The 123,473-nt window shown below is 39.0% G+C and overlaps 1 protein-coding gene across 1 annotated transcript; it reads right to left on the reverse strand.

Annotated features, from left to right (window-relative positions):
* Nucleotides 1-28,276: 28,276 nt before the first annotated feature.
* On the reverse strand, nucleotides 28,277-92,062 carry LOC132954342 (voltage-dependent T-type calcium channel subunit alpha-1I-like). The gene is made up of 22 exons (XM_061026883.1): nucleotides 92,025-92,062; nucleotides 91,302-91,800; nucleotides 90,818-90,918; nucleotides 87,555-87,678; nucleotides 86,585-86,653; nucleotides 76,952-77,130; nucleotides 75,643-75,769; nucleotides 74,502-74,627; nucleotides 73,430-73,519; nucleotides 70,568-70,760; nucleotides 69,060-69,211; nucleotides 67,146-67,255; nucleotides 63,593-63,726; nucleotides 59,896-59,966; nucleotides 53,167-53,245; nucleotides 52,562-52,683; nucleotides 50,532-50,978; nucleotides 41,012-41,152; nucleotides 37,244-37,378; nucleotides 35,749-35,923; nucleotides 31,397-31,611; nucleotides 28,277-30,148 (listed from the first exon to the last, which is right to left on the reverse strand). Exons 1-22 carry the CDS (start codon nucleotides 92,060-92,062, stop codon nucleotides 29,480-29,482), a joined length of 3,996 nt encoding a protein of 1,331 aa, XP_060882866.1. The 3' UTR covers nucleotides 28,277-29,479.
* Between the last annotated feature and the right edge of the window lie 31,411 nt (nucleotides 92,063-123,473).

Below are 123,473 nucleotides of genomic sequence, written 5' to 3' on the forward strand. Positions count from 1 at the left end.
AGATGCTGCTGAGGAATGCTCTTCACAGGAAACCATATGTCAGTGTCAGCTCTGCCCAATGTGATGGCTCTCTTCTGTGTCAGCACCTGGGAGGGCAGAAGTGTCAGGTAGGACGGCAGAGAGAGTCACGAGGCAGTGAGAGTCACGAGGCAGTGAGATGTCCTGTAATTACCATGTGAAGTTCACAAATCTGCTCTGAGAGGAGAGGCAGGGGGTATAATAGGAGAAGATGAGATTTTTTATTTTTTTTAAAGTAATCTAATTGATTAACAAATTGTTTCCAAAAAAATGGAACAAATCACTAGATTTTGTTCTATAAGTTAAATGTTTCGTTTAGAGTTGTAATGCTTTACAATTGAACACAGTCAGATTTCGTATGGCTTGAGCTTGCTTGTGACACAGAGAAACAAGGGCACAGTTCCCAGAGACCTTAGGTCACAAGATAACTTTTATCAAATTCAATTATGTCAAAAATGTTCAGTCTGGATAAGAATGATTAAGATATGATCCATGATACATCACTCTAGAATTAAAAATATATGAGCAGTATTGCAAACAGTGTTTTCACATTGTTACTTATAAGGTATTTGCCCACCGTCAACAATACAATTGTCCAATATTCTCTCCACAAATAACTTCACTTTCAATACAAGCTTCATTAAAAATGTCAAATGTGATGACCCATGAAAAATGATGTCCGATACCTGGAGTTTATGTGGTTACTGCCTAAAGGGTAAGTCTCTTAATGTCCCCAAATATCAGTTAATACTGTATGTGTTAATGGCAAAAGAAACAAATAGAACTGGGAACATAGTGTAATTAAAGTCTTGATTATTATCTTTTAGATAGACATTCCATTAAACACCATTTGTATCTGACATTTCCCCAACACAAATATGGTTCTTACCACAATACAATGCACTACACTTTATGTGGCTAGCTATAGTATAACACACAATGAGGCAACTCACAATGTATATTATAGGCTACGTCTTCAAAGGTGGCAGAAGAAACCACAATGACATTCTGAGCTTCTTAGTCACGGGTTTGTCACAGGCGAGTCAACAGACACTGTGTAGGTGAAACACAATGACTCAACTGATGCTTTGCATGGAGTGACTCACAATCAACTCATTCAGAAGAACAAAGGAAAAAGAAGCAGCAGGTGGCAGAGTCTATCAAATCCAGTCTGTAAGCCATGTATGGGCTATGTATAGTAAAAAAAAAATAGTATAGTAGTTTCTCACTGACTTTCAGTCAACAAACCAAAGCTACCCGATATGCTTTTGTGGAATGAGAAATTGGAGCCACCCCCCAAGTTTGAGTTAATTTTGGTGAAAAAACAAGTCACCAAGAGAAGTTTAAGAAGCCACACACACTTAAAAATGGACTTTGTTGTCAGCCATTTTGCATTTTTGCCGTCTATTTTGCTCTACTAATCTTCAGGAAAAATCACACAAACCAACCGGCCCTGCAGTCTGGTTTACAATGTTGTGTTTATGTGTCAAACTTTTTTTGTGAGCTTAATAATGCAACTCAATGTTAGGAATGGATTTTTTACGTCTCTCAACAGTTTAATCAAACATTCAAGAGATGAAGCAGACAGGATTTGCTTAACACAGCAGCAAGAACCTGAGGAATCCATGGCTACTGTGTTATTGATCTAAGCATAAGTGAGAGAGAGGATGGCAAATACAAAAGTGTCCAACTTATATTACGTTTTTATATCTGAGCTTTAGATTTACCAGATAACAGGTTGAAAAAATATATATTTCAGGTTTGCTTTGTTCAATTACAATTGAGCTGGATGTACAAGGGTGCAGGAGCAGAACTGGTGCATGTGCTTCATCTGCTGGTCTGCTTTGTGCATGTGCTGCTGTATATAAAGCTGATGTTCATCTAATTCATTTGTGGTGTTTGTTTGGTCTTACAATGACAAATAACCTTTCAAAGGATTTAATACTACATAACTTCATTAAGCAATGAACTGAACAATACTGTATTTCAAGGTAATTCGACTTCCTGTAACTCTGCGTTGTCAGTTTCTTCTTTAGGATGCTACAGGAAGTAAGATGAAATCTTATTCTCACAATAAGCAAGCAGAGAACTTAGTCATTACAGCCCCATAAAAGCCTTTAATTGAGCATCAGCTATAATATCCGCTGCAGCATGGACTATAAGTGAACAAATGCGTACCAGAATCAATTTGAGATAAACAAGCAGTGGCATGGCAAAAAGCTATGGAGTTAGATCAGTCTCAATATTCACAAATGCACACAGAAGGATTCACAAATGTATTTCAATGCACACACAAATATATTTAATTCTATGTAAATGCAAAACAAATCCACAAAGAAAAAAATAAGATTGCATTGCAGATGCAGTGTTTCCCCTACCATTATATTAGGGGGGCGGCCCGCCCCCCCCAACAGCCCCCCCTGCCCCCCTTGATTTTTTAAGATTTATTTTTGGGGCTTTTTTTTAATTGTAGAGATATGATAGTTGATAGAGTCGGAAATCAGGAAAAGAAGTCATTTAAGGATACCTTTCCGATAGAAAAGGACAGCTGTCATTAAAAGTAACGCATGAACACCAAGATTCCTTCAAGTGTTTGTGTCGGCGTGTCAGCATGTCGGCTTGTCCCCACCCCCCCCCCCCCAACGCTGTAAACCTAAGGGAAACACTGAGATGTAACGCTAAAGTGATCACATTAAATCATACCCTTGAATCTACGCTACTGTGATTGGCTGAACAGGAAGGAGACATCTGATTGGCTGCAGACATTTCCCTGCTGAAAAAAATGCATTTGTGAATCTAACCCCGGCAGTGGAGTCTCAAAAGTCCTACACACAAATGCAGTGAGGTTCACAAATGACAAACAGTTTGTAAATGCAGACTGAACAGTTTGTATATAAACATAACAAGATACAAATGTGGTTTTTAAATATATAGAATAGAATCAGCATTATTGGCCATGTATGCACACACGGAATTTGTTTTCAGTAACTGTGCTCTCAATGTACAAAGTTAAACATTAAACATAATACAAGCAACAAAAAAAAAAAAAACACTAATATATAAAAGGCTAAATAAGTGCAGTGGTGAGTAGTGCAAAAAAAAGCTGATGGTTAATATATATGAGGTAGAGTTTTTACAGTGTTAACATACGCAGTGTGCATAGATGGTGAGAGGATAATAAGTTATTGAAAAAAAAGAAAAAAAATAGTTATAAAAGTTACAATATATTTGTGGATTTCTGTTACATATATATAAAACTATAAATATTTGTGTGTGAATCAGAAATACATTTGTGAATCTTGTTTTTTTATTTGTGGATTTGTTTTACATGTATATAGAATTAAATATATTTGTGTGTGCATTGAAATACATTTGTGAATCCTTCTGTGTGCATTTGTGATTATTTAGACTAATCTAACTCCATAAAAAGCCTCTTCAGCCTCTATTATCTGTCTAATTTCCCTCTTAACATTGTCTTTTGTGCTTTAGTTGCTTCTAGCTAAATGCATGTTTTCCAAGTTAAGAGAGAACCCGTGGGACAGTCAGTAGAGCGAGTTTGGTAGGGTGCGGGTGGTCCAGTTCAAAAGAGATGTTATATAAGATGGTTTGTTTCCAATAAGGGATCATAGATAAATAAATGCATTCACGCCTCTGTGCCAGAGAACACCAACCAACTTTCTCATACAGAATACAATGATGAGTGTTATCGGAGTCTCCGGTTATGAATCTAAGAGCAGAGTGATAAACTGAGTCTAGGGTTTTAAGAGTGGAAGCAGAGGCATATCTATAGATGGTATCACCATAATCGAGGACTGACATAAAAACTGCTTCAACAATACTTTTCCTACAATTAAGAGGGAAGTTAGATCTGTTAATCTGCACACAAACCCAAGTTTCTCCCAAAGTTTGGCATTGAGATTTTCCACATGATGCATAAATGTAAATGATTCTTCCAGCCAAATACCAAGATATTTATATACTGTGAGCCTTTCAATACTGCTGCCATTGAGCGTGGATAACTGTAGACTGTAAAATCAATATTTCTGGCTTTGGTGAAGATTATGGTTTTGCTGGCATTAAGGACCAGTCTTAAACTGGTCCGTGCATTCTGAAGAGTATTACAAGCAAATTGCAGTTTGTGACATAATATCGCCTGCGTAAAGATGAACACATTATTATACAAACATGATAGTTGTGTGTTCGTGTGCATATGATTAAGATGGTTGAGTAGTTACCAGTTAGGATGAGTGATAATGTCATCTGTACCATTTCATTGCAGTTGTCACATTGTGTGTGTGCTCGCAACAGTTTGACATTTGGGCGTGGGAAAGGAAGATCAAACTGTGCTCAGCCTGGGTAGCATCTGTTTCCTTCATCTACTGGCAAAGTGTCTGTGTGTGTATGATACCTCTTTTATTTGCCTAAAAAAACTACCCACTGCAGAACAGTTTTTAGTTTCCTTATGGTGAGTTTACGCTTTAAACACATTTTTAACAGCCTGGAAATGTTCTTCTTCTTTTCCAAGTCCTGCCCTGTAATTCTTTTTTGACCGGCAATGAAAGCAGCAATATTCTAAAGCCGATCAAAATTCCATTTGTAATGTATTTAGAGTGGACAAAATGGAGCGTTATTCACACTGTACAGACATCAAAGATATGTTTTTTCAAAGTTTTACCGAATACTGAAACAATCATTTGATTCAGTAAATAAGAACAAGAACTTTCCTGATCTCCTCTCAGCCGATCACACCCCTCAAATTGTAACACCTTTGTTCCAATGATACCAACCACACTTCTGTTGCATACGGAATATTTTAGAGTGAAGATTGTAAACACTTCACACGTCTCAATCAATGTTCATTGTCTCTCTTTCAGGGTTTTGTACAATTTTGTGTTGCAAGTGTATAATTAGGTAAACAGAGGAGTGTATATCCAATCAGTCAGAAGACTATGCGAACAAAAAAAGAGTGTTTTTCACTCTTAACTACTCCCTCCTTTTCTTCATATTCTTTCTACGTCATCATTAATACAAAATGAAAATGACATGGTGGGAGGTGTCTCTAACATGACTTTACATCAGCTTAGTAATTACTTTGCCCCTTCCTGCTACATAAATCATCCTGAACACCCCAACTACCCCCAGCAGCAGCAGCAGCCAGGGCTTTTATTGCGGCAACAATAGCTTTCACTATTGAAAGAGAGGATTCAATACTAAAGCAAGCACATTCATCACGAGTGTGTCTATTTTTACTGAAGCATGCATGTGTGAGTGACACAGACTGCGTATGTCATAATGCGCCTTTTTATAGAGCAGCATTGATTCGACTCTTTACTGTACAGGGATCTATAAATGTGTCTCAGAATGTGAGAAGAAGACAGGGAGCATGCATACTTCCCCTTTGGAACTTGGCCAGGCCTTGCTCGAAAAAGAGGTCATTTGATCTCAAGCAATTCTGCCTGGTAAAATAAAGGTTAAAAAAAAAAAAAAAAAAAAAAACATTAACACTATTCGTCTGAATTCATTAATTCAACGATTTTCTCCTATGCATGCATGTCATAGAGGTCGTCATCAACCCCATCTCGTGAAAAACAGCAGCTTGTTCTTTGGGCTAAAATGAAGAATGTGCAACATTTTATACATAAATACAGCAAAAAACAAGTTCATCCTCTGTAAATGTCTCTGAGTCATGACTGTCTACAATGAGTGGGAAAGGTGAGTCTGCCAGCTGTATCCTTTTTGGGGTCGTGTTAACATCGTGTTTACATGGACGGGACGGCCTTGCGTATGAAGCTGTTTAAGTCAAGTACTAGAGAAAAGAAGAATAACATATCCTACTCACTGCTTATTTGGATGTCATGTAAGTGTGTTTAGATCACGGCCATTCGATGTCGACTTATGTGCAATGTGAAGCTACCAGTTAACTAAAGTGTGCTAACATTAGCCTGCTAACACAACAGTGCAGGCCACAGGCAATTGCAGCTCGAGCAAAAGGAGAATTTTGTCCGCCACTTGCGCTTAATTACGGTGCGTTCTAACTGATCACTCCTTCGTGCAAATGCAAGTGGAGAAGGGTTGGGGGTGTGTCGCTGAAGGAGAGGGGCGACATCTCCTGGATCAAAAAGTTGCACATCCTTCCTTTAAGCTTCCAAAAGATTATTTAGAAATCAATGTTGTGCCTGTTTTGCAAAATTCTCTATCGGAAATTTGAAGCTTTAGGTTAAACGCTATGATCATTGACATTCAAAATAAAGCACGTTTCTGTTGAACTACTTAAATCCCATTCCATTTTCAAAATTAATACAAAATAGAACAATTCTAATTGTATTTCTTTTGACATGCGACGATAAGCATGAAGTTGACCATGCAGAAAAGTCTTGTCACAATATGATAAAGGTCACGTATTGTGAAAAAACAAATCACCATATTTGTCTTACACTAATATGTGTCCCTCGACTGTCTACAAACCCCCCAATTATGAGAAACATATATCCTCTCCGTCTCTGACCGCTCCACTTTTCCGAAAATGTGTGCTCAAACAGGCCGTTTGGAGATTTTCCCTTCATGACATCACAACCCCTCCTCCAGGTGGGTGACACTCCCACAGCTGGGAGTTTGTTCTGCCTTCTGAGTCCGCCTTCTCAGCGTAAACAATAGGGCATGGTGCAAGATAGCCTCAGCCATCCAAGCCCTTCCAGAGAGGGCCGTGGTCAGACACAAATCACCTGCGTTTAAAGCTACATACATAGAAACAGCCTGTTCTGAGCAGGGCTGAAATAGAGGGGTTAATAGGCATGTCTTTGTCTAAGTAAACTGTTACAAAAATGAGAAAATAACTTTATTCCCTTTGAAGTTTAGGAAAGCAGCTAACCCCGTGTTTAATAATAATAGTAGACTTTATTTGGCATGGACATCACAGATACATTGGACAAACCAGATGCATTGTTTAAGTGTTTTAGCAAGCATGCTAGTGTGTATCAGCTGTGAAAGCAAAGTGTATACCGGATGATCTGTGCTCAAACACAGCACTTTCAGACACTTCGGATTAAAGTGTCCGCTTTACCATTTGTAAAATGTTCAAATGTTATCCGTTATTGAAAATTAAAATTGGCTAAAGCATGCCGCTGAGGCATCCACAAGGATTAACAATTTCCACACTGAGAGGCGTAGCATTTTTAAGAGGTTTATCCGAGTTATGTAATGTGGATGGAAAATTATTGCCCATCATGGTGACAGGGGGAGATAGTGAGAGCCTCTGTGTGTATTTGCTCTCTGAGGCTTTGGTCTGAGGATATGTGAGTTCTGAAATGTGGAGCAAAGCAGAATGTGCAGTGTGGGCTGAGGTTTAAACCTGCATGATATGTTGCAGCTGCATATATATTGCAAATGTGTAGGAGTAAGATGGGTGTGTGATTTGCTGTGTGTGTGTGGGGGGTGTGCGTCTTTATGTTTCAATATTCTCGAGGTGATGTTTTATTGTAAGGATTCGGGAAAAAATGGAAAATCCTATATAGGGTGGACAGCTCGCTAGCTTCACTTTTAGAAGCTTTTTTGGACGAGTCGAGAGTGACGGCCCCTTTACTGAACGTAGAATGTCAACTAATGAAAAATATTGTCTGTTGCTCCTTTATAAAATAATATTATTTTTAAAAGGGTTGGTTCATAGAAGTAACAAATATATTTTCAGTTCCATGTTTTAGAATCTAGCCATGCCAGTATTTTTGGTTTAGTTGCTGAGGTTTTGAAAATTGTTGACATTTCTGGCTTTCTCCAACAGAAGTGAAACATTTAAGAAACATAAATAGGTTTAGTTATATATAAACTAGAGGTGCTCTAATCAACAGGCTAGTGACCGAGACCAGCCGATTTTCCGCCTGTTCAGCCATGATCAGTGATTGTCCTTTTAAATGTATCCACTTCTGTGCTGAGTTAATTTTCTTTGGCTCAAAGAAAATATCACAAATGCATTAACTGTACATGGATATGGATAGGTGACTTTCAGAAGCACATGCTGTATCATGTCCTGTGGAATTTTCCAGTCCTGCCCACCATGTCTCTTGTGTCCTCTAGCTTTCCCCATGTGAGTTTAGCCTCTATGAGACCATCTGGTCCAATAACCTGCTCACCCAGCTGCATCTCATCAGCAATCAGCCACAGCTTACAGTATACAATGATCTGCACACAGTGGCCAGTGGAGCCATTTAAAAACACATCATATGTGTTTCCAAGTGGCTGTCAGATTCCATTCAGTTCTGTAGCTTGTCTGATCACATGAAGGACAAAACTAGCTTTCTGAAGTAATCAATCATGTTGAGGTAGTGTACTGAAAGTACTGATTACTGCATTTTCAAATTAATTGCTTTGACAGAAAGCCAGAAAGAAATAGAAATTCTCAATTTTGACTAAGCAAACCATTATCTCACTAGGCAGAGCACTTCATTATAAGTGCTATGAGCAGTTACTGAAATGACTTTGTCATGTGACTTGCTGACAGTTGTTGCTGTTAGCAACTAGCTTACAAAGAAAATAGAACATTTGGCACTTAAATTAATTACTGTAGAAGGGAGAACATCTAACAGACTTGGTCTTAAATCCACTGAAGGTGCAGTTAAGAACAATTCTGATAATGAAATAGCCACGACAACTACAAAGTGGGTATTGAAGTTTTGGTGTTCTTAACCCAACTGACAGGAAAATAAATCAGTTCAGCGAGCACCACTGACTATTACTAGTATAGGACTCTGCTGACAATATGGAGGGGGGTGTTAAACCCACACCTTGCTTTAATAATGCAGGGCATTTAATGTGTAGGGTTGAAGCCTGGGGATTGAGATTATCCTGTTTACTTTGATTTCCCACTTACATCACCTTCATGTGTGAAATTAATGTTGATGTACGTGGTGAATGTATAGCCTACAGTGTGTACGGCGGGGAACTCTCATTTCTTTCCATAGGTTCAGCTATGGATCTGTATGGTTGAGCCCAGCCTGCTTTGGAGATGATTTGCTTCTAAGGTTTTCTGACTGACATAATGTTATGGATTTATGGGCTCTGCAGACGAATGCTGAAGAAATGTGGATACCATTTCACTTGTGTCAACTGTAATTTAGATGTACCTCCCACTGGACACAGATACACAGGACGCAGATTTTGAATATCAGGCCAAAATGTTGATTTGAAAAATAAAAATGTATATATTTAAAACTTTTAAATCTAAATTTGAAAGTTCCATTTTTAATTGAACTTTAAAAAAATAAATAATGACTTGAATACATTATTAGTTAAATATAATTTAATTCAGTTCTGTAATTCTTTTGATGATTTTTGTTTTCATTTTAAACTTCCATATACAATTTGATATTTCAAATTGTATTTATTTCACTTGAAGATTTTATGTTTTCAGATTCAACCTGTTTTGGTTTTAAATCTTTTTTCACTTTTGATTCTGTTTTTTTCAGCTTCAGATCTGTTTTTTTTTTTCAGTTCAGAATTCCTTCACGCTAATGTTAGTTCAATCAGGAGAGAAAAGTGAATTAAAATAAATATTTATTACTAGAATAACAGGAAATGTGACTTGCCAGAAAACTTTGGAACTCCTTTCCGAACATGGATTGGGATAAAATTGTGAAAAACGACGTTCATAGAAAACATTGTGTTTTTTGACATGAGCGGAACAAATTTAAAAAAAAAATGAAATGAATGAGAGAAAGACCCAGTCGTGAAGGCAAATATATAGTCTTCCTGACTGAACTTACACTAGAGCTTCCTCTAATAAGCACTCACTGAGGCTTGGATGATGAAGAATTCCTTGCCCTTCACTTCCCACATGGGCATTATTTACCCGGACACATTGAAAATATATAATCTGTCCATACATTTGTTGACTTTCAGCCCACAGCAGTGTAAGGAGAAGGAGGTGTATAGAAATTGTAGAGTCACACTTCTCGCAGTTCCTACTTTTGCTGCCAACTGGTCACAACAAGAAAAAGTAAGACTTACCTCACTACATTCATACATATATTGTTCCCATGCTTGCCAACATTTATGTCATTATAGTCTTTGGAATGACAGAAGTGCAGAACTAGAAAGCTTTGAATGACTGTTATCCACCCATCATTCCAACCATCACTGCTTGTCAAGCAGGGCTATAAAATGACATGGCTTTTGAAGAGAGAAAATGGACAAGATCTGATTGGCAGTTGGTGGTAACACTTTGACAAACTGACACTCTTTACTTTCAATATCATATAAAAATTCAGTTTCAAACCGTGAGTGAAGATCTCAGTCTTATATACAGAGCAGAATGTGATCAGAATGCTACGTGTGGCATTCTACCATTTTAATAGAGACAAACATGCATTCAAAAGGAAGACAGAATCAGATTTATACTGTAAAATAGAAAACAAGACAAACTTTCAACATATAAATGCAAGAAAAAACTCTATAATCCATGTATTGTGTACATGCACACACACCCTGAGGTTCTTCAGCAATAACGTATCAGTAACCTTGGAGCAAACCAAATAACTGAGGTGACCTGTAATCTTTGAGTCAATAAGCAAAAAGAAAACAGAAGATGGGGTAGAGGGGGCAGTGAAGTCATGGTTCACTGATCTGATTGGTTCAGAAAAGGAGGCTGTCCGCTCTGATCCAACAATACCACGCTCACTGGTCTGGTCAGAAATTGCAGCTGATTGAGTCCAGAGCGCTTACATCTCTGCATTTTCTTTTTTCACGCTGTTGTCATGCAAATGCTTTCCGTAGAATTCACCAGCTTGGTAAGGGTTCTCTGACAATTCAATGCACATTCAATGATTTTAATCATAAGCTATTTCAGCTGTTTTTGATTCAGTACCGTGTTTCAACCCAGTTGGAAACTCTTATGATAGCTTTAGTCCCTCTCAGCTAGATCAGTTTGTTGATAGTGCAGTGGATTCGCTGAGAGTTACTCTGGATTCGATTGCTCCCCTGAAACAGAAGGTTGTCAAGCGGCGGAGAGTGGCTCCATGGTTCAACTCAGAAACCCGTACTCTGAAACAATCGTCGCGGAATTTTGAAAGAATATGGCACTCGACCAAAATGGTAGAATCTCGTTTTTTCTGGCAGGATAGTCATAGAAGATATATGAAGGCTCTACGTCACGCCCGAGCTGCCTACCACTCCTCTCTAATCGAGGAAAACAAAGGCAATCCTAGATACCTTTTCAGCACTGTAGCCAGGCTGACAGAGAGTCATGGCTCCATTGAGCCTTGTATTCCTCTAGCCCTCAGCAGTAATGACTTCCTGAGCTTTTTCAACAACAAAGTTCTAGACATCAGAGACAAAATTGGTAACCTCCTGCCCTTACCTGGTGCGGATACGTCTGATACGGCAGAGACAGTTCCAGGACCAGATATTAGTCTCGACTGTTTTTCTCCAATCGACCTTTCAGAGCTATATTCCATTTTTTCTAACCCAATCCCAACCAAGCTGTTTAAGGAACTCTTTCCCTTAGTTAGCAACTCTATATTAGATATGATCAATTTGTCTTTACTGGCAGGCTATGTACCCCAGGCATTTAAAGTAGTGGTAATCAAACCTCTACTTAAAAAGCCTACTCTGGACTCAGGAACTCTGGCTAACTACAGGCCTATATCCAACCTTCCTTTTTTCTCGAAGATCCTGGAGAAGGTGGTAGCTAAACAGCTGTGTGACTTTCTCCATGACAACAGTTTATTTGAGGAGTTCCAGTCAGGATTTAGAGTCCACCATAGCACTGAGACTGCACTAGTTAGAGTTACAAACGATCTACTTCTAGCTTCAGACAGGGGGCTTCTGTCTGTGCTCGTCTTGTTAGATCTTAGTGCTGCTTTTGACACCATTGACCATCGGATCCTGTTGTACAGACTGGAGCATTTGCTTGGAATTACAGGGACTGCTTTAAGTTGGTTTGAATCCTACTTATCAGACTGATCTCAGTTTGTACATGTTAATGATGAGTCCTCTATGCATACTAAAGTTTGCCATGGAGTCCCACAAGGTTCAGTGCTTGGACCAATTCTCTTTACATTATATATGCTTCCTCTGGGAAATATTATGAGGAAACACTCCATACAGTTTCATTGTTATGCAGATGATACTCATCTTTATGTATCAATGAAGCCCGATGGCACCAGTCAGTTATGTCAGCTAGAAATGTGCCTTAAGGACATTAGGACCTGGATGACCAGAAATTTTTTGCTACTTAACTCAGACAAGACTGAAGTTATTGTGCTAGGCCCTAAGAACCTCAGAGATACTTTTTCTAGTGATTTGACTGTCCTTAGTGACATCAGCCTGGCATCTAGCACCACTGTTAGGAATCTAGGAGTTCTTTTTGATCAAGATATGTCCTTTAGCTCTCACATCAGTCAAGTTTCAAGAACAGCCTACTTTCACCTTCGTAATATATCCAAGATCAGGAATATCCTGTCGCAAAATGATGCAGAAAAACTAGTTCATGCATTTGTTACCTCCAGACTGGATTATTGTAACTCTCTTTTGTCAGGGTGCTCTGGCAAATCTCTGGCAAAGACTCTTCAACTGGTCCAGAATGCTGCAGCTCGTGTACTGACCAGAACCAGGAAATGGGACCACATCACTCCTGTCCTGGCTTCTCTGCACTGGCTCCCTATACAGTCTAGAACATAATTCAAGATCCTTCTTCTCACCTACAAAGCTCTAAATGGCCAGGCACCATCTTACCTGAAGGAGCTACTAGTGCCGTACTGTCCCTCGAGAGCGTTGCGGTCCCGGAGTGCAGGCCTGCTGGTGGTACCTACAGTCTCCAAGTGTACTATGGGGGGTAAAGCCTTCAGTTATCGGGCTCCTCTCCTCTGGAACCGCCTTCCAGCCGGGGTCCGGGAGGCAGACACAGTCTGTATTTTTAAGAATAGACTTAAAACTTTCCTTTTTGATAAATCTTATAGTTAGGGCTGGTGCTGGTGTAGACCAGCTCTTAGTTATGCTGCTATAGGCTTAGACTACCGGGGGAACTGGCACCCTGAGCTCCTCTCTCTCTCTCTCTCTCTCTCTCTCTCTCTCTCTCTGTGCATATACAGTACATCATATTACTGCATGTATCTATCTATAAATCTTAGTCACTAACCACCTACTTTCCTGGGAGCTCTTGAGCTCTCCTAGGCTCCTCAAGATCGTCGGTTGACGGCTTGCCAGAACAACGATTTCTGCCTTTTAATAAGGCAGTTTTTTTTTACCACTGTAACTTTTGCTGCTTTGCTAATGTGCTCATGATGGATAGGCCGGATCTTTGTAACATAGCAATAAGTAAGGTCTTTTACCTGCTTTTTGTAACATAACAATGAGTAAGGTATTTTTACCTGCTCTTTTGTAATGTTAACAGACAAAGAGTAAGGTATTTTACCTGCTTCTTGTAAAGTGTCTTGAGATAACACTTGTTATGAGTTGACGCTATACAAATAAAAATTGATTGATTGATTGATATGTTAATAGGTACAAATGGTTGTGCGACAGAGTAAAATAGAACACGTAATGTAGTTTTATTGTGGAAGTGTCTGTAATAATGTTCTTCTATTTTTGTAAACCATGTGAGGTAATATCTAAACTCACACTAGAATCACATAAAAATATGGATTTTATGAAGACTGACAACTGTGGGAGTTAAGTCAGATGCCCGATAAACAGGTAACGCAAGTATACAGACAAAATATATAAGTATCAATACAGGTAATATGACCATCATTTAAATATGAATGCCTCAAAAGTCATAATTTAAAATTCACTTTCACACAATCAAAATTATTTTGAGCAAACAGTGAAGGCAACCCCTGCTGACCACGCGATAGAATGCAAGTTTCAGGCACTTGCTAATTGGCCTAACTTTTGAAAACAGGAAAATGAGGCGAGAGTGTGAGATGATTGTGAAATTTCCTTGACTTCATATTTTTCTCTCTTTCGAAAAAGATGTCTAACTCATTAGCTATGCACTTGTTCTTCTGCACCTGCTGGCCTTTCTAATCACCACTCCCTCATGTTGTTTTAGGGCAAATCGAAGAATTGCAAGGCCAAAAATAAGGGTTAATCTCATGTTGAGCTGCTAAGACACATCGCAATCCTTCGACCCCTTCAGCACAGACAGCAGACCCACAGATGCTCTTCCTATGGTACTAGCCACTCAGGCCTTCAATTTTTTTTTGACTGCTGCCCATGCAGTGAGAAGGCAGAGAAGTACAGCTTCAGGTTCCTGAACTCTACATCTGCCACATCAGCCTGTTAATTAACAGCAAACATCTGCTGGCTGTGGTGGAGAAGAGTGAAGAGTGTGAATCTGTAGAGGAAAGTGATGGAATTAACCCTGAGAGCTGAACCCCCTACAGACACATGGATCTACAGTCCTTCAATTTAATAATGCAATTTTCCGACGTTAACATGTGCAGTAACCGATAGGATCTATAGATAATAATGTATGGATCTTTTGACATGAGATAGAAAACAATCAAGTCGATTATTAGAGTTATACATGGAATACTTTAAGTTTAGCTTATTCGTTGAAGGATGTTAATAGTTGAAATAAGACTCAAAAAGCTTGTGTTTTATAACTACAGGCTGATTATGAGCATGGGATTGATGTACTTTTGGAATATGAATTCCAGTTCAAGATCAACAACAAAAATAAAAACCCAAATTGCCTGAAGTTATAGTCATGCTGTTCTTATTCATGATTAAAATGGCTCCTAATTCATATGTAACCTGTTTGATTCTGAGCCACTTAGGATTGCTCATAGATAATGTTAAATACTCAAAGGTTCCTTGAAACACTCTCCACCATGTGCATCTGTATGTGAGCAAAAGGGGGGTTTAGTTTTAGAACACCAATGATCACAATTCATTGCGTATTTGTAAAATAACAGAAAAAGGGACATCAAAATTTCACACCAACCTCTGCCCACAAATACACCGTTATGGTTCAGTACAAACCAGCACAATCTTCTAGTGTGTGTTCAACACAAGAGGAACATTGATTAATCAAAGTCAACCCAGTACCAACAATCTCACTGGGAGCTTTGATTAATAACAGTAAAACCATTTATACTTTAAAAATTATATATAAATAAAAAAACAAAGATAAATGGAATCTTTGAAAGTATTTCCTGCCAGCTTGCTACATTGGGTATCCACCACACACAGCCCACACCATCACACAGCTCAAGCGCCGGTGTCCTCCGTATTTTTAGTTGCTCCAGGTACCGTCAGATGGCTTACACCACTTAAAGGCTCTCATCAGCCATCACCACGGTGGTGGGAATGATACATTCACATTCAGTCACCATGGTTTGTAGTTATGAGGGAACCAAAAACACAGATTCATTTGAAATGTATGGACCATAGAGGACCAATGTGCAGTGATAACATTTTTGAGAAGCCTTAAAGTAAATGTAATGACAAAGCAGGTTTTACTTTGGGGTATGGCTTCCTTTAATTCACAAGTTGTTAACATGGCAACCTTTCAACCAGAGAGGAGTCAAGCATGTCAAGCGTAGCCACATTCTCACCCATGCATGGTCACATCACCCCAGCCAAATGTCAAAATGGAAGTCCACAAACCAATGGGTGACATCATGGTGGCTGCAAGGATTACAAAAAGCTTTTTTTTACTGGCACTCAGAGAGATTGAATTTAATACAAATACAAAGAAACAAATACAAGATACACAAAAACCTAACTGTAAAACCTGTAGATCCATCTTTTAGACAAAGTGTGGCACTAGCATGCCTTTTCTCCCCTTTACACTTAGTGTTACCATTTGTGTGAAGGAATGATGATGTGGTTTGTGAGCAGGGTCAAAGTCAATCTGGCAGTTCAATACCTAAAGACTTCTTTCTTTGATATATTAATTTAGAGATTAATTATCTTCAAGGAATTGAAATGTCTTATTGCATAATTCCTGATTCTACCCATAGACAAAATAGAGATCGCTACCAAGTTCATTCTTACTGCCTTGTCACTGAACGGGTGAAGAAGATCTTTTTTCCTTCAGGTATTTTCTTCAAAATCAGCCTTGAATTATGCCTTCCATGAGCCCAAGTACTCACTACTGGTTACTACTGATATGTGCTTGTTTTAAGTAAATAATCAAGTTGAATTAAAGGTGATGGAATCGAGATGTTTAAGTTTCCTCACTGGCACTGTTAGCTGTCAATTTTGATGTGTTTATCACAGGAAACCTGTCAGCAGCAGAGGGGAGCTACACTTTGATGTGATGGCTTTGTCTTGACAGTTGCTCATCAATAATTTAGTCCAAATGATCAGGCATTCAAAGTCGATCAGTTTCGCAGAGGTAATTCTTCCAACCACAGAGAACAAAATTACACTGCAACTCACAAGGATCTTCAACCTCAAACTAATGTTACAGCATAACCTGATATTTGAATTGAACATGTCAAGCTATATGTGGAAAGAAAAAGAAGAATGTGACCTGCTAGTTAACTACCTCTTTTGCAGGGTAGAGTAGATATGTGCTCAGTTAAAAACACATGTGCCTTCATCATTTAGAGATATTTCTGGAGTGCTGCTGTCTAGTTAATTGCTTCGCATGTTAAGGAGATAAGATAGACATATAGAGGAGAAGGTACATAAGTCAAATGCTCAACCAGAATCCACCTTTTCAATTCAATTCAATTTCAATTCAATTAGCTTTATTGGCATGAATGTGTAAATATATTGCTTAAGCATAAACACTTTAACTTTTCTCTCTAATCCAGCATCTACAGTGAAGAGCTATGAGTAAGATAAAATAAGATAGAACTTTATAAATAAAGAAGGAAATCCTCCTGCCAGGTTGCTACATTTCAGTACAAAAAATAGTAACTCAAAAGAGCATCAAATATGAGAAATACAAGAAACATAAAACACGGAGTGTATTAATATAAAAGGGTTCAATGAAAAGATAATGCACCTGAAAGGATAAATAGAGTTATATGTTAAATAACAGAGTAAGATAAGTATACGACCGCAATGAATTTAAAGGCAGCCTTATGCTCCGTTTTACAAGCTCCAGGTAGGGACCACACCAATAACACTACATAATAATAATAATAATAATAAAGAAATTTAAAAATAGACAATAGTACTGACAGCTCAGACACAGTCCAAGAAGAAAAGCACTCCGTCCTTGTGGATTATACTGGTGCAAATTTAGACCACAGATGTATACAAAATGTGAGTTATCAACAGGCAAGTTAAGTAATTACTGCTGCTCTTTTTTTTTCTTCTTTTTTTTTTTTGCATTGGTAAAATATATTTATTGGAAAATAAATATCACAGATGACGACAGTATTTTAAATGGCAATCTTAGAAAATGATTGCAAAATAATTCTTTTTTTTATTAGGTGATGCAGAACAATACAAGACAAGTGAGGTATATGACAAGAGCAAAAGTATGTAGGAGGCAGGGGAGACACGATGATACAATGCACAGCATAGACAAAGACAAAACAGGCAAGCAGGGAGTAATAATAACGTTTTGCAATTTTGTATGTTGAGGGTGTTGAAAGGCCCTGCTTGTGTATGTGTGTGTGTGTGTGTGTGTGTGTGTGTGTGTCTGTGTGTGTGTGTGTGTGTGTGTGTGTGTGTGTGTGTGTGTGTGTGTGTAATTCGAGTGTATGCTTGTATTTTCTTTTTCCTTTTCCTTTCCCTTCCTCTATACCCCTATTCCTATTTTTGTCCTTCTTCTTTCCTTCATTCCATTTTTCTTTTCTTTTCTTTCTTCTTTTTTTTGACCGTTCCATAACTCCCCTTAGTTCGATAACTGGTATTAGCCCTGCATGGTTAGCACTGCAAGTATGTAGTAAAATAAGTGGTTTTTTTTAGAAATGGATATTGAATTTACCGCAGTAGTTTCCCATTTTGAGCCCACGGCTACTATCATTAACCTTTTAATGGTCAGGCCATCCGGTCAGGTCTCAAAGCGACAAAATAGACAGTATAACAAGTCCAAGTCTGTTTACACACATTTGAACTGCACAAAGGTGAGCTGGTATATATACTCGCAGATGCATAGCTGACATGGTGCTTGTGAAAGCATTGTTTGCACAGACATACAAATATCTGCCGGTCCATAGAAGAATAAGTGACACACATGACAAGATATTATCATGTTTTTTTTATGGGAGTGATTATCATGTGAATATGAGGCAAGGCTTTATAAAAGATGAACCTGGGTGACCCCAATGGATTCCTCTACCTTCTCCTGTCCATCAGAATGTTATACTAGGATATTGTGACACTGACCAACCAGCACACTCCTCCTCATTTAATTCCACTGTCAAGCTTTTTAGCCTGGGAATTACAAATTATGTGATGGGATTTACACAGTGGTGCCCTCATCTCTCCATCATATTGATATGCACAGACAGGCATGCACACCTCCAGTGATTCCACTTGAGTAACATGCTTCATTTTCATTCTGCCTCTCCCCCTCTTCAGCCTGCTAACATCTACATACACTTTCAAATTCAGTCTCACTGGCACTTAATACATGCATGTGATTAGCATTTGAGAGTCAGCTTTCAAATTAAAGTAATTCAATTGAGTGGAAATGTTACAATCTGAAAAATAACTCTTGGGAACAAAGTTAATTTGTTCAGTTCAGTTTTAGCATTGGCTACTCTTGCACATAAAAGGGATACTTCACCCGTTGAAACATGAATCTGTATTGACATTGGGTCATATATGTAGCAGAAATGAGAAATACATTTTGAAGTTGGTGCCTTCTTGACCGAGAAAAGGCATAAAGTGTCTTTTTGGCTCATGTGGATAAAAGACAACAACTCCCAGAATGTACAACACCGCAGGCCACTCCCACTGAAGCTAGGGTGCTCTATATACAGACATTTACTACAAAACATACAGCCGTTTCCTCAACTGATTCCGAGATTTCTTCCAGAAGGAATTGGCATCTTGGAAATTCCTGGCAGCAAACGGACTCTATGTCTGTGTCCATAGGCAAACAGTGAGAGCACCAAAACCACCAGTCGCCCCAGCTCGAGCCGCCCCGGGGGTCCTTGTCCTCACCACCGCCTCGTCTCTATATTGCGGCTCGTTGAGATAGCCACAAACATCCGATTCGAGCACAACACTTCAAAATCCCCTTCATCCATGTCAGTTTGAAGTTGAAACATACTTTTATCATACTTTCGTTCTTCTCAACTTTCTCCACAGAGCCTGTTAGCATAGCTTCCAAGCAAGATGGCTGTTGTTGAGTTTCGATTCTGGGAGTGAGGTCCCACCCACTGATCTGTAATAGGTCTGTAGCTTCAGTGGATCCCCCCCCCCATGTGAGGGCGGGATGCACGACCATTCAAAAATACTACCAGGTTTCTAATGATACAAAGCTTAATGCAAATGGGTGAAGTATCCCTTTACCTTGGGCTTTATTGGGAGGAAGATTCAGGATTTTTGCTAGGTTTTTAGCGCTAGCAAGCTTGCTCTGCTAGCTAGCAGTAGTTTTTTCTACTATTGTTAATGAACGTAAATTCACACTTTAGTTTATGCTTCTTTTTTTCTGGATTAGTTCCTTAAACAGAAAAAGTGGGTCGTGATTAATATTGGGAGAAACTTGTTGCAACCAGATTGGCCTTCTAGAATACTCCATAGCCTGGGATTTAGCTTTTTTATTGCAATGTTGTAACATTTAAAATCCATCACCAACCAGCAGACCCACAACCCTGACCTCGATCCAATAATGACAAAAGCTTTTAAAGTATTTTTTATTTTACAATGAACTTCCTGAAGTTAGATTATCATTCTGTATAAGACACAGCTTTTTTATCCCACACATTTGTCCCAAAAATATGGAAAACAGTGTAACAAGTCTACATTGTGGCTCAAAAAAGCCTTTACGGGCCCTTAAATGTAAATGTGCAGTGTTATTTTTCAATTTTGGTAATCAAGTGCACATTCTCTATGATATTAAATTACTTGTTATGATTTGCTTGGTGGTTTAAGATAAAATACTTGATTGAAGCTAAATAAAGAAATACATGTCAGAGTTTCATGGTGAAAGAGGAAAAATAAGACTTTAAAAACCTTAATCATTTTGATCAAAATAATCTATGAAATCATTAATTGATTAATCAATCAACCCTTATTTGTATAGTGCCATTTCATAACAAATGTTATCTTCAAGAATAATGTGTGAGACCACTCATAAATCAATTCATTTTCCGAGTTGTGAAGTCGCACCAATAAGCTGCTGTGAACGCTTCCACTTAAAGAATCCACTACAACATCATACTGTATAGCTGAATGCATCTGTACATTCTGCCAGCATGGACATAAAGACATGCTTGGCAACAGACAGAATTGGTTTGATTCAGATAAGTATTAACTGACACAAGTTTGGAGCTCAATCATACACACAAACAAAAACAAGTAAGTAAAGACCTGAGCAGACCAAAGCTGCTGGTGTGTGTGATAGCCCCCATATGTGTGTGCTTGATTGACTGTGCTCACACCATATGTCCATATGTGCCCGAGTTAGTGCGTTCATCTTTGCCAGCTCTGCAGCAGAGATCATCACTCTTCTATTGTCTCTATGTCTTCTTTGGCAGCTAGAGGATGGTGCTGCTTGGCCAGGATGAACACATGCCTGGCACTTCCACATAGCTCATTTTTAAACACCTTCTCCCATGGTCGCTTTCCGCACTGTGCTGAATGTGATGTTGCTGCCTGAGCTTTGCGTCAGAGATAAGAAAGTCAGGGTTGGTAATTGCATGTCGTGATGTGTGCCTGCCTCTTTTCTCTGCCCCTTGATGGCCTCCTATTGTGCAGCACATAGAGGAAACACACATGTAGCCTCTCTGTTGATTAATTGGCTATCAACGGCCCAGCAGTTCACTCTCTGTGGCCTTATTATGCCTTTTAATCGGAATCAGAATTAAACTGAGAGAGTACTTATCTTGTTATTGCACTGTAAATTCTATCAAGTGGTCACACATGGTTTGTCAGGGATGTGTGTAAGTGTGTTCAGTCCAATTCCACCGTTAAGAAATCATAGCAGCATCTTCACCCCTGACCCCCCTTTGATATTCCAGCTGAGGCAACAAATTACATTTCTGATTTTCATCTTATTACTAAAATATGTGAAGATCGGCACATTTTCTAAATTGGCTAATTTTCTGGTTTTCACATCATGTTCTAATCCTCTGTTGGAGCTACGAAGTCACAGATGGTTGCATTGGAGCTGGTTTGGAAAATAAGCTTGAGGGCTGGACTCCTTATTTTTAATTATTCTTAAGAGGAAAATATTTTCAAGAGGCATTTAAGGTAATTAATTCTCATTATGAAGCTAAGTTATGCGCTAAGTCATGTGCTTAGGTGACCAGTGAGACTGGAGTCAATGAGGCAGAGGAAACTCAGGGGAGAGTGACATATACTGTATGTATGTCAGATCACTGTGTGGCACTAACACTTAATGGAGACACCCGTTGTTTTAACATTTTCTTGCCATGTTTCTAATAAGGAGATGCTGAAGCTCATTGCAGGTGGGCTCTGAAGTGGCAGGTACAGATGCTTCAGTGTGACACACACACACACACACACACACACACACACACACACACACACACACACACACACACACACACACACACACACACACACACACACACATACACACAGGCAGTAAGGAGCAGATGTGAAGCAACAAGATGAAGCTCTGTAAGCCTCACAGCTGGTCAACTTCTAACAACTTCCAACAGCTGGTGTCTAGCTAATCATTCACTGTCAGTGTCACTTTGGGATGATTCCATAATTTGTGACCGGATTTTTATTTCTGAGTTATTTTTGGTCTCAGAAAAATAACATGGCAACATATCTTAATAAAAGGTTGCTTCATGTGTTGCATGGTTAAAAAGGTTAGTCTTGTGTGTCTAAGGGCGTTTTCACACCTAACCTGTTTGGTTTAGTGGAAAAAAAAACATGAGTCTGTTTGCCAACTTAGTGTGGTTTATTTGCGCCGGTGCGAAAGCTGTCAACTGAACCCTGGTGCGGACAAAAAACAGACTGAGAATTTATAAAAGAAAGTAATATAACCTTGTTTTGTTTTTGGGGGGGGGGGGGCTTTTTGTGCCTTTAATAGAGAGATGGGAGAGTGGATAGAATGACGTGCGGGAAAGGAGCCACAGGTGGGATTCGATCCTGGGCGTCCCTTGAGGTTGAACAGGTGTGTGAGTACTCAGAGAGTCCCAGGTGTGAGAGAAGCTCTATGGTATACCTGAGCTGAACTCATTCTGAGCTAGAGGATGACTTGGATCGGACACTTAAAGTCTCTTGAGTGTTTGTGTGATTCTGTGTGTGAAAGAGAGAGGGAGTGCAGGTTCTTGCTTTTCATGCATAACTGGATTAGCTTTGAATGATTAAGATTTATTTTTGGTCTTTGTTTGCCTTTATTGTATGGAAAAGATAGTGGGGAACAACACGCGGGAAAGGAGCCACAGGTCTGACACTAACCCGTGCTGCCCGCCTGGAGGACCAAAGCCTCCGCACATGCGGAGAAAGAACCACGTGTCTGTTCGCCAGTTTGTCCTTCTCCACTCTTTTGTTGATACTGTGAACGTATCAAACTACATTAGCATTGAAAAATAGGGAACATTTCTCTTTAAAGCGTGTAAAAGCGCATTCCATTTCTTCTGCGTCATGCTTCGCCTCCTGTGACCCTCCCATCCCTCCCGTCTGACAGAGAAATTCTTTCGCTGCGAGAGGCATGTGTGAACAATGAAAACTTAAGAGGAGTTTAGGGGCAGTCCTGCTGACATTTTCTACAAATTTTCAGGAATGCATACGTGAAAACAGCTCGAGATAGCTCACCAACTGTTTGGATTGAGCAACAAAACCTGTGTGAATGGAGTATTCCATAATAAGAGTTCTTTTACACATTGGTTTCTGTAGTTTGGTTTCACTCGATGGGTACTTGAAGAAGACGGAGAACAAACCCAATGCACAGACAACAGAGGATAGGGACAGCTCATTTTTACCCTGCAGCTTCCTACTGTTTCAATCCAGCTGGGCTTACAAATGTGTTCTTATTCAGACCAAAGACAGTAACTATACATGTGAGACTGCGACCTTCACTTTTCTAATGTGGTTTTATAATTATCTCTATACATGTGCCATGTTGGTGACTCTTTTCAAGCAGCATGAAAAGGACAGAAAATAGAGTTAGAATTAAATTCTATGGGGGGTTATGTGAAAGCAAAGCTGTGTCAAATATATTTCACTAATGACGTTTCTCTTAGAGTTGGCAGCTCCTCGCTGTAATAGCCCAAGCCTGGGTGAGATCTGAGAGGAAAATGAGAGATGAAAGGGAGTGAGTGGCATCAGAAGAAAGAGAGGAGGTACTTCATTTGGATTTTAGAGGGGATGGATTGAAGGATGGGTTAATAGGAAAAAGAGGAAGAAAGTGAAAATGCACATGAAGTAACATAGGAGGGGAAGCAGTGGCATGAAGTGGAGTAGTAACTCTTCCGAAACTTAAATTGTTTTAAGTTGTTTCACTGCTTTATATATTTTATGAAATTGTGGGAAACATTGTAGTTAATTCCATAGCATTTAGCAGTGTATTTTAAAATCTGGTCTTTTGAATCAGTTGTTGAGTCATACAAGTTTATTATTACCATTAAAGCATTAAGGAAGTTTGTTTATATGCACATCATATAGTTGAAGTGCAATTCAAAAAGAGCAGCAGGACAAAGGTTAGCATGCACATCTGTTTAATGCAATGTGGTATGGAGCAAGTGCAGAACTACTTTCTTCAAGAATAGACACCAATTAGACTTTCTCCACAGACATCATAACCTGAAGAAGTTATATAGCAGTTTACAGAGTTTTCAACATTGATCTTCGGCTCTTGTTATTTCATTGTTAAACATGTTGTGTTGGGAAAATGCATGTGTGTGCTCAGCTACTTAAATTAAAATTACATTTTCGAATTGACCCACACCCATACATGTGATACATTTTATTAGAGATAGGTGTCTTTGAAAAAAAAAAAAAATGTGACTCCATAACAATCATATTGTTTTTGTTTAAAGTTTGGGAGAGAATAAAAACATGTGCAACGCATGAGGGAAGAATTCTGATTTTTTTAGGGATGAATTTCTGGCAACATCTTAATAAAACCAATCAAATGAGTTCTCTGATTGCTTTCCGTTCCAAAGCCTCTTGTGTAATTAACTTTTTCCAGGTCAAAGCTGCTAAGTTCCTGAAATTAAATTATTTCTAACATTTCTCTAAACAATCGTCTTACCTTCATCTGATAGCACCAGCAACCAAAACATGCTGCAGATTTTTTTTTTATATGTCTGAGCTTTTTAGGGTGTGGGTAAAAGCTCAAGTAAGAATCAGTAACAGCACAGCCAAAAGGTATTGTTGACAATATACAAGTATTTGTAAAAAGATTATTTCCCAGTGTCCCCTCAGACTACAGAGAAAACAACAGAGAAATGTCTTTGTGTTGGGGAAATGGGACAGTATGTTGCCAGCTAAAATCTGTTTGCTGGGCTGAAACGTAATAATGCTGGGGGTAACCGACATCTGTTTTAAGAGCAGATTTGTTTTACTTGGGAAACAGAAGCCTTGGCATGTACCGAATGTTTACTCTATAGCTTAGTTTTGATATTAAATGGAAGAGATATGACTGTGTGTGTTTTGTTGAATTGGATGTTCAATTTAATTTGTTTTGTATTCTATTTTGTCTCATCATGTAATTTGTGAATGTGTTATTTGAGTGGTTGATCTGTGAAGCACATAGAAGAAGAAGAAAATATTCTTTATTACTCTCTGAGGGGAAACTTGTCACTCTGTTGTTGAGACACACACACACACACACACACAGATGCACAGACGCACAAACACACAGACACGCACACGCATACACACACACACACACACACACACACACACACACACACACACACACACACACACACACAGACGCGCGCACACACGCACACACATGGACATGCACTAATTGTAGTATTTTCTTTTTGTCATGTATAAATGACAGCCATGACTGTCAGATCAGCTCAGATTCTACCTTATATTTATATCTTAATGACTGAATACTTCATGGAATTAACACAGAAATTCAAACTGTTTTCCAGAGCCTGAAAATTGAGAGTCATTGAGTATAAATATCTTGGCACGTGGATTGATCGTAGTGAAACACTCTTGTCTCCAAGTTGCAGCAGAAAGTTGGCTTTCTGTACAGAAACAAATCAAGTTTTCGTCTATCCTGTACAAAAAGTATTGTTGAAGCTGTATTTTTGTCAGTTATGGATTACAGAGACGTAATATATAGACATGCTGCAGCTTCAACTCTAAAGCCTATGGACATTGTCTCTCACTCTGTCTTGTGATTGATAACTGGAGAAAGATTGGCACTCATCACTGTGACCTGCATGAGAAGGTCGGTTGGCCTTCTCTTGAAGAGAGGTGCAACAAGCATTTATTTTTATTATCGTAAAACTCCCCCCTTACATTACAGACCTGTATGAGTGGATCTTGGGCCCCTGCAGGACTCGGACTTCTGATTGGCTTGTTCCTTCTGATTGGCTTGTGTGTTGGATAACCTGCTGCTGTAATGCCACAATTTCCCAGTTTGGGATTAATAAAGTAATTATATTCTATTCCTAAAGTCCCTCGAGCTGTCACTTAACTCAGTAAAACTGCATTTTCTTTTAACGCCCCAAACTTATGGAACCCCCTTCAGCAAACTCCAAAGTTCTTCCCTTATTGGCAGAGTTTATGATTTAGATTTCTAGCTATGATGTTAAAAATTGTAAGTTTTTTAATTTATTTTAATTGTTTTAGTATTTGTTTATATGTGTTTTTTTGCTTGTTTTTAAATGTGCCTGTAACCTCGACTGCATTGGAAACGAAGGAAACCTCAATGTCCTTTCTAGAATAAATAAAGGTCATTTGAATCATTTAGACATTAAGAAAAAAAACAGAAAATACTTGCCCCTCCATGTTAGCTCCTTTGTGTCGGGGGTTGAACTCCAAATCAAAATTGAAGAAAATGCTGTCTTCAAAACGTTATCAACTTAGGACAAAGAGCTCAGGAATGACAAAATAAAACAATGACACCTACCTTCAAAAAAATGGTGGCAACTATTTAACATATTTCTCAATGTACTCTACTGGTGATAGTTCTTGAAAATAGTTTTTTTTTTTTCCAGCAGTAGATAAAGAACACTGTCAAATTTAACACCATCTTAAAGACAGAAAGAAGGAAAGAAAGAAAGAAAGACAGAAAGAAAGAAACCCTTATTTGGTTTAAATAAACTTCAGGAGTCAGAGGTTGAAAAGCTATCGCACTTTTATATGACACTAGAATGACATTTAAGATAACAGAAAAAAAAAACTCACATGCATTTTAGAGAAATAAAATTAGGTAGGGAAGATGGAGAAAAACACACTCTCCAACAGTCTGGAATACATGAATACATCATCCTTTCAGTGACCTTTGAATCTTCATGACATTTTATCCGAATACATGAATTCATATAGATAATCTCTCACCATATAGTCTACCTATACGATTCTCATACATCTAACTGTACATCTACTTTAGCATATTGCATATCTCGAATGGGGGGGGGGGGGGGGGGGGGGTCGTCAATAGTTATTATGTACTCCAGCTTCCCTGTGGAAGGGAGATCAGATAATTGAATAAGAAAAAAGGAGGAAATGAAGATGACGTGGTGGAAGAGATGAAGACGTTTCTAAGGTTTCCTCTGCCTCATCTCAACAGCTACAGAAACACCCTGCAGTGTGTAGACATTGACATCTTTGAATGTGTGACTGTAATGTATTTGTGTTGGTCAGTGTGCTGTATACGTGTGACTGTGTGTGTCTGTGTGTGTGTGTGCATGTAGGTCCTCCTGAGGTCTACCTGCTTTGGATGTCAGATATTGTGACACACATAATATGACGGGTCGTGACGATTTGTCAAAATGACAAACAAGTGTTACACGTTACATCAAGTGGGACCAGATTGCTTTCCATACTATAGGATCATTTCTAATATCTTGCTACACTCAAGCAGACCTGAGTCAAATCATTTGGGTTCAATACAGCAAACAAAAAACAATCCTGGAAATCTGACGGTACACCAAACCTCCGCCCAGTGTTTTACACTGGGGCAACCTGAAGTAACTGATCACCTGTTTATGTGTACTCTGAGCCATCTTATGAGAGTTTAATGTCATTCAGTTCGCCCTGGATTCTCCTACTGAGCAGTGTATGCATACTGAACTGGAGAGGTGGCCTTTCAGTAAATAGACCAAGGCTGTTCTATGAAATCCGGCAGATTGTTTAAATAAAATCTATTGACCTAACTCAACTCACTGATGTCAGCTACAGGGTATCCCATTGTTAATCTTTAGTGTTCTTTTAATATTTCTACATTTCATTAATTGCTCGTCTCCTTGAACACCTAGTGAAGATTTTTCTCTAATCTCTTGCTGTGTTGTTTTTCTCTCTCATATTTGGATTTTATGTAGATTTTTTTTTTTGATTTTGGGTATTTGTACTTTGAAAGAAGTAAGGTGGAAGAAATTCACTGCCATCCACTGATGCAAAATTTATTAAGGTGCCTACTTGTTGGAAGATGCGCTACAAACAGGCTAAAGAAAAACACATTTTCTTCTGAATCTGAACTGAAAAACTGAGACTTTCTTTTAGAAAAAACTTGATGCATTGTGCTCTTTCTGTGACAGTACATTGTTTTTTTTTAACTTTACAAGTCCTGCAATGTTAGCCTGCTAATATTTCCTTATTTGCAAGATCACACAAAGCACATTTTGGGCAAATGGCAATGCCATTTATTTTGCTGATATTTACCCATAAACCAGCATGGTATCATTGGATAAATACAAGTATTCCTATGGCAGCATTGTTGACATGATAAAGCTGGATGAATAACTAAAGGGGCCACAAATGGTGGGACTACTTGACGATTAAGAGGATTAATAAAAATAATAGGGTGCATCATCCGGACACTATGTCTGTATAAAATTATATGGCCATTCATGCAATTGTTGTGGAGATTATTCCACCGACAGATGTATTTTCTAGTGACATGCTGCTAACATGCTACTTACATGTAGTGCTAAGCAGTTATCATGTTGATGGTGATTCATTGGGTACATTTTAATTTGCTGACTGAGCTAAATTATTTGTGACATATTATTTGTGAGGATAACTCGAAGAACTCAGGGAAAACTGGATGATATTAAACTTTCTCACACATTTTTTTTATGTGAAAGGTACTTATTTACATATTGAATTCAACAATGTTTTCATTTTTCTTTTCCACTCTGCAATGTTAAACCTGTAGGAAATACTACTACTCTGGTAAAACTTGGGAGGGCTTCAGAGAAAACTATTTGTAAGTCTTGTACCAAGAGACATTTTAAGCTTAATGTTTGGTAGCAATATGATTATTTGCTTGTCTTTTGGCCCAGGTCTGCACTCAATACATTTTTAGCCCTTTCATGGGTATGTAGAAAGCACAAAAAGTCCACTTTGAAAGCAGACAACGCTACAACGAACGACCCACATGTATTCTCAGCAGCAGTAACATAACCATTCTTCTATCTGAAAAGTCTCTGTCATTTTTTCAGACTAGCCAGGCTCCTTGGTTGTCGTGGTCTACCATTCCCTCCCACATAGAGACAAACGTGTCTACATTCACACAACTTCAATACACTGAAGTTGAAAAGGAACACAGAAAATATACAAGCTTTCAATTTTCTGTTATCCAACAAATCTGCTAAACAGGCAAGAAGGTTGGGAAATGCTACTGTTTGCGATGGTTGTTACAAAAACCTGTACAGAGTTCAGCTCTTCTTCAAAAGAAGTTTCAGAGTTCGCCATCTGTCCAATGTTGATGACACTGTTTTAGCACAAAGGTTGAGGGCACGTTGGGTCAAGCAAGTTCTGAAATTGAATTTCAGTCCTATTAAAATAACATAACCTGAATAATGTTCATCAGTCGCTGTAATTCTCTGGCCTTTCTCTCTAATGGCTCTCGTTATTCTTTTATTTCAGGATGGCTCACATACAGAGCCCAGAACTGCCATATCCATCAAGGCTGAATCCTGGTCACACTAAAAAGGCTAAGCCCCTGTCATCATCTTTCAGTCCTTTCAAAAAGCAGCCACATTATCCTGTGAAGAAAAATAGGATGTCAGACCTCAGAGGCAGCTGTAATCTTTTGAGAAATGACTGATCCCAAGCAGCCATATCCAAGTAGGATCAAGATAGAACAGAAAATTCAATGTGAGAATTTCCAAATTGTGTTCATCTGGCATGTACTGTATTACAAGTCTCTCCCTTTACTGTTTGAGGTTCAAGTAATGCAATTTGTTAAGAGTTAAACTACAGAGAGGCAACAAGTGTTTCATCTATTTTTCCTGGAGCTTGTGTCTGTTGGCCGACTGCTGCTTTTCATGCTGAAGGCTGCGATATCACTGTCCTCTTTATCACTCCTAGCCCTTCCCTCTGTCCATGGCTTGGACAAGTAACTGTGTGAATTTATGCCGTAAAAGCTGCATCCATCTTTACTTCGGGCAGATAGATTTGTTTGGTTCAGTGAGCCTGTGCTGTTACATTTCTTCACCAGTGGGGGAGCCAGGGAGCCCTGTGTGAGCAGTGATGTCAGCGAGACGCTGTTCAGAGTTTCTGACAAGTGTTCACTGTTGAGGGTCTGTTGAAAGCCTTCGCCAACTGTCCCTGTGCCCACATCCTCATCTGATGGGTCCATGGAGTCCTGCCGGGGGCAGCCAGGGCTGGTGCTACCGTCACCGCAGCTGCTCTGGCTCCTCTGGTGCCCCCTGGTGGCTTGGAGGTTAAAAGTAGTACTACGTCTCTTGGGTAAATGGTGGTCTTGGTCTCCTGTTGCCTGTTCTTGAGGGTGTAAGGATTGGCTTGGGAGGGGGCAGTGGAGAGGCACAGGGAGATCCTGATCTTGAGGTGGGGAGACGCTAAAGCTAAGCCCTTCCTCTACAGTGGTCTGCAAGCTGCCCTCTGAACTACCGGTGGCCAGGGAGGAGTCACTGTGAGATGGGTGCTGAAACAGTAGAGATCGGAGGTTAAATACAATTTAAGGACACAATTTGTTTTTCTCAGGTCATGGTGTGTACCAACAGGATAATAATTACTAAGAAAATAATGGTTAAGCTATACTTTCTTTTTACATGATGAGTGTTGTCCATGTTTTAAAAGTCTCCCTGACTTGTGAAACCCACACTTTGTGTCTCAAAGTACTTGTTTCATTATGAATATCACATGGGCAGGAGCAAAGTCCAGGCACTGGTACTGCAATAATCTAAGTTTATACGACCACAGGGGAGAGTATATGAGAATATCACTCAGAAGTAATTAAGAGATTGGCAGAAAAAGATTTAGATTTAGGACAAAGAAAGAAGCAAAGAGAAAAATGACACAAAAGAACTGCATACAGATGAAGGAAACACAAGTACAGGGACAGGAGAGACTGCGAGAACTCAAAGCCAAGAACAACAGTGTGCACAGAGTCTGTATCAGACTCAGGGGCTGGCTAGGCTAATTAGCTGAGTGCCGCAGAGCATTACTGTAGCAGCTGAGGATCACAAAGGCACCCAGGCACGAGCGAAACAATCAAAACAGGTAGAGGAGAAAGAAAGGAAAATCTGTCTCCATGGTTACACATAAAGAAGAACTTCAATAAGGGCATTTTCAGTTGTGTTTGTTTCATGCAGCATCCAACAGACAGGACGTGTTCAATTCAGTACAAAGGAAATCCTGGCTTAATCTATAACCATATTTTTCTCCAGTTTAAAACATCTATTGACAGTGGTAGGTGTCATGTACAGTTTGTAAATAAAGGAATGAAAAAAAATAAAATATATATATATATATATATATATATATATATATATATATAAAAAGTATATATATATATATATATATATATATATATACATATATATATACTGCATACTCAGTTCTGATTGGTTATGTCTGCCATCTAATTATTTAAATCAATGTTTTTTTGGTTAGGCAAAAATCAGAATCCATTATATTAACAATATTAAGATCATGCTCAAAAGCTTATTTTTATACCTCATTTGGCAAATCACATCTGACTACCTGAAGGCTTTTTGATGCATGACAACTGCGGTTCACTGAATGCTCTCGCAGGAAATGTCTATTTACGCTGTTCCATCAAGTCTCTCATGTGTTGCACAGATATATGGATGTCAAGTCCCTATTCATCTAACCAGCCATTCATCCATCCATCGAAACACAGAGCCATCAATTCATCTGTCCATAATACCTGAGAGCTCAGGGGCCTGCTGTTGGCTCCGGGTGATCGAAGAGAGGCCCATGAGGCTGGGGAGGCCAACCTAGATGGCCCTCTGTGTCCTGGGCTAATTCCATTCTCAGGACTGCCTGGATGAGCTGCTGCAGCTGGGTGGAAGAAGTCTGCTGGTAGGTGGAAGACAGCGGAAGACCCGCCATCACCTCCACTGCAACCTTCTCCTTCCCTAGCTGAAAAGAGAAAGTAACAGTTTTATAAAGCTTCTACAAAGCCATGATTCATATTTTTGTTTATTTCCATGTATTTTTGGCCCTTGACCAGCTCTACAGGCCAGACATGGGAACTCTTGACTGTTGTCTAACTCTGTTTGTTTGAGTTATTCTCTGTTTTTTTTTTTTATGTGTATAAATGTTCTTTGGTGGTACTTGTCTGTTGGACAGTAACGGTGCTGTGAAAAAGAATTTCCCGTCAGGGACAATAAAGTCTAAAGTCTAAAGTCTAAGTCCTTTCAATGGCTAGATCGCCCAAAAATGCTTATAAGCACCCAAATGACAGATGACAAATGACTAAACACATTTACTTAGATTTCACTCCACCATTACGCAGATAACACACAACTCTACATCTCTGCTTCACCTTCACCTCTGCAAGCCTGTCAGGCACCTTCTGAACTGCTTTTCAGAAATAAGTGATTGGATGGTTCAAAATGATTTTCACTTTATGAGGTCAAACAAGTGGCTATTAGTAAACGGCCATTTCAAAGTCTCTGAAGATTATATCTGTATGTTAAAGTCTGTGTAATCTTTGAGGTTACATTTTGAAATACACTTATCCCTTCATAACCTGAAATAATGTAAATGCCTCAACACTTGGAAACAGCCTCCCTGCTAATTTCACATGTTTTTCTACCTAAAAACTTAATCTGAAAAGGAAAACTCATCTCTCCAAACTCTCCTTTTTCCGGATTTGTACAAGACTACATGATGTTACATGATAAACCACATGATATTGTGTCCTACTGAACAGTCCCCCTGAATCCACTTTGTTTTGTCTCGCTCCATCTGTTCCAGTCATGACAGTCATGTAACACAGGAACAAAGAGCCATCAGCATACCATAATATGTCATTCATCAACATCTCTGTGTCCTTGCTAGCCTCATCTGTCAACATGCTAATTACAGTGGAAATCAATCAACTGTGTGCAATATATGAGACATGTTCTTGTGTGTCAGATCCAAAGACGCTGAGAAATCACGTGCCTATTTTAAATGATACTATCAATGACATGCCAAAGTCATGTCTTAATGAAATCCTGGTGGGTAAATACCAGTGAGGGGTACAGGAGTACTGATGAAAGGTAACCCTAAAAGGGATTATTCTAATATGATCTGATGATGTCAACGATTCAGTTGAACCTTTTTGCTGCTCCTGGATGAAAAATTATCTCATGAAAGGAGGTTTTATTACTGGAAAAGTACTGAGACTCTCATTTACATTTAAACATTAACAGTTCACGCTGTGGAACAAGCTAGCGAAGAACAGAGGCTTTCTCAATCTTTTAAAACAGGTCTAAAAACATTTGTATTTACTGCTATCTTTCAACAAGTTTTATTCTATTTACTTTTTATTCATTATTTGCATCTGACAAATACATGTATTATTGTTTTATTTATCTTGTATTTTAATCTAGCTTTGCAATTTAAACTTCATTTTTTAAATTGAACTAGTTTTTAATTAACCTTATATTTTGTTTTATTGTTTTGTTTATTGTCCTATTTTCCCCTATATGTTCTAAATGCTCTGTTTTTTGTTGTTTTTCTAGCATTACTAAACATTACTCCTGTTGCCTAGAAACCTAAACAGCACCAACCAGCCAAGAATACATTTAACTGAACTTCCCATGTAGTCCCCATTAAATGAAAAATAGATTTTCCTGGTTCAAATCCAATGTAAAAATATTTTTTCAATAAAGCATTATCTGAGAATTTTTACATCAAAATAACTGAATTTTCTCTTCCTGTAAAACTTTTCAAATGTCTGATGACTCATGCACTCAGGGCCATACACTAATCTTTTCAACCAATTTAAAAGCTTGATCAAAGCTAACAATCAAATGTTATCTTCAACAAAGCTCATGTTTAAAATTGAAATTTGAGCGGCATCCTTGTATGTTTCGGCCTTCATGTTTTTAGACTTGATTTAATTATTTTAGTTAAAGGGGCTATATGTAACTTTCAAAAACACTGCGTTTGCAGTGATACTGCATGGCCGTTAGGCGAACTGCACCAGTAACCTGTTGCTCGCTCTCCCTCGCGTGCTCGTCATATGTGCTCGTACGTACACAAACGAGCATCAGCCGCGGATATTTACCAGCATAATGTTTACAGAGGAGGTAAGTGTTCATACACGTGAAAATCTGTGAAGGAGTCTATGTGTCTGTATTCATTCTCCATCCTACAAACGACAGTCTCGACAGGCACTGGCTGAGAGCGGCAGTGTGTGACGAGTTTGTCCGCCTTTGAGAGCTCCTCGGGCGGATAGAAGTGTGGAAGGCGGCCTCTGGTTGTGGAGGTGAAGACCAGGAGTGTGTGATGAGTTTGTACTGTTGATCTCTGTAAGCAGAGCGGAGTGAGGAGGATGTTGAGAAAGTGCATAAAATGTCACTTCCTGGAACTTTTGCGGAAAATACGACCCAGGGAAAGTTTTATACAGGCAACACAGACAGACAGTGAACATCTACTTTTTCACATCAGTTAACCGTTCACTTATTAATGGGAGATAAAAAACAATTTATACATGTAAAAAGTTACGTATAGCACCTTTAAGGAGGCTGTAAAAATAGGATGCATTTGTCAGCCACATTTGAAAGAGCCGTCTGAAATGGAAAAGCAAGTTTACTCACTGCTGTGACTTACATGTACTTCAAATGCACCTTTTTAAAGGATGTAGACACTTAGTTAAGACACAGCTGTTGTCTCTGTTTCATCAGCCAAAGGTTTCTGAAAAGGCATTTTGAAGCTGAACATTGCTATCAGCCCCTTTCGATCAATCCAGTAAAAGGTGAAGAGTTGGTGTTAAGGCAGGCCATGAGCCTCCTGGCAAAGGACTACAATGTGTCAGTCAAATCTGCTACGCCCTTTATTATGCAATAGTATGAATAACTGTAAGTCTTGTTAACATCAGAATTGATGAGTTATAAAGAAAATTATCATCTGTAAAGTTTGTTTGAAGAAAGAAATTAGCTATTCACACACTAGTCTGCTGTTCTACCAAATCATATAGCACAAAGCTAGCTGCAGGAATGTGTATTTAGCATGAGTTTGCATGTAGTATAGTTTTAGATCCCAGAGTACAGGGCACATGTTATTTATATTTTTTAGGCCCTGGATGTACTGGCCTTAAAGGCAGAATATGCAATTTTTTGATCAAGCAGATGTCGCCCTTGAGCAACCAGCATGAAACCAAAACAACTTGCGCTGCATTGTTGTGTTAGCACGCTAATGCTAGCGATCTTTATAATGCTTGTATCTTCACACTGCATGTAAATTTTCCCAAAATTACCGTGTTCTAGAAGCTCGGAAAACACCACAGACAGCAGGACCCGGGTGTTACACTCATTGTACAGTCACCGAGTTATTTTCAAAGGGTTTTACTTGATTTCTGCTACATTTAAGTGTGAAAAATCTCACATTCTGCCTTTAAGGGTCTGTTAAGTAGTGTAGTTTGAACCTTTGATATTGAAAACAGAAAAATCAAGTCAATATCAATCACATTTCAATACTTTCCAATCAATATTTTGTATTTCTGGTTAGATGCTTAACTGCAATTTCGTTGTTCAGTACTTGAACTTGTGCACTGACAACAATGTAATCTACATTTCTCAACTTGAAGAAATAATTACAAAATTGTTGGGTAATTATTATCATAAGACATGCTTACATTATTTAAATAATTCATTATATATGATTATCAGTGGCTCAGCAGCCAAATAAATGTTTTCCACCCATGGACTCCACCCCCAGCCGAGAGCAAAACATTTGCGCAGATCCGCCATTTTTATTCTCGCTAGCGAAAGAGTGATGTCTACCGGGAAAACTCAGGGGGGCTCATTGCATTAAAAGAGACACACACACCAAAACAGAGTTCTGTGCGAGCTGGTTCATACAGGGTCACAAACCTCCTCCGGTGCTTGATTCATGTTATATTTTGAGCAAAGCACAGCACAGATGTTTCATTTAGACCACAGGGGACTGTTAGAAAAGGTGGAAAAGGGGTATAATGTGTCCTCTTGAAACAGGATCTGATAAAAGTATTCACTAAAAAATAGTTTCTGTCATACTGTACTACCATGATGTGTACTCTTGTACCTGTGCAATGCTCCGGACTTGGCTGCTCCAGTGAGGGAGTGTTCAGTCGAGAATGGACGCCCACCTCACACAGCTCCTGGACCCCGAGCTCGCTGCCTGAGCTGGAGGGATGCAGCCCTCTGTAGACCCCCTGGTTTAGCAACTCCTCTGAACTATGGGAGTCACTGCTGCCCCTCTGAGAGCATCACAGGGAAGGCCAAAAAAGGAAAGAGGAGTGAGTGAAAAAAGAACAAGACTGGAAACAAATGCGGAAAGAACAAGTGTGATATCCATGTGCTCTGATGTTCATGGAGCAGGAAAGATAATACACTGAAGCCTTTCATTTCCCCTTGTCATAATGGAAATCTGGTCACAATTTGTTACCAATTTCAAAAAAGCTTGCCTTTCATGTTCCTTCCTTTATCCATCAATACACGGTTGATTAAAAGTGGATGTGGTAAAAAAAAAAAAAAAAAAGAATGAGCGAAAACGGTATGCTTCAAAGCTCCAAATTGCTCGGCTAGGGTTGTTTTTTATAAACTGGATCAAATGAAAATGGCCTCCAATACAGCAGTGATGAATCAGACCAGGTGGAGTTGCTCTGAGCTAAGAGTGTTCATGAAAAGATGAAGATATGAAAAACATGCACGCACACACACATTCAGGATCCCAGCATGCCCATATCAGGAGCACGCAGAGAGGCAGGTGTTTTAATCAGGCAGGAGAGCATGTAAGCAGTAATTAATGATGATTAACGTGATGCAAAGGGTGTAATGACATGAGCTGACTCCCCAAAGCCCCAGACACATGTACATGTGTGTGTGTTTGTGTGTGTATGTGTGTGTTTAGTACAGCTAACATTAATTTGTATCACAAGATTCAGGCTAAATCTCAATGTGAGGCTGGTTTAATTAAAAGTGCTAAAAGACAGTGAAATAATATTCTTGGGGGGATATGACTTCAAGTAAAATACATAGGCTCAAACAAACTATCTTTCTACCCTATTTAAAAGACTACAAAATAAAGTTATTGTTTTAGGGACAATCGTGCTTCAGCCAGGTTCGGGGCAACTGAGTGCGCCTTTAATGTTTTCTTTTCATGATGACTCAGACGTACACTCTGGCCCATCTGTAAGAAATTGAACCTCTCATGGAGAGTAATGCAGCAGATGCCACCGCTGCATGGTGAAGCACTAAAGCTGAGTTGGCATCTTTGAAGAAACTGGTTGGAAAAAGCTACATTTCTAGAGAATCCAGTCAGCCTATTAAATGCCCTGGCCAGTCCCTCCAAAAACATATGGACATACACTGCCTTTCTTACGATGCTTATGATGCCTTTTTAATGCATCAATTTATACATTGAATATATCCAAGCCCAAACTTTGTTAGATGTTTATGATATGTTCAATTAGGTATTCATTTTAAATTAGATAGGTAGGTAGATTCGATACAGATTTGAAGGTGTACATTTATTTTTATTTGTGTATCCATGTGTGTATTTCTGTGTGTGCAGATACCTGGCTGTCTCTGACCAGCAGCTGGTAGCTGCTGTGTTCGTCCAGGCTGAGGTCATCGGGCAGCGCTAGAGATGAAGACTTGTCTGACAGCTGCTCCGACATCAGAGACGCCTGCTCCACCTCCGCCAACTGGATCTGAACAACAAACACACAATGAGGTGTCAAGTGCCATTAGCATTCGTCAACCGACAGGGAGGTTGTTAGACCCTGCTGATGATTAAGAATTCGAAAAATGCATTTAAGTCCAACAGGCAGAGAAATCAAAAGGCAATTCATTAAAGTCTCTGAAATTCATACTCAGTGAACGTTGCTTCATTAATGTTAATGTCAAAATATCTGTAAGATAATGGACACTATTCTCATCGTTATCAACCACCATTAATTGCAGAACTTGCTACATTTACAGTATAGCAGAGATAAAAAATATATTTTGTTACATTTTAAATCAATTTTTCTGAATGAAGGAAATCCTTTTGGTTTGAAGAAAAGATCTCATGTTCACCTCACTGCATGGAGAGGAGGTTGAATAAATATGAGATACTGTACGGCTTGTTAAGGGTTGAAGGGAAAGCAACCAAGAAGCAAAATAAAAGAAAGGAGGAGATTAAAAATATTTTTTCTCTATAAGAGAAAATGTACATTTAGTTATATATGTATTGAAGCCAGCCTCCATGCATGTCAGTACATTTCATATACCCAGAGAGAGCAGTAAATATCCCTCTGCAGAGTTCCTCAGTGGAGCTGTGGTTAAATGAACGTAGATCATAGTTTAATACCAGAAGCTAAGAGCTACCCGACAACCTTCTGCACAAACCACACGGTCAGTAATCTGCCGACTCACACACGGCTACAGATTGAAATGTACAATCTGCCCATACATCAGGCTGGATTCATCACTTTTGCTCTGAGATGGAATTGCTTTGAGTTCTTGTGTGTGACTGATGTTTTCACATGTCGGTGTACGTCATGAGTGAATTCACGTGATGAGCAGCCAGGTTTAGAGTGTAAATCATTCAGTGAGAAAATGTAGGATCGGACCTTTGAGAGAGACATCGAATGAAGGAAGAGAAAATGTCTGAATGATCATACTGGCTACAGAAATGAATTTGGAGTGAATTTTGACAGCTAAGCCCTCCCACAATGGATACAGCTAGTTCTACCCTTAAAGGGGAAGAAATCTGGGTATTAACTAAATCTGCTTTAATTTTGAAAAAATGCCTGCCTTTTTCTGATAACTTTAAGGGATAAAAATGTGATTTCATCAGCGGGTCTTTGGATACTTTCACTCATGACTGACATGTAAGGATAAAGCTCCAATTACAGTGTGTGACACAGCTCTATCCGCACAACATTTTACCCGAAGAGTACATGTGCTCATTAATGGAAAATAATTGAAAGTGAAGCAGAAATTTTCCAGGGAAACCTTTCTTTTACTCGCACACACTGCTTATAGTTTTTTTTTCCATTTCACAGGGATCTATTTTCAGTAAAAACTGTGAAAAAGAACTCACATTCTATAGCTTTACCATGTCATCGAAAGCAAGGATATCGCTCACAAAGTGCATCTTTTTCCCTTTTTTCTTGTTATGAAAGCAATGTCAGCAATGAAAAAACGGGTCCATTACAGTGCAATGCAATTCTCATCAGATTTTCTATTACACTGTGACCCTCCTTTTTCCCTTGCGGGGGTTTGAAAAGGAAAACAGAATTATTATGGGCCTAGCATGACTTATACAATACAGATGAAAAATGATTGTTCAGATAATTTAAAACAGGTTGTTTTAAATTCTGCAGAGCCAATAGCAACCCAACCCAATGGTTACATTTCTCTCCAAATAGACTAACATAGCATCCTCTTCCATTCACTTCCTTAGGGTAACTGAGTGTAATGGCAAGACCCCTTGATTAACTTATCATTTATTCATTCAGCCCACCGGCCACCTACATAGAACAATGACAGAACTAATGCTAATTCTGTTAGCCTGGCAATGTGTTAGCATCAAGCTAGGGACAAAGATGTACACTCTGGTCCATCAGTGAGAGATTGTGCCACCACTATCTTATTGATTGACGTTTCAAATTGTATAACCAGGAGAAAAATGGTTAACCTAACTGTGCTGATAATTAGTTGCAGTTTAACAGGTTAAATGAATAAAAGAAATCCCACAGCAACCAAATATGTAGGATTACGTAGAGCACTTGATATAGATGTGTAGCATCTTTTGTACACACTGTCTAGATAAAAACAGGCAAATACATGAATATACAGCACTGAAACATAAAAAATTGGGGGGGATTGATATTGATTCACTGAGATGTTTGGTCTTATATTGACCAGGGGATGCAAATGTATACAGATGTGGGATTGACTCACGCAGTCTGCCTCTGTAAGATGTTTGACTCACGCTGTTGCTGTATGCTTTGGCAGACCTCTACACATTCATGAGATGTAGTCATTTGAGACGCACTTAATCCACACAGCATGACTAATGTGATATGGTATAGCCACATACATTCACAGGATAGACAGTTTCTTTCTCTGTGTTTCTTACACAGGATGTGTATGTTTCTGCAGACAGGGTGTCTGTGATGAATCTAACCGCTTTGTTCCTGAACCGTGGAGTTTTTGAAGTTTATTTTGGAGTTTAAAACTTCTGTAGTATAAAAGCTAGTAACTGGGGCAATGTACAGAACATCACTAAAATAACTGTTGTCCTTGAAGTTAGTCATGTTACCTGTACCTTAAACATCAATAATGTACCCAGATACAAGAATACATCATAGAATGTATGATCGTTGCATAATATTTTCAATACTCCTACTCCCAAATATGCATTTTTTTCAACATTTATCCTAGGGAAATAGATCAAGTAGGCTTTCTCATGCAAATAAATTATTTGATCCCCCACTGGCTTCTAACCAAAATCTAAATGCTTGACAGGCATTCAAAGCAGATTTCTCTGATGGTGGGCAAGTTTAATTTTTTTTTATATATATATGAACAAGCCAAATGACAGAATAAGTGGATATTGTCCTGCTGTGTCTATACTTTTGCCTTGTAACTGTTACTTTGCTAAATGTTGCAAAGTGCTGTGCTTATGGTCGCTTAATGTTGTGTCTTTCTAAATAATAATAATAATAATAATGATAATAATAATATTAATTATATAATAATAACAAAGGGTGTGGTCTTGAGCGACTCTTTTTGTTATGAATTGGCGCTATACAAATAAAGACTGATTGATTGATATTGAATTGGACTTTGCACTATTGACAAATAATGGCCCTAATTTGTTCCCTTCACAGCAGGCCTGCGAAAATATTTACTTATCAGGGCATTAATGGTCAAATATATATTAACAATTTGTTTTAGCATATTAAAAAACAAAGAGTAAGGTCCTTTAACTGCTTTTTGTAAAGTGTCTCGAGATAACACTTGTTATGAGTTGATACTATACAAATAAAGATTGATTGATTGATTGATTGATGATGATTGTACGTGCGCTAAATAAACAGATTATTACAATGGAAAACATTGTGTGTATTGGTGATCAAAAATGATTACACTTGCACTGGATAAAGCAGACACATTTGTTTGATTGCGGGCATGTGGCATGCTCACTAACCACTAGTTATGCTACATGATTCAAATCAAGAGCTTGACAGAATTCAAGAAGGAGAAGGGATGTGTGGTGTGTGTGTATGTGTGTGTGTGTGTGTGTGTGTGTGTGTGTGTGTGTGTGTGTGTGTGTCCACAACCCTACTAACCTCTTGTGGGTGGCTCTTGCAGTCCTTGCAGACTGGAGGAGTGCAGTAATGATGAAAAACTGAACCCGAAAGGTTGTCAATCATGTCCCCTTCCAACGAGTCCTTGATCAGCAGAGACACACTGTCAAGCCACTGGCTCTCCTGCAACAAACATGTCAAACACATTGTTTTTCTTCTTACTTTTATCTTAAGTAGATAATAACAAGCATACTTTGAACAGAGAACTTCAGGAAACTTGTACAATTTTAGGGAGAAAACAGATACATGTTCATGCAGCCATAGTTTGATGAAATGATGAATTGAACTCATGTCTGGCTCCAAAACACAACATGGTGACGGCCAAAACCTCAAAAGTGATGACCTCTAAGGGTGAGAGTTAGGCCAATAAAATAAAAATAAAAGCTATCCTATAAAATGTTGAGCTACTTCTTAAAAAATGAAAAAAAAAAACTGTTCTATTCCCGTTCTTCATGCACCAGAGAAAGTTATACAATTTATTGCGTTATGCAATCAATACGCTCCTATCTGAGGCAATATCAATTTAATAAGACAGTTTCTCACATGTAGAGATTCATCTCCTGTACTCCTCACTCTTCATCTTACTCTGTCTCCCTTCACTCTTTAGTAAAACACCTGTCATGGCATTACCTTGTATTGTAATTAACCCCAATCTGTCGGAGTAGGTGCTCTGTTCTGTCACTGCTGGCAGGTGGAAAATGGAGGTTGATGACTTTTGCTTGCTTTCAACCCAGTCAGAGGGACAGATGAATGTCAAGTTTGTAAGATTAATTACATGATCGCTTTAATACTCATCCACTGCCTTGAGCTGTGTATAACTTAAATGATCACTGAATGGCACCATGGAGCTTATGGCTATTGGTTTTAGTTTCAGTGGGATGCTTGAGGGGATTAGATCAGGGAAAGGTGGTAAGGGCTGGATATGGACCTTAAATGAAGAGCAATTTAGCTTGTCGTACAACAAGCACATGAGAATCCAAGCTGAGTGCTCATCTCTCTCTTTTATTTCTCCTCCTCTCGTCTTTCCATGAGCTGGACCATTGGACATCCTGGAACCTCTCTCTCTCTCTCTCTCTCTCTAGGCTGTTGGTGACTCATTCCAGATATAAGGCATGTTTTTCTTTTGTCCTCCAAGATATCTCTTTGTTTTTCTTCCTCCCTTTTGTGTTTCTTTTGCATACATGTCCCTTTTCGAGTCGCCATTGGTCAAACTCAGACCCTTTCAATAATTGAATGTCGAACAGTACTTGCAAAGGAATCTGTAATCAGCTTCTTGTCCTGTTTCTTTGTATTAAACTATGTGACTTTTAGAAATATTCCTCATTTTACCTTGTGTAGATGAAATCTGTTCGCAGCAGGCTTCATAAGAAATCATGACTTTGGTATTAAATCATGACAGTGGCATCAACTACTGTATGTGAGAAGTTACGGAAAACACGGCATAAAGACAAAAAAAAACGACATTCTTTTTCACTGAAAGACAGCCATGACAGAAAACGAACATGAATCCTATTTAATACATTAAATAAATAAAAAATGTGTTAGTGCACAAAGTGTTGGACACAAGTCATATACATGTCAGCTCAGCTTTTCCTGCTGTCCTGTCTACAGTTTAAACCACAGTTCCTTCCAGCTGCACATTCCTAACTCCTTTTCTCCGTTTTAGAGTTAATGCTGACGGCTGCGAGGTGAAGAGGGCAGTCACAGTCGAGAGCCAGACCTTGGAGGCGCCCACTGATGTACTACACGCACACACACATACACATTGTTTTAAGTGTGGAGAGACGAACAGCAAGGGGTGAGGCAGCCTGATTGATTGGCTTAGCCGGGGGCCATGGTTGCGGTAAGTGGTGCCCATGACCCTGTTTGATTCATTGCACTTCCCTCTGATACTCACACGATGGATCATCTCCCTCCTTTTCAGATATCATTTCATGTTAATGTTATTTTGTACATTTAGCTGTTTATCTAATTATTTCCTTAGAATAAATACAACGTTTTGTCTCTCTATTGCAACACGTGTTTAAATAGATATTACCACGCACTAACTATTCATTTACAATAGAAGTGTGACATATTTATGAGATTTAAAACATCAGAAAAGGCTAATAAATCTGTATTTTTGACAATATAATTATTAACTGAATCCAGATCCGCTCCAAAGTAATGAACTGTTTTTCGACCCATGGCCTCTCCAGCATGCTTTAAAAAAAGTCTCATAACCTTTATCGTGCTTACAGAAAACAGACAAAAAACAAAGACAAAGAAAAAGATCCCAAAATGTGAACTCTTTCATGGAGCTACAGTGGTAGAAACAGTTTGCTGATATAATAATCTCATTAACGTTCAAGGACTTATTGTATTATTTCCGTGGCAGATGTTATAAGTACTCATAGTCAGGTTATTTTACTTGCGTATGAATCTAAACTTGCCATTTTTCTTGGATCAGGAGATTAAGATATGACGTTCCACATGTCGTGTTCATAGAGCATTTATGTGTGCCTTTTATTGCCGTTTCACCTACATGACAATCTCTGTAGAATGCTCGTTAACTCAACTACTTCCTGTTACGAACGTGTGTGTCCTAAAATAAGAGCACATTGTAATACTAACAAATTACACCACACCACAATTCTACTACAATTTTACAATTCACTTAGCAGACGCTTTTATCCAAAGCGACGTACATCAGAGAGTAAGTACAACACAAGCAAGGATCTAGAAAAAAAGGGATCAATGTCAGTAAGAGCAAACGATCAGCTTTGAGTCCCATTGGACACACAGGTGCTGACAGGCATTGCACAGAGGCAAAGCACAACATTGACGGCAGCTCTTGAGGGCTCTCAGTATAGAAACCATCTTATAAGTCATCGTTATCAAACAAAAACAATCATGACAACCATCATCATCATCAATAATATGGAGACCATCATCATTAAGTTAGTAGGTATTCATGAAAGAGCTGGGTCTTTAGCTTTTTCTTATAGGTGCAGAGGGACTCTGCAGATCGAATGGATCACCACACAGATGGTTACTGCTTATTAGAATTAAAATGACGGCCCTGCTATCCTACGTTTCATTTGTCATGTAGCACTTTAATGATGGTTTGGAAATAATTACTGTGCGATCATCAACACAGCTGACTAAACACAGTCAGCCAACTCACATGGAATGGATTATTATGTGAGTGTGGAACATTTTAGAGTGGATATTTGGATTCAGATGAAAAGAAGTACAATATGTGACCTTTAAACAAAAATCTGGCTCTGTTGGTCCAATTAAGCACACCACAGTTAAGGATAAGAGGACACATTCCTCTCATATTTTGTTTATAAATCAAATTCAGCTGGAGTTACGAGTGCGTCTACAGTTTCCAAGAGCATGACACTGCCATCTGAATGGGCCTTGCCTTGGTAAATGTTTCTCTGGTAACTAACTTACTCTGGATTTTGCAACTTTTTTAATTTCATAAAACATATTGCAATTCTCTTCCCAGGCTCTCATTCCAACATCTTCTTACAGTAGAGACAAAATGAAGACAATGTGTCAGTCCTCGGATTTTAAAACACAAGCTACATATTCGTTTTCTACAGATGTTTCTCCAAAATGGTCCAGTCTTAAAAGAAAACGTTGGTAGTCTTTGGAGTTATTTACAAAGAAAGTAAGTTCAGTTGTTACAATGAGCATTGTGTTTTTATATTTGCTTTTTTTTCACAAAGAGTCTACCTCATTAAGGGAATACTGATGACGCTAATGGTTCTCATTTGAGCTCTTGGTTGGTAGAAACTCTTATTTTATGCAACTCTTAACTTGTTTTTGGAACATGTTCATGAGACATAAGACTGAAAGTACTCTCTTGCCTCTTTAAATTACAATATTATAACTGTGTTGAATATTAATTCTGTCTTGTTTATCACTGCTTTCAACAATCTGTTGTTTCTGTATAGCAGAAGGCTGCTACAGATGCAGTTCTGACTCTTGAAGAACATATCCATTTATATCAATCAGCAGAAAGATGAAGGTCTAGACATTATTTAAATTTTTTGTTTGGCAAAAAGGAGAAAAAAGCAGGAAAAGAGGGCACAAAAAAGCGGGTAAAAGCTACATTTATTATTACTGGTATAGAAGCACCGAGTCCAACAACTTTTTTATTTTATAAAATCCTTTTAAAATATATCTAACTTTTCCAAATAAATATTTTCTGTCAAATCGTTTCAACAGTCATGCATGGCCATGTAATAAGCGGGATAATGCACAATGAGAGGGGTGTTAAAATGTAAATAATATTAAAAACAATCAAACTTGATGATTAAAATGTTCTTTTTAATGAAGGATTTCATTGAAGGATCGAAGTCTTTAATTCAAAGAGGTACTTTTTTTTCCCCCAAGACAAAATAACCAACAAACAAACCCACAAAAGAATCAGACAGGCTATTCTAAATTACATGTTGGAAAAGGAGGAGGAGGAATAAACCTGAACACTGTGAACAGGTTTTACTTGCTAGCAAAACAGAATAGAGATTAACAACACAGCTCATATAGAAAAACGCTTGAGTTCCTCCTCTCCCTCATCTCGCCTTTTTACTCCTCCTCTGGTTAAAAATACCGGGAAGCAGACAGACAATAGGCTATAAGCTAAATGAGCATGTGGCTGAGCCCGCCACCCACTCACAATCTCAGTCTTCCAGCCCTTCCAAAGTCAGCTTCTCTCTCTCTCTCTCTCTCTCTCTCTCTCTCTCTCTCTCTCTCGCTCTCTCTCTCTCCTCTTTTACACATTGATTCAGTGTCATACTTTTGGATGAATGACAATTTCGATGTCCTTTGGATGGAACCAAAGTTCAAAGCTCATTTAGGTTTGTTAGCTTTCTGTAAAGAAATAGGACGGACAACTTTCGCTTAAGGAGTTTTCAAATACTTTTTTTAGGAGACTATATATCGGTCCCAGAAAATAGTTTGAAAGCTCTCACTCTGTTGGAAATGGGTTGATTTGCAAAACAGTCAACTTGGAGATATTACACCAGAATCTCTTTCCAGTACCCTTTGCCAGATCAACAGTATGTGGCCAACCATTTCTATTCTGTTGGCCGAGATATGGCAATGTCATCGGCCATAAGAGGATCTTGTTCTGCCTACCAGGCCTGGACCACCTGTGGACATAGTAAAACACCCTATTGGTGTAGGTGGGCTGTGTGGATGGTCACATGGCCATGAACAAAAAGAGATGAGACATCAGATAAGACAGAACCCCCGATGATAACTTGAGAGCCAGATTGCTCAACCATAAATATTAAAGTAAATATCAAGTAAAGATTAATGAGGGTTAAATGCAACAGGCAGTACCTAAAATAGAAGGCCGGTAAATTTAGAAACAAAAGTAAGGTGAGTATACTGAGAAGTAGTTACTCAAATTGTAATCAATCATTAATTTTGCCTATGCCCCGTGATATTGAAAAGGAACATTTCACAATATAATTAACATAATATAATGTACCCAGAAATGGAAAATTATTTCATTTTATGAAAAGTTATGTTAACCATGATATTGTTAAAATATGTTGAACAGCTGCTGGCTGCAGGTGCAAGAGGTGATCGATTGGGATAGTTTCTGGCAAGACAAAAAAAAAATGATCCCATGTTTTTTTTTTAGCTGTGGATACAATAAAGGTTGTATCTTGTCAAAAATTGATGCCAAGGGACTTACTTAAGTGGAAGCTTGCATGTTGAGAGGTAAGCCATAGCATTAAAATAGCAGTATGAAAAAACGTCCCATAAATCTTTCAAAAGGCATAAATAACTTCAAAATAGAAGACACAGAGGTAACATAACAGCGTTTAGATGACAGGTGGAGAAATGAAATCCCATGAACACCAGTGCAGAGCACCTTTTATTATCATGAAGTCTAGAATAGAAGTTAAGGCACGGAAGGGCGATCAGTTGAAAACCCTCGGCGCTTTCTTCTTCTGCTAATAAGAAATAGTGTTTACAGGGTCATTTCTAATGAGCCACCTTGTGATTTACCTGCCCACACATATTAAATTAAACACTAGAGCTTACATTTGCCTGGTGCAAACAAGCCTTTTGTCATTCTCCATTATAACTTTGTTAGTCATTTAAGTCAAACAGTGTCACTAATGCATTCATTTAGCCACAGAGATCAGTGGCTCTCCTGTCATGTTTTCTTTCTCCTTGCTGTTCATTCAAGTTTCATTTTTATTTGTTCTACTTTCCCCTCTCTACATTCCCTAGTTCTCCAGCTCGTCTTTGTTTCTGCCTTTTTGTTTATTTACATGTTTCCCTTCTCTCTGCCTCAGCAGGCGTATCTCTAAAAATACTTGTTTTCATGCGCAGGTGCTATAATATTATGAGAGCATGATTATAAATGCAGCTTGAATACTGACTTGCTGTTTGAGATGCAGAAACCAGGGAGCTGAAGAATGAGAGCCACCACCGTCACTGCCCCCCCACTCATGGTATTTTTAGAATGCGGGAGAAAGCGGCCATTTTATATCGTTCCACGTGTGTGTATTTCAGCACGTGGACTATCTGCAGAAGTTGTAGGGGAGTGTGTATGTATTTTTGCATGTATTTTCAGCATTTGTGTAAAAGTCATCATCACCTTGTATTTGCACAAGTAGGGCAGCAGTATTTCATGCATAAAAACCACTCCAGATGCTGTGCAGACCCACAGAGCATGGCATGATGTGCAGCAACAACTAATGCTGTGTATGAAGTAAACTATGTATAATAAAACCTGGGAAAAAAACGTGCCAATCATGAATTATTTACAAGAATGACTATGTTTGTAGTCTTCTCCTAAACTTGTCTTCAAGCACTCTGAGATTGGTAGTTCTTATGTTCCACTTCAGAGTCACAGAAATGTATACAAAGCGATGTTTGATATCGATACCAAGACTCTATCTGGAAGAGCACCCAACTGATACCAGTGGGATTAAAAACATTCATGCCATTATGATTTCTAACAGCCGTAAAGTAATCCCCCTGTACTGATGAGATATGAGGGGCCTGACCACTCCTGAGTTCCTGAGTCCAATTAAAACTCAAATGTTTCAACATGAAAGTAATTTTATTAAGGTTGGCACTAGCTCAGTGTGGCACTAGCTCAGTCTGTAGGGACTTTGGATGAGAGCTGGAGGGATCCTGAGCTGGTGAGGGAGGGTCGTGCCTTGCTCTAGGGCACCTCGGCAGTCGAGATTCCAACATTTGGGAAATTCGCACAAGGTCAGCCCCGCTGGAGTGCAATGGCTGGGCCTCACACTGGGTATACCACTTTCTTGATCATGGTATCTCACCTGACAGGTACGGTAAGTATAAGGATCTTCTGATTCTAGTACACGTTAAGACAACAACTTTACTCTCTTCACTGTTTGAAAAAAAAAAAAAAAAAAGAAAGTAACTTGTTTAGGTCCAATGAATGCCAACTCCGGCTGTGTGTTATGTTTTGTTTAAAGGCTTTACTGACTATAATGCTACCAAAGAATACAAAAGGGAAAATGTAGCTTTAATAGAGCTTCAAGTCCTACTTTCAGAAATCAGCAGAAGAAAAGATGACAGGGAGTTGTGTCTGTAGCTGTATGAGAGGAGAGCTGTAATCATTACAATAACAGAGGAATGAAATGTGTTACCAGAACAGCACAATGAAGAGGAAATGGATAATGTTTTGACATTAAGTTTAAAGCGGAACACATTTATGTCTAGATAAATGTCAGCTGAAAGGGAATCTGTCAGTAATGGAGAAACAAAACAAGAGCAGCAGGTTATATTTCAGCGGGGGATGTTTGACCTGACAAAGACAGCAGAGACATTAAAACCCAAACACTGAACTTTCAGTGGTCAAAACTTTCCAATTAAAACATAGTATGGGGCAAAAGATACAATGTGTGTTCAAACCTCTCTGGTAATTGGCAAGCTGAGAAATGATGGTGAAGAGAATCTAAATTCTGTGTTTTTAAATCACGCATTTCTATTTCAGCTGATTTCTGTTACTGATGCTTTTAAATTGGCAAAGTCCATTTGAGCATTCATGAGTCATACATTTGGAGACAGACTGTTTATTGCTCATCCAGCATGCCCCGGTCACATCTGCAAAGTGCTTGTTTGGTCTGACCAGCTGGAGAAAAATAACGCGAAAAACAACACTTCTGAATAACACTGAATATTGGGCATTACTGATAGATTAAAAAAAATGGATTCATTTTATGTTGATGTCAAAATCAGCCATCCACACGCTCTGTGAGCAGTATGTCTTGTTAACTTGAAAGACAAAACAACACCTCTACGTGGCACTCCGCGGTTAAGTGGCACTACATAGTGACTCCTGACATGCATCATTGCTGCGGTGATTAGATTGGTGATCTTGTGATTGTGTTGTCATATGACTGGTGACTCACCTTCCTGGCACTGCTCTCTGAATTCAGAGAGGATGTAAGAGGACTGCAGGAGCATTTCTGGATGGGAGATTAGCGGTCACAGAGCCCATCAGGTCATCACTCATGATCCTGCATGATTAGTTTCTGCTGAGAACTGACTATGACGGGGAGGTGACCACATGTTCCAGTTGAATGTAGGCCAGAAATCAGCTGCTGGCCTTTACTGTTTCATACAACTGTTCACTGGTAAGTGAATGCAAATAAAACTATCTAACTTAACTTTGTATTTTTAAAGCCTGAATTTTGTATTTTAAAGATTGCATGCAGGCTTCTGTTGGGAATTCATTCGGTGGTATGCAGACCAACACTGTCTCTACAGTCTGTTTAAATCCCAACTCATCGTCAAATACAGCTTGGCCATTGGCCCTTTCATTAAAAATATGACGATATAGAAATCTCTCAAACAATATTCGCCTTTTCTGTTTTTTTTTCTTCTCATTATTAAAAAGGTCAAACCCATCATGAAGCATCAGGTTATCACGAAACACACAGAAAACTTCAATTCGCCCAAAGACTGGTTAAATTACTAATGAATGAAACGCTTTAACAAGGGGATGTTTACAGGGATTCTTGTACCTTTACTGACCCCTCAATCATACAACTAACAATAAAGCCATTATAACTGAGCCTTTGTTTAGATATGTTCTTTCAATTCTGCTGAGTCACGTAGAATCAGGTCAAAATCACTCTAATAGTATTTCTTTGTGAGAAGGTTTTAGATGAAAGTGAATGAGTTTGTATTTCCTTTAGAAAGTCAGGTTATAAGCAATTCTTGTTTTATTAACCTGTTGTTTAATTTATTTTGGAAATATTTACTCACTGATTGAAGCAGATCCCACAGGCCCTTTTCCCTTTATAGTTTTTCTATATTTTCTTTAACAGCCATCTTCTTGTTTATATAGCACTTTTTTGTACCATAAACATCTGGTTTTATGCCCATGAGCTAAAAAGAAAGTTGGGTATAGTAACAATGATATACCACTAAAACTGAACAGCCCAACTTGTGATTCTGCATTATTAAAAGTAGCAGAGCATTTTTCTTGAAGTAATCTTACCTCAGCTGGAGAGAAGAGCCGACATCTCCTGTGCGTGTGTCCCTCATGAGCTGCACTTCCTCCTCCGTCTCGCAGAGGAGCCATCAACCCGACACCCGCAGCTCCTACTGTCCCCGCTGTAATGGCACCGGACGCTCCGCCGCCCACACCGGCCCCGCTCACAGGGCCGCCCGTGGCCCCGGCGATGGCGCCAATGCCTCCCATCATGCAGCAGAGGCCTCCCTGAGCAAGCTCCATCTCGATCTCGGCGTCCATCTCGGCGTCCTCCTGCGCCTCCTTGTTGGAGTCGTCCAGGTGCTTCATGAGCACGGCCACCACCACGTTTATCAGGACAAACTGAGCCGTGAGCACGAAGGACACGAAGTACAACGGGGAGATAAACTGCAGCCCAGCATGGCAGCCGTAGTCGCTGCCCGGACGGTCTGGTGGGCACTCCCTCAGTGTGTCCTTGTGGGTGGAGGGGCATTGGGTGAGTAAGAAGAAAGGAAGGAGTCAGCAGAAGAAGAGTGGGTGGACAAAATGTTAGAATGGAAAGATTTCAGTGAGAACAACAGAAAGAAATACAGGAAGAAGATCAGATTAAAGATGAGTTGAGATGATTATATTTGTGTGCTTTGTGTGATTTAAAGGTACAGAATTAAGGCTTCCCAATGAATATAATTTATTTGAATGAATACACTAGCTAGGGAGTGTTCGATTAAATCAGTTCAGTCTTTTCTGTGATTGTTCAGTATGCTTTTTATTTTATTTCAAGGGAAAAACTTTAAATTGGCAGCTGAACAGACTCCACTGAGCCCAATATATTTGGATCAAATTTCCACCCAAATAAACATCAGCCTGTTTCTGTTCTTGCTGCACCACGATAATGAGGCCCAATGCACTGCTTCTCCTTACAAGACTTTTTAAATATTTTTGTTTGCATGTGTCTCTACATGTATTGGCACAGTGATGAACCAGTTCTTAAGGACCCCATTCTAATCGTTTTTCCAGTCAAGCATGACAGCGTATTATAAAGACATTCAGCCATCGTTTGTGTTTTTTAAATTTATACTAACTTATCCTTTGTCAATGTGACATCTCTTCATATCTTTCATTCAAAAGGCGTACAGCTAAACAGTAAAAAGTTAAGAAACAGAAAATGTTTGTGTTGTTTGAACATTGACTCTTTGTCCAAATTACTTATCAGTTAATAAATGTACTTTTTCAGAATGGAAGAGATGAAGAAATCATGTAGCAATGAGTCTGAGAGGTTTAAAACACAGCACAGTGTCTTTGTTTTTTAAAACTATGCATATTATTTTCGGGAACAAACAAATGAGTAACACCTTTATACTCAATAAAACAGACTCATTGAGATAATCATTGAAGCCATTAATAATGTATTTAAATAGCATGTTAAACTTTCACGTTGCTGCTTGCTGTAAACTGGAGGCTGGATTAATTTTTCAGTCTGTCTCCTTTTTTGTGCACTCTCTGAGAGCCTAATCAGCAATAAATCTCGTATCTCACTAGCTGTGATCAAATGTTAAGATCCAGGTACTTGGCAGTGATTAGAGATTGAGACTTGATTGAGGTGATAGATGAGTGATTGAAGAGCAGAATCAAAGAGTTAACTTCATGAAAGTACATACAGAAGATTCTGTTGAGTGCACATTTTTTGAAACACCGTCTCTGCTTAAAGACACACTTATTACTTTGTGGTTTCCCCAATGATTAGATTGTCCACTACTTTAATCTGAACTGAAGACCCTCAATATGTCTGCGTCTCAGCTTCTGTCTGCACTCAGATTGGTCTAAAATGGTTTTGCTGACTGAAAAAAATAAATAAATTACATGCTTGTAAATATCTCTAGACTCCCATGCCCACTTTCTTATTGACCCTCATCTCAGAAAATAAGTGCGGTTATCTCTCCTGCGGCAGACATGGTGGCAGTCTGGAAAGTAAAAACCGATCAGCTTACATGGTCGTGTCGTGATGACAAGCGTCGCGAGATAAGTTGCGATTCAAACTCTTTCCCAAACTGTATTACCTTCATGATGCCGTTCCAGTTGTCCCCAGTGGAAACCTGGAAGAGTGTGAGGAAGGCCATCCCAAAGTTTTCAAAGGTGGCGTGTCGGCTCATTCCTTCACAGGGGTAGTCAGCGTTACACACTGAGAAAAGGCATGATGATAGGAGAAGAGGGGGGATAAGAAGGAAAGGGTTAAGAGCTTGACATGGTAATAACATCCCCAATGATAGAGTATAGGTTAATCATTCTATCCTTTAGTATGAACTTTTACATTTATTTATTTGTACTTGTACTTTCATGCATTTATTTAGCCCGATCACATCTGTAAATTCTAGAAATTATCTCAGGAAGACATTGGCCATGAAGAAGGGGGCAATTATACAGTGGGCTTATTTAGTTTGAAAAATGAAACTATGGAGATTTTGTTTTCATTATTTTGACAAGTCACAAAATAATTGGAAAGCTGACAGCGGAAACACAACAGTGTGGCCCGGGAGAAGGACATTATGCTGGAATCATTATTTTGAGCGCTCTTAAAAAGACCATTATTTTCTTGTGACAGGTGCAGATATTCAAACATCTTTATCACTCAATTAGCAACGAGTACGCGGTAGAAGAGACTTACCCAGCTCCCCAAACAGCTCCACTCCCAGAGCAGCATAGATGAAAAACAGCAACATGAAGAGCAGGCCCAGGTTTCCCACCTATAAAACAGAAAAGCAACACATGAACAAGTCCTATAAAAGCAGGAACTGAGACAGTTTCTACTCTTTCAAATCAAATGTGCTTCTACAGACGGTTATGGAGAGAGTCAGACTTCAATAGCTATTCATCAGTTAAAGCATGCCTACTATCGCACACACTGTTAGTTTAAAAAAGTTTCAGTTGAAAGAGAGACGGTAGATTACTGTGATGTTCAGTGAGTAGCAAAGATTTATGCTCAATATTTAAAGTTTAATCGAAAAGCATGTTGACTTGGTAAAATATGTTTGAAGAAGCTTGAAATTGGAATATGCAGGTACTATTATACTTGAAGCCTTGGGGCAGGAACTCGACTGAGTTGAGGAAATGTGTAGATACTTGACTTCAAGAAAGATTAAGGAGACTCTTAAATTGAACTTGTTTATATATGACTAGTGAGTAGAAATGACATTAACAACACTCGTGTAATACGGTGTCTTGCCAAGCCATTTCTGACAGACCATCACATGGGCTGATGCTAAAGTCAGAGGCATGTCACCCTATACTCTACTTAAAAACTAAGCTTGTGATTTGACACAATAAGAATGTGGGTTTAAAATAATCCAGAGCAGACACTAAGTCTGCCAAACAAGCCAGATATGAGGGGAGACCCAAAGTGACCTTGTTTGTATGATCACAGTCGACTCTATCAGTACAGCTCTGACTACCGAGAGACCCAGGAGATGAACTAAATGTCTGTACATCGACAGAGATTCAGAAATTCCATCACAAACATAACTGCAAAGAATGCAATCAGCACAAAAACCAATGCCTGAGAATGTACAGTTGCTATGTTTTCAAGAAATGAGGTGCACAAACTGGCTGCATTGGTTGGACAGCATCAGGTAAAATAGAACGCCGAATTAGAAGGTTAGAGAATGATGTATGCCAAAAATGAAATCAGTGCATCTCAAGTTTTCTGCCTGAGCAGGCGTCGCCCTATTCTCATCATCTGTATCCACTGTTAGAGCCATTTATACATACGTAAGTGTTATACATACGTAAGTGTAGTATATCTTTTGTGTGCTTCAGTTTTTCTTTTTGTAAACCATCTCTTTATTGTCTTTTATAGTAAAGCATAAACACTGTATAGCAAAACAGTACACACAATATGAAAACTAAAACAGAGGAAATAAAAGTAAAGGAAAAAAATAAATGATAATAATAAAAACAAAAACATAGCAGCCCTACTGACAGACAGATCTGTTCATCAGTCCAAACCTCATTTTGTATGTCATTACCCTCCAGGAAGTTGTAAAAAATAGTCCATACTTTCCAAAACTTGTCAAGTTTGTTTTTTGAGCTTATCCTTTCAAGAGCAAGAAAGACAGTCATTCCTTTCAATCACTGAGAGACTCCGCAGGGTTGTCCGTTTCTTCCATGAGCAAGCAATGCATCGTTTGGCCTCCAGGAAACAAACATTGAGTAGATATTTGACATTATTTGAAAGTGCAAAATCATCATGATAGATATTAAGAATACACAATTTAGGGTTAAGAGGCACCTTTTTACCGATATATCACATATCAGTGGGCATTCCCAGTGTGCTTCAGTTTTAATACTGCAGCATGCTGCCAGTACTGGCATGCCTGTTTTATTCGAAGCTGTGGAGCTACGGTAGCACACTGGTCTTTGACCGTGCTTTACATTTTGTTTGATTGTATTTTTGCATATAAAGCTTTCAGTGAAGTATTGAAACGTAGAACTTGGACTGGAGTTTTTCATGAAGCACGCGTCAACCATAGTGTTTTCCAGCTCTGCAGTTTGTGTGCGCATTTTTTGGAATGAGACAGAGCCACACTAACATCCACGATGAATATTTTTTGCAGTTTTAAAATCTGATGAATTCTGATGCAAAAACAAACATCTTCAGGGCACTTTAATCATCTCCATTTCCCCCTGATTGCTTTATTATCTCTCAAACTCGTTGATTGACATTTTGATAAGAGACAAGAAGATGTTCTAATCAATGATGTTGCAAAGCTAAAAAACACTTTATGAAGAGTTGTGCACTTTGTGAAGAAATTAAAAATTGAAGTGCATCGGTGGATGGAAAACTAATTGTCAGGACCTCTCATGAAAAAGTAAGACAGAATTCTAGTTAGAATATTTGAAATGCTACATGAGGCTTTGAATGTTATCTTTTTTTCACTCAATGAATGAAATAGAGAAAAATCCCTCTAGTACACCGTTGTAGGGAAAAATTTTACATGCCAACCTCTTAAAGGCACAGTATGTAGATTCTGCCACCAGGGGGCTCTGAATCAATACAATAACAAAAAATGACGTTGAGGCTGGTGAGGAATCATGGGAGTTCTCTCTGCCATTACGTTACATGACGTTTTTATCACAGCAGCACATACAGCAACAGTACGGCAGCCTTCAGTAACAATTCCTTATGTAGCGGTCTTTGACGTAACATCCTGTGTTTCCACGCCAACGATGAACAGGTCGTGTCTGTCATGGCGGCCGTCACGACAGGACACGTCCCTCTACAGCTCTAAAAATACAGATTTCTCTGGCTTACTCAACTGTTGGAAATATTTGCGGTAATGTAAGTATTCAACAACAACAAAAGATATAGAACATACAGTAGGTTGAGTCCATTTTGAATGAATTTACATATTTTCATGTAAGCATTGTAAAAACTTTCTAATATTGTTCGTTTACCAGGCATGAATCCTTCCGTGTAGAGCCGTCACAGATACAGATATGCAGTGTTAATGGGTAAAGGATCCTCTGGGTTGTGATTGCAGGCACTAAAGCAGAATGCTGTTAGCTAAGTCACCTTACAGGGAAATCAATGTGATGCTCTCAAATATGTGAATGTAGAATTTAATCAAATAAGCAAATAGAAGGAGAAAGAGTGGACTAGGAGGGAATAAGACGTATAGTTTAATCAGTGAAGAGCGTGAAAGAGCAGAAACAGGGAAAAATTAGGGAGGCAGGAAAGGGAAAAGCCTTCCTTCTCTCCACACTCATGCATGTTGGTGATTCCTAGCCGATATTAAAAGCTGGGCCCTAGGCAGTTTGCGGCTTGTAACTTAAGCCCATCTGATGTCTTTAGATCCCTGTAGCAAAGAATGAAAGCACACCACAGGGAAGGTATAAAGAAACAGATTGTTGGATACTATGGAAGCATTGGAGCTGGCAGCCAGGCAACAGAAATGTGGGAGAAACACACGCTTTGATATTTATACCTTTGGTTTCCATAGAGAAAGAACCTGCACTGAGCTGCAAACTTTTAACACTGTTTATCGAATGTGTTCTTTTCTGTTTAATGAAATCATGACTCACTCAGTGTTCCGAGTCATGGGGGGTCCTGTTTTTATGCTACAGTTGTATGTAATTTGGTAGTGTGACACAAGTCATGCTGACACACTAGAGGGTGTTAAACCCGTCTCAAATTGAGAGGAAAGAACACTCTTAAAGTATACAGCGAGAAAATGCTACAGTGAGTCCTCCAGGTTGAGGACTTTAGAACACAGACACTTTCAATATTTTATTCACTTCTACAATATTTATGAGACCAATAAGAAGAAAAGGTGACAAGGCTAATTCAGATTTTAACCCTGTAAGATGCACGCAGTGTTGCATATTTACATATCTAACCTTTCGCTGTCCCTTAAAAAAAAAAACCTGTTTCTGTTTGTGTCCTTAAATACCACATTTGCATAGTCAGCGGTTCCTTTTGTTTATCCTCACAATATTTCTGAATTGTAAATGTGTTTTTGGTCACAGCAATCACTGTGACATCACAAATGTGCACTTCTCTGTAAAAGTCTCTCCTTTTTTGATGTTCTGGATTTTTCAAAGAAAGTAATTCAATGTCTCGATTTAAATTATTTTATCATCATACAATGTTTAGAGCCTTTAGATATTTAGTTTGTATGGAAAACAATTCGTTTGTTATGTCTATGATGCAATTTGACATCACTTGGCTTTAGTGGTAGTCAAGATAGCAAAGGCAACTCTCACATTACATTGCAACATAGATGAAAATATACTCAAAGAAATCAAGGACTTTGAAATTCACTAAAAGGGTTTTTATGTGTCTTTTTTATTTTGATCAGATAGAGAGTACTCTGCAGAGTCATTGCAGAAAAACACCTACTCTTTATATCATAAACAACAAACATAAAGACACAGATAACCAGGGCAGAGCAGTGTCTTAACTACATTAGATACCGTCCTGAAAACCTGTACTTAATACTGAAAGGTTATTTTACCTGTTATATAAATCATAAACAGTGTTTTTCTCTTCCTCTTGCTCAAAGTGTCTCTACATTTGGATTAAAAACACACATTTCTTAAGAACCTGCAATGCTTTGTGTGTGTGCAGATGGAAAAAGGGACTATTGATCGGAGGCAGAACTAAAGCGGGGGGAGATTTCTGTCACTGTAATTTGAACTCTGTGTGTAGAGCTTGTGTTCATTGGTGTTAATGTGTATATCTGTGTATCGGCGTGTACATTCTGTGCTTCAGAAGGAAAACAACTCCTCCCAGAGGGCTCCAGTCAGAGCATTGATTTGGTAGAATAGGGCTAAATAAAATCCACTTCTGTTTGCACAAAGTCTCTACTTTACAAATGTCTGTAATCAAGACCATATCCAATAGGGTTGTTTGTTTTCTTCGGGTTTCTTCACATTTAAAAGAAGATATGAAAATGTATGGTTTTGTTATGTTAGGAACATAACTAGGAACTTAGTTAGGAACTAAGGCAAACAGAGGAAGGGCTTCATTGAAAGATGTGTCACAGCCCAAAGAAGATGCAGAGGATGAATAATGGTGTGTTCATTTATCAGTGGGTATTTTAAAATGCAATTTAGTACAATTTTTGTGCATTTTGGTCCTGTGATCTAGTACTCTAAATTTGCACATTTATCGCCACAGCATCTTTTTCAAAAGCCTCCATCACCTCTGTTTATAAGGAACTGCTAAAACAGAGTTTAGAATCAATCCTGAAACATGTCTGCATTATCAGAGCTTTGCAACGTCTTTGACTGCATGAATCAGACATTTCACATACAGATGACTTTATTGAGGTGTTTCTGTTAAATTGTTGGTTTTTCAGTGTGTGTTTTCTGTCTTCAGACCCTGTTCTACACACTGCAGCTGCGTAAACACAGATTATGCATACAGTAGACGTTTGTAGTAGTTACATTAAAATTCATATTTAAACATCATTATGACTAACTAATAAACAAAGAGCTAGCACAAATTAATATTGAAAGATAATGAATTTTCCATAACACATTTCAAGACCAACCCAAAGTGAATCTGTCTGTCTTAACTGAGTACGTCATCTCTGTCAACAAACTGTTACAAACACATCAGTGAGCTTAATCACACATTTCTGCTGTGCTTAAAACTCCCTAAGTCACCTAATCCACAGATGAAAACAGCAAGTGATACATCTTATCAGAACTATGACAATTTAATCATTACAAAAAAATGGGAAGTTTTCTTTCAAGGTCAGATCCTATATTTCTGACCCATGTTCATATAGAGTCTCTAAGATGGGGTTGAATAATAGAGTTTAAAAAAGGATAGATGAACAGTCTGGTGCAAAAGGGATTTGTTGACACCAACAAAAAAATCTCCATTTGTAAATATTAAAGGGAAATAGAGGGAATGTCCTCTCTGGTAGACTTAACTCTACAGATGACATTACAGAACATCCAGAGCCACTTACGGTTAGAAGGGCAGTTTGTAAAGCAGCATGCCAAAGATACATCATCAATTATCCACCACTAAGTGGGCTGTGCCTGATCTCTCTTTATCATGAAACATGGTTTCAGCTTCAGGCTTTGAAAATACCAACTCATTAAATATTAAACCTAATAATGTAATGGTAGGATGTCCAGCTGCATCAGCAGTCAGAACACAACTGGAAAGATGATCAGAAAAGAGGGAAACAACAACATAAAGGAGAAAAGAACCTCAACTCTTGTTTACAAGTGATTTACATAACAACAGGCTGATTCTGTTTTCATTTCAGTCAAACTCAGAATAACAAGTTTGCCTTCCAACCGAGGAGGCCATCGAATGCAAGTGTAAAACTTTTCTCTGCCCCCAAACAAAACCCAATTTGTCGAACTCTGCAGCATTTTTTCTGTTCACAGGAGAGTTGTTAAATTGCATATATTGCTTAATATTGCTCTTTAAATTCCACAATGTTCCAGATACTCCAGGACAAGCCAAAACTTTGAGATCTATTACATTGGGCAAAGGTTAAGGGAACAAAATGTATTTTTGTGTGCCATGGGAGCAAAAAACGTTTTGAGCTGCTCTTTTCTCTTTTATCCTAGTGGGAATAAAACAAATCGAATATTGAAGCTACAAAGGCCCGACTGTTTCCTGACCTGAATAAATGAGCCGGATACATAAGAAGTGAACAAAGGGTTACAACATTTGGGGCAAAAATTGAGCCACAGCCCGTCTACTAAGGGTGATAAGTCTTCGGAAGTCTTCTATGGACGCTGATCATTTATCATTCCAAAAATGTTAATTGACTCCCTTGTGTCCTTGTGATAAGCCAGAGGAGAGTGTGTGTCTGTCTGCCTGTGTGTATGTGTGTGTGTGTGTGTATGTGTGTGTGAGGACACGTACCTGAGGAAGAGCCTGGACCACTGTGTCTAACAGAGCTCTCATCCCCGTTGCCATTTTCAACAACTTCAGCACTAGAAATCAAAGGAAGAGACAACGTTAGCAACAACACAAAAATGTTTGTCAGTGTGGTGCCTTTGACACAAGTCGTTGGGCGAACATTTTTTTTTTTTTTAAATCTACAGATAGATTTAGAGAAAGTTGGTCGGAGGACAGAGATAAAAGATCCCACAGAGATAGAGGTAGAACGATCAGCAGAGATAAGAGGGAGGCAGAGAAGGAGTAGGAGAGCGATAACAGACAATCAGTGGATGGAAAAAAGATCCCGACTGTCCATTAGAGACCCTTCACCATTCCCAGAGGTCCAATCTCAGGAGGAACAAGGCTGTGGTCGGTTGGAAGAAGAAAACATGTGCAGTATTAGTGTGATGGGGACCAGCCACTCAGACAATAAAGCCTTCCGAGAGGTAGATGTGGATTGATGGTGGTTGTGTGTGAGAGAGAGAAATGGGGGATCTTCTGGTGACGGTGTGTGGTTTGAGCAATGTCTGGACCTTTCTCTCCAAACCTTGTCCCTGGTTTTTAAAGATTACGACACAGATTTTAGATTTGTGTGTTTGTGCATGTTTCTCAAAGAATTGGCTTTATACTAACAGGAGAAAAGTGATGTGTTTGCCTAAGATATCGCTGTCTTAAAACTTAATATGCCTGTTTCTGCTGGGAATAACACTAGGCTACTTGAAGTGTTTTGTTAATCCCAACAGAAACAGTTAAATACTTTTGTGAAGCAAGATAAATAGTCTTGCTTTACAAGAAAAAAAAGAGAGAGAGCGACAAGCTAATATAAACTGTTGTAACATATTGCTTTGACAGTATTAATCCATTTTTATTAACATTAATTTCCACATTCACCCAAGTTAGTTAAGATTAAGGCAAAGTGGCAATATATTTTAGAGAGGACAGAAAAGATTTCAAGTCACGCAGGCCTCACACTCATCCTCAAATACCCCACGTGCTTGCTAATTACCACTGGCTGCTGTTTAACTAGTATATTACCAAAGGTGGCACTCAGGGGTCCCAGGGCAGTGATATAAAGGGCAGAGCGCGTTGGTAGGAGGGCGAGGATTAAGTGAGATTGATGTAATTTGCCTTTATCCTCCTAAATGTGGAGTAAAGAAGAAGTGGTGCAGCCCAGAGAGCAAGTCTAGCAATTTCCTCTGAATATTAAGAACAGATAGAGATATGAGGATGGGTTAATACCACAGCAGAACCAGGTGGGTAAACGAGGAGGAGAGAGGAAAATAGAATAACTGCAATTTTAATATAATTTACAAATAGTTTGTATTTGGCAATCATCATGTTTGCAATCATACAAAGGGAAAAACAAAACAAAAACAAACAGATAACACCAAAAAATCACCACCATGTGTACAACCTAACCCACCAGTTTTATTTTACATAATTTTGCTGCTATACTGTGTACTCTTTATCCTATTTGCTCATTTTTTGTATTTTGCTTTCTAATTCACTCATTTTATTTACTTACCTTTTCCCTTTTATTTTGTTTTGATTGCTTGTTTGTTTGTTTGTTCGTCTGTTTAAGTCAGCTTGCAAAACTGTACCGTACCATAGTTCCCCTCTTGTTTGTATCCCCTTTTTTGTGTGATTGTATGTATGCACGTTTTGGTGAATTAAAAAAAAGAAAAAAATGAGGATGGTGATATGATAGATAATGAGATGGAGTGACAGATAGAAATTTAAAACCAGCAGAAGAAAAATGTTGTGTAAATTACTGATGGAGTATATGTTGAGCATGTATTGATATTTGTGTGTCTATGACCAATAAATGCAAAGATAACTTGCAAAAAGTGATTCATTTTGCACATTTCCTCCTGGGTCGTTTTGTGTTCACACTGCAGTATTGTAAAGCGGGCCAAATCACACACCAACGCAGGGTTGTCCATACGCCACAATCTCCTTTCCCCACTGCTTATGTAAACTAGCTGCACATTGTATTGTGGAAAACGACTTCGAGGCAGATGAGCATATTTGTCAAATCAATCAATCAATCAATCAATTTTTATTTGTATAGTGTCAACTCATAACAAGTGTTATCTCGAGATACTTTACAAAAAGCAGGTAAAATACCTTACTCATTGTTATGTTACAAAAAGCAGGTAAAAGACCTTACTCATTGCTATATTACAAAGACCCGGCTTAATCCATCATGAGCACTTTAGCAAAGCAGCAAAAGTTACAGTGGTAAGAAAAAACTGCTTTATTAAAAGGCAGAAATCCCCGGCTCATGACGAAACAGGCCTAGACTGCGTTGGGCTTGGAAAGGGATAGGGGGAGAGATGGGATAAAATGCAGGAAGAGGAATAGGGAGCAAGGGGGTGTGTTGTTCAGGCAAGCCGTTTGACACAAATGTTTGACATCACTCACAAAAATACAGAAGTTAACAAACTTGTGAATCAGCGCATGAATGAGAGGGACTTTCAACGCTCTGCCGGTGTTACGGTTTAACTAGTGACCCTGAATACTGGTGATTTTGAACCAAATGCCTCAGAGGTTGTTGACAACAGCTTTTGAAAACTAAAAAGACTTAAAGATATTATTGAAAATATTCATCTTTTGAATACTTTTGATGTTTTCAGGCAGCTGAATATATAGATATTATAGTCACTCTTTAAACCACAACACCTATAAGCAGAGTTGGCGGAGAAACTTGGACAGCAATATGTAAAGGTATGTGATCAGCTTGTTCAAAGAGGTTCTATTTATAAGAAGAACAAATTCCCTTGGATCAACAACCTGGTCCTGTGATGCTGTTCTGATGTTGAAGTTGATGGTGACTAATGCCTATTGCTATTTTTTATGTTGATTCAGTTGTAATCCAAATAGCCTATTACTGCACCATTACCACTAATACAAGGCTACTGCTGCTACTTATACCACTATACTGGAGAGTCATGAGTCAACCAGTTATTTCTACCAGTTGCTAAGTTGATTGCGTTCTCACAGGGTAATATTGGAAGCGAGCCAAGACAGCCTGTTCTAGGCAATTTCAGCCCACTTGCTTTATTCTGCATGGAAGTGTGATTGCTATTTTTCACTACTTTGGGAAACAATCTACAAAACACAGACTCTGTATTTTCAAAATATTTTACTTAAAACATCCCACGGTTTCTGCTTTGACTGTTTTTCATTCATCTAGTGCTCATATTTCACATTAAAGAGTTTCTAATAAAAGGAGAACAAATACTTGTGTTTGCTGCTGCAAGGCTTTTTATTAAAATTAAGATTACATAATTGTTATTTACTATCTTTAAAATCCTGACAACACATTGTTGCAGTGGTTAGCAATGTCTACCTCCCAGCAAGAAGATTCTGGGTATGAACCAGGTGAATGACGATGGCTGGTAACCTGGTTAGGGTGTACCACTACTTTCTTAAAAATTCAGCAGGTGAAATTAGTTAAAAAAGAAAGGTATGTCTCTATAATTAGCCAGTTTCATATACAGTCAAATTGTTGAGTTAATGAAGGTGAATACAATATTACATTACATATAGTCTCAGATTCAAAGTGCTCATGTTGTAAAATACCATTGGAAAACATGTGTGTTCCTACCATGATCCTATTGAACCTCTTCCTTGTGTGTGAATGTGTGTGTGTGTTAGTTTCTGTGTGTGGCTCTACCTCGTGCTATCCTGAGGACCCTCATGATCCTGATGATGGTGGGGTTGATGGGAAGGGAGGCATTTATTTCAATCTCCTCCAGGGTGATACCCATCACTGACAGCAACACAATGGCAAGGTCCAACTGGTTCCACCTACACACACACACGCACACACGCACGCACGCACGCACGCACGCACGCACACGCACACACACACACACACACACACAAATAAATAAATATCCAAGTACTGACATGTTTGCTCAGTACTGCAAGATGGCACATTTGTTGCTGCTGAATTCATATTCAGTAGGAGCGTGTGCTCAGCAGATTGCGGCTTGCTAAATATTCAGTGCTAAACACTATTATTGGTGTGCTAACTCATCTGTACCTGCCAGAGACTCACACATGAAAGCACAAAAACACATACAGATTTTTTCACTAAAATCTTTTTAATTTTCCCAGTTAAGTGAAAGTAAACCAATGAGCATGATTATAGACTATAAGCTCCGTATGTGTCACACATCAGAGAGTCTATGTTATGTTAATGTACCAATAAATATTCATATTTTACATGAACTTCATGCCGAATTTGCATGATTCTCCAAATACTGACTTGGTAGAAGAATGCCTAACAGCATAAGCGATTACCTGAAGGTGTGTTCCTCTCATGAATATTTATGTTAATACCAGAAGAACGCCTTCTATAATAAAATATGCAAGGTTTTTTGTCAGTGTATTTCAAGCCTGGCAACCCACAGGCTTCAAGCAACTGGAATCTTATGTTAAAGGTTTCCGAGCTGATTTTCAAAAACAGAAACAATGGGCATATTTAAAAAGGAAGAAGATATACGGGTTGGGAAGCTCACCAGCAACATCTATTTGTTGAAACCATTGAGTGAATAAACATATGGACGTCAAATCTCCATCTCCTCCCATCTTATAAAAATTGAAGACAATATATCCCTTTGATGAGCTCTTATTGCATTGGTAAAGTCATTCGTAGCCAAGACATGTGCAGAAGAGATCTGGCGGGTGATGCCCTGGAGTTGATGCCCTGCCTCTTCTGCTTACCAAAACTTTACTTACAGATATACATTTCTGACATGTTTGATATTTGGTCGTACGTCTGCACTCAATCGACAGTGTGAGCTAAGTCAGGAGCCCAATTCCCAGACTTTAGGACTTTTCCCCCCTGATTTTACCTGCACAAACTCCCAGACAGCGTCTACAATCCCCATGGCAACAGCAGCCATGCCCTTTTTATCTGTCTTCCCCATCCTATCGTGAAATAAAGTATGCATGGAGTAACAGTATGTACCCATGTTGTCATGCAGTAGGTAAATAAATAATTAGGCTACACCTTTTTCAGATTTGAAGCACATTCAACTTTACTTCAAATAAGAGCAAAAAATGACAGCTTTTTCTTTTATAACTTTAAAACAACCTCTGAGAGAGAACAAAGGAGCATGCCACAGCAGTGGAGGAACAAGAGACAAAAACATAATCTGATCATCTGCCCTAATAGATCTCAGTTTTTTAGAGAAGTGTGTGAACAATAGCACAGATTGCAGACTCTGTTAACAGATTGATGCTCTGTCATGTAAACGGTCTGTTCATCCACTAATCACCTGTACAAAATGACCGGATCCTCACTGCTCAGTTAATTATAAACCATTAACTGGTCACAGGCCACGTCTGTGTGAATACTCAAAGTTTGTTGCTTATTAAAGTGTACAATGTTCTACCGCTGACACTTATTACATGAATTCAGCTACACAAGTAATACTATTATTATAATAGAGAGAGAGACGTGGTAGGCTGGCATCTAAATGGTCATTTTGTTTCTGTAGCAGGACATTCTCAAATTACTGTCTTGTCTACCATTTACTGGGGCTTTTCAGACATCTGAAAATTCTAGGCAGAAAAGTTATCTGAAAAAAAAACATTTTAAAGGGCTTTCACCTGGATATCACCTTGTTTACGGCTACACTACAAGAAACTGAGAAAATGAAGAGAGGAAAAACAACTGTGAAAACCTTCGATCAAACACTCGTCGCAGACAAAATGTGGTTCAGACTCTTAAAGATGGTACAGTCTAAATAACATGTTTTTTAAAACATGATGTCATACATTTTTACCCAATGTGTCTCCATAGTTATTGTGTCAAGCCCTCACACCAAAACTGGGTTTTGAAGCCAGGAGTTTCCAGAAAACAAATAAGAGTATGACCACAAAAACAACAAAAAAAGAAGGAGATAGAGAATTGAACAATAAGACACTGCAGATACTGTAGTATTCAATTATTTCACAATTAATACTTTAACAAAGAGTAAGAACAGAAATAATAAAAATAGGTTTATACTAGAGTAGCGCTGCATAATGATACAATCTATGTTGTAGGGTGTGGTACATGTTATTTAAACTTGATTGAATCAGTGATCTTGCATTTCAGTCAAGTCAAGTCAACTGTATTTATACATCACATTTTAAAACAACCATGGTTGACCAAAGGCCTTTACAGAGTAAAATACTCACAAAATCTGATGGATTGGAAACCAAAGAGAAGAGATAGGTCAATTTAAAATATTTGAGAGTGGGGCAGATCTTATTTGAAGTGGTGAGCTGTTTAGCAGGTTTGAGGCATCTACCGCAAAGGCTCAATCGCCTCTGGTTCTAAGCCTTGTTTTTGGCACATCGTGGAGCAGCTCTAGCTGGATTATGAACATGGAGAGGTTCAGTTAGGTAAGGCCTTGCCAGTCCATTAGGAGCTTTAAAAGCCTACAATACAATTTTAAAATCAATCCTGTAACGGACAGGAAGCCAGAGAGAGAGTAACAAAAGGTGTAATGTGGTCCCTCTTTTTCAATACAGTCAGGAGGCCAGCAGCAGTATTTTGAACCAGCTGCAGGCATTGAATGAATGACTGGTCCAAACCTACATACAAAAAAATACAATTATCAAGTCCAGACATTAGCAATTAATGGATCACTATCTCTAAATCTTTAAAGGGGATAGGACTTTACCTAAGAATCAAGCCTCAACTGAGGAAGCAAGACTGAACAATGGAAGAAATCTGCCTGTCAAATTTGAAAACGGCATCAAATTAACTGAAGAATGAATGTAAGAGGCCAGAGGGCCAGGAGTGCCCGCATACAACAATTGTCCAAACACAATGACCTTCCATTTGTTTCCATTTAGGTTGAGGAAGTTAAAGCTTGTTGCTGTCTGTGGTTTCTGGGCAATAAAGAGCGGGAATAGCTCTAAGTGCTACTCTGAACTGCATATATGTGAAATTCCTGAACAATTAAATTGCAAAGTTTAATAATTGCACAGTATCTTCTTAATTTCTTCATTGATCTTGAATAACCCAAGACATCATATCGCTTTCAACAAAATCTATCAATTCTGCAGTAGTGTGTTGAATTATGTTTGTTATAAATATTGATTAAATAGGTTACATTTGCATAGGTTCTCCTGATACTCATATTCATCTAGCCAAAAACTGATAATAGCAATATCAGCTTCAAATTAACACGCTCTTAATTAAATCCAAAGTATCGTTATTGTACCTGTCCTTGAAGAAGCGTCGAAAACCAAACGCCACCAACTTCAGAGTAGCCTCAATGACAAAGGTGGATGTGAAGAAGTAGTTGCAGTACTTCAGTCCGGTCTCCAGGGACTGAGATAGAGAGAAACAAAGTTTGAAGTGCATGAAGGTTAGAACAAAAAACAAATAAACAGAAAGCAAAAGCAATAGATAGATCTTTTTCCTCTTTCTTCATCTCAGATCTAAGCTTTTAAAAAAAACAACAACAACTAAAAAACACATTTTTCACAGCACAAGCACTTGTGTGTCAACAGTAAGATGTTGTTAACTGATGTTCTTAAAATGTCAATACAAATAAAATGTTATGTGTTGACAGGAATAAAATATTTTTTTTGTGAATCTATTCTGTAAATGTGAGAAATGGCTATGGCAATGAATCTCTTTAAATAGAAGGCAGCTTAACTAAGACGGACAACAAGTATATTCAAACAAACTCTTGGGAGTACGACAGAAAATGACTATATAAATGAGCTGCTGAGGCTAGCTCTTTGCTCCTTACAGCATTTTACAGTGAGGAACCAGCAGTTGTTTCGGTTTACAGTCTTAATGTTGGCTAGGCTAACTAATTCCTAGTTGTAGCTTCAGAGCTCAGTGTGTGAGTGACATCAATCTTCTCATCTAACTCTTGACAAGAGAGCCAGTTAGCATAATTTCCCAAAAATACTGATCAATTCCCAAGAGTTAGCCAGATGAATTAAGCTAGTTAAGCTAGCTGAACAAGATAGAGTGCTACTTTTCTTCACCTGATAAGCTTAAAGCAGCAACACAAACCACCATAAGAGTGTTAGAACTAGTATCTTACACGTCAGCGGGCATTGGGCTTTAGTCCAGTGTTATTATGTTTGAGAACCTGTGTCTGACTGAAGCCTGGCATGTGTGGGCAGTACTCTTAGAGATCATTGGCAGCTCAGATAGGTGTTGATAAGGAATGTCAGTATTTGTAAAAGCTGGCATAAACAGACCTAAAATATAAAGCAAACTGAAATTAATGAGCTGTGTAGGCTGCATATGCACAGCCTGTCAGAAAAGCTGCTAACATGTTATAGCTACAAAGCAAGCATAATGCCTTTTTAGATGAGTAAAGTTTCAATTCAACTCTGAGAGCCAGCAACCTCCAGACAAAACAAGTCTCAATCAGGAGAAACAATGGAAACACTGTTGACTTAATAATAAACAAATATTTCTCCCACAACCCAATTTACAGCGTGTTTCTATTCTGTAGAGGCTTATTCAAGCAATTCCATTTCCTGCAAAGAAAGTACTGTGATTATCATGCAGGAAATACGTTATAGATTATTCTATTTCAGTCTTGTGCAGACAGCAGATGATATTTTCTATAATTCAGCAAGACTATCCTCCTTAGCTGTTTGAAATTACATTCAATGATTTTGAGGTAATACAGAGATATTGTAAAAAAAAGTCTCCTTTTTAATTCTACTTTTAGATTTCTCATATTCTACGCTCTGCAAATCCTGACACACATCTTCCCAGGGGGACAATAAAGTAACGGAATCAAGTTTTAGTAGTATGGTTTACCGCTGTCAAACTACACGCCTGTTTTAACTCAAAGTGAATTCTTCCAGGCCTCCAGAGCATCTCCGCCTCTGAGAAACATTTTACATAACTAATACCCCAATCTGCCAGACAGTTTGTATTCCAGCACGTGGATAAACATTTTGGTTTTTGGCTGTTTTTGCTGCTGATTCAGAGCAGCAGGTTGGCAGCCTGCCTCCGGGAGTGCCCACTTCTAAAAAACTCAACCCAGATGGTGTATCACCACCCACTCAGGAGCCCTTCAACAAGTCTACTGGATCTGTCTGACTCCAAACACCCACAGCCTGATCATGCCTCCATTGCCATTGGTAAGCCTGTTCACCTGTGGCTGACTGTAGTGCTCCAGGGACATGGTGATCACATTGATGCAGATGATAAAGGTGATGACCAGGTCCAGGTAGTGGCTGGTACACAGAGTGTGGATTGCCAGGCGGGCTGGACCGTAGGATGCATAGTATGGCAGCTTTTGGGCCTCTGGAGGGAGAAAGAGCAAAGATGGAGAAGAGATATGAGAAGGAGGAATAACACAGATTTTGATTGGTTAGAGAGCAGCAAATAACGTTAATGAAGGTTAATGGAAACCAAATGTTATTAAGATTTCAAGAGGAATGGACTGGGAGGAAATGAAAGCACAGAATCAAGAAAAAGGGCAAAGAAAAACCAAAAATGTAGGAATAAAGCAAAAAAAAAAAAATGAATCCAGGAGGGTTGAGATTAAGAACACAATAAAAGAGGTGTTCAAAGGAAAATGGGCAAATAAAGAGAAATAGATATGTGTTAAAAAGTAGTAAGAACATTGAGAAAGAAACAATGCAAGATGAAAACTGAAAAAAAAAAAAATTCTTCAAAAGGCATGAAAAACGAGGGGCAAAGCAAAAGAAGAGTCCGTTTTTGTAACAAGGGCTGTCACGTTAATTGCAGTGCAATTAAGTTGGCATGTTATTCTGTCCCTCTAGGTGCACGGCAGCGTCTTGCTATTGTCCCAGAGATGGAAAAGAAAGACCCTGCTGTGCCCTTGATTGTCTTAATTGTCTTTTGATGTCTTCTTTAAATAATTCCTGGACAGCTCAGTTGAAAACTGAAATGTAATATCAATCTTGTGACATCAAACATTTCACTTTTTTACTGTCATCTTCAGCTGTTTTTATTTATTTATTTTTTATCACTAATGAGTTTGTTTTTCTGTGGTTAAGTTAATGTCATTACTTTTGATCTACCAGAAGTTCATTATTTAATCTAAAAATAAAAGCAGGTTTGTAATCAAACAGGAGTAAAGTACCTACAACTAAAGAGAGTTCAAATATACAAAATCAAAGCCTAACAAAATTCTGTTTTTAAATGCACAAGAATAGAATTTTAAAACATGCAATCGTAAATGTGATAAATCATGATTTACTATTGAAATTTAAGGATTTGTTGAGATTAAAAAATTGAATCGTTTGACAGCCCTAGACTAGATTTATGCCATTAAGATTTGAGAAAGGCAGAGGCTTACAAAGTTTAATTTACCCGCTTATTTTACATATCAACTAAAATGCTGGATTAGAACAGGTTAAAGTAACATATTAATGAGAGAAGAAATAGGGACTTTGTATATACGTTTGTATTCTACATATTTAATCAATTACTGTATTCTTCTCTTTCCATCCATCCTCCATCCCATCTTCACTTTTCTCCCTTCTTTACTAAACATCAATTTCTCTTTTTCATTTCAACCCAGTTTCCTTCCTAATCCCTCTACCTTTGCTTTTGTTTCATCTTTCCTTTCATGGCCTTTAAAGCCTCTATTCCTACCACGCTTCCCTTTCTGCTTGTTCCCCTTGGTCTTACTTCTCCTCTTCTTCTCCATGCGTCGCTGGCGTTTCTCCTCTCGACGCCTGGCCTCCTCCACCTCCTGATGCTGGCGACACTTGTGGAAGTTCTCCACCACAACGCCCACAAACATGTTGAGCACAAAGAAGCTGACGATGAGGAGGAAGGATATGAAGTAAAGCAGCATCCAGGGGTTGTTGTTGGTTGTTGGCTGAGGAAGGGGAGGGGAGAGTAGGGAGAAAATAAATGGGAAGAAGAAAAAAGATTTAGAGTTAAAAATGTCTAAAATGGAAAATAAATAAATACATTGGGCTTTCAAACCAAACAAGGTTATAAAAAAACACACAGTTAGCTAAATGGAGTATACCTTGTTGAATGTTGAATTTAACACAGAGAGAGACTGCTTTGTAAATGTATATGTTTTCCACCATAATCTAATTAATGTTAAACACTACCAAAAACAATTCTAAAATAAAAAACAAGACAAAATAAAAAAAACATGTGGGTGAGAACTGGCGTAATTATGTTGATTGCCAATTAAGTGTTGACCTAGCAAGGCAAATGTTTTTTTTTCATTGCAGAATGAAAAAAAACATATATAATTTATTTTTAATTCTACAGTAGAACGGATTAGGTACATTTGAAATGGTCCACAGTTTTTTGACTTCAAGTTAGCAAGTGCTCCTGCACCGAAGAAGGATAAGACAACCTTTTATCCTATTTGTAGTCATCTTTCCAGGAATGTATTTTTAATTGGAAAATATCAAACCAGATAACTTGTATGACTAAGGCTGACTGAGAAATTCAGATGATTATATCTCAAAGGTAACTTTAAAGTATCAGTTTATTCATCAAAAAATGTGGATAAGTTATCTTTGTCATAAATTTAATTTAAAAAATGGCAAGGGAAATATTAATTATGTTAAATTGAGCTCATAGTCTTTGAATTAACAAAGCCCATCCACAGTCAGTGCAGTCCAGAACTCCCCTTGTTAAAAAGGACGACAGGGGAACAGAAGACGAGACAGGGAAGGGAGACAATATGAGAAAAGATGGAGATGACTGGATATGGATGCAATTATTTCAGAGAGTCATTACAAAACCAAAATGAAGTTGAAGTGCTGAAAATCTGAAGATGTGAGTCAGATCTTTTAGTCGGAGGAGGGTTGAGTGTTGAAAGCACGGGTCGGAGTGCGAATGGGATTAGTCATTCAGAGCCATGTTGGACTGCAGCGAAGTCTCTCCCCGAGGCAGGAAACTGAATCATCCAGAAAGATGCCCTCTCTCTCTGATGTATATTTAGATAAATGTAAAAAGAATTGAATTTGACCTCAAGCGTGTGAATGTGTGCAGGATTTGTCAGGTAAAAGGGAACTGTACTGACATCAGGAACTTCTCTGTATCATTGCATTGTTCTCTTTAGCCTTAATCATGAATACAAAGACTGTGTCTAAACTTTCTTGCAGCTAGTGAGTTTTCCAATTCTGTGCAGTCAAGCTCCGCCCTTTAAAGCCTCTTATTATCAGTCTACTCAATGAGCGTAGAAAAGGAGTTTGCATTTGATGTTTTGATTGAACCTGAAATCATAAAGCAGGGTTGTTGCAGTATCCAAAAGTGTTTGACTGATGCATTGTCATGAAATAGAGCCAGTTTAGCATAATTAGGGATATGGCTGAGTTGACTAATAGGTGTGCACATTGTAGAGCTTCAAAACTCTGCTTCAGAAACCGCTGGGTGATGTCACTGATGCTCTGTCCATGTTTAATACAATAAACTATGTTTGTGTGTTTATTTACGTACATAAGGTAAGTGACATCATTACCTTCAAGAAGTCGACATTGAGTCTTGGTTTCACTTTTCTCCTTTATGACATTATTGTGTGTGCCATCGACAACCTTCCCAACCTGACCTTATTTCTCTTTATTCTATGTCACCTGACTTCCGCCATTTCTCCTGTCGTATTTACAATGCACATTAGCATATGTATAAATGTCAATGTGAGTGATAATCAGCTGTATCACGGACAACCATATAGTTTAACTTTTGGTTTCAGCAGTCAAATAAGTTAGGATAATGCTATCTCCAATGTGCAGTTCTGAAGACCCATATTCAAAGTCACAGTGAAAGATTTAAAACATAGTTTGCAATCTAAATATTTCAGCGTTTTTTTTTTTGGACAGTCTCTCCCTGAAGGAGTATTATATTCTTTCTTAGTTGTACACATGAAAATGTGTGGAAAGAGTTTTCTCAGTGATGGAAAAACAGAGTTGGACGGAGAAGCCCCAAACCTTTGCTCCTTTATCACCTCTGCACAGCTCGACAACTATGGTGTCAAGGGATCATTATATTAGATTACGAGTTTTGTTGAGAGAGTTGTTGGACAAAGCTTCTTTATCATTGGTAGGTGTGATTCTAGTTAGCAACGGTCTCCCAGCTGAAATCTCAAACCACAAGATTATCCTGTTTTAATGTAACTTTTAGATGAAGGTAAAGAGTAGATATTCATTAACCAGTTGTGGAACTGCTTAAGATGGTTTGAGGATCTGATCAGGATGTCTCCCTGTGGAGGAGTTTATAGGAACATCCAGCTGGGTGGAGATCCCAAGTGAACAGAAGGACAAATTTCTTCTCCCATCTGGCCCAAGAACGCGTGGGATTCCCCAGAAAGAGCTGGAGGATGCTGCTGGAGATCCAGGCATGAAGCCCACATGACTCATTTTGCAACTTCAAACCAGAACCAAACAAGCGGTGAAAACAAAAAAGGATGCCTACAGAGTAAGTCAGCAGTTTGAGACTTTCTGTGTGTCAGCATGTGACTAAGAGGGACACACAGGTTTGTAGCAGTGTTTGATGCACACTGCAGTTTGTGTCTGGTGTTACCTGCTGGTCTATCCCCACTGCATCCAAGCCATGGTACATAATGTTGACCCAGCCATCTTTTGAGGCCAGCACAAACAGAGACATGAGAGCCTGGGAAACAAACACATAAACATAAAGTATGATTTTAGTAACATAAATGTATATGGTACCAGTTTCTTTAGGGTTCAGCAAAGCAAACACATTGTATTTGTTTCAAACAAGCTGCTGGACTTCAGACCCTTCCTCTTTTGGACTTTTGCCACAGGTAAAACATTTATTTATTGAAGTTGTCCTGGTGGTTTGGTTTTGTATTACTTTTAAATCTCTTCAGTGTGTCATTTACAGGTTTTTACCACACACACACACACACACACACACACACACACACACACACACACACACACACACACACACACACACACACACACACACACACACACACACTTTATATTGCCTTCATGTGTCTTCAATTTTGTATATTCTTTTGAATTGACTATTTAATACATACATAAAGAAAACATCATTATTGAAAGACAAAATGAAAATATGAACTGTGTGTTTTGGCTTTTTATTTGTGTCATGAGTGAGATTTAAATAAACTCTAAGCCTGCAATGTGAGGAAATAGATTTATCTGTCCAGAATGTATGTCTCCTATTTTAAGCCATGATAATAAATTCACCAACAATCTCCTCGTAGTGTTGTTTCCTTGACCTCTTAGCGCCCTCCAACATTGTTTTTGTTTTGTTTTTATGTCCTAAAAAACAATCCTAGCTTATTTTTGTAAATAAAAACCAATGCACTGGCACAGGACTTTGGCCAGAGACACCAGATTTAATTCAATCAACAAGAATAGAAACTGTAAAGGTCCAAATTTTCAGCTTCATTTTCACTTTTTAGAATCTTTTTTTTTCCAGATGTTGAAGCGTTCCTTGCACAATTGCCCATGTGTAGTTCACTAGAATTTTCTGTCCTATAGCATTAGCTTATTATATTTGTGTCTTCATGAGAATGTGTGCAACGTTTTCTGTGTTTACATCCAGAGTGAATATGTTTCAAAGAAATCCAGACAGGTTGTGTTTTCCTCTCTTGTACCTGTCCAAGGTTGTCAAAGTTGTATTTGTGGTGAACCCATCGATAGTTGGCAGCCAGACAGTCGGATTTGTTAGTGATGTTCTTCACATCGAATCCCACACAGTAGAAGAACTTCCCTTTGAAGAGCTGGGAAGGAAAAACACACACAGGGAGGGAAATGAGAGACAGAGGCACACACAAATACATTTTGATGAAGTCATGACAACTCTTGTTTATTAGGATCTTCTTTCATGCAGATTTTGAAGGAATTTCATAATTGGCTTCTGCAACAAGTGTTTGGATGAAGTCTCACTCAAACAGCACCTCATTTCAACAGTGTGTTTGTTTTGTTCAGAGAGAAGAGGTTTTTAATTTCCGATCAATGTGAACACATCAAAGAGGGGATGGTTAAAAATAATGCAGTGTTTGTATTGAAAACTGGATGCAAACAAGACTGCGGGGATTAAATTAAAATAGCAGCAATCTAGTTAGCTGTATGTTTGCTAGTCATTTAAACTTGCCTGCACTACTATATAATGTATAAGTTTCTAATGATGTATCCTGCTTTGTTGATAACAGTGACACTTTCAGGGTACATAGAGAGACGTTAATTTAATGAGACACTTTTGACAGTAAAATGGAGAGGCATACTGAAGGAAAATTGAAACTGACATGTTAATGTAATACATTTTATCAAAATGTACAGGATATAAATATTGTTGAATATATACTATATATAAGTAAATGTTGTTGAAAACCATTGTTGTAAGAAATGGATAAACTCCTGGGATTGAGAAGCACCATCATTTGGGTGGGGCGGCTTTGGCTCAGTTGGTATAGTTGGTCGTCTGTCAACCAGAAGGTCGGGGGTTCGATCTCCAGCTCCTGCAGCCACGTGTTAGATGCAAGACACTTAACCCCAAGTTGCTTCTGCTGCTCTGTCAGTGGGGTATCAACGTGTATGAATGTGATTAAGTTACTTCTGATGGTCACTTTACAGAGCAGCCTCTGCCATCAGGGTGTGGTTGTGTAGGTGTACAGTGTAAAAACGCTTTGAGTAATCAGAAGACACAGAACCTATAAATCCCCCCTATACCTCCCTAAAGGGTTTTGATATCTCCTGATTAAGTAGAGATATTCATCAATTTTTGACAGACATTACCTGAACACCTAGAATGCCAAAGATGATGAAGAAGGCACAGCAGATGAGGACGATGTTGCCAATGGGCTTGAGCGACGTGATGAGGGTCTCTACTACCAGCTTGAGCCCTGGAGCCCTGCTGATCACCCTGCAGGACAGAGAGAACCATGCAGAGAGAGAGAGAGAGAGAGAGAGAGAGAGAGAGAGAGAGAGAGAGAGAGAGAGAGAGAGAGAGTAATGAACAGAGAGAATGACAGACAAAGACAGAGAAAGGGGCATAGTGAGACAACGATATGATTGTTTCTAAGTCTCATTTTAAGTCTTAGACTTGTTCTTACAGTATATGCAGAAATTTGAGTCATCATCAAAAGCAACAATAAAAGTGTAGTTGTGTAGCCTGATTTGATGCAGCAACATTTTCCACTTCTGGTGGTGTTTAATGTACTCATTTCAGTATTTGAGAAAGACTGTGTAGGATCCCATGGTGCATTAATAGTTTCTCTTGCTTTATCAGGTCATGCCGGGCACTAAAAGGTTAAAAACACTGGCTTAAAGCAGGAGGTCACAAGACAGAGCCAAGGTGTCATGTACAATTAATGGAACAGGAAAGTAGTTTTGTTTGACAAATAGGGTTAAGTTATGTATTAGCTTCTTCAGTTATGTGAATTTATTGTAAATTTGGCCCCTTCGATGTTGTTAACAGTTATCCAAATGGAACAGCCCAAGAGTGAATATTCAGTCATTTCTTTAACTGCTCAAAACATATACATAATGTATGTGACAAGGGAAGGAAGTTAGCGTTCGTTTGGGGTCATAAGGGATAGGGGACACTCTCTTCAACCAGCTAATATTACTTTTATATCTATAGAACTTTAGAATCCCATTTCAATTGAAACATTGATTTTAATCAAAGCAACTCCTACACAATTAACACACGTCTCTTGTATCACTGCATTCATATTCCTGCTTTCTCGTAATTTACACTCTGGTTGATTGATATGGTGAAGTTGAACATTAAGAGAAATGTGCTTTTTAACTTTAAATTCAATAATTACATAAAAACATTTAAGCCACTTTCCTGTCTGTTTGGAAATATTGAGCTGTGTACAGTTGATTGAAGAAAAAGACAGGCTACCGCTAACGAGAACTAAAGCAAATCTTCAAAAACCAACACCTCTAAAATGTAATAACTTTCATATTATAACTTTTATTTAATTCAGTATTAATGACATGATGCAAAAATTAGCTTCCCATTAGAAACTAAGAGAATAGGTCCAATTAAACACAGTCCATGGCTGTTAGAGAAACATGACATGTTTGATCTCCTTACCTGAGGGGACGTAGCGTCCTGAGTAACCTGAGAACACGGAGAACCCCCAGGATCTTAGCCCCGCCCGCCATCGACACCACAATGTCAATCAAGGACACGAATACGAGGAATCCATCAAGGATGTTCCAGCTGCTCCTAAGATAGGCTTTCTCCCCAAGGTACAGACCCATGGACACAACCTGAAGAGATGAAGGGAGAGAGATGCAGAATCCAACACAGGTAATGCACAAGTGGCTAGGCAAACACACACACACACACACACACACACACACACACACACACACACACACACACACACACACACACACACACTCTCTTTGATATTCTGATTACTTATTACAGTAAGCATCTCAAACTAGTTTTTCATTTCATATTAGCTGCTGAGAGGAGAGGAGAGGAGAGGAGAGGAGAGGAGAGGAGTCATTTGAACATTTTAAAGATGAAAGTTAAAAATACAGATGGAGGAGAGGTGTGTGATTGGCTGAGAGCGTGCTATATTCAAAATAGTTAAATTGTCAGGGAGATTAAAGGAGGAAAGGAGGGGAAGACAAGAAACAGCCCCTAAACCCCGATGAGAAATTGAGTGTTCAAAGGAAAAACAGACAGGGGAAATGTAGAGGAGGGAAAAGGAAAGACTAGTATAAGGCAAGGGAATCTGCTCCATTCTTAGGGAGCACTAGAAATCTCTTCAGTGAGTTAAACTTCATGCTCTTTCAATATAATGAATCCCCAGTGAAACAAAAGTCTGATGGATTTGTTTGTGCCGTTAACCACCTTTTCTGGCATCAAATGTTGCTGACTATGACGAAAACTAAGTGAAAAGTCTGTGATTAAAACCTCAGGTTTGGACTGCTGACATCACAATTCAGAAGTACCTCCAAATCCTCTTAAATCAGAAACTTTCACTTTACACTCTAAACTCAGAAGCTGTTCAAGCATGGCTGAGAAAATATAATGGTGTATGTTGTTGTGACCAAAGCTGTAAACATAACAACCAGCTAAAGTTAAATGTGAGGTCGTACTCACTAGTCGAACCTTGATGGGAATTGAATCAGAAAGGGACAAGGAGAAGTAGATTCTTCAGAGAAAATGGCTGAATGAGGTGGAAGAAGTCAACAATGTTGTGGAAACAGTGAGACAGCTATCAGAGAGAGGAATGAGAGGTGGAAGGAAGGGGCGGAGAAGAGAGCCAAGAAGAGCTCTCAAATAACAAATAGAAAGTTTTGCGAAATCAAACCGTTTCAAGGTTGGAGGAAAAGTTACACAGCAGATATTTCGACGACATCTGCTAGGAGCTTTCATGGTAATAACAAACTGGTGTGGCTGTCATGTCATGTTGAAAGAGAATTGTCAGAGACGCAGAGAGTTTGTGTGTCAAGTTTGGCAGAAAATGGCACTAGAGACATTGTCGAAAACTATGGAAAAATCTGGCAATGGTTAAATCGGCGGTGATGGTGATGATGCATGTATTTGGGAACATGCCCAAAGCATAATGATAGTACAACGCCACAGAATGAGCCACTAAAATGTGTCTATGGTGCATTAGCGATTAGAAACCTGTAGACATGGATGTAGGCTCTGACAACCTTCCAGCATGCTGCTCTATGATCTTAACTATTGTATTTGCAGAAATCACAATCGACCCAGATTTATCACTGCAAACATAAATCTGTTTGAATTCATCCATAATGAGTTCAGAATAGTCCACTTCTCTTACATTGCCACGTCATCTACCATCCCGAGAAGAATCAATAATAAAGCTTATTCCAGAGGAGTTGTAGCTGTCGTCTTAATAATGTGTTCACTGCAGCTTTAGTGTGAAGATATGGTGAAGATGAAGTACATACACACAATCCTGTAGATTGTGTGTATGTACTTCATCTGAATTATTCTACAGAAGGGGTTTCCAAAGACTCTATAGACAATCTGATACTAGTGGGCCACTATTGGAATCTGTTGTAACTGCTGTAAATCCAACCAGTGGAGTGGAGATGGTGTCCTTTGAGGCAAACTTTCATTGCCACTTTTAAAGTCTTCAAGGGTCTTCAGACCAAAAGAGAAAGGAATTTTTAGCGCAGTGATTACATACAAAGCTAATGCAAAAATTTCTTGCAGGGCCATGTTTATTGTTTCCTGAGATTGCATTAAAAGACAAGGTAGCTACAGGATTGTCTAAAATCAAGCATCTTTACAATTTCCTGTTGTATTGTGGACAGACCTGACAAAGCATGATATTTGTGTACGTTCTTCAAGTTTAAGCTATTTCTGCACGCAATTAAATCACAGCAAGATCTGTTTATTTGGGGTCTGTACTGCCTTAGTAAGCCACATCGAGCCAAAGTGTGATTGGAACTCAATGCAAACAGATGAACATGCGCTCCACAGCTCCACAGACTCTTTTTCGTTATTCCAAATTGGGAATATCAGGAATTTGGATTGGTAATTAGAACTTGTAAAAAAAAGGACAGCAAATGAATGCAAAGTTAGTTTCTAGTATCTGTGATGAATCAATCATTGTATGCAATGCAACAAAAGGAGCTCATTCAGATTTAAATTTGAACCAAAATAGGGCACCAGAACAAGTCTCTATTTTACCATATGTGCAGACAGTAAGTGAAGACAGCCTTTACAGCTAACTCTTGTCAAGGCATTCTTAGAAAATATATCCTTAGATTCACTTGATGTTCCCCTTTTACATTTTAACCTCCTACTTTGTCCTCTTCACTTTCACAAAATACTTCTAAAACATTGCTGAAAACCCTGAACAGTATATCCTGTTGTGAACAAACCTGCATTGCTGTCTCAGCTGTTACTCAAAATGAGAAACTTTCAGCAGATAACAGTAACTATGCCAACTGTCAGGCTATCCTAACTATATAGATATAACGTAGAAGCTGGGTGTATAGCAGTGACAGGAAAAGAAAATGGGGTGAAATTACATTAAAGAAAACCAAGGCAGCCAGATAAGAGTACGATAAGGAAAGAGAAAGACACTGATGTATCCAAAATCTTCCAAAGTTGTCATTCTGTAGAAATCTACAGAGCTCTGTTCAGAAAGAGATCATCTTTCCGTGCTGTCTGACAGTTGTCAATGAGAGAGAACTCTGACTGTGAGAATATGTTTTATCCGTCTCTAAGAGATCTTCATGGCAACAAGTCACTGTCAGAGTCTATACGACAGGTCTTTTGTCACCTTTTGACAGCCTGTACATTTGATTATAAAACAACTGCTGTATTAATTCATAGCTTTCAGTGACGTCATCAGCGCGGAGGGCTGGAGGGCAAAAAACGCCCAGGAAAGTAACGGCCACCGTTGAAAACCCTGTAGAACTGCATCACAGGCTTTTAATTTAACATCTCCTATAAACGACACATCGATCACCTGACAACCATAGCAAAACTAAGATATTAAGATAAACTTTAAGTTTGGGGCAGTTTCGATACATTAACAGCACACGGAACACTATTTGTAGCGCTAGAAACGGCAAAGTCCGTGCCAGTGTTTCAGTTAAAAGAGTTACCATGTTAACTGGTGACTGTCAGCCGAGTGAGTCTGGTTGTTGTATGTTAAGTGTCCTAACGAAAGCCTATTTGTTTAGCTTTCATTTAAACATATCTCTTAAGTAATTTTGACATTATGATAATACAAAAATGGAACAAAGAGGCATTTGTTAGGACACTTTCAGTCGCGTTTGTCTGAAAGTCATCAGTTAACATGGTCACTCTTTTCACCGTAACACCAGAACGTCACTTCAGTGATATTGCTGATATTTAGAGGAAAATTCCTCTCCTTACACCGCTGTAGGATGAAAGTCTACAAACATACAGGCAGCTTTATGTATTATTGATCGGTCTGGGTCGATAATGCTGCTGTTTGAGAAGTGAAGGGCAAGACATTCCTCATCATTCAAGCATCGGTGAGTGCTAATTAGCTAACATTAGCTAGTTAGTGTTAGCTAGCGATACTATCAGGATAGTATCAGCTGTTAATCTTAGTTTTCTGGGGCAGTAATTTGAGTTAACGGCAGGAATATTTAGCTTTAGTCAACACAGTAATTGATGTCAGGATGAGGAGATGTCCGATGTTTCCCGTCACAGGGGCCGCGGAGGGTCTAACTGCAGTAATCCACAAACTTCCTCCTTTCTGTTTTTTTTCTCGAATTAAATTTTGTAGAAGCAAAACTCGGGCTAGTCTCCTCGTCGGTTAGTGTATCACATAAAACAACAACTGTATTTCATTTGAAAATTTTAAAAATAAAACAGATAAAAACACGCAGGGGGCAACTGAGACCAGTAACTTCTCAGTAGCGTACAGTGGTAGAGAGCCTTTCTTGCCCTCTAGGTGGGCGGTTCCATAAGCGTGTGATGTCACATGAAAGCTATACTGAATACAGCTGGCTGTACTGAAGCCCCACTGGTACTATTGGAATGCCGTTGGGCCTCCGTTAGACAGATCAAATATTACCATGATACCACATAATGCATGGGAAATCAATAGCAGGTTGATGCCAGCGCTGTCATCAAAGCCTGCTCCTCGTCTCTCACACTAAGCCATCCTGTGGATGAGAGTGCAAGTGTGTCACATTCAATTCCAGTTGAAATTACATTCAAACCCCATTTGTAATATCACTTTGCAGGAAAGGTGGCAATTATTGTACTTGTCGGTTCAGGGTTAGTTTTACGATCACACGTTTGATATTGGGTATTTGAAAGATTACATTGCCAATAATTCATTTCCAATCAGTGTCATTTGTACCCTTTACAGCAACACTTTGGGCTATGAGTTATATTTTCTGTTGAGGACTATTTGATTTTTACTGTCATGTTGGATGAGTATGATGCAGTACTATGTCAGCAGCAACTTCAGTTTTCATCTGACTCATGTATATTCAAGTTTGGGGAACAACACACCACATTGGTTAAGGTTAGGAAGTTTTTGAGTCAGTTAAATGATTTATAACAAACACAAACTGCTCATTTGTTTTTTCCATAATTATCTTTTTATATACTTTCCATAACATTACAAATAATGATTAGTGTTAAAATATGCTCATGTTCAAGTTTTTTTTGTTAATATGAAAAATACATTGTTATTGTCTACTTAAAAAAGTGTCTTTTTGCTGATAGTTTCATTCAAAGTCTGTTCTCAATACGTCAGTTCAAAATGTAATGGATTATTTATCAGCACTCAAGTATAGGTTGGCTATTATCATGCATCATCTACTATCAGTTCAGCCGGAGTCAACATACTTATAATTGATGGTATGAACTTTTACAAGATACAATGCACAGGTTTAAAGAGATAACATCCCACCTTTGGGGTCTCATAAAAATGTACAAGTTAGTGTCTGATCCAATGTCTGTTTGCTTTAAAGACTGAAAAAAATAAGGAAAAAGGCAAATTGATGGCCAGCCTAGGTCAGGCATACACTGTGTCTTCAGGCCGCGTCACACAGCATCTGAAAGCACCACGACAGATATCTTGGCAGAAAATAACTGTGGACTTGTTACAATTTAACTTGCTAGCTAGCTTGTGTCAAAGGCAACTTTATCCAAGCCAGATTTAACATGTACAGTGTGAGCACTCGGGTTATGTTTAACAATCAGACTGTTAGCATATAATATCGTGAGCATTGTCTAGTGTTAAAGAACAGAAGAAACTGTATTACAACAGTGGATGTGCACGTTTATGCCTCAGGCTGTGTTGTTTAAATAGTGAAGCTTATTCTAAAATAGCATTTTTTTTTTTTGGGGGGCGTTTTTTTTGTGCCTTTTATTGTAGTGATAGGACAGTGGCTAGAGTCAGAAATCAGGGAGAGAGAGAGCGGGGAATGACATGCGGGAAAAGGAGCCACAGGTCGGATTCGAAACCTGGGCCACCTGCTTGGAGGATTACTAACCACCAGCGCCCATGCAATAGCATTTTTAAAGGCCAAAAGAGGGCGATTCCCTTAGTTTAAAAATAAGTACAACTGCTGGAAATGAGAGGCGAAATGACCCTACTTCTCAGATAATTGAATTCCTCAGTAAACATTTTCCAATCGAGTTATAGGTCTATGTGATTAGTTCTAAAATCTTCAATACAGCATGATGTTCATAATGTAAATCAAGGTCCCATTTATAGTAAATATAGGGTATGTTTTTGGAAAGCAACCTGTGATTGACAGATCTCTACCAAGGCTGCTTGTCAAACGCATACCAATCCCATTGTACCAAATATGGTCGGTTATGGTTGAAAAAAACCCTCTAAGTCATGGCATCAAAAGGGGGCTCAGAAAAATCTAAGCTGAGAAAAGATTGGGAGACGGATGATAGCCATATCTACAGTCTCCTGTTTATTTCTAATGGAAGATATTTGCTCAAGGTCAGACTCTCTTTGTGCAGGTTACACTGATCACTAAATAAATGTGTGTGTGTATGTGTGTGTGTAGACAGGAAATAAGGTGGAGGCCTCTGTGATTGAATGTGTCTCTGGGAGGAAACTCTGTTTAATTAGAGTCTCCTCTGAGAGGGATCAGACTGACCAGCAGATTAAGTGAGGGAGGGATGAGGGGATGAAGAGAGCAAACACAGAAGGAGGGTGAGACACAGGGATAATGATGTTGTTTATTTGGGCCTTGAAAATAATGTGAGAAAACAAAAAAGCACTACAGGAGATCAACACCTTATTGCCACCAGTTAATTTAATTTTTAGAAGAAAATGTCTGACATAATCCAGCCCGGAAATGCATTTAATAAAGTGTAATTTCTCTTCTCATAGAAGTATGAATCCATTAGTAAATAGATGATTTAATGATTCGCCATTTACACTGCAAACACTTTGAGTTACAAGTGTTTCATGAAATAAGGGAGAAAGCACATTTGAGACCCACCCTTTTGAGGTAAATGTCACAAGCTAGTTTAAAAAAAGTAACATAAACGTGATAAAAGCACATAGATTTACAGGTGATAGTGATTGCTCATGTAGGGAGATCACAAGGAATGATCCTGGAGATGCCTCCCCTCATTGGTTTGAATTCAGGGATGTAAAAAATGATTTGAATGTAAAACTATGGTTGTTGGTGTAGGTGTTCCGGTAAGTTTGAGAAAGTTTAAGCAGCACTAATCATGACTAAAGTGTATTTCAAGTGTCTCCTTAAATTGAGTTGTCTTTGGAGTTTAAATGTTCCGAAACATTTGTGGTCTCTAGTCAGTATATCCTGAGATTTTTAGGTAGAGGTCAAAACTTCTTTATAATTAATGATAATGAAGTTAAAAGACTGTAATATTAGTCTTAAATTCATTTTCAATATAATGATGATGACAATGTTGATATTCTAAGAGGCCTCATCTGGGCCTGTGATTTTATTTTGCCCAGCAGCTGTGTTCTCATTATAAGCACTTGCACGTTTAAAGTACACTTAGAAAATGTGTTTGATTTGCTTTTTTATTTTATTTTAGGTCAGATGAACATAAGGGCAGTCTGTGTAATACATTTATAGATAACAAAAAACAACACTGTCACAAGTTTATTGAGACGAGTGAGTGTGCGAGTGCATGGAACAACTCGACTGAGAACAATCTCTTGTACAAATACAAGTGGAAGATGAGTCCCCTGGATTTGTGACGGTTCAGTGACAGGACAAACACTTGAAGATTGATTAATTGCAGCAGTCACATCTCTCATTAAACAGGGAATGGATGTTGGGAGTCACAGTTAAAAGACTGAATCACTATTCCAGATAAGAAAGTGAACGGAGGGAAAGCACGGGGACCACATCTGAAGGAGGACTCCGATAACAACGGAGCTCAACTGATGAAATTACAAATAGGGGGACAAAAGAGCAGAGAAAACGATAAGAGGCGAATGAATATGAATTTAATCAAATGAGCGGGATGGAGACGATAACGCAAATGAAAATGCGAGTGATCGAAAGACTGATGGAAAGAATGGAAGTAAATAAAGATGCAAAGAGGGAGATGAAGCTCCAGAAGAGAAGAAAATAACAAACACAGCTTAGTTCAAGCAGGGGCCAGATGTATAATATATATATATATATAAGTATGTGCACATTTGAACTCTGATCTACATATCATTGTGTTACATATGTCTTCATTATCCCGGTCATAAATAAATCACCATAGGATTTCTACCAATGTGGAAAACGCCTGGAGACACACATCTCTTAATAATGGATGATGCCCTGTCCTCTGGATAGCAGATTAGTGGATTAAGAAGAGTAGTTAGTGTGTGTGTGGGAGTGTGTGCATGTGTGTGTGTTTCAATGGGGAGTTCAGGAGTAGCTCTAAAGGCCAGCTGAAGAGAGATAACCTCGTAATTAACTGCATTATCTAGCTGCCCATCGCTAATGGAACAACTGCAACTGATTTATCCACAAGTTGCAGAATTGTCAGAAAGGAAGGAGGGATTGGAAAGGAGTAGGAGGACGTAATAGTGAGGTAAAACGTCAAAGAATGTTCCTATGAAAGGAATATTTCAAGATAAAAATGAAGAAAAGGAATTAGGAATCAAGAAGTGAAACAAAAATGAAATGGATAAACGGGAAAAGGATTGGAGCAAGTAGACAGGAGCATAAACAAAAGGCAGAAACAGAAAGAAACCTGACTGAGCTATAACAATACACTTACAGGATCGGGATTAAATGTATGAGTCTTATGATGACAAACCAGATGATTTAACTCAAATCAGCCTCTCCAACTGGAGAAAAATGTACACAATACAAGGCAATACTCAGTTTTTAGCTCGCATGCTCCATAATAGTTTGTTTTCAACTGATTACTTTCCTATTTTACATACCATGTCACCTTCACTTTTAAAATGATGATCTATTTTAGGAATATTTGCTAACTGGATATAAGATTTTAGTAAACAGAGTTGTGTTAATAATGAGTTGAAAACAAGCTCACAGCTCACAACGCTCCACAAAAAAAAAGATGGAGAAACATTGATTTTAAATAATAAACTTCCTTACTCAATGTTTCATTAGTTAGTTTCATCCTGTGTGGATTATTTGGCTCACAGTAGAAACTTTCCACTGATGGAATAGTAACCTAAATAACATAGTCAACGGTATTAGCCATAGCTCAGCTTGTAGCCTCTACTGACATCCTGTGTCTACTTCAAAGGTTTCGACACACTTATTTTCAACATGAACTGACTTAACTCACTATTCAATGGGTCGTAATCTGAGGGTTGGGGGTTGTTTATTGGGATGATGAGACGTCACCAGACAATTTGGCTACAACTACATGAATGATGAACAATGCAATTCTGAACCTAAAAAAAGAGCTGTCATCAGCAGAAATATGGGATCACTGTGCCTCAACACTTTAACACCAATCTGCTTCTATCAGGTTTTTTTAAAAGCTGTTCTTTTTTGTATTCAAAAATATTTAATGAAATGAATTAAAGATGTATGACAGAAAAGTTTAGCATGTTTAAAAGTAACTACTGCTATTTTTATTACTGTTCTCCTTGTACTTTGTTTCAAGGTAACTCATGCTCAGGAAGAGGGATGAAGATGTGATGGAAAAAAGTACAAAAACAAAGCAAGAGTGACCAGCAGAAGAAAAAGAGGGTAGTTAAGATCTGAAAGACTGAAACAAAGAAATTAAAACATTTTTTTTTTTTACCTTGACTGTCATCTCGGCCACGAAGATTGCAGTAAAGATGTAGTTGGAAATCGTGAGAAACACCCTTTCCTGCAACATAATGAGAGAGAACAAAAAAGTGAGAAAAACAAAAGGGCAGAGGTTTAAAAGAGGAAGGGAAGAACGATTAAAATAGACAAGAGAAGAGGCAGAAACGCAGCTAGGGGAAAATAAGAAGCACGGCTGCACTTGGCACTTTAAAGCAGGATAAGAAAATCAACATCAGTTCTGCTCTTTTGCTTTACACTCCAGCATCACTTTTCAGCCTTTTTTAATTAAATGTAAAACGTTGTTGCCAAATTGAATGCCATTTGAAATACTTGCTGTGCTTTAATGTGAACGCATCAAAACACTTGATTTGAAAAGTGCTTACAACTCAATATTTTTTTTGCTACTCGATTGCCGAGAAGTTGTTTGATGCCAGAACCCAGTGAGCACTTTGAGCGAAGAAAGAAAATTAGCATTTTGAAGTACATTCATTCATTGGAAGTAATTGCCGGCTGATAAATCATTTTGAGAAGTAATTAATTTTCCGAGGACAAGCAACAGCCTGTTCATGAGAAATTAAATATGGTGAGACAACCAGAATTATACTGAGCCTGTTCTCCTATGAAAGTTGTACTTGGAAGGTGTAGTTCCAGACTGAAATAATCTGGTCTATAGATCGATTTTTTCAGACAAAAAAAAAATACATTAGCAGTCTCACCTCAGACAACACTACTTGTATCATCACTCGTATCTTCTGCTAATAAACAAAATTATAACAAATATATGTATTTTCTCAATTGTTTGACAGGTTGTTTTACACAAGTTATTTAAAAAAAAAAATCCTAAAGTGGGGTATACATAATATTTCAATGTTAAGCCAGCACAGCACTGTGTCTAACACATGTTGCTAGTTTGTCATTCTATAAGTGGCATGTGATGAGGGAAATTAAACAGTAGCTCTTACCAGACTGCCCTGCAGTATTCTGGGCCTCTCCAGAGCCACCGTGATGCAGTTGAGAAAGATAAAGGCCAGGACCACGTAGTCAAAGAGCTTATGGGCAATGATGGACTGGCAGAGCTGTCTGAACCTGGAAAAAAACAGAAACAATACAGCCAGGGTTATAAGGGAACACAGAAGTAAACGGTGTGACTTGTTTAGGAAATCTTCCAGAATTTTCTGTAAATTGTTAAAAAATAAAATCTTTAGTAAGGTATCATTTAGCTCTGGACGAGTCCGCCTGAGGATCTGAACCCTTCTGGACGTACAGGAAAAGTTAAGATCAACCTTTTGGACCTCACTTTAGAACTACAACAGTCTCTTCTCAATTCTTGACTTTATTTCACTCAGCGTCTTTACTGTATTTATATTTCATACATACTGTATATCCCATAGTCTTAACATTGCATTGACATGTGACATTCCATATTTCCCTTGTTCTATTGCTTGGCATGGCAAAAAAGCACAAATAAAGCACAAACAACTCTGTCCCGCTTGCAGGAAGTTTAAGAGGATTTGAAGTGTTTATGATGAATATTGGGGAAGTTGGTAAACCGCTTTGGAACCACATGTTGGTAACACATTTAAAAAAAAAAAAAAAAAACAATTAGAAGCAAGGGGAACACTTTTCTTTTGGCAGAATGTGATGCTTTCATAACACTGCTAGAAGAGAATTCAAACATTAGTCACAGGTGTAACACATTAATGATGAAGGCTGATACAGAGGAGAAATATTGAGAACATTTGAGAAATAAATGATTTATGTTGCACCACTGACCAGCTGCAGATATGCTGCTTTGCACCCATTGACCAGACTCACTTGTGTGGCGACTACCACTGAATAGACATCCTCACACACCTGCAGTGTTGTTGTTAAACCTTCACTGTCAGAGCCAGTAAAGGCTGTAAGCAGCTCCTGAGTGAATCCCACACATCTTGTCTCCTCCGCCAGCTATACAGGGAGCAGAAGACACCTTCTGCTTCACTTGCTCTCTAGCTGAGGAAATCAATCCCCTAATCTAGCTGCTTTTCCACCAGACCTGGCAACCCTGTCCCTTTATCTATCGATTGAAATCTGGCAACCCTGTCCCCTGATATCGATCATGACTGGCGGCAGCGCTTGCGTCGGCACTTATCCCGCCTGAGATACACCTCGGGTTCTTGGCTTGTTGTCTCTCCCTTCAACTGTGCTTAGGTACAGTACACTTGCGACAGCGAACACCCACATAAACACACACACATATGCTCACTCACACACTAACAGCACACCAAGGTATAAACACGGCATCGTGGTGCATATGCTCACACTCTCCCACAAGCACATATGCAAAGTCATCCGCAAACACATGCAGGAACATGCGACGCAACGCTCTCAGAGATATGGTCTGACTTTAGTTCACACACACCGCCAACACACACAGCCTTTGCTTGACAGATGGCACCTGCCAGGATGCCAAAACACAGCCCTGGGGCCCGGCTTCCCTTAAGTGGCTATCAGCACGCGGGGAATCGGGGGAGTGAGCGAGTGGGTGACTGAGTGATTTTTCTCTTGTGTTGCTTTCAGGGGCGCTCCTGACAGCAATGCATCGAAGGCTGAAAGAAAACGTAATAACACAGACAAACACACACCAACATACATACAACTAAGAGCTCAGAGTCAATAACGCTGTCTAGAGAAGGAAAATAGGGTTTGAAGGAAACACACAGTGATATCACTTTAACAAGCCCTTTGTGAAACCAGAAGACAGCAGCTTCCTCAGTGAGAACAGACTAATGGTTTGACTCAGCAGCTTCCTGTTTGTCCACACTATCGGGACAGAGCTTGAAACATAAGCTAACATTTGTTGTCAGTGCTACTGGTCATGTTTGTCGACTCACATTTCCACACTTGTTTTTTGTTCCCTTCGAAGGTTAACAAAGGGGCTTGGCAAAAAAAACCCTCTGCTACCGACAAATCACATAATAACAGAGCTACAGAGATTATGCTCTCTTTGTTTTCTCGCTGAAAGGTAAACTTTGTTAAACGTTCCTGGTTCATGTCCACTGACCTTTGCATAATTGACACAAGCTTTATGGTTTAACAGGTTTTTGTGTTATTGAATTGACTCTCTACAAGGTTGGAGATTGCCTCATGCTTACACTAAAGAAAACTGACTTAGTGGATCATTTAACACACGACTAAGATTACAGACAAAAAGTTTTTTGTAGGGTTTAAGATTTTAGAGACAATGCTTAGAGATTATCATAAAATCTTGTATATACAGTAAGTGGCATCAGTATAGTACCAGCACCAGTCTGTCTTTGGGTGTCTCACAGAGATAAAAAAAAAACTGTCTTACTGCATTATAGTTTACATTGCATTCACAAAATTCACAATGTTTTCAAATTTTACAATGTGTAGATGTGTACAGTAGCTCTTTCTAGTACCATTCGTTTCCCCCATGTGGAGTTTGCAATCCTGCTAGCTACCTGTCCAGTAGTTGGGCTCTTCTTAAGGCAATGTTGACAGGGGTGAAGTAAGGACCCACAGCCAAACTACCCACCTCCGCTGGTCACCAGTCTTTAATTGAGCAGTCCTTTTTATTTGATACTTTCTTTTTATTGATATTTTCAGAGTAAAACAAGACAAAAGAAAAGAAGGGAATAAAAAGAAGAAAAAAAAGGTAACATGGGCCATTCATTAGTTAAAATACACAAATCAGGGTATTTCAAAACTGAGGAGTCCTTTCAACAAAACTAGCGCTCCATTAGTTGTACTTACTCAACAGTTTGCCACTGTTTTATTTCAGTGCATGATTGTGCCTTAGTGGAGGCGAAAAGGTGTTAAAAAAAGTAGCGCTGCCAGTCTGGGCAGTGTTCTTAAGTTTCCCAGCAGGCTTTGCACAGCAGAACTGGCGCTTGCAATACGCAATAAATGGGTGCAATTTATTTAATTACATCATGTGCAGCGGGTGTTGGTGGCAGCTGCACTTGCGGTCATAACAGCACATGTCTCCGCATTTTGTACTGGTTTATTGGTCATCCCAGTATATAAGACACAGCCCACTTTTTTTTTTGATGAAAATAATAAAGCACTTAAAATGGTCTTATATCCTGAATTTTATGGTAAATTTGAAAAACTATAGAAGTCTTAAAAGTGAATACATGTATCATCTCTATTTCTACCCTAGGTGGGAGAAAACCTCCCACAGATGTTTATGTTGCGGGTAAAGTTGAAGTTTTCCACTCACTTGTTCTGAGGAGAGAACAGGTAGATAGACCACCCCTCTCTGGTCTCACACCAGTCAGGCTTGTACACCTCCATCATCTTCTGGATACGGAAACACAAACTCTGGGGGAGACAGGGAAAGGAGAGCAGATAGAGCAGGAGTTAGAAATTAGAAATCTTTTCCAGCAAATACATATTATCATTTTTCTTTTTAGCTTGTTAGCACATAGCATTCAAATGTTGCCCCACTATGATCATAAATGTATGTCTTCTTTAGTATCAACCAGTATATCCAAATAAAGAATTATTAAATGTCTAATGCAAGCAGCGTCCCTGAACTAAGCCCTAAAGCTCCTCTCACATAAAGGACACCAATAAAAAGATACCAACAGCTAGATTATGACGCCAACAGAACTAAATGGTACTGTATCATTAGGAGGTGATGCTTCTCCATTATTGCTGTTTTTATGGCATTTAAAATAAATGGAGAAGTTCAAGAGACTCACATAATCTGTCTCCTCATCAAGATCTGTTCTGTCCTTGCGTGGGTTCACTTGAGGGTATACTTCAGCTATCAAGTGAGTGTTTGGAAAAGGTGTCTTGCCGTTACAGTCACGGTGGTCCGTTCCAAATCCACTACCAGCACCAGACCCCCCAGTGATGGATCCCCCTGCCCCTGACCCACTCCTCCTCCCAGGTTCTAGGTGGACAGGGGGCAGACCAGAGGGCTGTCCTCCTGCCCGGAGCAGCTCCGGGAGCTCCAGGGAAAGAGCCCGTCGATCCCTCCTTCCATATAAGTGCCTGGAAAGGAAGAGCGGCGGTGGGGGAGGATGATGAGGAGGGAGAGGATGATGGGAGTGAGGTGGGTGGGAGAGAAGGGACTCCTGCTCGGCAGCATAGGCGTAGGAGTGGGGGGAGCGAGTGCTTTGAATACGAAGGCTGCCTCCCACCAGAGGAGCACCACCGAACCCATAGCTCCTCCGACCCAAGCTGTTAGAGCTTGACCTACAGGGGAAAAAGTCCAATTAGCAGACATCAAATATTGATGAACAGGTAATAAATTATCATATGTAAGAATTTAATCAATAAGCTAATAAGAAAATAAAACAACAGTTAATGTTTAATGCTGCCATGTTTGTCTATAAGTACAGTAAGTGGAATGAGGATATGAATCATTTATTAATGTGAAAAGTCTTCTACCTGCGGCTCCATGCAGACTGTGGATGTACAGGGCGCCCCCAGTTGTGGTAGTTGGAACTGCGACCATGGCGCTTAAATAGAAATAAAGCAAATGTTATCTGTTTGTATATAGTAAAACTAAAACAAAGCACCATAGACCTGAGCAAAGTAGGGGAAAGAGGATGTTGACATACTTTTTTTTTCCATTTTCTTCTTTTTTTTCCTGTAGTTTTGATGATATAAGTGTTTTTTCATATCGTCATAATATCTGATCATTTTGTCCTATAATACTGGCAAAATTGATACTGAAACATAAAGGGCCAAAAAGCCCTTCATTTAAGTTACATTTTTTTTACTGAACATTTCATACAGTGTACAAGAATGCATTATTCATCAGTGCTATTAAAACTAATGTTTTAATTAAAACAATTATATTTAATACAGGTCAACTTTTACACAGCAAATCATCATGAAACTTCCAAGATAGTGGGTTTAAAACAGTGTGTCAAAGTGCAAAGAAAGATGTTGTTTTTAAACTTAAACTTATCAAACACAAACCTGCACATGGACTTGATATTTAGCCTACAGCTGGAATATTTCCATCACAGTGATGTCATTAGATGAGCCATTCTTTGATATGATCCTTTTGTCTTATTTTGTAGTAATGGCCATAAGTCTCACGAATATGACCACATTGCCACAAAGAAGTCCAACAGGGAAAGTTTCATAAAGTATCAGATACCCCAGTTGTATAGAAAAATTTAGATTTACCAAATTTTGAAATATCTGCTTTAACAAGGAAACGAAGCTGCCATAGCTGTGCAATAGCACTTATAGTGTTTTTAAGATTACTTAAAAAAGCTTCATCACCATGGTCCCAGAATCTCAGGCACACATCTGGTGAGTACAAAGTGATCACAGCCAACAGAAGTGACTGCAAAACTAGTTGTCTGCATTTTAAAATATTTTGCGGTTGCATTTAAGGACTCATTACTATACTATTCTTTTTCATGAATTAAGGATGGGTGCACTTCAATGCTTGTATTGGTCCCAATATAACAGTATTGTGCAGAACAAGTACTTGTCTTAAAACTTATCGAGAGTGAACCTGTGATCCAGAATGTCCTCAGATCCAGAATGATCTTGGGGCCACCATCTCCTTAAACATGCACGTGCACTACAGGACTGCTGTATTCATATGTAGCTATAGGGGTTGATATATTAGTAGATAAATAACTGCACTGCAGTACACTGCAGTGCACTCAGCAGGCTGTCATCAAGTTTAATAAGCAAACGCCTGAGTGCTAGTAACACTCAGAGGAACATAACCAGATCTGTTTGTTTCCACACGTCTAATCCTCTCAGCATGTCAGACATAATTATATGTTTTACCCCTGGAAACGTACATGTCAGCAGGCTCAAATATACCAGAGAAACCATGCATCCGTCTCTATAGAAACTGAGATGAAGCGTGGACGTTTGCTGTTAAATAATACTTCGGTCCTCACAGAAACTGCACTGCAGATCACTCAAGAGGAGGAGTGTGTGTGTTTAAGTTTGTGTGCTTCACACAGCAAATATTTCTGTCAGGAGAATTTGTTCCCCACTGTACATACGAAACCACAGACAGCAGCTGGTACTAATGCACTTCATGTCATGTTGTCAGGCTCCAAACACACTAACAACAGAAACTTTCTTCTTATATTAAGTTCTGTAAATCTTTGCAGGAATGTAATGTGCTGCTGAGAAGGCAGCTTTAAGCACCAGTCAGTTAATGCAGTTTATTGTGTTTCATAACGTTATTGATTTCAGCCTGGGGGCAATTTTGCTGAACTGAACTGAGGCTTACTACTTTACTGAAACCAAATCCCACCAATGTCAAATTGTCTATAAAAAAATATGGGAAGTGAAGTGATTGAAAGAAACTTGATGCACTGACTGGAGATGGAACTTGGATGCAGCGTTGTGGTTGAAACCTACATTCTTTCTAATGGCCAGCAGTTGCATAAATTGTACAAAAGGTAAACATGTCTTTTCTCAGTTGTTTACAACCTAAGTAAATATCCTCCAGATGTGTTTTCGCTCTCTATTGCAAGTTTCCAGTTTTATTCAAACTAGCATGATGGTCACTTAAAATTAAGCAGGGGATGCTTTAGGCCATGTCTACTTGGATTGTCATTGCTGTTGTGACATGTAGTCCAGGGTAGAGGTGTAGCAAAGTGTATCTATCCAGTCTTCTACACATGGTCACGTACGGCTTTTAAAAAAGATAGAAAAGGCCAAATTCATGCAGCGGTTTTTGGATGAAACAAATTACAGTGAAGGGGAGTTTTTCAGGTCGTATGATACACTGTGGGATCCATCCCCACCAGTTTAAATTGGCATGACGTGTCTGCTATGAGGACACCATGGCTAAGTTTTGTGTTCTTTGAGAGGACTTCAAGTTTTTTTCTAGGGAGCGGTCAATTACAAATGGGAATCTTACAACTGAGATTTCATGAATAGTAACATGAATCTTTTTAACTTAAAATCTATTTTGCTTTTGTTTCTCTTTTGTTTGTTTGTCTGAATTAGTTATTTGTCTGAAAATAGAGCTACTATGCTTGATTCAAATCTTACTTTCTCCTGAAAGACACATATTTTAGGATAAAGTCTAAATGTTCAGTATAAAGGATAACATTTTTCACACCTTTTCAATTCTGACATGAATAAAAATTGTTTTTACAAGTTGTTGGAAAAGTGATGACTGTGTAGCACATGTCATAAGAATGAATAGTCCGGCATCAGTATGGTCATAGCACATTCTGGAAAGTCTGTATAAGAATGTGCAGGTCAGTGGTTAAAAGTGTGAGAGTGTACCAGAGAGAGGGAGCGTCTCTCCAGGCTGCCCTTGCCCAGGCTCATCATGCTGCTCTTTCTGGACTCAATGGTGAAGCTCCGCCTTTCTGATGAGTACGATCCCCTTGGCCCAGAAAGAACACCCAGCTCCAGGTGACCATTGGGTGTCAGTGTGCAGATCCTTGGGTCTATGTGAAGTTGGAAAAAAAGAGCATATGCAATATATACAATGTATTAACTTATATATTATCCATTTTGGTGTCCACCAAAGGAATTAATTATTCTCAATTGTTAGACATCATCTAGCTGCTATTTCAGTTTCATCCTCAACACTTTTTGCTCAACTGCTATTTCACCTCGATTTTCTACACTTTCGATCATGACATTTGACAGCACCAGGGCATCATGTCTCAATCTGCTGTAGGATATACAGGTAAGAGCAGGTAGACATCCCAGTGATATCGCAGAGAGACTTTTTCCCTCTGAGAAAGGAGGGAAATGTCAAGCTTGCGGAAGCCTTGAGAATGCACAATGTCAAGACGTCAAACTTTGAAGAGATGCCATTGTCATGCCCTTAGAGTATTTTACATGAGCTAAATAACTTTTTCTCTATCAGGTCTCTTCTTGCGTTACACCAAATTTTAAGTTGATTGCCTTAACTCACTGAGAGGAGATAATCCTGGAAGTAACGATGGTAATGGCAAATTTAACACGTTTCCTTTTTCTCTAACCAAAAATTAAAAATGGCTGACTTCCTGTTGGGTTTACGTCCAAGAGGCTTTTGTGAATGACTAGGCATGATACATATGCTTACCAAATGTCATAATTCTTAGTTGAACATATTCTTGGCTTTTGGTTTTTAATTTGTGGGGGTGCCACTCATCCATCAATAGAATCCATATAAAGTGTCACATTTTTTTGGTTTTAGGTCTACCAAATGTAGTGGCTGTACAAACGTTTAATGCCCCTCTAAAAAACTGCATCTTCTTTCTAGACAAAAAACTTGGCAACCATGGCAACAGTGTGAAACTCAGAACTGTGAGCTTCACAAGGTAGCATGGTGAAAGTCTCAAATATTGGGTCAACCTTGTAGGAATTACTTGTCCTATAGAAAGATAAACATGTTTTTACTCCAACTCTTATTAAATTGACAAGTGAACAGATTAGTTGATGATAAGAAATATAAATCAGACCCTTCCAGGAACTATCTTGCCTCAGTCACCCTACAAACCTTAAAGTTACACTTGTGTTTAACCTGCTGTCCCTGTCAGAATAAGACTAAAAGCTGTGAAACATTTATTCTCTTCTTCAAGGCAGAATATTTTCAGTAAACAACTGATGTACGAAGACTAACAGCAATCACCAAAGAGATTTAGCAACAATAAAAGTCTTTATTGACTAAAGTTAGCATTAGCGAGTGAAATAGCAAGTGTAAACCCAGTCACTGAATAGAAAAGTTCAATAAATACAGCAGTGTACACTCCAGCCTGGATCAAAGGCCACATATCTCTTCTTGGCACAAACACAATTAACCAAGAATAACGTAAGATCACTTAAGATCAGTTTTTGTAGTGTTTACCTAACCTTTTAGGGCTGAAAAAGTCCAAAAATAAAATGTATGACCTTTGGTTCACTCCTGCTTCTTAAAACCAAAAGATCGATAAAGTAAAGGTAAAAAAAAAGTCAGATAAATACGTAGATCAAATCCCACTACCCACAAAAACAAAATTTGGACAGAACCAGAGGTAATGCCTCTGTGCTGTGTAAGTGAATAGACGATGAAGTACAGTGTTAAATTTCCATGTTTGAAGGGACAAACTGTAGAGATTCATCTTTTGCTTACACTGCACTGCAAAGATAACATCTCCTTTGAAGCAGAAACCCACTCAAACTGTATACAACTCATGTTTAATCCTCTCTGAACTGTGTTGTTGTAAGAAGGCTGAAAGTCTGGAACAGATTCATTGTGAGCCCTAGATAAAGATAGAGTTCATTCATATTGCAGAGACTGCTCTCTATTCTGTGAGTTTTTGCAAGTTTGTAAGCCTGGCTCACAGTTCTGTCTTACTTTTTGTTTTTCAGGGTTGAGCACATCGAATGAGCCTCACTGGGAAAAAAAGAATGCTGGCTTCTATGTGAGATGCAAGCAGATTGTTGAGCATGTTTTTCTGTTTTGAACAGGAAAATCGCTGATTTGAATAGCTGTATTCTTCGTTTATCAAACTCAAGAGGAATCAAAGAGAAAGGATTTAATTTTCAACTCTTAAACCACCGACTTAAAAATGTTTTATTTCCAAATAAATGCCTGGGACTCGAGCAGATTCTACTTTTACCTGACATGCTCTAACATTCCTAAAAATATGTTTGATAAATGAAGTATGAGAAAAAACTTGTATTATGGCATTGTTAATGTCTTTTTTTAATTTTAGAGACACTTATATCGATATTGAATACGTTATTTTGGGGACTCCGAATTTTGTCAATTGAATTGGATTCTGTTTTTACTTTGCATCTCCTTAAACTCCGATATCATATTTAGGTGCTGGACATTGAAATATGTCAAGCTTGGTAGTTGTGAGTTCAGAGGGTTATGGGGCACTCATTGATGAGGTCATTGTAAGACATGGTTTGTTAAGTTTAGAGCCTGCCACCTCCTGACTTAATGTCCCAAATCACTGACTTTAAAGAGACTAATTAAGTCACAACCCACATTAGATTGGTCAGTTAATTTAAAATAACTCAGAGCTAATTAGGGTTAAAACTCCAACAACGATAAAGTGTAAGAAGCGTGAGAAGAAACAAGCCATCAGCTCACCAGACAACTTTAGAGAGTCATGTTTCTCGCTTTCGTCATAGTTGGAGGATGAACGGTCGTCATCTGAGTAAGAGTGATTGGCATCTCCCTGGAGACAAAGAGAGAGTGAGACAGAGAGAGAGTAAAACAGGTAAAAGACAAAATGGGATTTGAAGGGCTAGTACTATAGTGGACTCTCAAGAGAGCTTTTACTAAGGACCCTGAGCGTATATGCTCCTGAGTGACATCAGTCAAGAAACTGACTGCTATCTCCCAACAACTGTCAAACTCATTTGAGGCTATCCAGATGCCTCAGCTATGTTCTTGAATTTTAAGATGAAATCAGGAAAAAAAACTCTTGAACTACAGACACTACCACACAAGAACAGGATTTCCCCATTCAGTTCTCACTACGAGAGAGTCTGGAGTAAATTGGGTCAGAAATCCCCAGTGTGTAGTAGAGACAGTGTGGATGAATGAAAGAAGGTAGGAGAACTGACGGGGAAAAGATTGATGGAAAAGAAAAGAGAGAGAAAGAATGAACCACAGAGACAAAGTGAAAGACTGATGGCTGTGTTTTGTTTGGACATTTAATAAAGATCAATCAAAATCATTTTGATGTGTGTCACTGTTTCCCGTCCAACACACACATCCCGGCTACATACTATGAATATGGTAATGCTCTGATCTGTGTATGAGAACTGAACTGAGTTACTCAACCACACTACAATTTTCCAATGATCCGTCTGGGAGTTTGACAGTTGATGGCAGATTGACAGCATAATGTTCCAGTGTTTTCCACTGAGATGGATGACTTAGAAAAATAAACTGTTGTGTTTAATACACCATTATTGTCTGCTGATACAGCCTCTCTTAAGTATCATCACTGTCACCCATGGTAATCAATGATTTTGCTTTACAAGCATTTACACCCTTTGAAACCTTGTCTTTCTTTGGATTTCACTCCCTTTACTGGATTTACTGGTTTATGGCATACAAAGGCTGTACATACAACATATGGCTAAGCATAAGTCTGAGTAAGGCTATTCCCTACTAGTAGATCTACTGAAACAGATCTACAAGAACAAAAAAAATCTAACATTTTGGCTGCATGTCCACAGGACTTGAAGAATCCATAGCACTGGATTGAGATAAATTGTAGACTTCAGTACTGCAGTTTTGTTTTGTTTTAATGGATTTTGTCATATATTATTTCATATTTCCTTTAGATATTGGTGAGATTTTGACAACGGCTTTCTCAACATGGTTTAGGTTATGTAAATAGGAAAGATGATTTCACAATGGAGGCCAACTGTGAGCTATAACTGCGCCCTGGTTATTTGCTTTTAAGGTCGGCTTTTCTTTTACATTTTGCATAATGCAATGGGAAGTCACGTTACATTTCTTACAAGAAGTTCCTGTTCACACTGTAACAGCAGGTATAGACCCCTAATAGTCAGCCTACCAAAGAATGGTTAAAGCTGGATAAAAAATAGTTTAAAAATGTCCAGGTCAAAGTTCAGGCCAATACAAATGTGCTGGAAATACTAACAGAGAGCAGAAAGGCAAGGAAGCCAACTAAGGAGATCTTGGCTAAAATGTCTCAGAGTGTAACTGATCAACTGTTACAGAAGATGTTTCTCCTCATAACCGACAGTTAAGGGTTATATAACTATATGATTGCCTTTTTTGTGTCCCTAACATACACTTCACACGCATGTTAGACCTTCTCATTCCCTATTCAGCAGCGAAGGACAATGATCACCACTTAACTGCAAGGAAAACAATCCACAGAGGAGTTAGGTGTACTTTAGGATTTTAAAGTTTTGTGCACAGGCCACAATAGCCCTTGTTTATTTTCGCTGTGAAGGTCATTGGAAAAGGTTAAAGTCTTTAGTCTCTGAGAAACACAGACAGATGGATGTCAGCTGTCCACTGGAGAGGACGCTTTGCACATTAGACTAAGATGGATTGCGATATGCCAACCATAGAAGGGCTGTCAAAGTTTAAAAGTTCATGTTAAGCAAAGTCTGTGATAAACGTTGATTGGCATCAATTTAAAGGCCATGCTCAGGTGAAGTCAAATCTTTAAGTGGAACTTTTCTTTCAGAAAATGAATAAATTACTGTAAGGTAAGAGCTTGTTGATTTGCTCTCAGTTGTTTGCTATTATAGGGCTACACAAGTCAGAGATAATATTAAATATATCATTCTGTGATTCTGCCGTTTTGCACTACTCTTCTTACCTCCGCCTGGAATCCTTCAACCAAGATGGCCACCAGCAGATTAAAGAGGACGTAGTTACCAAAGGTCATCAGGGCCACAAAGTAAAGAGCAGCAACTGGTGAAGTGGCTGCCATACCATTGTACAGAACTGCATTCCAGTCTTCCTGTGTCAGAATCTAAAAGAATGAAAAAGAGAAAATGGGACATAAATAGTAACCCACCAAGTTAAACAATTGAATGACCAAATATTTATGTGAATAATAAATACAGAAGTTTGCTAGAAGTACCTAGGCTACCAGAGAGTTCTAGTATGCTTTTTTTGATTTTTGAATATGCCGAAGTTTATATTATGAGTTTTGGATCAGTAGATTCACATGTTAGCATCGTAACATCTGTCAGAAATATGCGCAAATCATCTGCATTTAGAGATAAGTCTACACTGTAAGTGTTCATCACAGCAGTCATGAGTTGATTACCTGGAAAACGGTGACAATGGCCCAGAGCAGAGAGTCAAAGTTCTTCCTGTCTGGTACTGTGTCACCAGTCTCTGTCTTTAGACTGAATTTACAGCCAAAGATGTGCATCCCCAGGATACTGCAACACAACAGCAGAGTCTCTGATGAAGTAAACAAACTGACCACAAGGAAAACATATGATCTGCTGTACTTGGCTGACAATCATGCTTGGGTCTTTGCATTTCTTTGATGAACATGATGAACACAAAGCTACCTATTGAGAATTTTTGGATGAATGAGGCTTATACTCGTTTCAGCTGCTTCCAATGTTTCCAATGGAACATGCTGTTCTGTGTATCGTGTCTTGTTTTTGTGCCATGGCTGTTGCAACAAAATATGTTGACATTAAAAAGCTTGGAAATGACTTTGAATGTGTAGTTAATTGCATATTTGCACAAAATAGGTATACACACACAATGTTTTTGCAGAGTATCTAGGAGCATTTGTACACCATCAATGTGTGATACTAATATTATTACCAGCCTGACAATCTACATTGAGTTACACAGACAAACCAACAATGAAATAAACATACCACCTTAGAGTAAACAACACACAGAATGATGCCACATGTAAATAGTTTGATATACAAGTACAATAATATAAAAAAAATGTCCTGGTAACTTGACACTATATGTACATGGCTGATAATATTACATACAGTCATTGTATATTTATTTTGATTGGGCCAGGGCCAGTTTCTTTTAACATCACCTTGTCTGAAGTGGAAAGTGAAGCTGAAAAGGTGCAAAAGAAGATTGTGGGGATTAAAGCCATTGATGGTTAGCTGAACGACCTTCAAGGCCCTCACACTGCTGCTGTTCAGCCCTTGAATGTCTACATAAGCCTGTGTGTTATGGTTCTCCTTTGCTTTAAGTGTGTGCTCGTTAAACTCTAACCAGATCTTCAAGTGTCTGCTCATTATTTTGCACTCAGGGTTAATAGCTGTTACGACACAGCGTGACCATCTGGGCTTCAATGGCAGGTATTAAACAGGTGGACTTAGAAAGAAAGATGAAAGGCAGCACATACATAGACATAGCAAAGCAGAACTTTTAAACAATTGTATCCCTCTTGTTAATCATCCTGAAACAAACTTTAATACACTGTTGAAAGAAAAAAGAAAAGGTTTAATGTCTCGGAATGGTTGTCTGACAATGACGAGCAGGAGGGACATGGCGAGACTGTTTTTCTAATCTTGTGCTTCAGAATGACACACCAACAGATAGAGATACCATGCACAACGTACACATGTGTCAACTTACCTAAAGATGAAGATGAAGAGCATCAACAGCATGCAGAAGGTGGCCACATTGTCCATGGTCTTCATAAGGACCACCAGCTGTCTCCTCAAAGCTGGCATGAACCTCACCAGCTTCAGCACTCTCAGCAGTCTGAAGGTCCTCAGCACAGACAAACCACCGTCTGACTGTCCAACGATCTCACAAACACTGAGAAGAGAAACACAGAGATTGTTTTTACATTTTTCACCTTCTACAAAATACAAGTGCAGACTCCCCTAATCCAAATAAAAGGCAGATTGGGCTGCTGTCTGTGACTGTACATGCTTAAAAAGTCACACCTAACCTATGTAATCCTGTGCAGATTCAGAACTAACCATGCATGGTATTATCAGAGTCTCAAAGGAGCTTCTTTGCCAATCCATCTGGCATAAGTATGATATACTTATTAATGATATTAATGATGACGATAATGATGATGATGACGATGGTTTTAGGATGGTTGTGATGCCGATTAGAACTCTCAAGAACAGCTGTCGAAGTTGTGCTTTTGCCTGTCAGTACCTGTGTCTGATCGGACTTAAAGCTGTTTGTTTGCACTTACTGACATTGTTTCCTCTTTTCTAGATCCTTGCTTGTGTTGTACTTACTCTCTGATGTGCGTCACTTTGGATAAAAACGTCTGCTAAAATAATTGTAGAATTGTAGAAGTCAGGGGAGGGAGTAGGAAGACTGATACAGTCAACCTGGGCTGGTTGAGTAATTAATATAACTCACACCAAAATATTCTTCTAAAACAAAAACAAAAACTTATTTTTACATAAATCTCTTCAAACAGAACCTTAAAAATAGCTTTACTCAGCTGCAAAATGGTACACTGAAACAGATACCTTGCAAAGTCTTACATGTACTTCTGTATGACATGCCAAAGGAGGCCTAGGCACATCGTCAGTCTTTGGGAAAAGTGGAGAAGGCTTTGAACATTTGAAGGTTAATACACAAGATGGTGAGAATAACCTTTTGGAAGATATATTTCAACAGTTGAATAAAGATACAATTCGCATTAACATACCCATCAACCTTCCTCACACCCAAATCTTAACACTGTACGAATGTACGACTCACTCAGGTGGTTAGATTTCTACAAAGTCGTTCATTATTTCTAGGATAGTGGGCTGTGACTCCATGTCAGCTTTCAGGGGAAGTGCAGTTTTACATCTTCTCTTAGCAGCAAAAAACAAATCAGTTTTAAACTCTGAAAAAGTTGGTAGATGGAGGTGAAAACAGGGTACCTACCACATAATGGAAATTTGAAATATCTCTGATTTTAATTAAACTTGAAGATTAATAAACTTGAGGATCAGAAAATCCAAGAAAAAGCTTGTTCCACAGGTGGCCACAGTTGCTGAATAACATACATGTGTGAAAACAGAGCACATACTGCCTTACCAATGGCCTTTTCTCATATTATTATTATGGGTTTTCTGCACAGTGAAATATGTAATAAAGACATTCAGAGGTGATTAATGATTACTTTCATTATTAGACCCTGCAATGCTGTCAATAAATAAAGCTCATAAGATGCCCTATGCTTTATAAAAACACAAGAAAACTGTAAGATCTGAACTCATTACTTGTTCTTGTGCAACATAATGATTGCTGGGTTAACATCATCTTGCAGTTTTTAATGTGCATGTTAGAAGGTTACTTACATTTTGGACAGTATATATTCATCTTTTAATACTTGCTTTTTGCTGCTGCCAAACAGCCACATACATGGTTTTCTTTTAGTTCTGGTAGGTTTTTTTTATTAGAAGAGAACAATTGTTGGAAAACCTGGCCTTAAAGACATCAGTCCTCAAACAGAGATATCTGTGAAAGGCTCAGCTCAGCCCATCAAATAGCATCAAAATAGCTCCGGCCCTCTATTGGCAGAGATTGAATAGGGGTACTTTTACAGAGCCGTACTGTCTGAATAGCTGAGGACATTCAAATAGATGAAGAGGGGGAAATTGGCTGTGGAGCAAGAGCGATAAGAAGACAGATGTAGATATGTCCATTCAAACAAGCATCTTCTGTGACGGGCTGCACATTTGATCTTGTTCAGTTTTAGTTGCTTTGATGTGTATTTGATCTCAGGGTTATAATGGGGATCACAGATAACGGTGCTCAGACAGATGAACTGGAAAAAATGCTTGCTGATCAAAGGCACAGGCACTTACCTGAAGCTCCAGACACAAACAACAAAAGACAATATCTTGTTCACTGCTGTCTGATGCTTTGGCATCCAAATACATACAGGTGGTACATTTAAAACAGGTAGAACAGAGATGACAGTTTGACAAAGCATGACATGAATAATTCAACTGCAGGATGTTTTCTACCCCAGCCTGGCAAACCCAAAAATATATGAATATATCATAAATTATATATTTTTGTAATACAACGGCCACTCCTCTTTTTCCCTTAAACCTGCCAAAATATGGTACATTCGGGATTGTTTCTATTGTGAAGTTACCTTATGATGACAATAATGCCATCAAAGACGTTGTAAGGGTTTCTCAGGTAGGTGAAGGAGCCATATGCTGTGATCTTGAGGATCATCTCCAACGAGAACATGCTGGTGAAAACGATGTTGCAGATCTCCAGGACATTAGTGAGCTCCTCTGGCTGTCGAGCATTGTCACAAAAAAAAATAAAAAATTGTGATAAAAGAAAGGACATAGAAGAGAAGAGAAAGAATAAATGAAAGGGAAAGAACGGAACAAGGTATGAGTAAGTAAGTGCAAAATACATCAAAAGTATGTTCACTTATAGGAGCTTCTTGTAGGTTCATTACAATTTAAACATGTAAAAAGGTTGGATGGATACAAAAAAAGGATACAACATTGTTCCTCTGAAGGCTAGTTTGAAAAGTAAAAAATGTTAACTTTGGTATCAGATTATTGGCTATTTTGTCATGACTATTTTGATATTTCAAAGTCAGAAATTTTGACTAAGCTTGTTAGTTAAGGCACCACGGGCTGTATTCATAAAGCTTCCAAGTGTACAGAGTTGCCCCTACGAATTTCTGAGAATCATGATGGTCATTTCCTCTGAAAGATAAGGCTAGTTCCTGGTAAAGATAAAAGTTATTTACAAAGCATCTTAGCCCTTGAGAGGGCTCTTACAGTGAAAAACATTAAGGAGTAGGGAGGAGGACTTTTAAGAGGCTTAAGAGTTTCTCAAGCAGGAAGATGGAGAGATAGGACAGATGTTCTTCAAACACTGAGTGATGGTGAGTTAATTAAACAGTACAGATTGGAGAGTGCAGGGATCGTTTTTGTTGTAGGCCTCATCAGAGATACGCACTCATCTCCATCCCAATGCGACGTAAAGTAAATAAGCAGGAACAAATAAATATAACTATCAGCATATGATACGGCTAGGTAAGTAGTATTTCATATTTCATATTTCCGTGATCCTATCTTAACGCAGATTTTTCTGAGCCATTGCACTCCTAATAGACCAAACTACCTGTTTATTAGTTTGCCATTCCTGCAACCGTTGAAGCACTTAAATACTGTAGCTAAAAGTTTGGCATTAACTAGATAAAAAAGTGAAGAAAGCTGACGTAATAATCAGATTGGAAACCGAGCACAAGGCAGGCAGAGAGGTACAAGAGGGAGGAAATGAGCAGCAGCTCACAATGTGGGGGTGGATCAAAATGTACAGGTCTATAACAAGCAGTCTCAGTCAATCAGCACTAGAATATATTATTGCCACTCACACTTACAAGTACATATTTTACCAAAAAACAATGTACAGTATTCTTTACAAGACAGGAGAAAGAGAAATGGGTTATGAACTAACTCTGTTTCCTTGTCTTTCTCCTCTCTTTGTCTAGTTATCAGCCATTAGCCTCACCATGGATCAAATGATGGAAAGGACAAGGAAAAGGATACAAGCTTTTACACACTGCTGAACTCTCACATGGATGTATTGATGGCGGAAAAGAGAAACTGAACTGGTTACAGATAAATACATGCACAAGCAGAAAACCAGCAGGCATGTCGTTCAAACATTGTCCAGTCTGCTTGTCAGATTCAGATTCAGACGACTTCCTTAATCCCAGAAGGCGAATTCCATCCACAGCACCGGGTAGAAGGCGAACAAAACACAACAGATTTTGCTGCAAGCACAACAGGCTCAACATTCGACTTATTCTAGTAGAAGCATATTGAAGTATCAGAAGGAGTTGTGAGGGGAGCTTATAGTGTTAGCTTTCTATTTGATAATGGAACCAGAAAAGCAATTGTTAATTTACAGAGAGTGTGAAAATGATCACTCGTACACACTGCCAGTATTTAAATAAGACAACGCAGTCTTGTCTTGTAACACCTCAGTATTGGTAGGAACATGTTTAAGTCTTTATTCTTCGGCTCCCACCATATGCTGTCAGTCTCACATTGTTTATGTGCATCAGTGTCTTTCTTTCCAGCCGTCTCTGACTCTGTTTGACTTTTCTCCCTCCTTCTTCCACTCTGCTCCTGTGTGGCTTTGCTCGATACAAAAGAAAGACACACGCACAAACACACAGAGAGCTAAATTTGGCACAATCATGATTTCCAGTACGTCACTATTCCACAGAGCTCATCTGAAACCCCAGCAATGACACTTCTGGCATTTCACCGCCCCAGAATCAATGAGCGTTGTGTGTGTGTCTTACATTTACATCTCTATGTCAGCGTGTCTGTTTGTACAGTTATGTATTCAAATGTGTGTCTCTGTGCTTGTCAGTATTAATGAGTGTTTAGCTGTGTGGAAACACCGGCTAATGATGCGTGCCCACCAGTGTTGATAGCGATGTGACGGCTGACCGCTGTTTGCAGACCAGCACAAACAGCATCGGCTGCCCCTGGAGATCCTTTACAGCCGTCTCATTACTGCAGAGCTGGGAAAAGACTTTAAGTGTTTTCCGGTCGGCTGATGTATGGAATAAAATAAGAAGAGCAGGGAATTGATAAAACACTGAAGACTCGCAGTTTATTTTGGAAAGTAAAAGTATGTACGTACTTTTAGAGTGAATTTAAAAATCAAATAAACTCTTTTAAACCTTAAAAAGAAAGCTAATGCCAAAAAGAATGTGTGTATTGTTCCAGCATCAGATAATGTAATGTGCCCCAACTCGTTTTCATAATGTACATCAATAAGTCAGGACAATCAAGTGTACTTTAGCTGACACAAACTTAGCTCTTTCATTGTTTTTAAATTGCAGATGAGAAAGGGTTATTCTGTTGATTCGGTACTATTTACTGTCTAAGCAACGCATTTTAAACTAACGCTACAAAAGCAAATGGTCTCTCTTTTGCTTGATGCTTGAAAAAACTAGAGGACGTTCAGAAACACAACCTGTGGAATGAACTGGTTGTTGCACATTGTTTTGGACTTTAACACCAGAGCCCATATTTTGTATCTTTGTCCCATCGACAGTTAATGAACATTTGCTTAAACCATGACAGTGATCTTTTCCTAACTGTAACCAAGTAGATCAGGTCTCCAAAACATATAAACTCAAGAACAGTGACCAAGTGTGTGAATATAAGCTTTCCTATTGTATCCTGTTACACTATCAAACTGTCATGTCGGTTAGGAGGAATCTGAATGCTAACGCTAAAATCCCCTGTTATCACGTGTTTTAAACTAAAATATATATCTCCTCCTAAACTCTTCTTTCCACCTTGAAACCTGAACAGATTGATTGACATTAACTTTCTGATTACAGCATTGAAGCTTCCAGCCTTCTTTTGGAAGAAAGAGATCCCCATTTGAATGTTGTCGATAGAGTAAGCAGATCAGAAAAGCTCAGCCCTAATAGCCTTTCACAACTGTAATGCTTTAAGGCCTGTTGTACAGTGAGCCTGACCCGTGTTAGTGAAACATTTCTCCACCTGTCATATGTGGAAGTCTTGTGATAGCAAACAACCCAAAGCAGTAACAGTCAAAAACAAATCACAAACATGGATATTTGTTTCTTGAACAGAGTGAAACAATCCCTTCAACAAAAGCACTTTTCATGTGTCAACGCTAACCTTGGTTAGCCATCTTATTAAGGCCTATCCCGCTGGCTATTGATTCTTCAATAATCCTCTGCTGGGGTTGGAAGGTTGCATTTATTCACAGATGAAGGGTTTAAGTATTTGTTCAAACCCTTGCATATTTTCATTTAAAGACATCCAACTCTTTTCTGTGGAATTGTTTATTGCCTTCAAGACCTCAATTATGATTTTCTTTTATTCCTCGAGCCTACTTTTCCTTTTTGATTACCAAATGTGTTCAGTTTCTGCTGTGATCACAACTTGAATGTGGCAGTTAAGTAAGTGGGAGGTATAGAATATTTAGGCTGCGACCATGCTATGCTCCAGCAACATCAGTCTCAAAATGGTTTTTGATTCTTGACATTTTGTCATTCTACAGTGCTGTTTGATCTCCATCCCATCCCCGTCAAATCTCTAGAGTGCCCATCACGCCGCTGCATTATTAATTCCCAAACAGCTGTTGAATTCTCAGAGGTGTCTTCTCACACGAGCAATCCATCCTGTTCAATGGGGGATAGAGCCTATTTTTCCCCCCAGAAATGCCAATTATGCCATCATAACATCTAAAATCTATTTAAAGAAAATGAATAATTCTACAAATGTAGTTGTCATAGAACTGTATCATATGTTTGAAGTTGTGAGCACTTTAAGCATCAGTTATTGAGATCATCAACACTAAGATTATATCTTCATTCTGTAACTACATTTCAAACATCATTTTTATTGAGGATAGTATTCTACTCTGTGAATTATTCCTTTACAAGACGGACTAAACTCAGTACTGTAGACATCATTTATCTCAAGTATTAAAAGAGTGTCAGTATTAATTAATATAAGAGTATAGAAGAACTTCTTCCTCAATACCTTCAGATACAGTTTACTTTTTGTTTCTGTTACTTTAATAATTGAAATGATGAAAACACGCAATGATTGTTAACTGCGTTGCTGCTCTCTCAGCTGCTAATGCTTTGCCTGCTTGTTACACTGGCTAATTTTGTATTTGGGAATTTTGTTGGATGGGTTGTTTTGTCTGTTGGTTCCGATGTTCTTCTGGTTATTCTGCTGTTTTTTAGGCTTTGTTCTGATCATGGTTTTGTTGTTTGTCAAAACACTTTGAAAAGATGCTAAATAAAAAGCTAATGCTAAATTGTGTTGACAATGTACATGGATGCTGGAGAGAAGCTTTCGCAAAAACAATGCAGAGCTGGACAGATATATTAAAGTATCCTAAAATCTGATAGCATAAAGGAGTAGCTGTCATATTGTGAGGAAGTGTGTCTTTGAGCTCCTTTATTCAAATACATAATCTCATTATTAATTAGTACAGAAATATGTCTTTACTTATTTAAAATAAAGTATGGGGGCAACCCAAGACACTCTTTACCAACAACATGTTTTTCATTGTAAGCTGCAGCAGAGGTTGGTTTCCTAAATGATACCAGCAGGATCACAGAAGCTGAAAAAAAAAACTATGGCAACTGGGTATTCAATTGTTAACAGAACCAAAGCACACAGGTGTAGCGTGACATGTGGAAGCCCCTCCTCTACAGGATGAGGATCAGAGCCATCAGATAAATTTAGCTTCTAGAACCACTGTTCAAAAAGAGGGACGCAGGACTCCAGTTTGCCAAACAGGCAGAGGAACCCCGGTCATTCCAGCTCACTCTTTCCACCCTATTAAAGGAGCAAAGTGTCTGTCTGCCTTCCTGGTTCTGTCTCTATTTTTAGCCGCCCCCAAGATGAGAGACGACCCACCACTGCGGCGATGGCAGGCGTGAGTGGGCGATGGTATAGCAAGAGCGAGGGATATTGATAGAAAGACAAAGAGTTAAAGCAGAGCGACAGAAAGCGAGGGGAAATGGGAAAAAGCAAATGTTAAAAGAAAGCATCAAGAATCTTCTTTTTTTTTTTTAGAATTTCTGTGAGATATTCATGAGCATGATCTGAAACAAAGGTGTAATAATGCTCTGATGGCCCTACTCATATCCTGTTGCCTAACCTGACTGCTGACAGGTCTATCCTGTTGGCTTGGGGTGTAGTTCATTCTGTATTATAAAGTTTGAAGACGAGTATGACAGAGAGATGGATGCGGAGGAGAAAGCCTATAAAGAGCTTAACATTGCCGAGCAGTTTGGACATTGACTGACAGGTGCTCTAAAAGAGACTGCGAACTCTCACTGAAGGCGACACTGGTTGATGGTTCTATAAAGACGAGAGAGAGTGGGTGCAGCTCATGAATCAACAAAGTGGTTACACATCCATACAGCATTCATTTATAATATTCTAAATACATACATATGATGATACCCAATGCAGATACAGATGAAAATACATGTATATAAATATAATTAAAGCTGAATGAATTTACAAGAAAAGTTGTTGAAAAAGAATTAAGAAATCAAAAACCAAGACAACTAGAAGAAAGGAGAGTAGTCCAGTCCTCCCGGGGATCATATTACTTTGTTTAAATGTGTAACCTATTTGCTTCCTCATTTGACTACGATTAATTATATGACTAGTTGTGAATCTTTAAAGGAAGTAGCTTGATGGCCTTCATACCAGCTCTGATGAAGGCCTGTACAGTATAGCTGAAACATGTTGCCATGTTTTCCTGAGTCTGTAGCCCTGATGAATTAAAGGCTTTTTATCTACCACCCCGTATAAGTGCATCAGACCTCTTCAATACGATAAAGTATGTACTTAAGAGCTTTAGCTAAGAGGTTAAGTGTGAGGGTAAAGTGATCCCATAAGGTAAAGAATTGGACAAATCACTTACTGGCTGATCTGTTGTCTTGGCAACACAGACAGTGACGTATTTTTTGAGCAAATACTTCATGCACTAACCTGCTGCTAACTTGTTCCTCAGAAAAGAATCCCAAACAAAAAAACAACTATTTCATAGGAAAATAAATATTTAGAAAATAAATATTATTTATTATTTTTTTTGTTTTTATGACAAATATTTGTAGTAGGAAAACATCAATTCATGACCACAGGGGTAGGGAATTCAGTAACATTGAATTCAGTATTGAGCATTTTAACAACTTACCAGAAGATAGGCTGAGGAGGACTACTTTAAGAAGACAGGAATCTCAAATCAGGACTAACGACTTTATCATAAAAGAAAGGAACATGCCTAACCTATTTCTTCTTTCAGATAGGCCTACTTCCAAGTTGGCAAGCATTTTTAACAATTTTGTTTAGTCAAGCTCGCAGACAGACATCTGTGAAACTGAAAACATTTCTTTAAGCTCATTACAAGACAGCTGTGGGAAGGCGAGTGATTGACAGATCCCACAGAAATACAAGAGAAAAAAATCAAACAAGACAGAACACAAGCGGAAAAAGTGTGACAGTTGAGAGTACCTGCTCATGGTGCTCGATGCCCATGCTGATGGTGTTGATGAGGATGGCCATCATGATGCCTCGGTTGAAATATTTGCTCTCCACGATTCCCCACAGCTTCATCCTGGTATCATGCCACAGCTCTTTGCAACTCTTCTTTGGGCAACAGCTCCCATGTTTCCCTGCGACATCCTGGCCATCCTTTTCTTTACTCCCAGATTGCCCCCCCTCCCTGTCCGTTTCCTCCACAGCTCCCTCCTCCGCTTCCTCGTTCAGCGCACTGCGAACCGGTCCGACCCCGTCGGCGAGCGACAGGGCTGCGGCACACAGAGGGCAGCCTTCAGTGGCAGAGGTGGCGCTGAGGGCCATGGGAGAGGCAGGTGAAGCGTGGTCAGGTTTGTTGTGGTGGGGACAGGGTGCACCTGAAATGAAAGGGTAGATGTTGTAGGCAAGGTCAACCAAATATAGCCAAGTCATGACAACTACAATAATGATTCAGGACCAAGAAAAAACAAACATTTTAAGGGATTGAGACCAAGCCAAGACACATACCACACCAGTGTAAGTCCTAAACTTCATGAAACACTCAAAAATCACATTTTGTCAAAACATACATGCGTCTGCATTCACCTCTATCATTTCCAAATACATTGACAAAGAAAAAATCTATATGTATAACTATTCCATGATATGCATCCTGATCATTTCAAGGTTTTGCAGAGGGTTATTTTATACATGGGATAATATTTTGCTTGTAAGAAGCAAATTTCCATACAAATAAGGACTAGCTTAAATTTCCTCACTCAACAATCAAAGATTATGTTTAACCTTCTGCCTTAACCAGATAATTTTCTTAACATTCATCTAAAAGGGGATTGAACTTTTACAGGAAGAGCCTTTTTGAAATAAACACAAGGTACTTTTGGGTTAGGGTTAGGAAGGCTAGGTAAGGATAAGCCCTCAGTGAAGATACCCCTCATCTTAATCATGCTCCTATGCCCTAGAGGTTAGAGTCCCTGTCCAAGCCCAGCTTGACTTGGAGCTGGGTTGGGCCAGGATAAATGCAAGCTCCAGGTAATGACATAGCCGTTATTACCTACCATACCACTTAGCCCCTTCTGACCCCCATAACTATCAGGGTAGACTGATGGGCAGCAAGATCACTGGGTTGTCAAGTGGGAACCTCCCTTCACCAGTGTTTCATTCAATTAGTCCCACGACAACTCGGGAAGGCCAGACAGTGAGCTCCGGCGGCCCAAAGTCATCCTGCTCCATGCCAGCTCTCACTGCACATCGTATCCACACGTAGAACTTCTACATCTTACCTACCCTACCACATGGCCACCAGAGCCCAAAAAGCATTGCCTATTTCAACAGACCCAGGCTCCATACGTGCAGGCTCCAGATCTTGACAAAGCTGGTACTACCTACCCTACGACCTGACCCCCTAATGTTGCCCACAAACAAATGCAACTATTCCGGTTACCAACATTTCACATGAAAAGAACAGCAAAGAGGACAAAAGGGAAACCAGAAAGACGCAGAGAAAAGACTGAAGAGAGATCTTAAAAGGGGGCGGGGGAGGCAGAGCTAGGTGCCCTGAGTGGGGCTAGCACTTACCTCTGCTGGATCGGGCTGTTGCTTTACCTCCCCCCTCCCTCATTCTCATGAGGGAAAGATATATTTTATATTTTATTTGGGACAGTTTCAAACTTAAAACTATCGGCCATAACAACAACAAACAAACAGTGTGCTTGTGGCCATAAAAAGCAGTCTACTGAATATGTAAACCTTCCATAGATTACAAGGAACATTACTCATTCTCGGCTCCACATGCCGTAACATTTCCAGCGCTCTCATCCGAGATGCCTGTGGTGCGGAATAAAGAGCTGTTTTTTTTTTCTTGTTACTTACCATGCCTCATCACTGCTCTCCTCTCGCATCCACCTCTTCCATTGGCCTTCCTCTCCCTCAAATCCCCTCCTCCTCTGCCTCTCCCGACCCCCCGGAAGCCCCGAGGTTTCCCCCGCAGGGTGTTGAATAAGGCGACAGTTTGCCTCCTCGCCTTGCGGAGGATGTGGCAGACCAGCTGGAAGAGCTCCTCGTAACAGTCTCCGGGTTGACTGTTCAGGGTGGAGGATGAGGAACATCGCGCACGCTGCTCCTGCATAAGCTGGTGCTCCCTCTGCTTGGTCTCCGAGAACTGAGTGGCGATGACCACGAGGCACAGGTTGATCATGAAGAAGGAACCCACCTGGGAGGATGAGAGTCAAACAGGTTATCACACTCAATAAAGCCTTGCAGCAACATGTTCGGTGTTGTGCAGCTAAGGCCTGTTATTCCACTTGACAGTCCAAGCATGAAACATTTTGCAATATGGTTGCAAACAAAATTGTTCTTTTTTACCTAGCTAGGTTTTAAACTGCAAAGATTAAGGGGGAGCTACATGTAACTTGCAGTACAGGCATGGATGCCTAAAATGGGAATCCCCATTCTAAATTCCAAATCTGTTTGCAACTGTATAGCCTAAATATCTGAGTGCTAGGTGACATTAATGGTACATTTTCAAAGAACAAAGAACAAACACAACCTTATTAGTGAAAGGCTAGAATACTAGTCATGGGAGAACAGGACTTTTAATGCCATCAAATGGGAAAAGGGAATGTCAGGAGAATTACAGTGGCATACTGTAGCTAATCTATTTCGTTTACAACATCTATGGGAATAGATTGCAGGAACAGCAAGGCCTGAATCAGAGTTTATGGAATTGTGGGTAGTTTGTCAGTCTTTTCATTCTATCCACCTATTTCTATTTTTACTTCATACCACCAAGAAACGACCTTAACTTATTGTGATCATTTTGCAGGGAGCAGGAATATCTAACATCCCGTGAAACATGCCAGTCATACAACCATAATGCCTACTCTATGATATCTATATTTCTAAATTGGACTAAATGTGCATCAGACACCTGGCCTTGAGCCTGGTTGTCCGCAATGAATAATGAAATAGCTGTTGGCTTAGAATGTTCATTCAAAAAAGCTCTAGCCGAGATGGAAATTCAGGCCTTTTAAAGAGTTATGATTCTACTCTTAAAATTTTATCTGCCTCATAAAATGGTAGTAAAATGATCTGTTTCATTCTCTGACTTTGATTTGTATACTGTATACTTTCAGATTGAACCTTGGATCTCTTCAACCAAACTCTTATGCACTGATTTTTTTAAGACTGTATTAATAACTTAAAACATAAATATAAGAGTCGGGTCCGAATAAAGCATTGTGTTTATGGCTCACTCACTTCACAAGACAGCAGGTGAAACAGATATAAAAGGAGACAGAGAAAGAAAAGGCCAAGATCAAAGTTTGAAAAAAGAAGCGGAAGAGAGAAAGCTTGAAGGCAGAGAAGATAAAGAATGCTCTCTGGGTTGTGATCAATAGTGATTGTGAAGCTTGAAAACCCCCTTCTGCTCTCCATCTGAACCTCTGCATGTTACAAAGGACCATGGGAGAGCAAGAAAGTGTGAGGTAGTGGATGTGTGTGTGTTGTTGCAAGATGGTGTGTGTGTGTTTTGTTTTTTGAAGGTTCTTTTTATTGATCCAAGGCAAAAATGTGTGGTCACACTGGCTGGTCTTCATGACATCTCACTGGACTCATGGTCTGAAAGGGAGGCAGTGGGTCCCAGCACCCATTCAGCACCCTGCCTGATCCCATCAAATATTTATACTCACACTCTGCTGGAGCCACGGAAATACAATTAGATTAGTGTGAGGCTTTGAATGTGTGTGAGGCTTTGAATGTGTGTGTGTGTGTGTGTGTGTGTGTGTGTGTGTGTGTGTGTGTGTGTGTGTGTGTGTGTGTGTGTGTGTGTGTGTGTGTGTGTGTGTGTGTGGTTGGCAGTGAATGTGACTGTCTGAGAGAGAGAGGGTTTGGCGTTGATGAATTAAAGCGATACTAGAACAATTTTTTTAATTAAGAAAACACCTGACTGCCACATATTCAAGCTACACTAAAAGATATGAAATTGATTGTTTAACCTAGCTATATTGAGAACAGCTCTGTGGAAATTAAAAGCTACTTTTAGTACAACTTTTAGGGTTTTTACAACACACTTTCTACTTGTGTAAGTGCCTCATCAAACCAGTTACCAGCACTAAAATGTGGAAAACTCAAATCTCATGACAAACTGGAAAAGGCCTTTAGACTCCCATTTCTTATATGGGCATAAATGAGCAAAGAAATTGTAGAACGGCAAAAACCTGACACTTGGTAATTTGAGCAGAAGAAGGATGCCTGTAGTGATTGAGGATAAAATTGACAGATGAATCTTTATAAGATAAAATGAGAATCTAACTTCAGTTGGATTTAACACCCTTCCACTCATTGGGAGCATGCCTCCAAAAAGAAGAAGGTACTGACATTTAAGCCCCTTTCAGTCATTAACTCTGGACAACTTCAAGACAATTTCAAGACATTAAGGTCCTGACATTTTCTAGAATTGTCTTTCACCAATGCCACCCACAGTGGAGGTTGTCAGTGGTGGACACACTCTCAACTCTGTTATGCTGACTATATTTGCGTTAATAACTCTGAGGATGTTTCTGCAGTTCACCTCAATAATATAAAACATAATACTGGTAACTGAGTTAAGCAGCGAAGAGTGTAAAAGTCAATGAACTCTGCTTAATGTGAACATCATCATCCCCCTCCCTTGCTCCTGGTGACTGTTTCAGACTGTTACCTGCCTCATTCACACATTAGCTGACCCTGACTCCACGCAGACTTTTTACTAGGGGGCTGGCGGGAAATGTTAGCTTAAAGTCAGGGTGAACTGATTCAGAAGTTTGTGTTCAGACATGCACCCCACCTAGACAATGTCCGGACATTTTAGGTAGTGCAGTCCATTTGTAAAAGGGACGGATAATATAGACTTTGTCAATAAACTGCTCCTCTCTTACAGACGTATTGCGTAAAAGTATTCCTTTAAAATGATTGTTTTTGGTTTGGTTACAGATGTTTTGTTGGTATTGCAACACTTGGTGTAGTATGTGTTTTAACTGTGACCTTCCCTTAAACTATAGTACGATGCCTCATGTGGCAACACTTATGTTTCATATTGTAACAACAAATACAATTAATATTGTGGTGTTCGTTGTTTTCCACTTAAAGGCTTACAGCTCATTGTGCTTTGTTTCTTAAATTGTCATATAAATGATTCACCTTTTGCTTTTTGTTTATCGTGTCCTTGGGCCAGAGAGTAAACCCCTAATTGCTCCTGCTGGTGAATAAGTACGAGTGGAATATTACTGATGGTCAGTTGGGCACTTTACATTGCAGCCTCTGCCATCGTTGTGTGAAAGGGATGTGAATGTGTGAATGTGACATGTACTGTAGAAAGCTTGAGTAGTACGAAAAGTCCATTTACCATTTACAGTTGTTTTTACAGTTTTGCCTCCACTAAATACACAGAATCCGAGCAACCGAGGTAAAACGACAAAGTTACTGATCAGGTCTTTGTATCCTTGTAAATATTTTGGCTGCAAGTCAGTAGCAGGTATACATGAGGACACGAGACGGGCTTAGGGGCTACATCTCTGCAGCGCTGTATCAAAACAGGTTGTTGAGGTTGGCCGAGCTATTTCGCATTCAAATCCTTTAATTCCACTGAGTTGTTTGGTCGGGACTGTTCTACATGATGCTAATCAGTGTACGACATCTCTCAAACTCTCTCCATCTTTATCTCCCTTTTATCATCCGTCTCTCCATCTGTCACACGCTCTCTCCGTCTCTCTCTCATCATCCAGCTCACTCTCTTCATCCTACACTACCTCGCTCTCTCAATTCAATTCAATTTAACACACTTAATCCGCATGAAAGTTATGTGAGTGGAAATGCCAAAGCATCTAAATGCAACCTCAACCTCCCTCACTCCCTATCTATTCCTGTGTTTACTTCTTCAGTCTGTCTCCATCGCTCGTTCTCCTCCGTCTCTCCCTGCTCGGTGTCGTGCTGAATTAAAGCAAACATAATTAAAAGTCTCTTCCTCTGTGTGCTGTGGAGACGGGCACGGGGTTTGAACACAACTTTGTGACTTTTTTACCATGTGAATAAAAATCAATTTCCTCCTCCAAGTGTGTTTGTGTGACAAACCTTCAACTATGTTGTAAGAAAGCTGACAAGAGTGTGTCAAATCCCCTCTCTGTGAGCCAACGGCAGGGAGGAAAATCCTGCTATGAAACTTTTAAGCTTAATGAGAAACACATTTATCTAAAGTTTCATTACAAACTGGAGATTTGTTCCTCATTTACATAATGTTCTACACGTCCGCTTTAGTATTTAGTATACTCAGAAGAGAGACATTAGGGAACGTTTCTGTTTAAAATTTGAGCGGTTAAATTGATTTAATCCCAAATCTCAGGGGCAGTTCCAGGTGATGGATTAAAGGCAATCAGACACCATGCACAACCCCTCTCCTTTAAAACTGGCCTCCTCAGGATAAACATTTTTAGACTAATGCTGAAATATCATGATTACTTTACTATGTTACAATGCAATAAGTATGATTGATCAGTTGCTAGTTGTAAACCACTTAAAGTACCCCTTTTCCACAATGGGTAAAAGAGCAGAGGTAAGGAGGGATAATTGAAGTTAGGTTGAGCTGGGTAAGGACACATTAAGAAAGGGAGCCAGGTTAGGGAGAACAATGCCTTTATTCAAAGTATAAAAGGTTATCTTCTGATTTTTTCAATGCTAAAAAAAAAAACAACTCCTTGTCTCTGTAGCATTTGACATTGAAAAAAATAGTTGAACTTAATGTTACCATTACATGCATTAAAGTGTAGCTTCCTAAACTGGCTACACATGGAACCCTGAACTGTTTTTTCTTTCTTTGTTGGTACTGCCCTCAGGACAGATTTTGTTTTGGATCTCTTGGCGGCAGCAAGAGCAGAGTGTGGGGGCAGAAGGTGCGGCCGCCCCCGGCCCACTGTTGTCTCAAGGGGCCCACTTTGAGCCAAATTTAACATGCATTTGGTTATTTAGTTGAATTTTCGACTAAAGTTAGTTTGACTAGGTCTGAGTCTCTTTTTTCTTTTCAAAACACACAATGTATTTTGTAGAGCAGAGAGGGGCCCCCCTCCACTGCCAAGGGGGTTCTCAAATTCGGCAGCAAACAGCACCAGCAGGGTGCTGTGGCCTGTTTGTAATGTCATTGATTCCACCTCTTAGCAACCCCTTTGCTGGGCCCCCGCTGCTGTCTGGAGTTTTAAAAACCTAGCCGTCTGTCTGCTTTGTTTCTGTTTACCTCGCAGTTTTTCGGAACATTAAAAGTGTAAAAAACTAAATAAAAAATGTTTTCTCATTGACAACTCAACCCTCAACAACTCAACCTGACAAGTCTCCTCCCGTTGCTAGCTCCACTAACGTAAACGCAACTAGCCAAGCAAATAAACATGTTAGCAAGGAGCACCCAGCTAGCTCCGTGCAGGAAAGCAACAGTGCTGATGAAAACTTAATTGGTAAGTTGTTTCATCATTATTTGAGATTACGCTTAGATGCTGGTCTTTTGTTTGTGGGTGCATGTGTTGTAGACCGCCGTGTCTGCTTGGTTATCGTACTGTATGAACGGCAGGCCATTGCTTGCACACTGTTTACAAAGTTTGTTGTCGTGCGTGGGTTGATAATGTGTGGTTTTATTGTATTGTCTATTTGGCTGTGTGGCTGGATGAGCGTCCAACTTCACTGAATGTCAAACTGTAGTCGCCTTCTATCTTTGGTTTCCCGTCCGGCTAATTAAGTCTGCTTTACATGTTTAATCGGTGGAATGTGCGCACAGACATATCAGCACTTGTTCTGCTTAAATATCAGCAGGTCACTCACTGATAAGTCCCTGTCACTGTAATAGCACCCTTTATAATCTGCAGCGGCATTTCTCTTTGTCCCGCCCCGTCTTGTATCTCCATACAGCCGATATTATACCATAAATGCTATACTATATTACTATATAGCCTATAGACCAGGGGTGGGCAAACTTTTTGACTCGCGGGCCACAATGGGTTCTAAAATTTGACAGAGGGGCCGGGCCAGGAACAGATGGATGGAGTGTTTGTGTGAACTAATATAAATGACATGTAAAAGCCATTACATGAAAGGATTTGGTCTTTAACAGGTAGCAAAGCATGAATATGCAAGGCTCATTGTACAAATTGATTTCCAAATGCATTCATTTAATTAATTTAAATTTTAATAAACACAGTAGAGAAACTCACGTTCAGTTTCAGTGGGAACAGTGTTGTTGATCTCCCTTTTTTGCCAGTGCATTAAAGTCTGGAGTTAGTTTAGTAGTGGTAATTCTCAGGATAGATCCGAGGTGTTGGTCAGTTAACTTGGATCTGTGAGGGGCTTTGTTGATGTTCATGACGCTGAATGTCTGCTCACATACGTAGGTATATCGCTTAGCTCAGGAAATTTGTCGGATTTCCCCATTAACTCCAAAAATGCGCTGATGTCCTCTTTCAGCTCCCACACTCGTTGAAACACTTTGCCCAAATTTAACCAGCGGACACGAGAATGGTACAGTAAGTCCTGATGATCCGCATCAGTTTCCTCCAGGAACGTAATAAACTGACGATGCTGAAGTCCCCTTGCTCGTATAAAGTTAACAAGTTTTACAACTGGATTCACGACATGATTAAGCTGCAATACAGACTTACACAGAGATTCCTGATGGATGATGCAGTGAAGGAAAATAACATCCTGGTCGGGGTTTTCCTCTTTCACTTTATCCTGGATTCTTTTCAGCAGCCCAACATGTTTTCCAGTTAAGTTTGGCGATCCATCCGTTGTGACATTGGCAAGTTTACTCCAAGGTAGCTTCATTCTCTCGATGACAGCAGACACCTGGTTATACAAGTCCTCTCCTCGCGTTTTTCCTTTCAGGGACTCCATGGTCAAAAACTCCTCCGTTATCTCAAAACTGTCATTAATCCCTCGGATAAAAATTAGGAGCTGAGCAGTGTCTTTTACGTCATTACTTTCATCCAGCGCTAGTGAATATAACTTAAAGGACTCAGCCTTTTTGTTTAATTCGCTGGCTATATCTTCGTCAATCAGTTCCACACGGCGAAGCACAGTCCTGCGTGATAAACTGATTTTTTCAAACTGGCCTTGGCTCTCCGGACACAAGAGACCTGCTGTCTCTACCATGCATTCTTTTAAAAACTCGCCTTCGGAGAAAGGCTTGCTAGCCTTTGCTAATTTGAATGCCAGCAAAAAACTTGCCTTGGTAGTTGACTCTTGAATCGCAGTTTGTTGATGAAAAAAATGTTGCTGAGTCTGTAAATTAGCCTTCAACCTCTGAGCCGTAGCCACCCGTTCTTGCGTGGACTGCTTGCTAGAGTAGTTAGCATGCTTCGTTGCAAAGTGACGGCTGATATTGTACTCTTTGAAAACTGCGACAGTTTCTTGGCATATCAGGCATACAGCCTTTGATCGGACTTCAATGAAAAAATATTTAGTTGTCCACTCCGTATTAAACACTCGGCATTCACTGTCCACTTTTCTTTTCTTTGATCCGCTCATTTTTACAGAAGGTCTCATACGGGTTCATAGGGCAAAGCGAAAAAGTGAAGAAGGAAATAATACACCACACTCTGAAGTGCGCCATCTATTGGGGAAACGCGGGCATTACAGGGGAAAACGAACGAGGTTTAATTATAATAAAATTTAATTTAATAATAATATAATTTGGACAAGTTCGGCGGGCCGGATTAAAAAGCCCAACGGGCCGTATATGGCCCGCGGGCCGTAGTTTGCCCATGCCTGCTATAGACAGTTTAAGGGCCCACTATTGGTCCCCGCCCCCTCTGCAATGAGCCATAGGCTCCGCGCCTGAGCAAGAGTCAAATCATTTTATTTACAATGTGTTATCAGTGCTTAAGGATAAAGGGGGGCTCTATAGCCTACCTGCCAACACTCCTGTTTTTTTTTCCAGGTATGATCTTTTTATATAAATAATCCATGAACACAGAGCCATATGTTTGGTTTGTTTGCCTGTAGACACAAAAGCTGCCAGCTCATCTATGAATCACAATACCAACCACAACAACTTAAAAGGACAACCCCTCTGTCCCCTGGCAACCTACAGCCTAATTCTAGAGGTGTGTGCACGGCTTCACTTTGCACACGCATGTCTGTCTCTTTTGTTGTCTGCATTATTCAAATAATTTGACATTTTATTTATTCAACATTAACACCCTCACATCATGGTTACAGGATGTTAGCGTGTGATCCAAAAGCCCTGACATGCCGATTGTTATAGAGGGTTGTAGAAAAATACTTATTGATCATTTACAGATTAAAAAAACAAAGTCGAACGAAAGTCTGAAGCATTGTGGTCAATAGAAAGAGACAGACAGGTATAAGTGAATATACATAGGCTATCAACAGACTACCATGAATGATGGCACAAATGTGAATTTTCACATTAGACACATAGGTGCATAAATGAATAGAATAGAGTATCTGACACTCAAAACCTTCCTGCGGGAGGACCCTGAGAACACCCATCCCGGTATTTTGAAATCTAAATGTTGGCAGGTATGCTGTTGTTGTAGGATTATTGTAGGAAGGATTGTTAATAATTGTAGAATTATTGTAGGAAGTAGTGAGACTGTTTTCTTAGCATTCGAGGACTACAGGTTATATGTTGAAAACACTTTTTTTAGTCATTAAAAAAATGTATCTTCTGAGTCGATGAATTTATAATCTCTGGTTTCTTGGGGACATAATTAGCTTTGTCGCCTTCATCAGTGGAAGATTTTTTATATTTATAACTCTTAATGTTGGAGTGGACATTCTCATTTTAATTTGACATAGACCTTTTTTTTCTAGATACATCATAATTATTGCACAGCTAACACTAAAAATGCAGCAATTAATTGGTGGGCTATTTTTATATTTTGTGTGAATGTCATGCCAAGACACTGACAGATGCCCTGTTTCTCTACTTTTAGTTGCTCAACAAGACTAAACTGAAAAAGGAGGGAGTCTTTGGCTCATGTCTTGTCTCTAAGTTTACTGAAGATAGACGTGTGGGTGATCTGAAAGTAGTTTGAAAACCAACAGGGCTTTCAATCTCTGCAGAAAACTCCTGATATTTACAGGAGGAACGCAAACAGCTCAATTCTTCCCTCGGACTTCAGCCGGAGTTTCTCCTGCCAGCCCCCTAGTATTTTTTCTGCAGCAAGTCCGAGTGGGCTGAGAAAGCAGCAGGATATTATCCTGGGAAATTCACCTCGAAGTGGGATGGGGGTGGTGATGTTTATATCCTGTGACTAGAGTCAGTGCATAGACAGTAAACACGTGACCGCTACGATGTCCGTGCTCATATTAAAACGGCTGGATTACGTTTTCTCTTTGTCAGTATGTTCTTCTCCGCTCTTTTGTTGATATTGTGATCTGTGAAACTACATGTAGCATTGAGATAAAGGCACATTTTGTCATTATAGCTTTGTGAAGTGAACTCTGTTGCTTCATCTCTGCTACTTCTGCATATTCCTTCCATGTCACATCTTCCCTCAGGAGACCCCCCCCACCCCCGTCTGTCAGGGACAGTCTCCCACTGTGAGGTGCATATGTGAACGACCAAGAAAGGAGAATATCTGGAGCAGTCCTCCTGAAATGATCTAGATATTTTCAGCAGTGCATATGTGAAAACAGCTGAAGTGTAATTTCCCTCTGACTTTCAGTGAATCAAGGTGAATGAATATTTTGTTCCTCTCTGGTATAATGTTTGAAAGCTCTTTTAGAATGTTGTCAAGCTTCTTTGTTTCTGTTTTTTAAATCTCATGCTGAGTCTGTAAATACATAGGTTTCTGCAATGACTATAAGACTATATTAACGATAGCCTTTTTCTGGTTTTGGGTTCACACTAGAGCAGACGTATGGGCAGAACATTGGCTAAACCTGCTGCTGTGTCTGCATGTGTCATGTGAGCCTGCAGGACAAGCTGACGGATTCACTCTAATTAATAATATTTCATTTAAGATCAAAGAGGGAGACCAACATGTGTTCAATTCCTCTCTCCAGTCCACCAATCAACTCTCTGATTTCATGCCTACACTCCAGTACATCCATATTATGAATCTACTTTTGATCGATCCATCCCTCATTCCATCCCATCCCCGTCCTTCCTTTCCCGACCCTCGCTCTACACTACTCACTCATCATCTTTCCCTCTCTCTGATTTCCTTCCACGTTTTCCCTCCCATTTCATCATCCTTACTCTACACCAGCAGTCATTTCCTCTCTTCCTCTCTCTTCACCTGTTCTCTGTGTTTTTTTTTTTTCAAATGACAGGGAACTATTTTGTCATGGATCCTCTGTGCTGAGGGGAAAAGATAATTTGCATGAAATACATTTATTGTTAGCTATAATAAGAAACAAGCATTTTATAAGACTAGTGA

Source organism: Labrus mixtus, chromosome 2, assembly GCF_963584025.1.
Source record: "Labrus mixtus chromosome 2, fLabMix1.1, whole genome shotgun sequence".
Taxonomy (NCBI): Eukaryota; Metazoa; Chordata; class Actinopteri; order Labriformes; family Labridae; genus Labrus; species Labrus mixtus.

Bases quoted from the DNA above. Each gene is read 5' to 3' on its own strand.
- LOC132954342 (XM_061026883.1), bottom strand. From the start codon at position 92,062: ATGGTCGCAGTTCCAACTACCACAACTGGGGGCGCCCT. The intron at 70,761-73,429 runs GTAACACCAGAC...CCCCTTCCTCAG, and splicing joins CAGTGGGGATAGACCAGCAG to CCAACAACCAACAACAACCC. The intron at 52,684-53,166 runs GTAAGTCTCTTC...GCCTTTTCTCAG, and splicing joins GGAGCTGTTTGGGGAGCTGG to TGTGTAACGCTGACTACCCC.